General features: G+C 32.0%; 6 protein-coding genes across 11 annotated transcripts; 2 read left to right on the top strand and 4 right to left on the bottom strand.

Annotated features, from left to right (window-relative positions):
• Positions 1 to 29,243: 29,243 nt before the first annotated feature.
• On the bottom strand, positions 29,244 to 67,624 carry LOC143079087 (mitochondrial import receptor subunit TOM70-like). Of its 3 annotated transcripts, none has more exons than XM_076254255.1 (13): positions 67,365 to 67,624; positions 63,056 to 63,235; positions 55,958 to 56,084; positions 54,373 to 54,482; positions 52,125 to 52,267; positions 51,111 to 51,315; positions 49,459 to 49,550; positions 48,822 to 48,864; positions 46,453 to 46,558; positions 40,090 to 40,223; positions 38,455 to 38,552; positions 33,164 to 33,286; positions 29,244 to 32,272 (listed from the first exon to the last, which is right to left on the bottom strand). In XM_076254255.1, exons 1-13 carry the CDS (start codon positions 67,602 to 67,604, stop codon positions 32,101 to 32,103), a joined length of 1,773 nt encoding a protein of 590 aa, XP_076110370.1. In that variant the 5' UTR covers positions 67,605 to 67,624; the 3' UTR covers positions 29,244 to 32,100. The 3 variants fall into 3 exon arrangements, with proteins under 3 accessions (XP_076110370.1, XP_076110368.1, XP_076110369.1); XM_076254253.1 differs by lacking the exon at positions 48,822 to 48,864 and adding an exon at positions 48,360 to 48,402 and having other exon boundaries at positions 67,365 to 67,623; XM_076254254.1 differs by lacking the exon at positions 48,822 to 48,864 and having other exon boundaries at positions 49,416 to 49,550; positions 67,365 to 67,623.
• A 178-nt stretch (positions 67,625 to 67,802) lies between these two features.
• LOC143079086 (phospholipid scramblase 2-like) lies at positions 67,803 to 85,920 on the top strand. 3 transcript variants are annotated; one of them, XM_076254250.1, is made up of 7 exons: positions 67,803 to 67,892; positions 72,542 to 72,710; positions 74,037 to 74,120; positions 74,792 to 74,993; positions 75,861 to 75,975; positions 76,497 to 76,593; positions 81,668 to 85,920. In XM_076254250.1, exons 2-7 carry the CDS (start codon positions 72,572 to 72,574, stop codon positions 81,766 to 81,768), a joined length of 738 nt encoding a protein of 245 aa, XP_076110365.1. In that variant the 5' UTR covers positions 67,803 to 67,892; positions 72,542 to 72,571; the 3' UTR covers positions 81,769 to 85,920. The 3 variants fall into 3 exon arrangements, with proteins under 3 accessions (XP_076110365.1, XP_076110366.1, XP_076110367.1); XM_076254251.1 differs by having other exon boundaries at positions 67,831 to 67,923; XM_076254252.1 differs by having other exon boundaries at positions 67,858 to 67,964.
• A 4,258-nt stretch (positions 85,921 to 90,178) lies between these two features.
• On the bottom strand, positions 90,179 to 106,925 carry LOC143079084 (centrosomal AT-AC splicing factor-like). The gene is made up of 9 exons (XM_076254249.1): positions 106,788 to 106,925; positions 101,300 to 101,463; positions 100,332 to 100,436; positions 97,880 to 97,946; positions 97,481 to 97,546; positions 95,982 to 96,104; positions 94,442 to 94,562; positions 94,130 to 94,262; positions 90,179 to 91,413 (listed from the first exon to the last, which is right to left on the bottom strand). Exons 1-9 carry the CDS (start codon positions 106,914 to 106,916, stop codon positions 90,843 to 90,845), a joined length of 1,479 nt encoding a protein of 492 aa, XP_076110364.1. The 5' UTR covers positions 106,917 to 106,925; the 3' UTR covers positions 90,179 to 90,842.
• Positions 106,926 to 107,140: 215 nt separating this feature from the next.
• On the top strand, positions 107,141 to 121,710 carry LOC143079083 (uncharacterized). Its single transcript, XM_076254248.1, has 11 exons — positions 107,141 to 107,180; positions 109,972 to 110,093; positions 111,567 to 111,670; positions 112,558 to 112,685; positions 115,116 to 115,233; positions 115,963 to 116,101; positions 117,071 to 117,313; positions 117,960 to 118,057; positions 118,898 to 118,996; positions 120,193 to 120,267; positions 121,331 to 121,710. The coding sequence occupies exons 2-11, from the start codon at positions 109,997 to 109,999 to the stop codon at positions 121,574 to 121,576; spliced, it is 1,347 nt and encodes a 448-aa protein (XP_076110363.1). The 5' UTR covers positions 107,141 to 107,180; positions 109,972 to 109,996; the 3' UTR covers positions 121,577 to 121,710.
• A 5,320-nt stretch (positions 121,711 to 127,030) lies between these two features.
• On the bottom strand, positions 127,031 to 129,042 carry LOC143079082 (BTB/POZ domain-containing protein KCTD21-like). The gene is made up of 2 exons (XM_076254247.1): positions 128,744 to 129,042; positions 127,031 to 127,604 (listed from the first exon to the last, which is right to left on the bottom strand). The coding sequence occupies exons 1-2, from the start codon at positions 128,968 to 128,970 to the stop codon at positions 127,298 to 127,300; spliced, it is 534 nt and encodes a 177-aa protein (XP_076110362.1). The 5' UTR covers positions 128,971 to 129,042; the 3' UTR covers positions 127,031 to 127,297.
• Positions 129,043 to 135,398: 6,356 nt separating this feature from the next.
• Positions 135,399 to 137,704, bottom strand: LOC143079081 (uncharacterized). 2 transcript variants are annotated; one of them, XM_076254244.1, is made up of 4 exons: positions 137,618 to 137,704; positions 136,612 to 136,988; positions 136,244 to 136,323; positions 135,399 to 135,599 (listed from the first exon to the last, which is right to left on the bottom strand). In XM_076254244.1, exons 2-3 carry the CDS (start codon positions 136,985 to 136,987, stop codon positions 136,256 to 136,258), a joined length of 444 nt encoding a protein of 147 aa, XP_076110359.1. In that variant the 5' UTR covers position 136,988; positions 137,618 to 137,704; the 3' UTR covers positions 135,399 to 135,599; positions 136,244 to 136,255. The 2 variants fall into 2 exon arrangements, with proteins under 2 accessions (XP_076110359.1, XP_076110360.1); XM_076254245.1 differs by lacking the exon at positions 137,618 to 137,704 and adding an exon at positions 137,560 to 137,584.
• Positions 137,705 to 144,179: the final 6,475 nt, after the last annotated feature.

Below are 144,179 nucleotides of genomic sequence, written 5' to 3'. Positions count from 1 at the left end.
GAAGATGTTTTATTAATAAAATTATGTTCCCTCTATTCAAATTGCTACCCAAGCATCTTAAAAAATACTTCATTATATTGAAATGAAAATTCAATGACTTTCTATCAATGAATCTTGATCATATTGTGAGATTTAAAAAAAAATGTTTCCTTATTAATAATTCATTTTAAAGCAGAAATATCATTTTGTTTATTTGACTCGGAGGTTTCACAATTGTATGACATTACTTTTGATCTTTCAATTTAAATATGACTATATACTAAACTATATATATTTTCTTGTTAAATTATATACTTTTCTGATGCACAAATCAGTCTTAATTTATGTATAATTGCACTTCAAGTATTCCATTATTCCTATTCATATCTATAATAATGAGTTGGCCTTGTATGTATGTTTCTTTTTTTATCTACTAGTAAATCACATTCGAAATGAATGACAGACAGACATATATACAAAACTAAATGAATAATTGAAATCAAGATATATGCGTTATAACCCAAAGGTTTGCGTTATATCGCAAAAGTTTGCTTTATAACGCAAAGGTTTACGTTAAATCGCAAAGGTTTGCGTTATAACGCAAACACAGGAAGAAAAATTTAAAACAAATGTGTGGCGCTAATACGCTTCCGTACATTAGTACAATGAAAAAATCGGGTATTTTCCCGATTTTTTTTTTATTACTGATTTTTATACTGTAATAGGGAACTTTGTCCCCTTGTAACAAATTTTCTCTATTTGAATCAATACTGCACATTTTCGAACAATTTAAACAAGACAAATACAAAGTTGTAATGCTTCTGTTGTTATTTCATATGTGAGTGTGACGTGCTGTTTGTGACGCGTTTACAAACTGATGACTAATGCGGATGTGCTTATCTTGACGTAACGTCGCAACTTCGTTTCACATGACCTGCCACTTTGGAGACGATCACTTGTTGTGTCAGTTGTGCCAGTACCTCTAAGACAAGTCGTAAGCCTTGCGATTCTCACTCTAGAGACATAAAAATTATCTGCAACCTACATTCGAGTCATTCTTGCAGCCAACATTCAAACAGTTCGTTCTCTCTCACTTTGACGTAGACGGAACGTTGACTGTAAATTGAGTGTAATTTTGTCAACTATGTTATGCGATCTTTTGTTTAAATCAATGTTCAACAAAATTAATCACCAAAAACACCACGCAATTCCATTCCTGTACGAGGAAGTTTTATTTCCGTCAGATGAGTAAATAAAATAAATATTTTTTTCTATATGCTAGTTTTAATCTTGAATATATTTAAAATTTGATGTGTGATTTTTATAACCAATTGCAATGTAACTTTTCTATTTTTTGTCTAGTATATATTCTTTTCTCCTTTTATAGTAACTGAAACAGACATTGAGAAAAACAATGGTAAGTGACATTGTATTATTATCAGGGATTTTGTAATAACAGTAAAAATTCATCGAAATTAAAATCCAAGCATTCACGTATGGAGGATTGATTATTTTTTACTTAAAAATTTCTGATAACATTTCCGAAACAGAGTTTTGTTGATATTAAAAAAAGAATATGTGGTATAATTGCAAATGAGACATCTCTTCGCAAGTGAACAAATGACAAGGAAATTCACAACTATAGGTCACCGTACAGCCTTCAACAATGAGCAAATTTCGTAACGCGAAGTCAGATATAAAAGGCCCCCGAAATGACAAATGTAAAACAATTCAAACGAGAAAACTAACGGCATAATATATGTACAATATAGTAAACGAAAAGCAAACATGTATCACAGCAACAAATAGCAACCAATGAAATTTAACTCACAGAATCACACAGTGGACGTGGCTATGTAGTTCATCGAAACAACAACTACAGCAAAACTGAAATGCAGATCTGAGCGTACTCTCAGTTACTGAAAACTGGCCAATAACAACTAATGAAACAAATCCTGCATATATGACTAAATAATTAATCAGTACACATCCAACATCCATCGGATTAAGAGTAAAGATATCATAAACAGTCAACGAAAATACAAGTATCTTCAAATTGTGGAGCCATGAAAATGCCTATGTACTTGTATGTAACTATAACACTCAATTAGCTTCTTATTTAATGAAAATCAATATAAATACCAATAAAAACAATATTCAAATATTTAATAACAGTGTTGAAACAGTTTTGAATTTCGGATCCTCAATGCTCTTCAAATTTGTCCTTGTTTGGCTTTATAACTGTTTTGGTATGAGTCTTATGTAGACGGAACGCGTGTCTGGCGTATTAAACTGTAATCAAGGTACCGTTGATGTCTATTTACACTAATGCTGATGGATCTTTCGATCCCGAGGGTATCACTGTCACGGAATAGAAGTTAACCTATTTCTCTGACGTCAGTCTATTGTTCTAACACTGAATTATTTTTTTTAAGAATCCACTGACCACCATGTTAACTTAAGATAACTTATAACATAACTTTTAACTTTTAACTTACGATACGTTATCCTCTCAAAAAGAAGTGACATATGAAAGGTTCGAATTTTCGTCAGTAAAGTATGTAGTCTATGCATGATACCACTAGACCACGAGTGCTTATATAAATAATTATTTAAATATCACTCTTATAGCGTATATCTGTCACTACATTTCAACAAACTGTATTTATATCTTTTTGTTATCTGATAAAATATATATAAACACTATAGAATCAAGGAATTGTAAATTTTACTTATGAGTACAATTCCTTGATAAAATAAACATCCATGTACACATTACACTTATCACTTTTAACGTACAAGGCCTTTCCCTTTCATCACAGCAAATGCTTACTTTTGGTTTTAGTATTAATGCTATCATACCATCACTTAGTTTTTCTTTGTTTAATTATAAATGGTCAAAATATACATCAACATTTAACTGATTTTAATGTGAATAAAGTGTAATAAGCTACGACTGTAAAACTACTTCTTTGACTGTTAAACCAGAAACAAAATCGTCAACTTTATATGAAAAATGAAATATAAATACCTTTAAGATTAAAAAAAATATTTTTGTAGAGAAAACATTACAATAAAAAAAAACATTCCGGGTATTAGGCTTGAACTTGGCACTGTTAGTATCACAGTTATTTCTTTCGGTGCCAACAATTAGACGATCACGGCTAGGGACAGCTTATGTGTTACACTTCAAAGTTGACAGAATTATATATGGTACATTTGTAGCATGAGCGATTCTGCTTGGGTTTGAGAATGCGTACAACAAATAATACTAATTCCTTTACTGATTGACGATGAATGCCAAATGTTATAACGTTAAAATAATCTTAACATAATGAAAGGGAACTAATTTACACAAAATTCATATATAATTTTTAATTAAGACCAATCATTGCATTTATTTTGTCATCAACTTAAGTCATTTGAAGTGGTGTTATTGCACATGGCATTTATACTTAATTCAGATTTGAAATGTTTCTAGTGATTTTGTATAACATGTATAATGTGTTGTCAAATGGAAGACAGTCACATTATTTGCTCATTTGGTTACTTAATACTATATATGTAAATATTAAAGGTTTCTACATGTTGGTAATTATTTTTTATTAACTTTCCAAAAAAAAGATTACAAAATTCCGTATATTAATTACATGTCTTTTTGTCTTTTTGAATACTAAAATCTAATCAATATAAATAATTTGTCATGATTAAACATTGAATGAAATAATTATTTAGAAATATAAAATCTGGAATTAAAAGGGATATACGATTTCCCATTCTTAATCTAAAATTAACTACCTTACTTAACACTTTCAATACTGAAACAATAAGAGAATTTTAAGCCAACTGCTTTAATAAATGAAAGTCTATTAATTTCTTAAACATGATATTTTCTGAATTGCTCAATAAAATATCGTGAAATATTCGCAATGAAGTTACATGAATGTCTTAGTCTTTAACGGGATTTATCATGATAACTTTTTTTTTAGAATTAAATATGAACAATATGTATAAAAAAAAAATTAAATTAATAATTTATAGTCATATTTGTTATCAAAATTAACAAATTAAGGTTGAATCTATACAATTACACTAGGGTGAAATCATTGGACTACCGGGAACTGTTTAATTTGCGGCGAAGCCTGACTGTATTTACAATATCAGTAACATTTTCTTGCAATGGTGATAAACTTGAATACAACTTCTAATAAAAAATAATGTTTAATCTGCGATATGCATGTAAGACACAAAATGTCAGTTTGATGTTTAGATTCTACAAAAAAGTAAGCAGAGTTCATTGCAGTTAATGCAGATGAATAAACAAATACACTGAGAATGAAATTAATAAAGAACATATAATAATCAAACGGATATTTTTTTCCCACAGTCCCTGTTGATTTCTAATATAAAACAAAACGTTTGGAATTTCTTGTTCCGCACATAATAATACCGATGATAAAAAAGTTTTCATAAAATTTCTTTAATTAGATCTGTATCTAACCCAAACCTTACTGTAAGTCAAACTGTATTGATATAAATCATTGAAGAATGTAGCAATTTAAATTTTATATATATGAAGCTGGTCTTCCTAGCGCCTCTAACATTCCAAGAACACAATGATGCTATGCCAAGAACAAAAAACGAATGCGGCGCCATTGTTAGCATTTCTTCTTATACATGCATCCAATTATACGGCATCTGAATTTGCACTCATTCTAAATGTTTCACTCTGAAATAGGAAATACTCGGTTTAGTGACAAATCACAGATAAGACCGTGAAGATACATCGTACCAAGATTAGACACAAATATATTGTGTAGTTTAATTTATTGGTGATGATAAAAACCTATCTTAAAAAGTAGATTTCAGTCTATATTTCGTTATCCAGAAAAAGAGTATTCATACCTTCCTATTTTCTGTAGCATCCTTAATCTCTGTAATATATTTGATTAAGCTGTCATTGAAAAATGGGTTGTTAGAAATAAAACAAGGTTTAAGATGAAACATCATAACATACGGAAATGCATGTACCAAGCCAAAGGTATGACAATTCGCTCGTTTGATATGATTTTGCCATTTGATAAAGAACTTTCAGATTTGAATTTTCCTTCGAGTTCGTTTTGTTTTGTAATTTCACTTTTATATAAGTACTAGTAACATATTGTTACAATATACTTAAAGGTGAAATTAAATAACATTGCAAGATGCTTTTTCGTTTTGTTTTGGCTTAGATTAGGTCATACTCTTCGATGTCATTATCTTCTCTTATTTTGTATACCATGTAAAATTAAAGAAAACATTCGGACTCGAACATTAAATTACTAGCATCTTGATTTTTATTTACAAAGAGTCATTTAACAATATTGAGTGCTAATTGTAACAAAATATTAGGGATGATCGAGTACTCGTTTGCCTGTTATACATCTTGAGATATTTATTTTCACATTTCCTCTCACTTTTCCGTTGAAATTTCCCCTTCGTAGTACTAAATAAAATCGATTAACAACATAAATATGTTGATCCTGTGGCTACTATTTGTTATAGTAGTACCAGCAACGTCCTATTATTCCGAGGGAATGTTTTCATGTGAAGTACTTGTAACAAAATAATAGAAAGTCACACAGACTTTCGTTTGAAATATTTGAGCAGATCATATTTCTAATCAAGAACAAATTCAAAGTGAACTGTGGTGAACCCTACCCAACTGATTATATAGAGACATTTTTAACGGTGCTTGTACACGGATCAACATGGATTAATGATTAACTCATCAAAAGCCGTAAAAACTTACCTTTGTTTATTAATCAAGACTTCTATGTAAACGTGATTGGTATGTGATGTACGTTTACATTAATTTTATTTAATTACTCTGTATTTTAAACTTAACCAGTGACGGATCCAGGGGGAAGGGTCCGGTGGGGGGGGGAATCCCCTTTTTTTGGACGATCAATGCACTTGAATGGGTACACTTGAATGGGTACATATAGTTGGAACCCCCTTTTTGTCCTTGGTTAGGAACCCCTCTTTTTAAAATGGCTGGATCCGCCGCTGTTAACTTTAATTGTTTAATTTACAATTTAAAGATAGACAAAGGTACGAGAGCGACATTCAAACCCAAAAGTCGGAATTATATTGACGATGGCATGACTAAAAGTTAAAAAAAAAACACCAAAAAAACCAGAGAAACGATATTGTAAAAAAAAAAAAGAAAGAAAAAGTAAGACTGAGCAACACGAAAAAGCACAAGCTATTTGAAACTATTATTGTTGTTGACAAATTAATGGTTAAGTCGTATTATAAAAAAAGCAACTCCTCAGGAACAGATGATACATATATTGTCTACTTTGTTGTACTTTATATGCTAATATTTATGATGTTATTGGAATTTGGTTCAAGAACATGTACACAAACAATAATTACTATTATGATAGGTTATTTGTAGAAACGGCGATCGGTAATTCACTGTTTTATTCAGACCAAAAAACCAGAGGATCAAGCTATTTGTGTACAATGACAGAAACAAACTCATCAAAGATATTTCGTATCAGTCACTTATTATTGGGAGAAACCGGAGTACCCACTTGTCAACTTAATTGGATTTGAGTGCAAATGCCGCGTACGGAATTTAAACTCAAAGACCACAGTGATGACAAGCTAGTGATACAGCATTTGTACAATATAGAACACCGTGTCCACTGAAGCTCCCGGTACGCCAGACATCTAGTAAATAAAGTAATAAAGATAGTATATGCAATGCTGCAACATTCTTTATTTATGCAAATACAGTTGTGTTATACATGTTATAATCTTTGTGTGATGTTGTTGATGATGCAGATCATCGGGATTTTTCTTTTGTTGTTGCAGATATAAAATGGTGTTGGGCAGTTGCAATTTGCTGGAATTTTCTAGGATGTCTTATCTCTTACACTGTTCTGATTTTGTTTCGAAAAGGATTGTTACCTTTACTTCGGAAGTGTGCAGGTAGTATACATAAAGTGATAGTTTTTAATTCAAACTAAATTTCTTTATTTATGTGGTCATCAACATGATCAATGAATGCCTGTCTCAATAGCAAACCAATTATGATAATCTTTTATCATATCCCAGCAGCTACATTGCAGATATCGGATTCATTATTATTCGTTGGATACCAATTTTGGAAGATTTTGTGGGTACAGTTGAACCACGAATTTAAATGTTTAACGAATTGCAAACGTTTTATTTGGGTTAAATGAAGACAAAACCACGAAATCGATATCCACAAAACATACAGGTTTTTCTCAATCCACAAAAATTGGTTCCCACGAAAATAAACGAATCCACAGTATCAGCTAAATTCTTCCTATGAAAAATTTGTTTGATTTACTACATGTTATTGGTTGATTTTTCGGGACAAGATACTGAATTTGTTAGGAAAACAAGTTTTAAGATTTTTTACAATATACTTACGTGAAGGTGTATGTTGAACCGAACTACAGTCTGTATTAAAATTAAGATCATTAAAGGTGGATCTATAGGATAAAAGAGACTTTTTACATGCGTGATGGTGTATGCATTTACGCCTTTATTACTGTCGCAGGGAAAAGGGTTTGACATGCTACAAGAAAATATATTACATGCTTTAAATGCTCCAAGTTATAGGACTCTAATATTTTCAATCGGGATAGGCATCACATAATGCATAATTGATAGTTGTTTTTGAAGCTTATAATACTGATAGAATTGCAAGTGTTCGTAACAGGAGAACAACCAATAAAGGAGAAGAATAAACAAACTAAGGAATTTAAAATCTGTCAAATATTTTTTCTAAAAAAAACCCACGTAAACAATTAATGCATGGTTGTGATCAGGATTCTCTTGTTAGTGTTGTTTTCACGGTATCAGGACAATGGTCATCAAATTGTTTTGTCCTATGGCTAACTGACTAATTTGAATGATCAGGTGATGCATTATATACTATAGAAATTTTATTGTCGTTGATGGAAACTAAATTACATAAATACATCAACATGTAATGTGTTGCCGATGGTTGCATGTCATCTTCTATATAATGACTGTGTTTTCTTTTCAAGATGACAATGCACTGCCGTGTAACTATTTTTGTTCAGAGATTTAGAAGACAAATGGGTTATAAAAGCATGAACCAGTCAGTTCATAGCCCTAGCATTGTATTTATTTGAAATTGTTTGATGGAACTGCTGAAACGAACACATAACATGACAAGTACCTGAAACAGTGCAAATGTGCCCACTTGAACCATAAGATTTCAAGATACCGACAGGAACGATTGGGTTTTTTTTTCGTTTTTTTTTCAGTTTTTGGTACATCGGTCCTGTATGTTTAAGTCTCGGATTATTGCAATTTTTTAAAAGTTTGGAGATGCATTTTATGAAAAAAATGAAACAATGTAATGATATAACAAAAAAAATTAACAAATTTTCACAAATTTCAATTCCTCTTTCTTGCGACTCTGATAGGACAGCAAATCACGGATATCGAACAGACCAAAATTGAGATTAAAATCAACAACGGTCCATGTGGTACAATATGCTTAGAATAAACAGTTTCGGGTGTCTGTGTCTGGTAGAGGAAGCCGGAGTGCCTGGAGAAAATCACCGACCTTCGATAGGAAATTGACAATCATAGTCAATAAAGAGTGGATTCGAGTGCATCCGCATTAGCGGGGTTAGAACTCAAAACCCCAGTATTGAATGGCTAGTGATTTCAGTAGTAACTACTTAGACCATTCGGCCACCGAGGCCCCTTTTGACATTGAGGAAAAATAGATGTGAGAGAACAATGCTGAACTTCTGATACACAATTTTATCGTAACTGTTAATTTATAAATAGGAGTTTCAAGATTATTCGTTGGAAAAACAGATTGGCTTGAAAAACATGAAAAAAATGATGCCATTATGAAGCTTATTTCCAGAAATAAAAAGTACGTTTTCATTTCAAATATTTTCAGGAGAGTCTTGTTTTACAAATATGGGAATAACCTTGTCAACGAGCATTACCAATAGGATAAAAAGAATTACAAATGTGTGTTCCATTTTTTCCATTTTTTCAAATAATCCAGAATATAGAGTTAAAGGTAATACATAACCTGTTAGAGAAGTATAATCTGTTCTGATTGGGATATTTATTATGTAAAATTAAATATATGAATAGCAATTATCAATTAAACAACAAATATCTTACTACTTCGGCTTTTATAAGCCATGTTTCCTATGATTTGATATTTTAAGAACATAGTGTATGTCCCTGTCCCAAGTCATAAGACGGCGTGCATAAATCTGAGTCCACAAATGTAACGTCTTCAAATAACTGAAATCATTTACGACGTCGGCAATTCCCCCAGTAATTGTAAGAGTTACAAATACACTTACAGTTTATTACATAGAGATTAGTACATGGCCTTTTCCATATCAGCCTGGTTCATCATCCCGAGACCCCCATATCAGTCCGAGACTGAGTTGAGGTGTTGATATGGGTCGAGGGATGATACCCAGGCTGATATGGAAAAGGCCATGTATTAATCGCTTTATCATATACTTCCGACAATAGTTTTTTGTAAGGCAAATAAACAAATGCAATAATTAAAACAGTCAAAAAATTTATAAAGAAGCTACATTATGAATCAAATATACTATAATTGTCCAACAACAGCATCACTAACTCCATATATATTTATGGTAACATTTCCTATAGAGGCATTTTGAAACATTAAAATTTTTTAAAGAGTTTATGATCATTATTACTCCATGTTTGTTGTACTATAAAATGATTCATGATTGTCAATGGCATTGGTTAACAAGTACTAAACTATCCCCACAAAAGTTCCCGTAAATTTTGACGTCGTCATAAAATATATCTGACGTCACAATGGAAAAGTAAACAACCGATACCGGAAGTAACTTGCACGAGATGCACTATTATGGGTTTTGTGTACGAGATGCACCTAATATGGGTTATCAGCCCGGGTGGGAAATTATGGCTTGTGTACTTCCGCTTATTACACATATGCAAAAGCTATCATATCAATGCTAAGTATATGATAAATAACTTTAAACATAAACGTTTATTATACTCTTCTTTTTTTTTACAACGAAGTGTAGCAAATGCACATTCTGGAAATATAAATAAAAATATGCTGAGAGCAGTGTAATGGAAGTGATAAGCGACTATGTCGAGGACACTTTTCAGAAAATAGCATTAAAACATTATTTGTTTTTATTGTAACATGATAGTTGGACATTAAAAAGGTCAAGGTGTTCAGCCTTGGCTATTGAATCATTCATAGTTTGCAGATTTTTTAAACCTTTTGATATGCCCATTTGGAATATCAATTTTTTTTGTAATAAAAAAAAAGCATTTATATTTTTTCTTGCAGATTCTTCCATTTAAGAATATTAATCCTTCCAAATTCTACTTCTTACACATAGCGAAGTACGTTCCAAACTCATTCAACATGGCCTTTTTTTTCGGGGGGTAAATTTGGTATAACGTCATTGTCAAAATCCGAAAAATTCTATTAATTTAAAAACGAATATGCGGGTAAATATGTTGAATTTAAATAAATTTTAGGCCAAAAGATCTACTTTATGCTTATCTACTGTTGCAAGTTACACATATTTTACCGTTTCTCCAAGTTCGTTTAATACTTTAAATATTGAATTTTGATAACCTTACTAATAATGTGGATTTTATTGGCTAGCATTTGTTATTTTATCTTTCTAAAGCCCTTTCTGTTTAAAGATATTTTTAACAAGGTTGCATAAAACATATTTTTAAATTGCATTTTACAGTTGCCGTCAACTGTGTGCACGCCGTCTATGTATGTGCCTGTCCCAAATCAGGAGCCTGTAATTCAGTGGTTGTCGTTTGTTTGTGTGTTACATATTTGTTTTTCGTTCATTTTTTGTACATAACTAAAGCCGTTAGTTTTCTCGTTTGAATTGTTTTTCATTGTCATTTCAGGGCCTTTTATATGTGACTATGCGGTATGGGCTTGTCTCATTGTTGAAGGTTGTACGGTGACCTATAGTTGTAAATTTCTGTGTCTTTTGTAGTCTGTTGTTGTGAGTTGTCTCATTGGCAATTAAACCACATTTTCTTTTTTTATATTGTATTAAAAAAAGTAATTATTTGTTGAGTACTACATACTAATAATTGAAAAAGCAATAACAATATTTATATCTTTTTCGATTTTTCAAATTTGTTCTCTTCTGAAGGATGACTGAGGCAACCTCTTAAAAGTAAAATCACAAAAATACTGTACTTCGAGGAAAATGCAAAACAGAAAGTCCCTCATCAAATGGCAAAATCAAAAGATAAAACACATCAAACAAATGGACAACAACATCTTTATTTGGTGATGATTGGTTGGCACTTCAAGTGAATGTTGTAGTTCGCAGGTTTCCATTGACATTTTCACCATTTCCCTACTCAAATCGGTTAGCTAATAAAAACCAAATTGTAAAATCCTAACAGTCAATTCGATCGATGTACTGTACTGTCTTTGTTTTTCTTTTACGGATCTAGTGTTTACATTTCCGTCTGTATTATTTGATGGGTTTTGTTCATATTTTGCTTGATGATTACCCATAAAAGGAAAACATAACAATTGATGTCTAATTTGTTTCCTATTAGCTTTTGACAGATTTGTGAACCTTAAATGTCCATACTGCAAGATTTTTTATACGCGACTCTACTGTTCTCGTTTAAGGTGGTACCTAACACTACAGGGAGGTAACTCTTTAAAGTCAGCTAAACGTTTTAAATAATTTGTGTTGTAAAAGGAATATTAAGCTTCTTTATGATCAAAATTGGTGTTTGTCAAACTGCTATATAACCAGTGTAATTTTTCTGACAAAACGGTTGGTTCAAAATTTTTGAAATTTTTATATTTTTGTTAATTTACTTTGACAAAATTTTATGAAAACTAAACGAGCCAAATTGATTTTAGTGAAAGTGTTGGGTACCACCTTAATACGTTTTTCCAATAACATTTTGCATGATAAATTACCACTATAAGTATAATTTCATACGGTTGAACGTAGTGAATTAAAATGACATTATTTTGTCTTGTCTTTTCATGATGTCAATGTGTCGTACCTTTCGTGTGGTCAGTTTCCCGCCGTAACGACGTCGCCAAAGCGAGCGGTTCTCATTCAATCACTTTGTAAAGATATATAACATGGATAGGAGTGAATGGTTGTTTATTTTCTATTAGGTATTATATTGTGTGAAGTATAAGTGGTGTGAAATATATACATATGTGTTTTAGAATGCCCATGTGAAACATATTTAATAAACATAGCAGCGGCGTTGTCGTGTAGCTTTTCACTTTAATTATGAGTTGTGTATTCTTTATACTTTCACAGTATGTTATTTCCTTTTAAAGGCATACATTATCATGGGGTGACGTACATGAGACTAGTATGCGTGAACAAAACAAACAGACAAAATAAGTAAAAATGTCACAAATAGGGATACAGCAGTCAACATTGCGTTATCATTTTAATCACAATAAGAAGATATACAAATATGTAAACAAACATTTACCATGACACAATGACACAATGATGGGATGTATAATTACAGATGCATGTCTTCTGAATGGTTTTATGCCCATCTATTACAATACATTATGTGTATTGAATAACATTGCCATTACGCTTGACAAGATTTAGTAATTATAATGAATAGATGTCAATATGTATATAATCATTCAGTGCATCGTTACATGTGATTTTTCATTGCGTCCAGGGACTAATGCATATTATATAAAGCACCTGTCCTTTTGTGAATGTAAGAAGAAACTCTGTAATAATTCTCAGTCTACAATGTCGTTTTGAGAAAAAGCCTATCGTGTTAATAATGCATTCATTTGAAGCAGCATCCTTTGATCAAAGACTAAGTCTAACTCGGTAGGTCGTATTTATTGAAAGTGGACGTGATTGTGGTTACGACATATGGAATATATCAATGCAAAAAGAAAACTTACTAATATTTCGTTTTTAATTTTGTATGCACCTCGTTTTATTTTCAACGTTGACTCTCTCCTATCAAGGATACTTCATTTATAATATGGGTTATAAATCTTTCTTCGATGGTTATATTGTTATAATTTATTCTTTGAACTGGTTTGTATTTCAGTTTTTAGAAGATTAGTATTGATTCTGCTGTTATCATTAATGGTTGTTATACCATTAGTTGCTGGTCTTGCAAGAGAAGGTAGATGCACAGGTAAATTTCTTAAGTGAAATGAAAATTTACTTTTTATCCGAAGTAAAACCAACACTGTGAAGAAAGTGGACAAAACTGAAATAAATGTCAAATCTGAGTTTAGGAACAATGACTATGTTGCACTTTTTCAATTTCGTTACCTGCATAATGGCATGAAACATGGTGAGTGACGACGTACGGCATCGAAACATACAAGACGTAAGTTTTATTGTACCATATGGAAAGAGAGTATCAAACATTTTAAAGAAAATCAATAACAATCGAACATCAGCAAAGGCATTTTCTTACTTCGAACTTGGTGCAAATCTTGTAATGAAGTACTTATCTTATACAATAGAAAAACAAAAATATACAAAACACAACTCAACTCGAAAGCAGATTTGATACAAGGTGCTTCGGAGGGTTGATAAAAAGGCTCCACAAGTGACACCTTTCGTGTTATCCTATAAAATAAGTTGATAAGTTATATCTATGTATCAGTCATCACAAAATCATCTTGGAGGTTTTTTTTTAAAGTATGCTATTTTCTCTTTCAGCGCTACAAATTGATGTAAGAAATCCGATTAGACACATTTGAAAACCTATTGAACATAATTCTTTAAACATTAAAACTATTTCAGGACATTTATTTTTCGTACCATTTGGATCTGTATTTGGCATGATCATGTCAATATTTTACATTGAAGACAAAGGTAAGTAAGAGAACCGTCAAATAATAATCCTCTGAAGCGTAGTGTTATCTTATTACTATGTACGAAACGTTGAGCATTCAACAACACAAAAGGGATCGATGAAATGGAGATGAATAAAAATTATACCTTTAAATGTATAGCATTTATATTTGAATCTATAGATTCATAATCAGCAGGAATGCTCACACACAAATATTTGAAAGCCAGGCGTGTTATCAAAATACTAAGAAACGATAGATGATATATGACCAATATGAACCCAATTCTTTTACTACATCATAATTAGAGTTATTTTATATATTTATTTATATTACTGAGGGAAACTGTCGTAATCAGAATATTATTTAGACACCTGCTCAAAGGTGAATAATTATATACAACAAAAGTCAATATTCCATTACCTTGAATTTAGTCTTGTGTAGATATAAAGTCGATCATTTTCTAACAAAAATAAAATTGTGTTTTATACGTATACTCAAAACCCCTTCAAAGATTACAATTTTGGGCAAATATCTCAAAGTTTTTAACAATTTGTAACCCTTTTGATAAACTGGATCGTATGACGCAGATACAAAATATCAATCCTGTTATCTATGATAAGGTTATTCCCTATGGAAACGGCACACATGCTGTCACAAATCAGTACTCTGTTGGACGAGATAACGGAGTTAGCAAACCCAACAAAATTCTAAAATCAAACTTAACTAAATTCAGTTTATGAATAGTTGATTATCATCGCTGTAAAGTGTTTTGATTTTGTAATCTTATCAATAATCTATTGCAAGTGTATTTTGGTTGTGTACATGTACCACGTGTACAGAAAATCGAATATAGGTAGTATGGTTGAACCTGAAATCAAGTTTGTTTTACATTTGTTAATCAGCAATTCAGTGATGTGTATTCAATCATTACAAACATATTTTTATACACTTTTCAAGTTTTGTGTTTGGATCTGTAAGGTCAAATATTTCGGCCTCGATCATCATGAAAAGATTGTTACGATTTAAGGTATTGAAATTGTATATTTTCATTGCTGTTATGAGGGTTTATTTTGAATAATTAGCCGTATTCAAACTTTAAATCAATGAGTCTAAAATCATAAAATGCATGTGTTATTTTACAAATAAGATTACTATTTTCCAGTACCATGCAACGAAAAAGATAATCCTGCTACAGAATTGGATAGTTTTATCATGCAGGATACCGTTGAATGCATTGACACAACGTTACAGAAACAAAGCAAATAGAGCAAGTTATATCATATGTTCGTAAGACTTGTTTTACAGCTATAGGTGCCATGTATATATATATATTAAAACTGACGAGGAAAGGTAACACACGGCCACCGAAAGCTTTATTTTAGTGAAGCCCAGGTGATTGTGTGGTCTAGAGGGACGGCTACAGTGCAGGCAATTTGGTGTCACGATATCTCAGAAGCATGGGTTCGAATCCCGGTGAGGGAAGAACAAAAAAATTGCGCAAGCAAATTTACAGATCTAACATTGTTGGGTTGATATTTAGACGAGTTGTATATATATATATATATATATATATATATATATATATATATGGTCCCGGTGAGGGAAGAACAAAAACATTGCGAAAGCAAATTTACAGATCTAACATTGTTGGGTTGATGTTTAGACGAGTTGTATATATATCTAACAGTGTTGGGTTGATGTTTAGACGAGTTGTAAATATATATACAACTCGTCTAAACATCAACCCAACAATGTTAGATCTGTGAATTTGCTTTCGCATATATATATATATATATATATAATGACTGAATAAATAGTCAACGTTCAATCTTACAGGGCGATGGATCATGTAATATGATTCTGTACACTACACAATATAATATATAACAAGTCAAAAACGGTACAACATCACAATAACTATAGAATGAACAAATATTTGATATTTCGGATAACAGATATCCTTCTTCAATAATAGCACGATGTCAAATGAATCATGTAAATATATTCAAACGGAGAAACTTTTTCTAAATCTTGAAATTTATACAATTTAAGCTTAAATTGTATAAATTTCAAGATTTAGACCTTTTTTTCAAACGAAATGGATGGAAAATTTGGTTCAATAAAAGATCATGGGTCTAAATTTACAGACTTCACTAATTCGTTAAAATGTAAGGTTTATTATGCTTTTTCAAATATTGATAAAAGGTATGGATAATGGATGGGTTTTTTCAACTAGGTGGAACAAAACTGTCAGATTTTTGTATAAATGATCATAAAATATGTATTAAAAAATTGTGATGGTTACAAACTCAATGATAAAATCTAATTATTAGATTCGTAAAAAAATTTGCTTTCTTGAACTAGAAATATAATTGTTACTCTGGCTTCTTCTGCTACTTAGCAAAATTCATAAAGGAGATCTAGTTACCCCAATAAATGGCCCTATATATGAAAGTGTATTTTTACAATTGCTTTCCCTCAGTTTTAGTTTGTAACCCGGATTTGTTTTTTTCTCTATCGATCTATGTATGTTGAACAGCGGTATACTACTGTTGCCTTTATCTAGCTAATCTTATGTGTATACATTGCAAAATGTTTTATTTATTTCTGTCGAGCTTCTAAAAAATCGTCACCTTGTTCGACTTAACATTATATGTGGCGCAAATGCGAATATTAAAATAAATTTAATATATTTTTTTCCAAAGTCAGTCAAAATATTTTTTTGGCGAGAATTGACACCACTTTTATATTGTCAGAAAACTGTCATATATTTTTTTTAAATCATGTACAAAATCAGGTTTAAACGAAATTGACTTAAAGATATAACATCATAAGTACATTTTGAGAAAATTAGTCAAATCTTTTGTACTATATTATGTGTTGTCCTATTTTGTTTTACGTGTTCGTTTTTGTTCTTGCATATAATTTATTTTTACTGTGGTCATGTGGTATTGTTATTTTATTGCTGTATTTAACATTGACATTAAAGCGCGAGGTTTAGCTAGCTGCAAAACCAGGTTCAACCCACCATTTTTTTAAATGTCCTGTATAAAGTCGGGAAAATGGCAGTGGTTATCTTTCATTTCTGTGTGTGTTACATTGTCATTTTAATTTTTTGATGCAATTCAGTGTTTCTGTTGTTTCGTTGTTTTCCTCTTATACTAGTAGTTGTTGTGTTAACCTCAGTTTTTTTTTGTAACTCGGATTTTTTTTCTCTCAATCGATTTATGAGTTTTATTTCGTACTGTTGCCTTTATTAAACACACTCATGTTTAACCATTCTTTTTGTAAAATCAAAATTATGAGTTATCTTCCTGTATATGAAAAAAGACATTTGTTGATTTTTGAAAGAAATCCCAAAATGTTATGTTTAAAGACAAATAACATAGTCAAGTAGATCCATTTGGGATATCTCATTTGCATAAGTAAGCAAATATAACACAGTTTATATCTTTGAAAGTGATTCATATCTATTCAATTGGCATAATTTAGAATTAACTGAAAAAAAATTATACTTTAAACAGTCATATTTACATTCAGTGGGGATCCAGGGGGGGCCAGGGTTGGACCCCCCTTATTTTTGGACTGTCAATGAATTTGCATGGGGACATATAGTTGGAACATCCCTTTATCCTGGGTTGGGATCCCCCTTTCAAAATGGCTGGATCCGCCGCTGACATTACTATTTGTTTATAAAATTACATGGAATTGATAAATGATTAGTATTGATCATGCTCTTTTTTATTTGTTTTCAAATAAATCACTAAGTAACCCTAAGAATAAGTATATGTAAAAGTCTGTTTACCAACGTTTTTTGTTCTTTTCCCAGGCTACCAAAAAATCAATTACAAATGGTACCAGCTACACGGAACAGATAAAAGGTCGGTCTTTATTTGTTTATCTAGTATTTATTCAAGCTGAATGCAAAATAAGTACATGTAGAAATTTCTGATACAGATATATTGGATGTAGATTCTGATTACATGAGCTGTATGTTTTAAACATTTATAATCTGATGTACAGTAGTTGTCGTTTGTTTATGTAATATATACGTGTTTCTCGTTTCTCGTTTTGTTAATATAGATTAGACCGTTGGTTTTCCCGTTTGAATGGTTTTACACTAGTAATTTTGGGGCCCTTTATAGCTTGTTGTTCGGTGTGAGCTAAGGCTCCGTGTTGAAGGCCGTACTTTAACCTATAATGGTTTACTTTTTAAATTGTTATTTGTATGGAGAGTTGTCTCATTGGCACTCACACCACATCTTCCTATATCTATATAATAACATCACATGCATTATTTATTAAATTCCATAATTCGTATTAGATAATAACAAACGCAAGGCATATATAATATCATATATTAATTCCGTATAATATACAGCAGCCACGAATGAACGTGCTGTTCGTGTCATTGTTAAACAATTCATAGATAACAAAGAAAATTTGAATCGATTTCTAATTCTATATTAATACCTTAATATGGTATTTCAAAGAATTGAATGCTTCTTCATAATGTTTTGGGTTTGAAAAGTATTATATGCAGATTTCAGTATGATGTGTCAATAATGTGTTTTTGGTCAACAAACTTACACATGTTACACCCAATTAGATTATAAAAAGAAGCATTCAATAATTTGTTAAAACATGCAATGTGTATATAATACATTTTGTTGGTTGAAAAATGTCGAACAAGCAGGACGCTCGTTTTTTAAGATGCTGGTGCACAGCAATAATTAATACAATGTTATACAATACAAATGGAATGTCAATGAGATATTTAAGTACATTGTTATAAGAGTATATGGTATGAGTGTCAGTGAGACAACTCTCCATCTTAGTTACAATGTGTAAAAGGAGGTCACAGTACGGTCTTCGACCAGGAGCCTTGGCTCCAACCGAACAGCAACCTATAAAGCGCCCCAAAACAAATAGTGTAAATATATATTCAAATGGGAAAAACAACTGTCTTATCTATGTAAAAAAAAAGAGACATGAAAAACACTTCTGAACCAACTCCAACAACGACAACCACTGAACATCAGGTTCCATGCATACATATACTCTGAAATATACGAATACGCCAGCTTTATCTATTCGGTACAGCTATTAACTACAAACATAAGCTCTAGAGATATTTTAACTGAATACACTCAAATATTCTCAACAGTGTAAAATCACATGCAAGCAAAACTTGAAAAAGAGACACCACACATAGAATAAGCACTGCACAAATATTGCAAAGCATATTATACATGATAGCTTAAACTTTAAATCAGTAACGTAATAAAAGTAGGGATGCAACAAGTACTCCAGTACCCGGATACTCGCTGGGAAGGCCGAGTACTCGAGTTCAAGTTTAGTACTCGAGTACTCGTTTGCCTGTTATACATCTTGAGATATTTATCTTCACATTTCCACTCACTTTTCCGATTAAATATCCCCTTTGTAGTACTTAATAAAATCGATTAACAACATAAATCTGTTTATCCTGAGGCTACTATTTGTTATAGTAGTACCAGCAACATCCTTTCCATACGAGGGAATGTTTTTATGTGAACTACTTGTAACAAAACATAGAAAGTCACATAGTCTGTCGTCTGAAAGAGTGGACTAGGTCATATTTCTAATCAAGAACAAATTCAAAGTGACCTGTGGTGAACCCTACGCAACTGATTATATAGAGACATTTTTAACGGTGCTTGTACACGGATCAACATGGATTAATGATTAACTCATCAAAAGCCGTAAAAACTTACCTTTGTTTATTAATCAAGACTTCTATGTAAACGTGATTGGTATGTGATGTACATTTACATTAATTTTATTTTTAAAATTACTCTGTATTTGAAACTTAACTAGTAGCGGATTCAGGTGGAGAGGTCCGGGAGTTGGAATCCCCTTTTTGTCCTTGGTTAGGAACCCCTCTTTTTAAAATGGCAGGATCCGCCCCTGTTTTAATTGCAATTTACAATTTAAAGATAAACGAAAGTACGAGAGCGATAATCAAACCTAAAAGTCTAAAATAAACTGACAGCATCATGGCTAAAGTTAAAAAAAACACAAAAAACAAAAAAAAACAACCAGATAAACGATAGTGCAAACAAAAAAAGAAAACTTAGAAAAAGTAAGACTGAGCAACACGAAAAAGCACAAGCAATTTGAAGTCAATATTGTTGTTGACAAATTTAGGGACAAGTCGTATTATAAAAAATAGCAACTCCTCAAGAACAGATGATACGTATATTGTCTACTTTGTCGGACTTTATATGCAAATATCTATGATTTTATTGGCATTCGGTTCATGAACATGTACACAAACAATAATTGCTATTAAGATAGGTTATTTGTAGAAACGGAGATCGGTAATTCATTGTTTACTTGAAACAAAAAACAGAGGATCAAGCTTTTTTGTAGTACTTTTGTCTTTCGTTAGTATGTTCATGAAAGGTAATAACAAAAACACTGCATCACACCTAAAATCTAAACTTTTCAATAGAATTTCATGATTATCCGAGTACTCGTGAGTACTCTAGTATCATGACCGAGTATCCGAGGATTAAATTTCAGATCTTTTGACATCCCTAATAAAAAGCAAAATGAATGGAAAAAAACCTTATTAACATGCAGAACTGTGACAATAAATGCCATTACAGGGAAACAGTTCTGCGAAATAAAAAAAAAACACAAATGTGAGTGTCCACATTAAGTTCGTTGACACTACAAATATCTTCTTTTATGGAAAATGTTGTACATTTTTACTGTTTTACGGTCATGCTAACGAGTACACGAAATACTAAATATCTTAATTGAAGAAAACAAAAGTACTTATGATAACTGAAAAAATAGTTTAATTACCAATTTTTCTTTCTTTTCTGTAGATTTTGGTTCACGAACAAAGACAAATTGTTACATGGAGTGTAGAAGAGGCATGCACGACGTCTTTCAGATGATTTATTTTCATGAAAGTTGGAATTTGATAGTGTGAACTGACTTTGGTTCAAGTATTTGAATTTAATGTTTGACCGGAAGTACGTTAAAGAGACATAAAGATACATTAACTATTTAAGGGTTGTTTATATATGATTTGTAGAATAATAAAAGTGAAAAGTTATAACTCAGAATGATTGAGTGAACCAATAGATGCTATATCATTATTGTCGAGGTTTTTTTTAACAGCTGATATTTAAAGCACCATATTCCGTATCTTCCGGACTATCCTGTCCTTTTCATTTGATTATTTACTCCCTAAAACATTGATTAGAATTATAAAACTAAACAATAAACAATACATGTGATAGCCATAAGGTAAGATATCTTAAAATCGGACACTGTCTAAGAAACAAATCGGGAGCTGTATATTAACCATCAACAGGACTCCAAAGATTACAGATAATCATATAAGACCTAAGAAATCAATACGACCGATGGAAAACGTTTGTCTATTACTAATCATAGGTAACAAATCCTTCGTCAATGAAAGTAATACGTCACAAACATGGGCAAATAGGAACAAATGTTGAGCTACTCTACTACATTTTTCGCTATTTCGCTATGTTATTCAGATTTCTTGGACAATTAACTATGCATTACATTAACGTTCTAAGGGGAAAGACGTTTATCAATTTTCCAAAGGGTCAATTTTGGTCTATTGGACGACCGAATTATCATTTACCGTTTCAATAGTAAACAAAGGTAGCTAGAATGGCGTTACTAGTTAGTGTTTTTCCTAAAGATACCCTTAGGGAGCAAAGTCTACCGGAAAGTAGATCGCGAGTAGTCCATCTTTAATCATGGTTAATACTATTTCAGGTCATTAAAAATCGAAAACAGACTGTAAAAAGTACACGCTAAAATATGTTATCATGTTTTAAAACGTTCCAACAGAATTGACATCAGTTCGTACAGACCTGTTTCTGCATTGTTATTAGTTACAATTTATGAAAAAAATCAGCAAAGACCAATCGAAACTACATCTAATGCAAAAAATTGATAACTCTTTTAGATATTTGGGTGATATATTGTCTTTCAATTATGACGACTTCCGTATGTACACTAAAGACATTTATCCTGCTGAACTGACGTTACTGTACTGTAGCTAATACTGACAATTAACACTGTCTTTTACTGGAATTGATATCTTTATCTTTAACGGGAAGCTTGATACAAAAGTTTATAATAAAATAGATGATTTTTCTTTTCATATCGTTAATTATCAATTTTAGAGGAATTTTCACCATCTTATGGTTTTCATCCATCTCAACTTGTTCGATTCGCTCGTGTATGTGATAAAAGAGGGACGAAAGATACCAGAGGGACATTCAAACTCATAGATCGAAAATAATTTGACAACGCCTTGACTAAAAAAGAAATAGACAAACAGACAAATAATAGTTCACAAGATAAAACATAGAAAACTAAAGACTATTCAACAAGAACTCCACCAAAAACTTCCGGTGATCTCAGGTACTCCAGAAGGGTACGCAGATCGTGCTCCATATGTGACACCCCTCGAGTTGCTCATGTTAAAACAATTCCGGTATTAGTCCTTTTCGGTAGGTCACATTCGTAAAAAGGGGACGTAATTGTAGTTACGACATAAGTAACATAACCGATATCTTCTGTGAAACGGTCAACAAACTCTTGATGTCGTTCGTAAAATTGACGAAGGGATGATTTAAACTTCATCATTGGGAACTCTTGGTATAATAAATTCATTGTGAGCAGCAACCCTCTATCAAGGAAATCATGATAGGAAATACAAGCCCGGGACTATCATTTCAATTGGGAAATATATATTCCTTATGCAGGAGCTGCTGGAATGTTGCTACGTAGAAATGGAAATTTTACAATTGGGAAGCTGAAATCATCTCTTTGGTCGTAAAGTTTTGTTTTCAACCGACCCTCATTGTCAATTTGTATATGTATTTTAAGATATGAGGCAGACTTAACTGTATCTGTTGTCTCCTTTATCTCTAGTTCGATGGGATAGATGAGTTTAATATAGTCACCAAATTTTGAACTATTTAGTGAGAGAACATCATCTTTATAAGGTTAAAGAATATTGCTAACTTCTTTTGTTTCTACCTAAGTAGTTCCTGTATGAAGTCAGCCCCATCCGAATAAATGAAAAAGTCGGCAAGAAGAGGGACACAATTGGTTCCCATGGGAATGCCGATAGCTTGTTAATAATGTATTTGATGTTAACGAAAGAAATATCGGTATTACTGAGTAAATATTACACAATGGTTTTCTATACCAAACAACTAGTCAAAATATTTATTAAATTTTATCATCGGTACAAGGACATAATTCTTAAACATAAAATCAACATGCAGACATCATATACGTTCAGGTATTTCTCGTCCTATCTTTTATGGTATATTGTTTACAAAGCACAAAATTTTCGGCATTCATCTCAAAATCTAACCTAACCTTTAAACAGACTGATTCATAAGGGATATAGTTACGATGCTGTTGTCAGGTCATTAAAAATGGCATAATTAGGTATTAATATTGATTCACTCGTATGGTCTTAGCATTGGAAATAACATTTATTCTAAAGCCAGTTGTTGTCATGATACGGGTTATGTTCTTCTCTATATTTTATGAGGTTATGATACCAAACCCCTAATGGAAGGGAATGTGCTTGATTTTTGTATGATGAAGATAAAGTCTTTCGATCAGTTTAATTGAGGTCTGGATCTTGCATGTCAGTAACAGCTAGTTGTCCTTTGTTAATTTAGGTATCATTGTCATTTTCATTAGTTTCTTTTGTAACCTATTGTGACATCGGACCCAGACTTATGTGTGTTTGTTTGGGTGTATGTTTATTCTTCCTTGACTAGAGGTATAGAGGGAAAGATCTCACTAAACATGCTTAATCCTGCATTTTTTGCGCCTGCCCCAAGTCAGAAGCCTATGGCCTTTGTTAGTCTTGCATGATTATTTTTAATTTTAGTTCATTTATATGTTTAGGAGTTTAGTATGACGTCCATTGTCACGGAACTAGTACACATTTTTGTTTAGGATCCAGCTGGGTGCGAGATTTTCTGGCTTTGTTGAAGACGCATTGGTGGCCGCCGGCTGTGTTTTTTACTCTTTGGTCGGGTTGTTGTTTCTTTGACACATTCTCCGTTTCCATTCTCTATTTTATGATAAATATAATATATGCGAACTCTGACTATTAGTTCATATAAATTTTGGTGCATTATTAAACAAGATTCCGATTTATCTATGTTATTTCTATCTTTTATTATACATATATCAAGGAAAAAAATAATAATTTGAAAAAGTGATTTTTTTTTAGGATATACAAATATGACATTTCTAGAAAAAATTTCTAGAATCAAAGTTCTTAACCTGATTTTGGGGTTAATATGACTGTGAAAAATAATTGGTGATGAAAAAATCATATGGTGGTGACTTTTTTTGCTACGATCCTTTGAAAATACATAATTTTGATAATTTTCCCATTTTCCTCAATTTTTACCTATTTTTGGGCTATTATCATTCCACAATTAAACTTTTTTTCATACTTTCAATAAAGATGGACCAATCTGAATAAATTAAACTTAAAAAACTATAGGTAGGTGTTAATATAAGAAAGATTAATTATATTTTGATGCTTTTTTTTTGGTCAAATTTACAATGCTGTCAATTTTGTAAATTTGTAATTTTTCTCAGTTTTAAGAGCAAAATGCATATTATTTCAACTTTATTGTTATAAATGATTAAAAAAATACATATCTAAGACATTTGAAAAAACAAAATTGATATGGGATGTACATGATTCTTGTTAAATCATTTTTGTACCCCTCACCCATTTTCTTAAAATTTTGGTTAAAAAGACTAACTTGATTGGTCGTAAAATTCGAAAACTATATTACTCAAAAACTATTCATTGTAAATACACAATTTTTTTCACAGACTTATGTTTGATTATAATATTTTTAAAACTCATTGATAATTTCCACTTGTATTACATGTTTTGGAAACAATTCCAGAACGAGATTTCAACGAAATTGAAACGTCAAAAGAATACATCCTTAAGGATGTACTTAGGCGATCTAAAAATAAAAAAATAAATAAATCAAGGATTCAAAATTGATACTTTAAGCTGGAAGAGTATTAGTTAAGGTTCAAAATAAGCTAAACATATTGATTGGTCATTGTGCTTCTTCACGAGATATTTGATTTATAAAATATGGCGGGAAAAGGCTGACTCGGGCTTTTACCTTATATTTGCATTGGTATTATTTAGGTCTCAAATCAAAAGAAAGAAAATCAAGAATCTGCTGAAATTTTATCAAATGCCCTTTTATGAGCTATTAAGTCTCATGTTAAAAGATAAATAGGTGTTATGGGGCAAAATATGTTTTCCTTGTATCGTATGGAAAAACACAAAGGAGTCCGAACTTTTGACACTTATTATAAAACCTCACCTAAGTACATCCTTTAAGAATATTTTCTGCAAATATATAGAAGCCAAATGAACAATACATACAATTATAACTTATTTACTTCGTACAAGACCATTTTAACAAAATAACCTAATGTCATTTGTTTCTTTTGTTTTTGTACAGATTATTCAATAGAATATCATATAATTATCTTTCCCTTATTCTTGGCAATTTCTGGATCCACTGTTTAAAAGTGGATACAAGGATATACAAGTTTGAGCTTTCTAAAAAAAAGCTTTCTGTGGACTGCTTCGCTCTATCCTAATGTAAGGTAATATGTGTGCATGTGTTGTTGATTTAGTATTTGAAATGTGGTATTTTTAGATATTGATTTATGTAATTAAACTATCAGTCATCATAGATACATTTGTATCAGGATTGAAATTTTGTATATGCACAAGACGCGCGTTTCGTCTACAAAAGACTCATCAGTGACGCTCGAATAAAAAGTTTAAAAGACCAAGTACGAAGTTGAAGAGCATTGAGGACCAAGGTAATCTATTCCTGAGGTAGAAAAGCCTTAGTATTTAAAAAAAAATCAACGTTTTGTATGACCGTATCAATGATAATTCGTGTCAACACAAAAATACTGAACTCCGAGGAAAATTTAAAAAGGAAAATCAAAAATCAAAAGTCCAAACACATCAAACGAATGGATAACAACTGTCATATTCCTGACTTGGTACAGGCATTATCTAATGTAGAAAATGGTGGATTGAACCTGGTTTTATAGCTAGCTACTACTTGAGGACCAAGGTAATCTTCTAATAGATAGTAGTGCTGACTACAGGGATGGGGTAATTAAAAATGTAATGGTAATTAAGTGTAATGCATTACAATTTTCCATGTAATTGAATGTAATGTGTAATTGAGAATTTTTTTAATTACATGTAATGGTAATTTAATTAATTACATTGAAAAAAGCATGTAATGCTCAATTACTTTTGAATTACATTTCAATTACATGTTCTTTTATGGTGTTACAGTTAAGGATTTGTGTTTTATAATATAAATTGTAAAATTATATATATTTTTCAAATATTAATATCAATGCTTTTTTAATATATGAAGTCTGTAATTTTTTCTTAAGTTTTTATATATTTTATTTGACCTACAGATTTTTCTGAATAGTCTTATAATTTGAAAAATGTGATAATCATATATAAGGGTTGTTCAATTTTTAAGAAAGATCTTTAACTAAATAGATTGATAAGTAATAAACAACTTGTTAAACAAAAACAATAAAATGTGTTACTGTGAAACATCTGTCTGAGACAGTTCATTTAGAATATAAAATCACTGCATACAATCATTTTGTTAAATTAGTATACACAAAAGGATTATAGAAATAAAAATTAACAGCTGTAAAAACAAACAGCAATTAATCAGATTAAAATGTCCAGGGGCAATGCCACTATTACAGATATTTTATCTAATTAGCAAAATATTGCTAATATTGAGACATTATATACATATATTGTTTGTACTAAAATTATTTTCAATATTATGACAAGCACATTTTTATATGTTTAAAGTAAAATAAAAAAATATTTTAAATTCATTTGTAATTTCCTTATTCATATTATGTTTAATTCAAATGAGTTCATTTCTGAGATGTCAAAATACCCCTTGATGTATTGGCAAGCTAATAGGAACAAATTCCCTCTCCTATCAATATAATGATCTTCTAATCAAAACATTTCCATGTCCTGATCAAACAATATCTTGTACCATATTAGCTCCTGTCCAAAGACTATTTAATTTACAATTGCTGTTTTCAGACCAGAAAGATTCAGAATAATTGACAAAACATTAAAATAACTATATTAAATGATTATCAAATGCAATGCTTAAACTCTGCTTACATGAAAATTTTACACATGCATTATATAAACATGTAAATTATTGTTAAAAAATATCATGATGAAATGTAATGTGTAATTTAATTAATTACTTTAGTAAAGTAATTGTAATTTAATTAATTACATTTCAAAAACTGTGTAATGTGTAATTAGTGTAATTGACCATTTTTGCAATGTAATGTGTAATTTAATTAATTACATTCCAATGTAATTGACCCCAAGTCTGGCTGACTACTTGGCTGGTGATACCCTCGGGGAATAAAAACTCCACCAGCAGTGGCATCGTCCCAGTGGTTATAAATACACTCATGCTCATCACAGATACCATGATTGAAATTTTGTATGTGCGCAAGACACACCTTTCGTATACAAGACTGATCAGTGACGCTCGAATGATAAAAAATTTTAAAGGCCAAACAAAGTACGAAGTTGGCGAGCATTGAGGACCAAAGGTTAATAAAAGTTTTGCTACGGTAATCTATTCCTAAACTGGATTTACTTTAAGAGTGTGCGTTTTACACCCATGCTTTAAAATTTTTTTCACTTTTTTGTTGAAAATTAAAACATTTACAAACAGATACGACTCTGGAGGTGTGCCTAGATTGGCAGAAGTTATAAAATACAGATAACACACTTTTTAAAACTTTGCATAGGAACATTGTTTAACAAAACAAATAGTGCATACTGCAGATTAACAAAGTGACTTAACACGTTTTAATAATTGATATTTCTATATGTGATAAGTAATTACTTCTAGATAGCGTGTATGTTCAACACTATGTTGACTGAAACTAATAGCTCCACACCGTGATGCGAAGCAAAAACCAGAAACTGCTAAATCAATTGTTCAGAAAGCAAACATTTCAATAATGAACAAACAGAATTCTTGTGAACCAACTAAATTCAATCCAAGATATACTAAACAAAAATAAGGATATTCTAAATGAATTTAGGAAATGCATGATTATTATCTAGTGTATTTATTTATGCTTGACAAAAAAGCCAAATTGAAAATGAAGCAGTAACAAATGAATTGAATAGAACTTCAAGCATCACCGTCATACTTTAGAACATGAAAAACTACTAAAACACCCAATCACAAATGATCTAGATTGGGGAGAACACATAAACATCACATTTGGAGTAACCTGGAAAACAAAATCGATCACATGCAGCAACATGGTAAATAGTTAGGATGGAAAAGCTTTCAAAAAGAGGGAAATAGTTCGACTTATCATATGTAACAAAATGAATTCCTTCATCCAAAGAGCTGATACCTCTGATGGGGAAAGACTATATAAGAAAGGACAACTTAAATACAATGATTGCAGGACATACCAAATACAAATTCACAGAATATAAAAGACTAAGCAACACTAACTTCGTGAAATGCAGAGGGAAATCATGCGTTCCAAAAGAGTTGGAAGTTATTATTTGACTAGTGGCAACAATTTTGTTGTTTGTGTCATGTAAATAAAATATTTGGTGATAAAGTCAAATTTGGTGATGACAATATCTAGGGAGATACAAATGAGGTTGCAACAGAGTTAGAATAGATTGATTGATTGATTGTTGGTGTTTTAACACTTTTGGGCTATTTCGTGACACCAAGTTTTTATTGGTGGATGAAGCCGGAGTGCCTGAAGAAAACCACCAACCTTCAATAGGAAGACTAAGAATCCTAGTCAATTAAAATTGAGTCACATGCACTAACACAGGCGGGGTTCTAATTAACAACCTCGGGTAATTACAGCAGTAGAACTACTTAGACCACATGGCCACCAAAGGTCCCAATGATTACTAGACAAGAAGTCAGAACGATGCAGTACTGGTATTACTTTTTCTTGTATTATGTTCTGCTAATCAATAATCATTAAAAGAACTAATTAAAATACTTTTGTTTGATGTTATTTCAAATATAATGTCTTGTAAATATTCAGAACATATTCCTTTCATTTGTTTACGAACGAATTGTGATCATAATTCATTGAATAACAATATAAGAAACAACAAATGTAACAAAGCTACAACAAATCTTTAATAAGTGCAACATCAGCATGTTTAAACACATCTGTATAATTCTGGTTTCAACTTCACTTCTAATATACAAATATTTCATACACACAAATAAAAACAAAATCTTTCTCAAATCATATAACAAGTCAATGCAAAATAATCATAAATCAAAATCTAACTAAAATTACATCTTTAATTTGTACCCCATGCATGACATATTAGAAAAGGGGTTACCAGTAATTTTCATTAAATTGATCATATATTACATTATAACAACTTAAATACGGTTTTCAAAATGGTTACAATTTGGTAATTAAACATTACTTAAACTGTTTTATATATCAGTATATCCAATAGAAATGAATGATCTTTAGAATTCAAACAACATGAATTTCATCTACTATCGTTTAAATTTATTTAAACATAACATTAATCTTATTATATAAATAGTTTGTATATTTTATTTTTCTATTTTGTAAATAATTCTTAGAATTAATCATATTTTGATGATCCTTAAACCTCAGCAAGTGATAAACGACACATAAAGTTGGACAAAAGCAATATTATTATAGTTGTAGTACCCCTAGCTTTCTGTTCAAAAATAAAACACTCTTTCAGAATACGATTGTTGCACGTAAGATAGAGGTATATCTTTTTTTTAAGCATTCCTTCTGGACATGTTGCAAAAATACTTGACTTGAAATTTAAAGATTTTTACTATCCAAAAATTAAGTGGATTTCAAATTTTCAGGATTTTTTTTTTGTAAAATCAAGGGTAGATAATTATATAGACATTGATAAAACAATATGTGTTTAATTTTTATGTTTACAAGAAAATAAGGCATGTGACCCCTCATTGTTATTTGATATTTCGGAAATATTAATAAAATGCAGTTCTTTCATTGAAGTGTAACCAATTTTATTGTTTAATGTTCCTCCATTTATAAAAATATGTTTCCCCTTTATAACACATATCAAATAACTGATTTTGTTAATTTCAATGTATTTTAAAGAAAAACAAGGTCTGTGACCCCCCAGTTTTCAAAATGAAATTTCAACGTACATTGACCAAGACACCCCAGCTACCTTAACTGCAAACACACAGCTATTATCACATATTATTAAACATAGCATTGAATGTCATAAAGATTCACACAACAAGCTTTATATAAGACTGACATGAGTAAAACAAACATGGCTCATCTGATAACATACCTTTAAAAAAGTGTATGTTTCACAAAGTAAAACATTTGAGAATAGTTTTAATTGAATTTATGAATAACTGTCTCTCTGATTACCATATTTGCTTAAGGGACGACACCAAAAAATCAATGAAGGATAAAAAAAAAAAAATTCGGGGGTGGGGGCTCAAAATTGATGCATGTTTTGTTTAATTGACATCGACTTTATATATATCCTTATTGGTCAATCAATTTTTCCCAATTTAAGTTAAGAGAGGGGTGGGGGGGTCAATGAAAAAACTATATGAATTAAGTTTTTCATCCTACATTGAACTTTTGATGTCGTCCCTAAATGAATCTATCCAATTGAAAAATATAACAATGCAGATAACTAAAACTTATATATTTACAAATCAAAGACAATCATTAAAACATGAACAGATTGTGTGAAGAAATATCATATTTTGTTAACATAATATTTCGGAGAACTTCAACACAAACTTCATAAATAAAAAGATATGAGCAGAAAATTTGTGTCGCTGAACTTATTTTATTGCAATATGATAGAAGCAATAGATTTATAGTACAAAATGTACAATCATTGATAAACCTAAATGTTATGAACTTAATCCCCTCATAATTTTCATTTTAAATGTTTGAATACATAAATCAATGTTTTTTTAAGATTATATGTACCAAAGATTAAAATGATTTTCTTCTGCAGTTCAAAGAAAATTCATGCAAACAAGCAGCATTTCTGTATAATTACAATTTGAAGTAAAATCTGTCAGATTGTTGACAATCCTAAATGGCCACACTTTTTAAAATCTGATACTTCTTTTAAATGTTTAACAACAAAATGAGAGGACAATCCCCTTCTCACAGTCTTAGAAACAAGACTAAGCATCATTAATCTTATTTTTTTCAAATGTTTTACTAGAAAAAGCTATTGGTCCTCTTAACCTTGTGTTTTCTATCAAACTATAATAACAGAAGTACAATGAAATCTATCTATAAATTTTGGCCCATCAGAGCTGTATATTTCATAAAATCACAAACAACTAAGATTTAGGCCTATCAGCACTATATTTCACACAGATCAATTGATTTTAACCCATCTGAGCTTATGTCTTATAAAGATCACATAAAACTAAAACAGTACTCATAAATAATCACTACCATTTGTCAATTTAAGTTCATGTAAAGTTCCTTATAATTCAATTCTGACATGTTTCTGTTTATAAACAAATGTAACTAGCATGCATTGTAAAAGGTTGTTTTATTCACAGAGTATAACTTTTGAGATTTCAAAAGCCAAATCTATTCGCAATGTCTTATTTTCCTTTTTTTTTTTTTTTAAATTTGATCTTTTAAGATAACATTGTATGTGGGGAGATTTTTTTTAGTTTTCTCTTCATTAATCCCCAAACTAGCAAAAAATTACCCCCATGCAAAAATATCCTATTATACAGTACAAATGTATTGCCTTTCAATTCTGTCTTTTTATCATCTGCAAAACATACAACATTTCAAACTTGCTGTTATTTTCAAACTGTTATTCTAATAAATAACAAAACACAAAATTACTTTTAGTTCTTTAAGAAATTTCTTTCTGTTTATCAGTAGATCTATCTTAATGTTTGAGTCACAATTCCCATTAATTCTGGTTCCTTTCACATTTATGGCATTCCCATACCCATGGGGCCAGGTAATGTGATTCCTAAATTTTTTGCAACCTTCAACTGAGCATGTGCAGCATCCAGTAATGAATAAAGGTGTGCCATCTCAGATTCTGTTCTGGATAAATGTATTGCTTTCTGGAACAAGTCCATAGCTTTCTGCATGTTTGATCTAAAATAAATCAGAGTAAAGCATTTACAATTATATATCATATTGGTTCATTGTACAGATAAATTTGAAGCTAGACTAAGTTAAATAATCCTAGAATACTATTTCATTGTGGATTTTATTAAAAATCTTTATCTTCATTTTGCTGTGGATTGCACATGCTTAAGAATTTTGAGATAGTTTTTTTTCAATTCTTCAACTAAATTTTGTTAGTTCACATTTTATTCAGTTACAATAACCCTTCTTTTAAACTTCCAGTGTTCCAAAGTGATTCATATTCATATTCCATTACAATAGCCCTAACCTTTAAACAACCAGTGTCCTCAGTAATTCATTTACCTATTTAGAGACACTAGCCTCTTACCTTTGAACTTCCAATGTTCCCAGTACTTTATCTACCTATTCAGTGACAATAGCCTTTACCGTTGAATTTCCAGTGTCCCCAGTACTTCATATGCATATTCAGTGTCAATAGCCCTTACTTTTGAACGTCCAGTGTTCCCAGTACTACATATACCTATTCAGTGACAATAGACCTTACCTTTGAACTTCCAGTGTTCCCAGTACTTCATATGCATATTAGTGACAATAGCCCTTACCTTTGAACTTCCAATGTTCCCAGTACTGTATCTACCTATTCAGTGACAATAGCCTTTACCTTTGAATTTCCAGTGTCCCCAGTACTTCATATGCATATTCAGTGTCAATAGCCCTTACTTTTGAACTTCCAGTGTTCCCAGTACTACATATACCTATTCAGTGACAAAAGCCCTTACCTTTGAACTTCCAGTGTTCCCAGTACTTAATATGCATATTCAGTGACAATAGCCCTTACCTTTGAACTTCCAATGTTCCCAGTACTTCATATGCATATTTAGTGACAATAGCCCTTACCTTTGAACTTCCAGTGTCCCCAGTACTTCATATGCATATTCACATTTATTATCTACATCAATAGCTTGGTTTATTATTTTTATAGCTTCCTCAACATCTTGTTTCCATTGTAACTGTAACAACCTACAAAAGAACAGACAATATTTGTTAAAACATAGATTTTACTATTCAAGGTATTAAGTTTATCTTTTCTTTTACCAAGACAAAAAGCACTTTAAAAGTAGTTGATTAGTCCTATTTGAATCTGTAGTTTGAAAAAATTACTTGAAACATATATTATAATGTAAAATAAACTACAGAATATTCAAAACATGCAACAAATCAAAACTAGAGGTTCTCAAGGGCCTGTGTCGCTCACCTGACTCTACTTTGGTTTTTAAAAACTTATGAAAAAAAATTAAAACCATAACAGATATTTATAATAATGTTTGAGTCAAAATTGGGTTTAATATTGCTATGTTTGGTTTTCATTCCATTCAGTGGTTCTCTAACATGTCTAAAAGAAGACATTTGTATATATTTCCCATAGGGTCCTATGTTAAACTGAGTCCCCCACTGGCGGCCATCTTGGATGATGGATTGGCTACAAAGTAACAACACTTGGTCAGCACCTCATAAGGAACATTCATGCCATATTTGGTTCAATTCCATTCAGTGGTTCTCTAGAAAAATTCAAAATACAGTCGACTCTCGTTATGTCGAAGTCAGCCGGACCAGAGAAATATTTCGAGATACACGTAGTTCGACTCAAACGAACACCGGAAGTTCGACAATCTAAGGGACACAACTCTTGCTTAGCTTGGTAAAGCTAAAATAAATCCGGGTGAATATGGCAAGGAGATCGATATTCTAGTATCAGATCGATGTATTTGTATGTCACTGTCTTTTATTATTATAATGACATAATTTTTACTTATTCAATTGTTTCAATTTAAAACAAATCCAATAGCTTTTCCAAGAGAGTAATTTCCAATCGATAGTTTCGTTATTCAGTTCGGTTTTCGCTGACAAAATTATTTATTCTCGGATACAAAAGATTTAAGAAAATTTTGATTTCTATTCATTTTGTTTTATCTCACTTTTTCTTTTAAAAAGAAAACATAAAAAGATTTAAGACGCCGTTTGAGTAGTTTATAGGTGATCATCAACGGAAGCCATAATCCTCACTTTATACACACCCAAGCTCATTAGTGTAAATAACAAATTAATTTAAAATTAATTTTAAATACTGTTTCATGAACATTAACAATGTATCACTAATTATTTATCAAAATTCTATAAAAGATAATCTTAGGTAATCACTCATGGAAATAGCATGTCATAAATCAATACAGTGGTCAGTGACCGGAAATTTAATTACACGTGCATTGTCAGATTAACAATTCAATCCATTTAAATCCCGGAGGTCATGTTTTGACATATGTGTATTAGTTCGAGATAAAAAATGAATTTTGAATGCTTTTGTTAACCTTGGGACCGTAAATTTAGTTCGACTCAACCGAAATTTCGACTCATCCAATTTCGACTCATCAGGAGTCGAATTACATACCTTTGTATGGAATAAAGTTCGGGACCACGTGAAAACTTCGACTCATCCGAAATTTCGAGTCAACCGAGTTCGAGACAACAAGAGTTAACTGTATAAAAATTTAACGAGGACAACGCCTGATGCCAAGTGATGAGAAAAGTTCACTTGGCCCTTCTGGCCAGGTGAGCTAAACTAGAGGCTCTAAAGAGCCTGTGTCGCTCACCTTGGTCTATGTGAATATTAAACAAAGGAAGCTTATGGATTCATGACAAAATTGTGTTTTGGTGATGGTGATGTGTTTGTACATCTTACTTTACTAAACAGTCTTGCTGCTTACAATTATCTCTATCTGTAATGAACTTGGCCCAGTAGTTTCAGTGGAAAATGTTAATAAAAATTTACAAATTTTATGAAAATTGTTAAAAATTGACTATAAAGGACAATAACTCCTTAGGTGGTCAATTGACCATTTCGGTCATGTTGACTTATTTGTAAATCTTTTACTTTGCTGAACATTATTGCTTTTTACAGTTTATCTCTATCTATGATAATATTCAAGATAATAACCGACTAGAGGCTCTAAAGAGCCTGTGTCGCTCACCTTGGTGTCTGTGAATATTAAACATAGCAAAAGATGGATTCATGACAAAATTGTGTTATGGTGATGGTGATGTGTTTGTAGATCTTACTTTACTAAACATTCTTGCTGCTTACAATTATCTCTATCTATAATAAACTTGGCCCAGTAGTTTCAGTGGAAAATGTTAGTGAAAATTTACAAATTTTATGAAAATTGTTAACAAGAGGCTGTCACAACGACAGCAAACCGGATTTATTTACATTTATTTGTGTCCTGGCAATATCACAAGAACCATTACTGATGAATGGTGAAAGTGAAAATCGTCAATATCAAATTTGACCTCCATTTTGTCATCAGTATCAACATATTAAAATTTGAAAAGCTTAGATTGAATGGTTCATGAGTAAATGCAACAACGTGAATGGAAACGCCATTTTACGATCTTTCAAGAACCATAACTCCTGAACGGTGAAAGTCAAAATCGTCATTATTGAACTTGACTTCTATTTTGTCATCAGTAACAACATATTAAAATTTCAAAAGCTTTGGTTGAATGGTTCATGAGAAAATGCACGGACACGAAGGGAAACACCATTTTTCAATCTTTCAAGAACCATAACTCCTGAACAGTAAAAGTCAAAATCGTCATTATTGAACTTGACCTCCATTTTGTCATCAGTAACAGCATATTAAAATTTCGGAAGCTTTGGTAGAACAGTTCATGCATAAATGCACGGACACAACTGGAAACTCCATTTTTCAATCTTTCAAGAACCATAACTCCTGAACGGTAAAAGTCAAAATCGTCATTATTGAACTTGACCTCCATTCTGTCATCAGTAACAACATATTAAAATTTGGGAAGCTTTGGTAGAACAGTTCATGCGTAAATGCACGGACACAACTGGAAACTCCATTTTTCAATCTTTCAAGAACCATAACTCGTGAACGGTAAAAGTCAAAATCGCCATTATTGAACTTGACCTTTGTATAGTTGTCAGTAATAACATATTAAAATTTTAAAAGCTTTGGTTGAACGGTTCATGAGTTAATGCACGGACAACATTTGATTGCCGCCCGCCCGCCGTACATCCCCAAATCAATAACTGACATTTTTGTCACAAAAATCCGGTTAAAAATTGACTATAAAGGGCAATAACTCCTTCGGGGGTCAATTGACCATTTCGGTCATGTTGACTTATTTGTAAATATTACTTTGTTGAACATTATTGCTGTTTACAGTTTATCTTTATCTATAATAATATTCAAGATATTCCGGGTCACCGGACACATTTTTTAAACTAGATACCCCAAAGATGATTGTGGCCAAGTTTGGATTAATTTGGTCCAGTAGTTTCAGAGGAGAAGATTTTTGTAAAAGATTACTAAGATTTACGAAAAATGGTTAAAAATTGACTATAAAGGGCAATAACTCCTAAAGGGGTCAACTGACCATTTCGGTCATTTTGTCTTATTTGTAAATCTTACTTTGCTGAACATTATTGCTGTTTACAGTTTATATCTCTATCTATAATAACATTCAAGATAATAACCAAAAACAGTAAAATTTCCTTAAAATTACCAATTTAGGGGCAGCAACCCAACAACGGGTTGTCCGATTCATCTGAAAATTTCAGGGCAGATAGATCTTGACCTGATAAACATTTTACCCCATATCAGATTTCCTCTAAATGTTTTGGTTTTTGAGTTATAAGCCAAAAACTGCATTTTAACCCTATGTTCTATTTTTAGCCGTGGCGGCCATCTTGGTTGGTTGACCGGGTCAAGCCACACATCTTTTAAACTAGATACCCCAAAGATGATTGTGGCCAAGTTTGGATTAATTTGGCCCAGTAGTTTCAGAGGAGAAGATTTTTGTAAAAGATTACTTAGATTTATGAAAAATGGTTAAAAATTGACTATAAAGGGCAATAACTCCTAAAGGGGTCAACTGACCATTTCGATCACGTGACTTATTTGTAAATCTTACTTTGCTGAACATTATTGCTGTTTACAGTTTATCTTTATCTATAACATGTATAATAATATTTAAGATAATAACCAAAAACAGCAAAATTTCCTTAAAATTAACAATTCAGGGGCAGCAACCCAACAACGGGTTGTCCGATTCATCAGAAAATTTCAGGGCAGATAGATCTTGACCTGATAAACAATTTTACCCAATGTCAGATTTGCCCTAAATGCTTTGGTTTTTGAGTTATAAGCCAAAAACTGCATTTACCCCTATGTTCTATTTTTAGCCGTGGCGGCCATCTTGATTTGATGACTGGGTCACCGGACACATTTTTTAAATTAGATACCCCAAAGATGATTGTGGCCAAGTTTGGATTAATTTGGCCCAATAGTTTCAGAGGAGAAGATTTTTGTAAAAGATAACTAAGATATACGAAAAATGGTTAAAAATTGACTATAAAGGGCAATAACTCCTAAAGGGGTCAACTGACCATTATTTGTAAATCTTACTTTGCTGAACATTATTGCTGTTTACAGTTTATCTCTATCTATAATAATATTCAAGATAATATCCAAAAACAGTAAAATTTCCTTAAAATTACCAATTCAGGGGCAGCAACCCAACAACGGGTTGCCCAATTCATCTGAAAATTTCAGGACAGATAGATTTTGACCTGATAAACAATTTGACCCATTGTCAGATTTGCTCTAAATGCTGGTTTTTGAGTTATAAGCCAAAAACTGCATTTTACCCCTATGTTCTATTTTTAGCCATGGCGGCCATCTTGGTTGGATGGCCGGGTCACCGGACACATTTTTTAAACTAGATACCCCAATGATGATTGTGGCTAAGTTTGGTTTAATTTGGCCCAGTAGTTTCAGAGGAGAAGATTTTTGTAAAAGTTAACGACGCCGGACGACGCCAGACGCAAAGTGATGGGAAAAGCTCACTTGGCCCTTCGGGCCAGGTGAGCTAAAAAGAAACCCATATATTCAAAACCAACCTTCATGTACCTATAAATAATAATATATGCTGACTCATGAAGTGCTGTCAAATTTGTACTTTAAAAGACGCAAATCTAACATCTAATTATAATTTAAACCATTTTCAGTCTGTACCTTCTCTTAAAATTACTAGAATAGTATCAATTGGATTGAATCAAAACAATATGGATGCATTATAATTTTACTATAAGAACATTTACATACCCTCTGTGTACCATTGCTGTGGCATTATCGGGTTCTAATTTGATTGCTTTTTCAAACTCTCTGTCAGCCTCATCAAACTTTCCTGCATCTGTCAAGGCCTAAAGTAAATAAAAAAAGTTTTAAATTTTGTTCATTTGAACTGAAAATTAACACTTAATAGAAAATAGCTTAATTTCAGGATATATTATGACATATAATGATGTATAAAGTCTGATACATAATGTGTATTTTTCGGTCAGTTTGGTGTTTTAGACAGATCTAGTGTTGAATCAATTAAAATGTATTTTACTTACAGCAGCAACATTTTTTTTTCAATATAAAAATACATTGCTGTATTGTTTTGTAATATTTATTAAATACAGGATTTTTTTAATATACACTCGAAACTTGTTTGCGCTTTACATTTATTTCTTTAGTTTTTAAGGTAATGAAAAACTTTATGTGTTTGTGTAGTACTTTTTAGAATCTTTGCTTATTTCAACATTTGTGATAAGTGATCAAGCATCATTTATCAACATAAAAAAGTTCCAAGTATGAAAAAATTTTAAAACATAATTTTGCAAAAGGAAGATAACTCTGCATGATAACATTCACTATATTCTTGGGCGCATTGCATTTGCGCCAATTTTTAAAAAATCCAATCTTTCATTTGCGCCACAATGTTATATTTCATTTGCGCCAAATAAAAAAACATCATTTGCGCCATTTCACAGGTAATTCAAATAAAATATAACCGAACAGTTGAATATTCTTTGCTATTTTTCTTGAATAAGATTTGTTTTTACAGTATTTCTCCTGGATGGTTGTTCATACTAACTTCTAATACAAAACTGAGGTTCAAAATTATTAAATGTTTATATGCTTGAGGTGTATAGATGGACATTGTCAGTTCAGAGTCCAATAGAGGAAATAAGTCTGTATTTTTTTATGATCACACAAACCGTATATAACTTATCATATGAATCATATTAAAAATCGTTTAGGTGTTCCATAAAACTTGTCGCAAAGCCAGAATAACAACTGATATGGACAGAATTATAAATTTACTATAGTGTATAAAATGAACTCATCATGCATACAACTGTCTTGCAATTTTACTACTTTTTAAATATGTTCAAAGTAACAGAACTGTGTTTTAACGAAGTTTTAATATACCTTGTGTATGATTTTAAGATGCCTGAATTCTGAGGAATATGTTTTATTATGCCAAAAAAAATGTATTTATTTTTTAAAGTGTTTTCTGAAAGAAAAAAAATGAATACTATTTACCTTTATTTACCTGTATTATTGGCGCAAATGAAAGGTTTTATTTTTGGCGCAAATGAAATATGGTTTGTGGCGCAAATGAAAGATTTTTTTGGCGCAAAAGGAAAGCACCGATATTCTTATGTATACAAAGAATTTGAAGTCGTCATAATACCAATTTCAGAATTTGAAATCCAGTAAAATTGACATGCATCAAAATACTATCAAATTTAACAAAAATCATAATTGAGTACAAAAAACAATTTAAAACATTGTTGTCATGTTTTAAGCCGTTTATTTTTTTTTTTATTTTTTTTTATTGTTTTCATGAGTGAGATAAACAGAACTGTTCCTAATTATATATTTACAATTGCATCCATATCATATTACCTGTGCATACAATGCTCTAGCATCTCCATTATCAGGGAACATGGTAACATTATTTTTATAGGAATCTATCACAGTTTGAGGTAAAGGAATTTTGGCACCTGAGTTAGCTATCATTTCAGCTGACTTTCTGTGCTCTGCAATTAAAAATGTTCAGTTTTAATATTAAATTATATAAATTCAGTAACATTATTTTCCATCAACTTTTAATATTATCTATGGTTTCTAAACTAAACAATTTGAGTAAATATGTTTATCTTGTTCTTTTTATTTTATTTTGTTTTATATGCCTGTTCTGTGGTTTGCCATGCTTTATGTCTGTTTGAAATTATTTATTATATTGTTGGAGCCCCACCCTTGTACTTTGTATACTGTTTTTTATATAACTTTATATGTCTTCTGATATAACTACTTACAGAATAAGGGTGGGGTTAAATTATTCGAGGTCAACTCGACTGCATCGTAAAAAAATGTATTGACATGAATACTGTTGTTCTTGTATTACTTATGCTTCGATATGGTTATATAGGGATCACAATTGCTCTATTATATACTGTAATTTTTGAATAAGATCAACTTCCTATAACACCATTTTCAAGTACACGATTAACTACCAAAGTGTTTAAAGTAAAGACGTACCGAGATGCCTTTCTGTGAAAACTGAGCTTATTTGTTTTTTAATATTTCTTGTATTTTTTATTATCTTGCTTTCTTGTGATATTGAAACAAATCCTGGGCCATCATTTGCAAATGATGTTAGCCTAAATGATTCAGTTTCGAATTTTTCGCGATTTGATTACATTTACTTGCATTAATATTCAAAGTGTTAAATCAAAACTTGATATTTTGGAGGCAGAGCTTGGGGATAGAGATATAATTATGTTAACAGAATCTTGGTTAAAGCCGAATATATCCGACAATTCAGTTGTATTATCAAACTTTAAGGCTTCTTATCGTGACGACAGAGAAGGGGATAAGCTTGAAGGGGGAGTCATGATGTATGTAAAACAAAATATCCCAAGTAAGCGACGAAATGATCTAGAAATCAATACTCTCGAATGCTTATGGGTTGAAGTAGTAGATATATAAAGGATTGTAAAGTACTGTTTGGCCTATTTTACAGACCGCCAGATTCACCATATTATATTTGGAATCATATAAATCAGTCAATCGAAAACGCAGTAAATAGCGGTGTAAAAAGTATTGTGGTCATGGGTGACTTCAATGAAAACTTACTTCTGTCAAACCGTAATTATTTAAAAAATATATTATTAGATAATGGTATGGACCATATATTTTCATCTTTTTTGTTATCTCCTCTACACTTTTTTAATAATTTTTATTTCTTCCATTTACATTTATGTAAAAAATTCCCAGATATGCATTCCAAATTTATTCTATGCTTGATAAACATATGAATTCAACTTTTGGTGAAGCAGTCAAATGCAACATTTATTATTTAAAAATATGCATATACAGTCCAGCTATCGCGGATTCACCAAAGCACGCGATTCCACGATGGAAATTAATTAAAGATCGTGGATTTCCGTGATGGACGCATTTAAAAGATCGCGACCTTTTACCTAAATAATATCCAAATCTGGTTCGCGAAGTTCACGATGACGGTTGATTTACAGGATAAAACAATTCCTTTAGTGATGCTACATTTTGTAGCTGATACAATGTAAGCTGTCTTAATGTGAGTGCAATGAGATAAGACAACGAGGTGTTATTGGGTCTACGTGCAGAATAATAACAAAAAAATGTTTTAAAGGGTTGTTTTTATTCATTAAGCAAATGTATGATATGTGATTACTAAATACTTTTTATTCTGAATTAAGATAAAATATTTTAATTTCATCCTCCCGAAAAAAAGCTTTAATTTGTTTATCAAATTTGAAACACGCTACCTTTGTCGTACCTTAATTTGGATCTTATTGTGAGTTCAATAGGTAAGCAACAAGGTCTAACTGGGTGTACATTTAGAATAAAAAATACATTTGTTTTTTTAAAGGCTTACGCATTCATAAAAATATGTATGATATGATAACTCATTTCTTTTTTTTCTGATTAAAAAAATAATTTTAATTTAATCCTCCAATAAAAAGTGGTAAATTGTTTAATAAATTTAAAACCTGCTACCTTTTTTGTACCCCAATTTGGAAGTTACAAAGATTACAATGCCTGTCAATCATTACCCCAATAAAGGTTAATAAATGCATGACCTGCATCGGCCAACAGACACCTGCTGTTATAAACAAGTACGTGTCCGGTTTATATTTCAACAGGTAAACAGAAGTTAGTTAACAGAAATTGATAGGTGTTTTTATTAAATTGTTGAATGATGGTTTAAACCAAGCTTCACATGTTCTTAATTGAGTCTATTATGCAAACATTTATTTCAGGAGGATAATACGTCACTTGGATTGTTTGATTATTGTCTTTGATTTCGTTTGAATAAAGTACAAAATTTAATCCATTTATACACTTTCAATCTTTTTGCAATAAAAACAAATGCTGGTTTTATTTGTTACAAAATTTTCAGCATTTTAATTCTATAATTATAAAAATATGACCAAATTATTAAACACAATCTTTTTTACTCATCTTTGACTGGTTGGAAGTTGTTTGTAAAATGTCCAGTGACAAATATTTCGTATATTGTCGTGCAATTTCTTTAAGCGATGTTGCTGGTTAGCGCGTTTATCTAATTAATTCCCTGGTCAATATACCAGTCTTTAAATCCCTGGGACTGTTAGACAACAGGACAGTTATCAAATAGTGTTTTAATGGCATTAAGTATACATTCAACATTGAGCACTACAAGACATGGTTAAGACCCGGGGTTTATACATGTACTTATATGATGCAAAGGACAGACTGTAAACTCAGATGCCTATTTTCTGCATTAATTAGTGCATGTCATTTTTGAAGATAATGGTTGGAACATTATGTAAATAATAAGAAAAAAATGGCGGAAAACATGTTTGTCGTATGATTTGCCAAAACCTAAGCTTTATCAAACTTACTGGGGTATATTGAAAATGAAGTGCTGGGCAAACAAAAAGACATAATTTGTAGTACTTTAGCATAGAGAAAAAGACAGGAGATGGACTGGGAGAAGAGCTAAGTTTATTGTATTTAATTTAATGCAACAATGTCAAATATCTTTTTGAAAGATTTGTGTGGTCCTTAAAAGGACCGTTGTAATCCTTTGTGTAAACTGTATACACCTCAAAGGGCGTTGAAGTCTAGCTCTTGATAATGGGGGTCAGCTTCTGGTGGATTGTTCTCAATCTGGACAGCAGCAAGTGCAGGTCTTTGTTTCTTAGACTGACGACGCAGCATCTCATTGACAGCATTGATGACATTCGTCCAAAAGATGTCTTCCTGACGGACCTCAGGGTACATCCGAACTGTGAATTGACGAACTATTTCTCGCCTGGCTGGGTCCAGTTCACGCTTGCCTTGCTTCCCACCACCATTCCAGTTGTAGAGGTAGCGCAGGTTGTCCATGCCGTACAATTCTGGAAAAAACCTTTTTGTTAAGGCAGCCGCAAAATTACCAGAGCTCTTTGCCGAAACCTTGATTCTTGTCAGCTCCTCATTTGGAATGTTGTACAAGTCTGGTATGGCAGGTACCTGTTGGTCGTCTACAACTGTTCTATATCAAAACAAATTTTCTCTTTCATCTTCACAACAATAGTATTCCAAAATAAATTTATTACTTCATTAGTTTTCTGTCAAACTGGATTTCCTATTCAAGGTCCGTATTGACTATAATATGTATTTAAAAGATGTTGATTTTAATTGATTGATTGAATTATGGTTGCTCGTTTAACCTTCAGAGACAAATATCAAAATACATATTCTGCGAATGAAAAAAATACACTATTGATACAATATATATGCAGGGTAATCGGAATTAAAGGCTAGATGTTTAAATTGGCGTGAAAATGAGAGTACATGTATGTTGTTTGGTAAGAATTTACAACTGACCATCTATTGACACCTGCTATTTTCAAAAGGTTTCATAGACTTCCCTTCCGATAAAGTTATTTGCAAAAGGAAATTTTCTTTCAGTTTCGTCATTTAATAAATAAGAGAATGATTATCTTTGTAAAAAAGTAAGTTGTATAAGAAGCGTAAAGATCAAATTAATAAAAAAAATAAAAATTAAATAAATTCCGACAAAGATGTGTACAAGAATTTAAACGTTTTCAATTAAAAAAATGGTAAGTAAATTCTGCCAAAAATAAATCTGTATTTTATATGTGTTGCCAATTGTTACATTTACGGGTATTTATAATATTCTTACAACCGTGAGAATTTATTTTGGAAATTGTTTACGATGACATATTCAGGTATTGATCAACTGAATACCTGTACATTTACCTGGTTGAAATCCGTTGACCAGTTTGTTTATTCCCGGGGGCAGTATAATGTCATTTGCTGGTATATTGTGCAACAGGGTTTTATGGCTTGATATTTTTCAAGTTTACTGATGTCCTTTTCCATTTTTTGAACATACATGCACCATACAATAATCAGTTACAACAAAACAAAAAGATGTTTCTCCATGATAAAACAATTCACTTACAAATCACCAGATGTCAGCCTCTTCCGTACTATTACGTAGTAGTGTTTTTCAAAAATATGAACTGAATCATTTGTCAATTGACATAAAGACTAAATATTATGATATAAATGTACTGTTCCCAGTAAAAACCTAAACAAAAACCATTCAACATTTCAATAAGTCCAATTTGTAAGACAAGTATCATTTTAATGATAAAATGAATATAACATTTTAAAAAATACGATTTTTCTCTCTACGGTAACAATAAAAGAGGGGGGGGGATCTTTATCAGGACAACGGGATCGGGTGTCTTTAAGCTCGGGATTTCAAGATTGACCCTTTCGTGAATCGGAAAAATCTTTTTTCGAATTTCGGGATGTCAGGATTTAAATTTATTCAAATTCGGAACCACGGGATTTCGTCTTTTTAAGCCCGGGATTTCGGGACCAGGACCCCTCTTAACCCCCCTCATAACATAAAAAAAAAATAATTAGTCACAGGATTTTAAACTATTTTTTTTATTGATAATTAATAACTTGTAACATTAATGATTGTACGAATCTCAAACAATTTTCCATTTACAAATTTCTAAAGATAATGAGTTCAAAATCAGTGAACATAATGTAGCTCCTCCTTCTACATTCGATTATTACCTGAACACCCGTTCATTGGTTTAAACTTCTCGTATGACTTTTGTGTATTTTCCTGCAGGTATGCCTCACCACACAAATTAATGTAGCTCCTCCTTCCACAATTGATTATTACCTGATCACCTGTTCATTGGCTTTTTTTAGTATTTTCCTGGTATGCATTACCTTTCAGACAAAAGTACAAACGAAAGACCGCCCAATGTCAATCAAACTTTACCTGAGCTTGAATAGAACTAACAACAGGACAAGAGGAGTAATTACGGGTCAATGTGATTTTAAATAACAATACACAACCAATAAACTGACAAATTTTCGCTACCAGCTTTTACTGCCATAATTAATTCTCAAGCACATTCATTGTAACAAAAATCAAACATTATCGATAACATCAAATTCTGCGTTATTACAATATATTCTATTGATTTCCACGAAGGTCCACGATAAAAAATTGACTTGTCCGCGACCATAATGGACTTTCGCGGCATATTATCGGTAAAAATTGAATTTCCCCGTCGCGATAGTCCGCGTCTTTAGATGGACTTTGTGGGAATCATCTTGGCGGGAGTGTATACTATTTGTAGGCATGCATATATTTTTTTTAACATAACAGTTATAAGTTTTTTTCTTACTTTAAAATTTGATTTGCATAGACATTATTGTTATTTTAGTATTTTTTTTTGTTTCAGACATGTTCAATAAATGTAACAATGAGACTGTTACTTTCTGATCAAATTGTGTTTTGATCTTTTTATTTACCTGACTTTTTCTGACAACATATAACATTGGACTACTAACACTAAGGTTTCTGGTTTGATCTCCATTCAGGAAAGAAATTTTCAGGGACTGAATTTTCAGCTCTCCCTTGAAACCATTTGTGAGTAAGGTCTTGAGAAACGATGATAATCTGTCGAAAGGGGATGATAAATGACTGACCCATGTTAAGAGACAGTAATATCTCTTACACCTAAAAGGCACCCTGGTATATTTTGAAAAAAGAGCAGGCTAATACCGCAACAAGGCAGCACTTGCACCCGCAAAGAGGAAAGGTATTAATATAAGTTGTAATAACTTGTCTTGTTTCCCCAATCCACTATAAATAAACATGTTTAAATTAAACAGACAATAAACATAGCTTACCAGCAAATGATTTTTGTACATGTGATGCTGCAAAAGCTGGACATTTAGATACAGCAAATTCTAGATCTCTGATGGCATCATCTACTCTATCTAACTGTATGTTGTGCTATAAATAGAAATTGAAATAATTATATTACATGCATTTTTCATAAAAATCTGTAGTTTTGATTGGCTGACAATCATTGTCATGCATTCCAATATCATATTTTTCAATAAAACACAATTTTCATGACTGCACATGATATTACTGATAACAGTGCATAGTGTAAAAGTTTTCTGTGTTCCTTTCTCTATTTTTCATGTTTATGGTCTGAAAATCAGATGTATTTTTTGTCAATTGAAAACTGGAATTAAAATTCTTTGGTATGAATGCGCTTTCGATGATTAAGTAATCCTTAAAACAAAGAAGATGTGCAAGACAATAGACTTAAATATGAGTATATACTTTATACTAATAATACTTTTTAGCTTACATCTAATTAAATATGTGCACGCTTTAAACTTTCATGTTATTCAAAATGGTTGAATGGATACTACTGGGGAATTTCAATTAATAGTGGGTTATTGTATATTCTGAAAAATAATCTTCCTAAAATTGAAATGAATTTCGTTAACTGTTGACAATTTGTGGTGTTAAAGTGCTTACACCACACCAACCTTAAATAATTGACCTGCCTTTAATTTTTATTTAGTACTAACATTATGACAATGCTCACAAAATTGAGGTTAGCAGGAATTAGAAGCAATAAACTTCATTCAGACCTTTCGTTGTCATAGTAACTTACATGACCTCTGTGATGATATATATCAGCATTATCAGGATCTAACCTTTTGTTGCCATAGTTACTCACATGACCTCTATGATGATATATATCAGCATTATCAGGATCTAAACTTTTGTTGCCATAGTTACTTACATGACCTCTATGGTGATATATAACAGCATTATCAGGATCTAACCTTTTGTTGTCATAGTTACTTACATGACCTCTATGATGATCTATATCAGCATTATCAGGATCTAACCTTTTGTTGTCATAGTTACTTACATGACCTCTATGATGATATATATCAGCATTATCAGGATCTAAACTTTTGTTGCCATAGTTACTTACATGACCTCTGTGATGATATATATCAGCATTATCAGGATCTAAACTTTTGTTGCCATAGTTACTCACATGACCTCTATGATGATATATATCAGCATTATCAGGATCTAAACTTTTGTTGCCATAGTTACTTACATGACCTCTATGGTGATATATAACAGCATTATCAGGATCTAACCTTTTGTTGTCATAGTTACTTACATGACCTCTATGATGATCTATATCAGCATTATCAGGATCTAACCTTTTGTTGTCATAGTTACTTACATGACCTCTATGATGATATATATCAGCATTATCAGGATCTAAACTTTTGTTGCCATAGTTACTTACATGACCTCTGTGATGATATATATCAGCATTATCAGGATCTAACCTTTTGTTGTCATAGTTACTTACATGACCTCTATGGTGATATATATCAGCATTATCAGGATCTAACCTTTTGTTGTCATAGTTACTTACATGACCTCTATGATGATCTATATCAGCATTATCAGGATCTAACCTTTTGTTGTCATAGTTACTTACAAGACCTCTATGATAATATATATCAGCATTATCAGGATCTAAACTTTTGTTGCCATAGTTACTTACATGACCTCTATGGTGATATATAACAGCATTATCAGGATCTAACCTTTTGTTGCCATAGTTACTCACATGACCTCTATGATGATATATATCAGCATTATCATGATCTAACCTTTTGTTGCCATAGTTACTTACATGACCTCTATGGTGATATATATCAGCATTATCAGGATCTAACCTTTTGTTGCCATAGTTACTCACATGACCTCTATGATGATATATATCAGCATTATCAGGATCTAACCTTTTGTTGCCATAGTTACTCACATGACCTCTATGATGATATATATCAGCATTATCATGATCTAACCTTTTGTTGCCATAGTTACTTACATGACCTCTATGGTGATATATATCAGCATTATCAGGATCTAACCTTTTGTTGTCATAGTTACTTACAAGACCTCTATGATAATATATATCAGCATTATCAGGATCTAAACTTTTGTTGCCATAGTTACTTACATGACCTCTATGGTGATATATAACAGCATTATCAGGATCTAACCTTTTGTTGCCATAGTTACTCACATGACCTCTATGATGATATATATCAGCATTATCATGATCTAACCTTTTGTTGCCATAGTTACTTACATGACCTCTATGGTGATATATATCAGCATTATCAGGATCTAACCTTTTGTTGTCATAGTTACTTACATGACCTCTATGATGATATATATCAGCATTATCAGGATCTAACCTTTTGTTGTCATAGTTACTTACAAGACCTCTATGATGATATATATCAGCATTATCAGGATCTAAACTTTTGTTGCCATAGTTACTTACATGACCTCTATGATGATATATAACAGCATTATCAGGATCTAAACTTTTGTTGCCATAGTTACTTACAAGACCTCTATGATGATATATAACAGCATTATCAGGATCTAACCTTTTGTTGCCATAGTTACTTACATGACCTCTATGGTGATATATAACAGCATTATCAGGATCTAACCTTTTGTTGCCATAGTTACTTACATGACCTCTATGATGATATATATCAGCATTATCAGGATCTAACCTTTTGTTGTCATAGTTACTTACATGACCTCTATGATGATATATATCAGCATTATCAGGATCTAAACTTTTGTTGTCATAGTTACTTACATGACCTCTATGGTGATATATATCAGCATTATCAGGATCTAACCTTTTGTTGCCATAGTTACTTACATGACCTCTATGATGATATATATCAGCATTATCAGGATCTAACCTTTTGTTGTCATAGTTACTTACATGACCTCTATGGTGATATATATCAGCATTATCAGGATCTAACCTCACGGCTTTAGCAAAACAGTCCAATCCATCAGTTTGTTTGCCTTGTTGAATTAATATACTGCCTTTCTTTATTAAAGCATTAACTCTTATCTGAAACAAATTATACAAATATTTAACCCTAGTACTGCCAGCTATAAATAGATTATCAGTTCACTGCAGTGCCATGATTCTAATTAACCTCTGCATCTCACTGTGCCGAGTTGTTTTCGAGAAATTTATCAGTTTTACACCATGTTATTGTTTTGTTAATTTTCTTTAATTTCTGAACATTTTAGAAAATAACATTGAATGTATTTGTCTTGCAGAATTGAATGCAGAATTTCATAGTGTAAAATAAGTGACAGTGGATTATGAAATAATTTAGTTAAATCAAATAAAAGTAGAAAAATTATGTTTTTATTTATTTGATCATTAAACATATTTGTTTATCTTATTTAATTAGCACTTAAAAGTCAAATAGCTGTTTCAATATTATATTTTCATTATTTCGTGAAACATGACTTCATGTCAACCCTGGTAATTTGAATATAAACCACGAGTGTGGTTTCAATGTAATTGTCCTTTCCAACGAAAAAAAAGTTTATAGTGTATCGGTTTGTTTCTTCAACTAATTTATTTATGAAATTTTAATCAATAATTAAACAAAAGAAATCTATCATCACTGGATTTTGTCCAAAGGCAGAGTTTTAACTTCTTTACAGCATCAAAAGTGAGACCACGTTCTAGTGTTAAACGTCGCTATTTTTTCATCATTTTCTAGATCATCCTCATCAAAACATAAAAATCCTTTATTACAATCATCATTTAGAATTATTTCTTCAACCATATCATGATTTTCAGGGTCTACTTGCTATAAAAACGCATCTCCGTCCGCTACTTCTTCTAACTACGGGGTCAATTTTGTAATCAAAATAATTTTAGAATGGAATGCTGGAGGCAACCAATGAAAACATTTTTCTACGGGGAAATCCTTCTTCTGATGTAATATTGACTTAAAATAAGAATAGCTGCGTGATTTTATTGGCTAGAACTCGTGACCTTTACCTTGTATAGAAAGTCAATATAGCGACGACCGGCAATGAATGAAACTACCGGAAGTTAACAATATATAACGACAACCGGCAGTAGAGTAAAGTTATACAGGTCATCACTATATCGACGTCCTGCATTACTAGGGTTAATAGACAAAAATAATATGAAGATGATGTATGATTACCAATGACAAAACTCTACCCCAGAGATTAAATGATGTAGAAGTTAGCATTGACTCTGACTGTCCATGTAAATTTCCAAACAGTAGTGTTAGATATCAAAAAGTTTGTACAAGTTATGACCCGACTTTTTCTTCCTCAAAGAATGTCAGGACCTACATTTTCATTTTCTGAGGCTGACTGGTGTAGTCCTGTAAACAAATTCAAATCAAACTGACAATAAATAATATGAATACAAATAATCCTATCAACTTCATAATCAAGTATAAATGTAAAATCTTGAGTATCAATGCATTTCAGATTCAATATGAAGTTATCTTTTGTTTTTTCTGTCATTGACCTATACCCAACATTATAAAGTTACTTTGACATATAATATCAAGGATGATCTTATCAGCAAAACTTAAGATACTCTGCAGACTATAAGATGAATTTCTACCTTTTTATTGACATCGTCCTCGGTCAACAGTTTGAAATCAGCCAATGATTCCTCTGTTTCTCCACCCAGGAAGTAAAATGTGGCCCTCAGAAGTCTAGCTTCCACACATTTACAAGACTGATCATTATCTATCTCCTTGGTACAATTTGGAATGATTTCTTCAAATTTCTCTGCATTCATCTGTCTTAGAGCTTCATAATAGGGGCTGTAAGGTAAAAGTTAAACATTCTATCAATTGCTCTTTTCACAAAGTTTCTGGTTAAGTTGTTAATTGATTATGTAACAATAAATTGATTGTCATATTTGTTTTTCTTAAATTAATGTTATTAATCAGGCTGCTAGTTTTCAAATTCAATTATTTCAAAAATTTCATGGCAGGGCTTTTTTTAGCAGACTGTAGGGCATGGGTTTTTCTAATTGTTGAAGGCTGTGCAGTTGCCTATATTTGCTTACATCTGTTTCATTTGAAGTTTGGTGGATAGTTGTCTCAATGGCAATGGTACCACATCTTCTTACCTGTATAACCAAATTATCTGACTTTCCAGTCATGATAAAATCCAAATAATTCTGGACTAAAAGGAAATAGTGAAAATATTGTTAAACTAGATGCAATATACAGGCAAATGTCGTATGCGTTACATATAGCAAGATACCGATCCTTAGACATTAAAAGAAAATGAGAATATTTCATTGTTGTGAACTGATAATAATATGTTCCGAATAGCGATACTCCCGTATGTATACTGGAAAGATTTCCTGGTAAGGTAAGATGATAACTGAAAAAGATGTGGAGTCTATGAGATGGAGGTCTTAAAATATGAATCACACTCCTACATTTAACTAATTACTATACAGATATAAGTTCTTTTGTATAAGATAAGGTATCATTTTACCTTAAACACTGTAAAGAGAGAAAGCTGCTTTGGATGGTAAGGGCACCAAGGGCAGGCTGTCATTTCCCCAGTAATCAATTGAAAAAGTTAAAACACATAATCTTTAGTATGTTTTCTATACCTGTCTGTGTCTGGAATGTCTGTCTCGCCATTCTGTTCAGATGATTGGTCCAAGGTGCAAGCTTCATTGATAACTGGATCCTGGGTAAATGCCTTTAAATATGTTCTAATAAAATGTTTGGATGGCATTGTTGGTTTTCTATTCTGTCAAAAGAAATAAGAAATATTAAGAATTTATTCATGCATAATGATTTTATTATTTACATGTTTAAGAAATATGACCAGGTTCAACGTGTTTAACAAGCTTTCTGTGTTCCTTCATTTTTACATTTGTATGTTGTCTTCTCTAATTATCATGATTATAACATTAAACTTTTTTTTATTTTTTTTATTTTAAGGTAATTAATGTGGCTTGATTGCATTCAGCTATCCTATCATGCTTTGGCTGAATTAACAAAGATTTAGTTTGCTGTTTTAAAATTTTGCTATAAATTTTCATAACTTTATAAATGGGACCATGACTCAAGTTGTAATCAAAAAGTTCAAATTTTTTTCCTGTTGCATGTGGATAAAAAATTCAAAATTCAACCAACTCTTTAATTATTTCAGTCAACTTTAAAACCAGTCTGATTACCCCCCACTATCCACTTTGTACAAACCCAAGGTGGCTGAGGGGGCTGGTTTTAATCAGACTGCTCTAAAAACTTAATCAGCATAAATTAAATTGGTGTTGCCTTAAATATATCATGATGTAAAGAGCTTCTATATACTGTGGATTCATTTATTTTCATGGGATACCAATTTTCATAGATTTTGTGTTTTGAGATGAACTAGGAAAATGTTCAATAAAATACAAATTCTCTTTTGGCTTGTATAAGGACTTTGACAGGGGTTTCATTATTTTTTTAGACTGGAGTACCTTTGAGATTATAGGTGGAACCCAACCCAAACGGCGAGGGGTCTGGGGGCCTTAAGGTAGGTCCAGGGCTTGCCCTGGTATGGGGGCCAGGGGGGCAAAGGCCCCCGGAAGCTCCTGGATTTTAGGGATTTCAGCCTTAATTTTTTACTTTAAAAATAGGGTAAAGTCTGTAATATTTGCTTCAATTTTTTGGTAAGTTAACATTGAATTGTTTTTTTTTCTTGAGTATTTATCTGAAAATACATTGCTTATAATTATTTTGTAATCAGTTATAAAATATGTATGACCTATAATGCAGGGGTTTCATGTGAAATGTTGTTTAAATGTTCGGTTTGTTTTTCTACTTTTATTAAATGTTTTGCATTTGTTCAATATTGTAAAAGAAATTTCATAAGTTACAAACATTGTAGTATATATTATTAAATTAACATGCTCTCATGCAAAACAGCAAACAAACGATTTTGATATACGCTAAGTGTTGTGATGATTGTTCTGGTCAGATAAAAAACATGTATTAACTTTTACTTAACTTATATAAAGGGGTGATTGTGTTAGTAAAAATGTTGGGTTTTTTTTTTCACTTCTTCAGATCTGTCTTTTTTTTTTTAATTTTAAAAGTCTTAAATCTCGTCAGATATTATATTTTGTAAACGTAACAGTTATGTTACTTCAGGTTGTTTCACGAAGTCTTACACTAAAAATTTCCTGAAGACAGCAGTCATTTAAATCACAACATAGAACACATATTGAGAAAACGGAGATCAGTGACAACGTCCAACGGGAAACGAACTGATTTGATACAATTAACGATTTTCTGAATTCCATAGAATGTTCACCTTTATTAAACCTTTTATTCATAAAATAATCTGTGATACAAGCTGCTTTCCTTTTATTAGACATAGTATTGCTGTTGTTGTTTAAATTCATCAACCATTTGCCGCTTGAAAATATACTGCTAAATCGTCCCATTTTAAAGCGCTCTTACGATACAGATACAGACACGTGGTTTATAATTATCACTTCTCCTACTTTGGAGGTGTGCCTAAATTGGCAGATAGATCTATAATTTAACGCGGACCTCGACGAAGACACCTATAAACATACACATGAACGACGTACACGGAGATTATCACTTGAGGAAATAAATAAATTAGATTTGAACGATCTTCAAAAGAATTTTACACATTATTTTTTTTTGTATTTTTATTTTTTCTGTCGGTACCAGACGCTTCCGTAGACAGGTAAAAGTACTGGGTACCGGGTCTTAATGAATGCACTGACTTTGGTAAAACCACGAAATCAAATATCAACGAAAATACAAAATTTCCTCAATCCACGAAAATTGATACCCACGAAATATGAATAGACAGTATACTTTATATAAACTTACAGCATATGTTTCTTTGGCTTTTGATTGTCCTAATTGTTTCAATACACGATCAGCTGTCATTAGTGATTTAGGATTCTGAAATCCCTCTAATATACACAGAGCGGTCACATCTATAATATACAATACAAATGTTACTATTTTTCTAATGCTTCTAATTATCACACAGCTGTTTTATCATGTTTATCTAAATTTAGTACGCTACAATGCTTGCAATAATTCAAATTTGAATACCTTCTGAAATCTTAAATATATGTTTCAATCAAGAAACAGAATGAAGTGGCAATTGATTTCCTCACATTTTTTTTAATAGTGACATGTTTAAGTGTGCCGTATTAAACTGATTAATATTTAGAGTTTCACTGAGTCCCTTTTATTTTGCCTTTCAAAAATTTATGCAATTAGTACAATGTACCATGATTACCTAGAGAATATAATCTAAAACTATTTTTGGGCAGTCTCAAAAGTATCTTCTGTTACCACAAGGTATATCCAGTGTACATGGTGTACAAGAATATAAACATCCAATTTTGCCAATAATTCAGGGGCCCTCAAGTGGCAATAACAATTAATACAGACAATAACAAGAGGCTGTCACAACGACAGCAAACCGGATTTATTAACATTTATTTGTGTCCTGGCAATATCACAAGAACCATAACTGATGAATGATGAAAGTGAAAATCGCCAATATCAAATTTGACCTCCATTTTGTAGTCAGTATCAACATATTAAAATTTGAAAAGCTTAGATTGAATGGTTCATTAGTAAATGCAACAACGTGAATGGAAACACCATTTTACGATCTTTCAAGAACCATAACTCCTGAACGGTAAAAGTCAAAATCGTCATTATTGAACTTGACCTCTATTTTGTCATCAGTAACAACATATAAAAATTTCAAAGCTTTGGTTGAATGGTTTATGAGAAAATGCACGGACACGACTGGAAACACCATTTTTCAATCTTTCAAGAACCATAACTCCTGAACGGTAAAAGTCAAAATCGTCATTATTGAACTTGACCTCCATTTTGTCATCAGTAACAATGTATTAAAATTTGGGAAGCTTTGGTAGAACAGTTTATGCGGAAATGCACGGACACAACTGGAAACTCCATTTTTCAATCTTTCAAGAACCATAACTCCTGAACCGTAAAAGTCAAAATCGTCATTATTGAACTTGACCTCCATTTTGTCATCAGTAACAACATATTAAAATTTGGGAAGCTTTGGTAGAACAGTTCATGCGTAAATGCACGGACACGACTGGAAACTCCATTTTTCAATCTTTCAAGAACCATAACTCCTGAACAAAATCACCATTATTGAACTTGACCTTCATTTAGTTGTCAGTAACAACATATTAAAATTTTAAAAGCTTTGGTTGAACGGTTCATGAGTTAATGCACGGACAACATTTGATTGCCACCCGGCCGCCCGCCGTACATCCCCAAATCAAAAACCGACATTTATGTCACAAAAATCCGGTTAATAAAATTAAAATATACGCGACTCGACAGCTACATGTATAACATGTAATTGTCAGCCTCATGGTAAACTGCTTTACAAAGTCTTTGATGCATTTACCTTCTAAAGCCTGTGTTAAATCTCCTAGCTGTTCAGCAGCATTAGCTCTCCTCATTAGACATTTTGTATATTTACTATTGTTTTTTAAAGCCTCTGAACAATCCTCAACAACCATCTTTAGATTCATCTACAACACAATAAGTGTATAATTATTAGTAAGCAAACTTGACAGCCAATTATTTGAAACACATCTTAAAAACTTAAGTAATTTTTCCATTATTGAAGTGTTATCATGTTTTCAGATTTCATAAGAAGCTGTAAATTAAGCATAAAGTGAATTTCATTTAAGAATTTTATGCTTCTTTTTGTAAATTAATTGGGGTGTAAAAGCGTTGACCCAAATTCATTTTGTATGAAGCATGGAAGCCCTTCATATACACGTTCAAAGCTTTTACAACCCTATGAAATTACAAAAAGAAGCATTCAATACCAATTTATCTCTAAACTGTTAGTAATGTATTTGAGTTTATAACCAGATGCTCCGCAGGGCGCAGCTATATACGACCGCAGAGGTTGAACCCTGAACAGTTGGGGCAAGTATGGACACAACATTTAAGCTGGATTCAGCTCTAAATTTGGATTGTGATTAAATAGTTGACACAGCATAGGTTTCTGACACAGAATGAATGTGGTCTAATGAACTTAAAATATTTTTTTTGCCTTTGAGCAATTCACTATGCTGTTGAATATTAATCCTCTCAAAAAAATGTTTGAAGAAATTTTCTTTTTATTTATGAAATCTGAAATGAGAAAAATTTAACCTACCCCCCCCCCCCCCCCCCCATTTTTTTTTAACATCCCCCTTTCCCTTTTTCCAAAACTGATCTCAATTCAAATTCCTAATGGAGTTTGCAACAATAACTACTCATTTAAATACATCATAAAATATTAAAATGTAAAATAAAGTGCTTGTTATCACTGAATGGTAAAGATTGTTTTAATTTATCAGTTGGTAGTAAAAGTGAATATACATTGTATATTGTATAAAACAATGATTTAAGTTGATTCAACTACTATTCTGGACAAAGAAAGATAACTCCAATCAATTGAAAATTTCTTGCTATTGCACAATATTGTGCAATTAGATATTTCTTGCTATTGCGCCATACTGTGCAATTGAAAATATTTGCTATTGCACAATACTGTGCAATTGAAGATTTCTTGCTATTGTGCAATACTGTGCAATTGAAAATTGCTTGCTATTGCACAATACTGTGCAATTGAAGATTTCTTGCTATTGCTGAATACTGTGCAATTGAAAATTTCTTGCTATTACACAATACTTAATATAATAATTTTGGATCCTGATTTGAACCAACTTGAAAACTGGGCCCATAATCAAAAATCTAAGTATATATTTAGATTCAGCATATCAAAAAAGCCCAAGAATTCAATTTTTGTTAAAATCAAACTTAGTTTAATTTTGGACCCTTTGGACTTTAATGTAGACCAATTTGAAAACGGGACCAAGAATTAAGAATCTACATACACAGTTAGATTTGGCATATCAAAGAACCCCAATTATTCAATTTTTGATGAAATCAAACAAAGTTTAATTTTGGACCCCTTTTTGGACCAACTTGAAAACTGGGCCAATAATCAACCAGGTGCTCCGCAGGGTGCAGCTTTATACGACCGCAGAGGTCGAACCCTGAACAGTTGGGGCAAGTATGGACAAAACATTCAAGCCTGATACAGCTCTGAATTTGGATTGTGATCAAATTTTTGACATTACATGGTTTTTTTTTACACAAAACAAATGTCAAGATTTTACAAATCAATTAAAGATTTCTTCTTCAAACTTTTTAAATCTAAAATTAAATAGTTGACACAGCATAGGTTTCTGACACAGAATGAATGTGGTCTAATGAACTTAAAAGTTTTTTTTTTGCCTTTGAGCAATTCACTATGCTGTTGAATATTAATCCTCTCAAAAAAATGTTTGAAGAAATTTTCTTTTTATTTATGAAATCTGAAATGAGAAAAATTTAACCCCCCCCCTTTTTTTCACATCCCCGTTTCCCTTTTTCCAAAACTGATATCAATTCAAATTTCTAATGGAGTTTGCAACAATAACTACTCTTTTAAATACATCATAAAATATTAAAATGTAAAATAAAGTGCTTGTTATCACTGAATGGTAAAGATTGGTTGGTAGTAAAAGTGAATATACATTGTTTATTGTATAAAACAATAAAAAAAACTTCATCAGCAACTTTTTATATTGGCAAATTTCCAATGAAGTTATTTACATAAAGTTATTGGCAAATAAAAATAGAAAATGACATCATAGTCATGTCTGGCAAATGTCCAACATACATTATCTAAAAACATTTTAGATAAGATAAGGAAAAAAAGCTTCATCAGCAACATTTTATATTGGCAATATTCCAATGAAGTTATTTACATAAAGTTATTGGCAAATAAAAATAGAAAATGACATCATAGTCATGTCTGGCAAATTTCCAACATATATTATCAACTACTATTCTATAGAAAGAAAGATAACTCCAATTGAAAATTAATTGCTATTGCACAATATTGTGCAATTAGATATTTCTTGCTATTGTGCAATACTGTGCAATTGAAAATTTCTTGCTATTGCACAATACTTGATATGGAATCCTGATTTGGACCAACTTGAAAACTGGGCCCATAATCAAAAATCAAAGTACATATTTAGATAAAGCATATCAAATAAGCCCAAGAATTTAATTTTTGTTAAAATCAAACTTAGTTTAATTTTGGACCCTTTGGACCTTAATGTAGACCAATTTGAAAACTGGACCAAAAATTAAGAATCTACATACACAGTTAGATTTGGCATATCAAAGAACCCATTTATTCAATTTTTGATGAAATCAAACAAAGTTTAATTTTGGACCCCCATTTGGACCAACTTGAAAACTAGGCCAATAATTAAAAATCTAAGTACATTTTTAAATTCAGCATATCAAAGAACCCCAAGGATTCAATTTTTGTTAAAATCAAACTAAGTTTAATTTTGGACCCTTTGGACCTTAATGTAGACCAATTTGAAAACGGGACCAAAAATTAAGAATCTACATACATAGTTAGATTCGGCATATCAAAGAACCCCAATTATTCAATTTTTGATGAAATCACACAAAGTTCAATTTTGGACCCTTTGGGCCCCTTATTCCTAAACTGTTAGGACAAAAACTCCAAAAATCAAACCCAACCTTCCTTTTATGGTCATAAACCTTGTGTTTAAATTTCATAGATTTCTATTTACTTATACTAAAGTTATGGTGCAAAAACCAAAAATAATGCTTAGTTGGGCCCCTTTTTGGCCCCTAATTCATAAACTGTTGTGACCTCAACTCCAAAAATCAATCCCAACCTTCCTTTTGTGTTCATAAACCTTGTGTTAAAATTTCATTGATTTCTATTTACTTATACTAAAGTTATTGTGCGAAAACCAAGAATAATGCTTATTTGGGCCCTTTTTTGGCCCTTAATTCCTAAACTGTTGGAACCAAAACTCCCAAAATCAATCCCAACCTTCCATTTGTGGTCATAAACCTTGTGTCAAAATTTCATAGATTTCTATTCACTTAAACTAAAGTTATAGTGCGAAAACCAAGAAAATGCTTATTTGGGCCCTTTTTGGCCCCTAATTCCTAAAATGTTGGGACCAAAACTCCCAAAATCAATCCCAACCTTCCTTTTGTGGTCATAAACCTTGTGTTAAAATTTCATTGATTTCTATTCACTTTTACTTAAGTTAGAGTGCGAAAACTAAAAGTATTCGGACGACGACGACGACGACGCCAACGTGATAGCAATATACGACCAAAAAATTAAAATTTTTGCGGTCGTATAAAAATCTAAGTACATTTTTAGATTCAGCATATCAAAGAAGCCCAAGGATTCAATTTTTGTTAAAATCAAACTAAGTTTAATTTTGGACCCTTTGGACCTTAATGTAGACCAATTTGAAAACGGGACCAAAAATTAAGAATCTACATACACAGTTAGATTCGGAATATCAAAGAACCCCAATTATTCAATTTTTGATGAAATCAAACAAAGTTCAATTTTGGACCCTTTGGGCCCTAACTGTTGGGACCAAACCTCCAAAAATGAAACCCAACCTTCCTTTTATGGTCATAAACCTTGTGTTTAAATTTCATAGATTTCTATTTACTTATACTTAAGTTATGGTGCGAAAACCAAGAATAATGCTTATTTGGGCCCCTTTTTGGCCCCTAATTCCTAAACTGTTGGGACCTCAACTCCCAAAATCAATCCCAACCTTCCTTTTGTGTTCATAAAACTTGTGTTTAAATTTCATTGATTTCTATTTACTTATACTAAAGTTATTGTATGAAAACCAAGAATAATGCTTATTTGGGCCCTTTTTTGGCCCCTAATTCCTAAACTGTTGGAACCAAAACACCCAAAATCAATCCCAACCTTCATTTTGTGGTCATAAACCTTGTGTCAAAATTTCATAGATTTCAATTTACTTAAACTAAAGTTATAGTGCGAAAACCAAGAAAATGCTTATTTGGGCCCTTTTTGGCCCCTAATTCCTAAAATGTTGGGACCAAAACTCCCAAAATCAATCCCAACCTTCCTTTTGTGGTAATAAACCTTGTGTTAAAATTTCATAGATTTCTATTCACTTTTACAAAAGTTAGAGTGCGAAAACTAAAAGTATTCGGACGACGACGACGACGCAGGACGACGACGCCAACGTGATAGCAATATACGACGAAAAATTAAAATTTTTGCGGTCGTATAAAAAGCGAGCATTGATGAACGAATAAACATACAAATGATACTTCTAATATGACGTTCTTTTTTAGCTTTTGGTACAAAGCCATGTTCTAATTCGAATAGAACATGGGTTGCACGTGATTGACGTCACAATTGAAATTGCAACATCAGATGAATTTTGAACAACACCAGAGATCAAAATGGACATTTTTGTTGGTGTTGTTCGCTAGGAAATTAAATAAAAACATTCTAAAAGTAAGTTTAAATGTTTCTGTTCTTTTTTTATTGACAAACTGTTGATTTTTCTATATCGTTTTTGTTCATCAAATCAAAATGGCGACACTTCGAGCGTCTACTAATAGGTCCGTTTCGAAGTACAAAAGTTCAAAATATTCCTATTAGAATCGAAATAATTCTATCATGCCATGCTCTATCCTCATTTTAACATGGGTAGGCATTATATTTGTAAACATTTAATACCTCGCTAACGCTCGGTATTAAGATATTAACAAATATAATGCCTACCCATGTTAAAATGAGCATAGAGCATGGCATGAAAGAATTATTTCTTAAGCAGTGTTCTCCCCAGGCCGTTTTAGCGTCGCGGTACCGCGACGCTATATTTCTTCCTGTGACGCTATAATAATTACCGCGACGCTATAATTATTACCGCGACGCTATAATTATTTTCAGGATGTTATTTTTCTCGTTCCTAAATTTTGAACTTTCATCTAATTACCACTTATGATCATAAAAAAATATATCACTTTTAATTGTAATCCCTTCAAGTCGGACAATAGAGGCAATTTAGAGTTGTTAAATAGGTGTTAATTGCCCTTTGGGTGATAAATGTTTGGATACGAATACCCCAAGCTGTCACTTTGACATGATTAATACCACGTGGTTTGCAATCGGCAAATTTCGACAAGGAGAAAACGTAATCAGAAAATCATAAAAAAAAATCGAAATATATGTTTGCTAAATGAAATTTCAAAGAAACAAACAATTTTCTCTTTTAAAATGAGGTTGAGTCTTATCTTTTTTCGACTTTTAATATATTAGTATTACTTTCTTTCTTTTCCTATAATTTACTTTTTGTAAATCGAGAGTGAAAATTTTGATTTTGGGCTAAATAAGTTTTGTACTTTCGTTAGAAAGTGATCAAAATTGGCTTGTGTATATGTTTCATCCATTTAATGCATTAAAAACGCCACATTCATTCCCAATCTCTTGTCAGACATTGTTTATTTTCGTATTTTTCATTGCTTTCGGCGGCCATTTAATATTTTAGTGTAAACTACTGATCGGAACCGGACCAGATGTGACAAAAATCCGCATTTTACAATAATAACTACATATGCACAAATGGCACAGTAGACAGAAAACAATGACTCATAAAGAGAAAACTAAGCATTAATAATAAGAATAGACTACTTGTAGATAACTTTGTTAAAAATATATCATTTTGTAAAAAGAAACAACTGGCCGGGACCATGAACCAATATGTTTCAAAGACATGATAAAGAATTTTTTCTATTCTAATTTTTTATTAAGAACCCATATTTTTTCCTACATATTTAGTGCAATTGTATCTATACAGGTTTCACTATAATAAACCATTCATTCATTTAGCTGGGTATAGGTAGGGTAACTGGAACCACACATATATTTTTATTTAGGCTAAGAGGAAAAAAATAATTCTGAAACTATAAATGAATATAGAAAACATAAACTGAAAATACTGTTATCATGGTTATAGTTTAATTGTATTCTCAGTTATGAATTCAACAATATAAAAACAAAGAATAGGGTGGAATAGAATATTTTATTTACCAAATAAGGGCCTATAGCATACAAACATTATAATACAAATTGTAAATAAACAATAATGTACATGTATATTACATAAAGGAAATAAAGCGTTGCCACGACATGATAAATTACATTGAAAAAAAATACAATTAATTTTTTTACGCCAAATGTGATGCTATCCAAAATTTCTGGGGAGAACACTGTTAAGTAACAACCACTTGTACATTTGTCATATATATAAGCAGGGATGAAATTATATAATCCAATGACTCCATGAATAGATTTTATAATATAAATGTGGTGCCATATTTTTGTGGAAACACCACCATTTTAAATTCAATGGTACTAATTGGAATTACTTGAAAGAACAATAACATATTATCAAGCATTCAAGTGTTTTCATATTAGACTACATTCAAAAAGGCAAAGCTCTATCAAAATGGTCATGGCTCAATAATTCTATAATTTCTGGCATGACATCCCAACCAACTTACAAGCCAAATGAGCATGTTAGGTATGTCGTTTACAATCAATACTTACAAGCTTTTCATATGCTGCAGCTCTATTGTGGTAAAATGTTGCCAAATCTTGTTTTTCCTCTGGTGGACAAACTTTGATAGCGTCCGTGTAACAATTGATAGCCTGGTCATAACGTCCTCCTTTGAAAAATTTGTTTCCTTTATTCTTATCTGCTTGGGCTTTCTCAAGAGGTGACAACTCCTGAAAATCATTAAAACAATTATGACAAGGATAAGTATTTATATTTCAATAAGACAGTACACAAATGTACCGTTACCAAACAACACAAATATAAAATAATAAAATTGTCCTGTCCTGACTGCCGCAATTTCACCGGATCAGCCATTTGTCCGTAGTCCCATTGTATTGACAACAAAGAGTCAATGTGGCAAGTATCATGTTCGAATCATATGACACTAGAGTCCAGTTTACCTGTATTATTCATGTTAATTGTTATCAGAAATTAAAACTTTTAAAACAACTGAAATGAAGTTTATTATGGTGGTCTGACCCATTTGATAAGCTGCGGGTCAAGGGAATGCAAACAGCTTCAATTAACGAGCTTCAGCAATGATCATGACTCCAAAAACATTTACAACAGAAAGGAATATTTGTTGACTATGTAAGAAAATTGCAGCATTAATTATCATTTTGAATGTTTAGCAAAATGTTTAGTGACACATTCAAGAAATCTTTGCTTGAATACATGTATAAAACATTTTAAAGAAACAGAAAAATCACTTAAATGGGTAATAACTGAAATTTTCAATTCAATAAAACAGTTATTTGTTTAAGTACCAATTAGGGCATGTATTATCTTTTACTCAAAAAATACAATTGCAAGGCAGTGGTGCAGGATACAGTGTACTATTATTAAGAAACTTAATAAAAAAAAAATGCTTTCACTATGTCATGTACAGTCAAAGCTCTGACATAAACAAGTCAGAATAAAATGACTTCCATAGGTCAGCTATAATTTGATGTAAGTATTGTCTCCCTTCTTGCACTCAACAGAATATGATTTGTACAGGTCAGTTTATGTCAGACTTTAATTTATCATAAAATGACTTCCACAGGTCAGCTTTTGCACAAAATATTGTGACTTAATATCTTCATGTTCTAATAAGATTTATGTCCCTTTTTAATTCATTTTGACTTAGAGAGGTCATTTTTGTTCTAGCTTGAAGCAGTCATTACAAACACTTTGTTATCAATCTCCATATAAATATAGTGATTAATAGTTTCGAATTAAAGAGTTTACAAAGTACAGGTGTTTGGGTTCTGACATGTTTTTTTGTTTTTTTATTGAAATTGTTGAGTGCAAAACTCTAATAATTTAACTAATCCATATTGGCATAAGCATGATAAGTGGTACAGAATTTTTAATTGAAAATCACTATATTTACTACAACATTTAATATTCATGATCATCCCATTTTGAATTTCATACAGCTGATGCATATAAAATTGAGAACACAGAAATGGGGAATGTGTCAAAGAGACAACCGACCAAAGAGCAGAAAACAGACAGAGGGCTCCAATGGGTCTTAAACACAGCAAGAAAATCCTGGGCATCAGCTGGCCCCTTAACAAAATTATGTACTACTTCTAGTTCATTAACAAGGGTTGTCATACTAAACGCCAAAACTCATTAATAAATGAAGTAAAATTAATAAACAAAAGCCAAAGAATGCAAACACATGTGCTCTTGAAGGTAAATAAAAAATAACAGATTCTTAACATGTGCATTGAAACAAGGACGTATAACTAACATACGTCCTTGATTGAAAATAAAAAAAAAAAAAAAATGTCAAGACTCTTTCAATTCAATTATATTTTGCACTCAGTTTCTATTGTTTATCAATATCACGATCTGGTAAAATTCGGCATAATCATTAAACTTGAAAGTAATAAGCTTGCGATCAACAACCACTGAATGAAATATAATTTGCTGATAAGAATTAATAGATGTGTCATAAATATAAAAACAAGAATGTGTCCCCAGTACACGGATGCCCTATCCTCACTATCATTTTCTATGTTCAGTGGACCGTGAAAATTGGAGAAAATCTCTACTTTGGCATTAAAATTAGAAAGATCATATCATAGGGAACATGTGTACTAAGTTTGAAGTCAACTTCATCAAAAACTACTTCGACCAAAAACTTTAACCTGAAAACTTTAACCTGAAGCGGGACAGCCAGATGAACGGACGGACGAACAGACCAGAAAACATAATGCCCATTTCATAAAAACGTCCATGCAAGACTAAGGCTGTGTTCACACCAAACGCGATGTACAGTAAACATTTTTACAATTAGTTTACCGTAATGTACACTGGTTTCACATTTAATTTGTTCACTGATTTCACATTAAATCTATACACCTTGTTTAATTACCTGTACATAAGATTTGTTTACACTTGTCAACTATATGTCATTTAAATGTTCGTAACGTAGAACCAAATACAAATTTCGGGTTTTTTAGCAGTATGGGAACAATCATTTGACTTCAAAAAAAAAGGGGGGGGGGGGTGGTTCCTTGAAAAATATTCTTATCCCCAATTTAATATAAAATGTTCTGGTCATACAGATGATACATAAAAGGGTTAAATATTGATTAAAAAAACCTGAATAAAAACTTTCACGCGAAAAAAAATCTGACTCAGAAATCCCCCCCGCCATTTGAAGTTAAGTGGTTGCTCCTTATGAAATCCATTATGATGAGTGCAGTAGTTTAAAGTTACCAAAGATGTCTCGATTACGCATTAGAAAATGTAGGCTGCAGCAGCGTGCTTACAGACGAAGAAAATAGATTGAGATGTTTTAAGGATCAATATACAGGTATTTCTATCTTTTCTTTTTGTTTCAAATGGTATTTCTTCTCCAAGGAGTATTTTGCAAAACTAAGGAAGGGGATATTTTTTTTATATTTCTAAGTCCATTTTAAACAATCTGGGAAACTAGACAAACAATACAATTTACCTTACACATTTTTTAGTAATGCATTTATGAATGAATCGTTGTTTGAGTAAAGACCAGTGGCAACTATTTCTGTGTACGTTCAGTCAATTTCAAATGAATCATGTGTTTTGCAATGATAATGCTTTGAGTCTTGATAAGGGGTTAATAAAGCTATGTAAAGTTTTTTTTATAACAAATAAATGTATCAAGTTTAAACAAATATTTCTGAAAAGAACTTTATTAATAATTGTCATAAATATCCAATTTTATTAAATATACATGGTAAAATTAATGTCCTCAATGCCTAGTTTTGTGTACACTTAACCAACACAAGGTCTACATTGACTATCGCCTGCATGTAGACAAAACATGATTTAAACTACATGTAAACATTGAGATTTATCATGTTTATCAATGGGAACGTAATTGTGTTTAGTTTACGTGTGAGTTACACTAACACAACACCGAGTTTAGGCCAATGGGAACATGGCCTTAGTTTAGTGTATGCATTCATTGGCTCAATAATTCAAATAACATTAAAATTTCAAGAAACTTGTTTCATATGACAATGTATGACTTTTAAAAAAGGTGTGAATGTTTAGGGTGCAAATGTGAGTTCAGGAGAATGGGAACCAACACGTTTATTGCTAATGTATGTGGATTTTCTGTCACCATATATATATATATGTCTGTTAAAACTAATTTCATATTATCATTAGTGATCCCCAAACTGCTAGTGGGTCTCATTGGGGTCTAAGACGCAGAATTGGCCGATTTTCTTTAAACAGCGTGACACGTGCAAGTCAAATAATTAAGAGTGAAAACAGGAAACAAAGTCAGACAGGACCTGGGAAATTGGATGCGCTATTACATGTATGGCAAGGATAAGCTGGATATGGATTTCTTACAAAAAACACATGTGGGATCAGACCCGCCCGCCCCCCCCCCCCTTTACTAGGGTAGTAATGCAGGTAGCTTCATGACTAATAACGGTAAAAGTTCTTGCCAAAATACATTAACAGTAAATTTTGGTGTATGACAATAAAATGTACACTTTCTGTTAGACAATAAAAACATCGACTGATTTAAACTAATTATGTAGATTTTCCAAAAATGACAGTAACGATAATTATTTGAGACCTCTGACAAATCACGATAAGGATATTTAGACAAATCACAGTAAAATTTTAACCAATTTGACGCTAACGGTAGCCGAAATGATTGTTTTAGGCTCTTACATAACAAATGTATACATGTACATGTGTTGTGTGAGGTTGAAAATGAAAGTAGGGTGATGACAATAGTTTCATATAGCATGTTACATTAAATTGTCATTATTAGAATAACCTTTCAGTTAAATCAAGTACCTTTTCAAGATCATTTTGTGATTCCAATTTATCTTTAACCGACTTATCTTCGCCGGTGCTTGATTTCTTTTTGGCTCCATTTGACGATTGTTCTTTGTCAGATTTTTTGTTCTTTCTTCTCTTGTACAATAAATAGCCACCCACAACTACTGCTGGGACGCCAACAGCCAATCCAATCTGCCATTTAGACCAGCCTTCTGATGAAGGAGACGATCCCACACTTTCACTGGAGGCAGCCATTTTGGTAAACCACGTGACACCACGAATAAATTGTATATTTTCCTTGCACATTTATGCAATAGTGTGGTAGTATTCTTCACTGATAATAAATATAATATTTTCGAATATTATTTTTAATATATATGGATGTTTTTTTCTCAATAAATGATGTACGGTTTATCGAATAGGATGATGAAATTGAAAGGTCGGGACTGACAAGTAAAGTTTTTAGCACATTTCACTCATAAGTTAATTTCCCGTGAAAATGTAAACAAGAGAAAACCACATTGGTTACGATACAGGAGCAATGTAATTTATCTAAATATGTTCATCTAAAATGGTATTTCTCTTTTCATGAAATGTGCAGTTCGTCGACAGAAGGTGTCACATAAAAATATTTTTAAAATTACAGCCTCAGAGTTTCACTGAACAGCTGAAGTTAAAACTTCAATACAACTATTGAACTAATAATACAAGAAATCATTTAACTACACACTATATTAAGTTTTTAAAGTGTGGGTTCGTTCAGGTACTTTCTTAGTCCAAATAATTATGACGTCTTGAAAGGCTATTATAATTTTTTTCTTTGACGCCTTACGTCGAAGTAAGGCGTCAAAGAAAAAAATTATAATAGCCCTTCAAGACGTCATAATTATTTGGACTAGGACTTTCTATACTAACGGTTAGTAAGTCCCTGGTTCGTGGTCTAGTGGTTAAGACCGATGGCTATGTATATATATACAATACTGAAGGTCCTGAGTTGGATCTGACTTGGGCTCTGGAAATTTGGTACATCACAAGGTTGATTTTCACCCTCCCACCCGCTTCTCTTTTATTCAGACTGGAGTTTAAACTAGAATGGGTACTTTGGGGGCGTCATTTGGTCAAAGTTGTTCCCTACTTTGACCTGGAGATGAATCTTCTGATATCTCTCGGGTTTGTCTGTTTCCTTCTAATGGCCCAGTCATTCTCTCTGAGTACTTCAGCTTCCTCCACAATAATAACAGACTTCCCAGTGTCCTAGCACTCCCTTTGTGTTTGGGTGGGGGGGGGGGGGTCGGTTACATGTCCTTGTAAAAAAAATTGTCGTAATTATACGTTAGTGACACATCTCCTTTAAACCCGATAAGGAGTGTACATGGATGCCGCTGTACCCTCGCAGCTTTCCAGGGGTTCTTCCAATATCGAAAGCATTTACTAGTACATACATACATACTTATACAGTTGAATCTTATAACTAGCTGACTATTTCACCCATTCGATAAGTTGTTCACTGAAAAATGCTGAAGGACAGGATGTGTTAACTTTTAAATTCTTATAAATAGATTAGACATAATTGTTGTTTAGAAATCTTTGTCTTTGACACTTGAACTATCATATGACATGTGGAGCAGCAATTTTTGTCGAGCCTCAGGCACATCAAGGAAACGTAAACAAACGATGCTAAAATGTGGTATAGCCATTTTTGTCGAGCCCGTGACTTTTGTCGCAGAAAGCTCGACACAGGGAAAGTGATGTGGCGGCCGCAGTGTTAGCTAACTTCTTACAAGCTTTATATTTTAGAAGGTGGAAGACTTGGATGCTTCATACTTTGTATATGGATGCCTCATGTTTCAAAGTTTCCTTCAGTCACATGTCCAATGTCCTTGACCTCATTTTCATGGTTCAGTGACTACTTGAAAAAAAAGTTAATATTTTTTGTAATGTTAAATTCTCTCTTATTATAAGTAATAGGATAACTATATTTGGTATGTGCCTACCTTGAAAGGTCCTCATGCCCATCAGACAGTTTTCACTTGACCTCAACCTCATTTCATGGATCAGTGAACAAGGTAAAGTTTTGTGGTCAAGTCCATATCTCAGATACTATAAGCAAAAGGTCTAGTATATTCAGTGTATGGAAGGACTGTAACTTACAGTCTGTAAGGTGTACATGTCCAACAGGCAGGTGTCATCTGACCTTGACCTCATTTTCATGGTTCAGTGGTTATAGTTAAGTTTTTGTGTTTTGGTCTGTTTTTCTCATAAGTGTATGCTATAGGTCCACTATATTTGGTGTATGGAATGATTGTAAGGTGTACATGTCTAGCTGGCAGGTGTCATCTGACCTTGACCTCATTTTCATGGTTCAGTGGACAAAGTTAAGTTTTTGAGTTTTGGTCTTTTTTTCTAATATTATACATGTATGCAATAGGTCAACTATATTTGATGTATTGAAATGTATTATGATGTATATATGTGAGTTGCACAGGTTTTATTTGACCTTGAACTCATTTTCACAGTTCATTGCTCAGTGTTGTGTTTTTGTGTTTTGGTGTGTTTTTCTTAAACTATAAGCAATAGGTCAACTATATTTGTTGTATGGAAGAATTGTTAGCTGTACATGCCTGCCTGTAAATTGGTTCATCTGACCTTGACCTCATTTTCATGGTTCGTTGGTCAATGTTTAGTTTTCTTGGTTAATGTTAAGTTTATGTGACAGTTGTAATAAAGCTTTATATTTAGGACTATCAACATAATATCAATGATTAGTAAAGAGGGTGAGACATTTCAGCGTGTGCACTCTTGTGTGTATAGAGAGCTTTTGAGATGGGGCAACCATATTTCTATGCTGTCCATAGGATGTGTTTGCCATTATTACAATGTACATGTAGTACCTGTAACAGGAGGGTCGGGTAGCTATGTGTCACTGTCCCCTCGTGTAGGTTAAACGGTGGACACAGGTTCGTTCCTCTGGGACTGAGCTCTCGCAAATGAGACCAAAGACAGATCTTTAGATACTTTATTAAATATATAATAATAATTTAATCATATATATATATATATATATATATATATATATATGTAACACTCCCAAACGTGTCCTTCCCCCCAAACGTGTCCGATTCCCCCAAACGTGTCTTTTCTCCCTAAACGTGTCCGAAATGTACAATATTCCCCAAACGTGTCCGAAATGTACAATATTCCCCAAACGTGTCCGAATTCATAACCCCCAAACGTGTCCGATAAATGTTATTCGCCAAAACGTGTCCAATATTTAACGCCAGAACGTTTCATGTCTTTTAGCGTTAATACATGTATCTCCTAAATAAAATCGCTGATAACGTTGACGACAAATTTATAATGGGGACACAGGTGACAAAGTTTTCATTTAATAGCTTTAGTTAATTAAATGTAGGTTTTTAATGAATATCATAATTCAAAATTTAATCTGTAATTGTTAATTAATTTTTGACTGAAATTGCTTATTGTTCAGTTGCAAGTATTTCAAACTCATTAAGAGCGAACCTGCACATAGTTATAGAGTTGAATTAATCGGTGACTTTGTAAATTATTTTGTACTTATAAACTCCAATGATGCATTTTAAATTTATCCGAATATTGCCTGGCGGGAGTTAAGCAGCATTTTTTTTTAAACTTTTGTTAATAGTTCTCCATCTGAATTTGTGTGTATTTCAAAAACTCATCAAATCATAAACTGGTTATCCGTTTTTTTAATAAATTTTAGGTTTCCAGCATCACTAAAGAGACACGATCAAGAGACATAACGTCCAGTGCCAAATATTTCATGCATTGGTTTTATAGATTCTTTTTATCAATATGAATGTTATGTGATCAACGCCGGTTATTAGTGGTTACCGTAATTACAAATTTAATTTGTACTGTATAAATTCACTTTCTAGACTGTTGATAGCATATTGTCCAGTTGCAAGTACTCTATGGATATTTAGAGCGAAATAGTTTTACATTTGCTGAATAAATTAACTTTAAACTGATGATTGTGTATTGTCCAGTTGCAAGTATTTCATATATATTTAGAGAGAACATAGGTTACAAGTTTTTATTTTTTTACATTTGTACTGATGCATTTATTTTAGAATGTTGATCGTCCAGTTTGCCGGTGTTTCACAATATTTAGAGAGAACATACAAATTTTAATGTAAAGAGAAAGGGACACTTTCATCCGTTAACTGTACAGTTTAACTAAACATGTTTGCTTACAATTTACATACGACATAGCCAAAATGACGCCCCCACTTTTAAGCAGTTATTTCGGCCGGTTTAAAAAAGTACCTTATCTATATTTTTAATGAAATGGTAAAATTAGTATACATTAATGGAATAGCAATAACCAAATAACGCTTGATATGGACACGTTTTTGGGATTGGACACGTTTGGGGGTTTGTTGAAAATTGACACGTTTGGGCGTTTATACAAATCACACGCTTTGGCGAAGTTTTTAACTAGACATGTTTTGCAGTTCAGTGACGTCAATATGGACACGTTTGGGGGAATCGGACACGTTTGGGGGAAAGGACACGTTTCTGAGTTACATATATATGCATGATGAAGCAAAAACAATATTTTAGATAATTGTAAAATTAATAATCAACAGCTCCACTGGTCTATTTTTTATGAAATTGTTTCAACTTTAAATTTGGTGGACTGTGGAACTAATAACATATAAATTAACATTAGTCACTCAGATACCAAGTAGACTAAATATATTTGTTTCCAATAGTTTTTTTTCTCCAAAATAACCAAGGATTTGTATACATGGTATACATGTAGAATACTATACCATTCTTAAAAATTACTATATCTAAACAAGCTTTAAGCCCACTTATATTTTTCTGACAGTTATGATAATGTTTAATGTAAAATGTTTTAATATTGAAGTGTTTAAATAAAAATTCACTTTCAAACTGTTCTAAATGATTGAATAGCATGAATAGAAATGATAAAGATATATTAGAATAATAAAGTTCTGTGACCTTTTCCTAAACCTAACCAGGATGGAAAATTCTGTTCAGATGAGACAGATGTTTGGTAATTTTCACAACTTCACTGTATGTCTTTTATTATTACAAGAGCTCTTTTACACAGGTTTCCAGTTTCATGCAGACATTGGTTAAGACAGATTGTATTGAATTGCTCTATTTTTTATTTCTGACAGTTTAATTAAGTCAATGATACCAAAAGCAATATGACTGCTGTAACCACACAGCCAGGTGATGAAAAACAACTTCCTCAACTTCCTCCAATAACAGAACTTCCTCCTGGTCTGAAGGAACTACAGAATATTACTGAGATCAAAATACATCAGCATCTTGATTCAACAGAAGGTAAGTATAACTGCTACAGATATGAACTAAGAACATAAACTGAAAAAAAACAACAAACCACATCATAAAGTAACCTTTATATCTTAGCAGTACCATACATGTATCATCTGTGTTTCTAGATAAATATAGATAAGCATACTAATTATATATTGAAATGTATTATTGCAAGTTGAACTGGCCCAGTTCATTCTTTTAAAAAGATTAATAGAAAAAATATTGTGTGCAACCAAGGAAAAGAAAAGTAGCAAATATGAAAAAAAAGAGGATGTGGTATGATTGCCAATGAAACAACTCTCAACAAGAGACCAAATGACACAAACATTAACATCTATAGGTCCCTGTATTGCCTTCAACAAAGCCCATACTCCAGTCAGCTATAATAGGCTCTGAAATGACAAATGTCAAAGAATTAAAACGAGAAAACTAACAGCCTAATTTATGTACAAAAAAATAATTAGAATAGAATATTTTTTAATCACCATATTATGGCCCAGGAGGGCATACTAGTTAAGTATAGTACTGTGGATTTTTTTTTTCGTTGGTACCAGTTTTTGTGGATTGAGGAAAACTTACATGTTTTTCGTGATATGCAGAAAAATGGAAAATTTGGTATTCGTTGAACAATTAATTTCGTGGTTCACCTGTTCCCACGAAATCCAAGAAATTGGTATCCAACGAATAATAATGAATCCACAGTATATATAGAATATTATTATAAACAATTAACATATATGCATTTGGAATCTAGGCAATAGATATATGTTACAAGTGTGATGAAAAAAAATCAAAAAGAAACACACAAACATAGTAACAACATACTATAATTCAATTGATATTATGCTGAGCAATATGAATGCAAAAGTTAGTTTTAGTATGAAGATTACTATGAATATTTCTAATATACATATAGGTGTAAAACATGGTATTGGTCTCTTTAATAGGGCTCTTCACGGTTAGTTCGGCCATATTGGATAGGGGGCAGATTTTTTAGAAAGAGGTGGAAATAGTATGAAAGTATGGGAAATCCTATGTGTGTTTCCAAGCAACTGCTCTGTTTTAATGATGCTTTCCGGTATTTTTCACACCATTTTTACCTCCATTAGGAAAATCTGCCCCTATCCAATATGGCCGAACTAACCGTGAAGAGCCCTATTATTTGGCTGAATTAGAGTTAATCCATTATAATATTTGGGAAAATGTCTAAATATTCACAGATAAAGTTGACTTGAGTATGCATCAATTAGTGTTTAATTAGGTTTTTAATTTTGTTCCTGGGATATTAAATGCTTGTTTTTTTATGTATGAATAAAGTAACATCTATTTCAGTATTCTGTTGTTGGCAGAGACCAGCCAGATACAGTCTTTATGATGGAACCAAAGAAGAAGAACATTTTTTATATGCACAAGAAGGTAATTATGCTATCAGTCTATGATGGGATTTTTTTTCTCCTTTGAATTGTTTTACATATATGTCATTCTAGGGCCTTTTATAGCTGACTACCGGTATGCTGTTGAGGTTTTGTTCATATTTGAAGTCTGTACATGACCTACAATATGTTGTTTCCTGTGTCATTTGGTCTCCTGGTGACAGCATTAACTATTTGTGTGAAGTTTTATATTTTAGAAGGTAGAAGAACTAGATGATTCATTCCTTGTATGCAGATCCCTTATATAATGAAGTTTTTGTCTGTCATGTGTCCATTGTCCTAGACCCCATTTTCATGGTTCAGTAGCTGCTTGAAAAAAAATGTTTTTATCATGTGAATTACTGACTTATTATGTGTAATCATGGTAATAGAATAAGTATATTTGGTTTATATGTATCAGCAGTAGGCTAAAATGTTTCATGTATAGTATAATTTTAAGGTGTACATGTCTGTCTGGCAGGGTTCATCTCAACTTGAACTCAGTTGCATAGATTGTTTGAACCTTCTTTTTACAGACTTAATATAAATTCAATCATAATAAGTTTAGCAGGCCAGACATTTTGGTATTTGCATTCTTGTAAAAATCAATTTTAGACAGTCTTACTTTCTATATTAAAAAAAAATACACCTCGTTAATGGGTATTGAATTGTTAGTTTCAGAATGCTATGTAAGACAGTGTCTTGGTGCAAACAGAGGCTTTGTTATGAAACTAAGTAATGCAGATCAACAGGAAGTACTTCGACTTCAGCGCCCTCTACGTTGTCCATGTGGTGTATGTTGGTGGTGGTGTTGTTGTATACAGGAATTAAATATAGAAAGTCCTCCAGGGACACATATTGCTACAATAAGTGAAGAGTAAGTTCAAGAATTAAACATAGGGGCACATTGTCTCTGTTCTGTGCATCCTTCTATCATGTATCATAGGTTAAAGTTTGGTTTAAGAAATTTTGATTACATCAATTTGAAATTAAAGGTGATGTGATCTTTCAAGATGAATGCCAAATTAGGGTTTTGACCAACATTTAGCGGTTTACTAAACATTGAATGTAATAGTGTGAAATCCGTGAATTTTCTGGTGAAAGTTTTGGTTTAAAATATTTTTTAATGAACTCATGTTCATACCAATTTAAAGCTTTGTACTCATGTTCATTATGATAGGAAGTTTCTATATACATTTAGTTATTTTAACATATATGGCAAATATTATGACATTTTCACACTATACTTTACTAACATATTTTTTACGCCTGGTTGAATAAGTAGTGTGACCACTCATGGATTTTCAATATTTTCGTAAAGGGGAGGTAATTCAAACCAATGACACGACTTCTAAGGAAAGAACTTAAATTGACTAACAACTATATCATGATTTGGTCTACTTAGTTAAATTAAATTCCTGCAGTTCATGAATAAAGGGTCGAGTAGAATGTTGATATTCACCTTTCAAAAAATAAGTTTTTAATTAAAAAATTACAAGGGAGATAATCGTCTGTATAGTAAGCAGTATATGTATACAGTTTTGGAGAATCCTTTTCAGTATATGTACATTAAGCTTCTTGTGTAGATAGTTTTGTAAGTAATTTATTAATTGGGAAATCTAAAACAATCGTTAAGAGCAAATTAACATATAAGTACATGTACAATTCTTATGTTACAGTCAAAGTTTTTGTTGCTGTCCAATGTGCTATATAAATACAGTATATATACAATATTTATTTTCAGTCGAAGTTTTTGTTGCTGTCCAGGTTATTATATAACTAGTGAGGATGACAGAATCTTATTCAGAATTAGTTTCAGTTGTTTTCTATGCAAACTATGTGCTAGTGTATCCATACAGGTGAGGTACTGCCAATGTTCTAATATACATGTATATCCATAGAGGTATTTAATATCATAATCTCATCCTGGGAGAATATATAAACATTCTGAAGATACATATTGTTTTGGTTCGATTGATCTAACAGCAACAAAGTGTTAGTACCTACTTTTTTTTAATATTACACGATCAGCTTTGGACATGTTGGAGACAAGAAAATTGTATATATTTTACATTTGACAAGTAAAAGACTTCATTGGGGTCGATGTTTTATTTCAGTTCACAAGATAGTTAGAGGGTACACAATGGTATTTTTGTTAGTTGATGGATTTATAATAGATATTTATGCTTATGTTAAATTTTGCAATGATTTTTGTTATTATTAAAATTGGGAAACAGAAGGTTTACAAAAATTAAAAAAATACATTTAAAATTCTCATATATTTGTCCATAGTTAAGATATTTTAGCAATGATAAATAAATGCCCTCTAAAAATTCAGAGTACCTGTATGCATGAATTAAGATTATAATTGTTTCTTAAGATAACAGAGAGAGGGGAACCAGTAGCAGAAATAACAAAGAACTGTTCAGGAAACTGTAAGGATTTCTGTGGGACGGAAAACGAATACACAATAAAATGTAGGTATTAGTAATTTTATAGTATGGGAAATGTAGTATTCCGAATGATAATGTGTGAAAATTTATTTAATAATTACCTATATAAAATTTCTTACATGACGTCCTTCAAACGCTTTGAGTACACACCCGTGGTAAAATATGAATATATTGTCAAGGCTGTTCCAATCGTACTCCCACGTCAAATGCTTTTTTATGAATGAGGTACCTGATGTCAAGGAACAATGACGTAAGAATATAAGCATTTTACCGGAAAATACATGCTTGTGAATCAGAAAATCATCACATCAAGGAAACGTAAACAAACGATGCTGAAATGTGGTATAGCCATTTTTGTCAAGCCTGCGACTTTTGTCGCAGAAAGCTCGACACAGGCATAGTGATCCGCCGGTGGCGGCTACGGCTGTGTTAGCTTACTTCTTAAAAGCTTTATATATTAGAAGATAGAAGACCTGGATGCGTCATTCTTTGTATATGGATGCCTCATGATAAGAAGTTTCCGTCAGTCACATGTCCAATGTCCTTGACCTTATTTTCATGGTTCAGTGACTACTTGAAAAAAAAAGTTAAGATTTTTTGTTACGTTAAATTCTCTCTTATTATAATTAATAGGATAACTATATTTGGTATGTGCCTGTCAGACAGTTTTCACTTGACCTTGACCTCATTTCATGGATCAGTGAACAAGGTTAAGTTTTGGTGGTCAAGTCCATATCTCAGATACTATAAGCAATAGGTCTACTATATTCGACTTATGGAAGGATTGTAAGGTGTACATGTCCAACTGGCAGGTGTCATTTGACCTTGACCTCATTTTCATGGTTCAATGCTCAGTGTTAAGTTTTTGTGTTTTGTTCTGTTTTTCTTTAACTATAAGCAATAGGTCAACTAAATTTGTTGTATGGTAGAATTGTTAGCTGTAAATGCCTGCCTGGCATGGTTCATCTGACCTTGACCTCATTTTCATGGTTCATTGGTCAATGCTTAGTTTTCTTGGTTAAGTTAAGTTTATGTGACAGTTGTAATAAACCTTTATATTTAGGACTATCAACATAATATCAATGATTAGTAAAGAAGGTGAGACATTTGAGTGTGTGCACTCTTGTTTTATATACATATAAGACATATAAGTAAATTATCATTTAAATTCATCCAAAACTGTCTACATACGTTATTGTAAATAGTTTAAGCAAATCACTTATTTAGTTTGCTCCGTTCTTTTACGCCAGTTTAATAGTGCGTTTATTTATGCCGATAATGGGAACTGCAAATATGTGTTTCTACCTAGATCGCTTCGATCCAAAAGAATTGCCGTATTTGTCGTATGACGTCACATACATGATACCGTTTTTTTGTACTTCAGGGGTTCTAATTTTGTATACTTTGTCCTGATGAAGCCGATCTAATCGGCGAAACATGTCGACAATAAAAGATGCAGTTTACTTAAGTGTTGTTGTCAATGTAGCGGTATTTGATTTTTTTATTTGACAACCCTGCATACCATCTGGTATCCACTTAAGGGAACTCTACCAGCACAAAACATAAGAGGCGTTGGTTCAGCAGCTCTTTATTTATCTTTTGATATTCCATCTGAACCCCTGCATCCCCGGATCCGCCTATACCACACAGCGCCGACCCCACGGCCATCTCTATACCGAGCAAGAACGAAGAATTCCAAGAAGCCAACAAACAACTGATACCATCAATTACTGCCAAGAAACCACCAAACTAAAGGAAACTTATATGAAGAACAAACAGAGGATTACATTCCTACAACAGGACGGCCAATATATCAAGATTTATATGTACCATCATTCTGTGCCATCAGAAAATTAAATGTAAAATTATTTTAGTGTGAAACCTTAAAAAGGATCTTTCAAAAGTCAATGGAGATGACACAAAACAGCCAAGATAGATTTCCAGTACTATTTTAAACCTGCAGCAAATTAAAGTTAAAAGAAGTAAGATACAAAGAACATAAATCCTTCCCACCACCATTTCCAGTTCAACCAACATTGCCAAGAAATTCTGCGACAGTAAACCACTTTACGGCATTCCCGACGCGATTGGAGGTTATTGTAAATAGTTTAAGCATGTCACTTATTTAGTTTGCTCCGTTCTTTTACGCCAGTTTAATAGTGCGTTTATTTATAATGGGAACGGCAAATATGTGCTTCTACCTAGATCGCTTCGATCCAAAAGATTATTGCCGTATTTGTCCTATTAGAATCGAAATAATTGATGGGGGCTTGAATATATCGTGATTTTACCACGGGTTGTCCCTTTATGCCGATATTTTACTCCTCTCTATCGCTCAGGGTAAAATATTTGTCATAAAGGGCCAACCCGTGGTAAAATCATGATATATTCAAGCCCCCATGAATTATTTCTTAAGTATATTGATAACAAAAGTCAACTAAAAAGTACCGTGTCTGTTTATTTGATGTTTTTATGGCCCCGCAACGAAGTTGTTGGTGCCATATAGTTTTACCCTTGTCCGTAATTCCTAAATTCTGTAATTCTGTCATTCCGCAACAAATAAGTTTTTTTTCTAAACGCCTTCAGATATTGGGCTGATTTTTGGTATATGAGTTAATCATGATGAGTTACAGATCAAGTTTAAGTTTCGTTCTGCTCCGCTTATTTTTGCTGAAATTACGGGCTTTGAACTTTGATAAATTGTTGAAAATCACAGTTATACAGACTTTTTATCTAAACTCTTTCAGATATTGGGCTAATTTTTGGTATGTGAGTTAACCACAATGAGTTACAGATATAGTTTAAGTTTCGTTCCGCTCTGCTTATTTTTGCCGTAATTTACGGGCTTTGGATTTTGATAAATTGTTGAAAATCACAGTTATACACACTTTTTTTCTATATGCCTCCAGATTTTAAGCTGATTTTCGATATGTGTGACTAGCATCATGTTTGTGTCCACATGTGTTATTGAAATTGCAGATTTTTCAACTTTTTGAAACGGGGCCATTTGTGTGGCTTTGACAGATCAAGCTTTCAATTAGAATGAGATGTTGGGGTATACTTAAATGAAACAGCACCCCAACAACAAAAAGGTATTAATCTTCGTTTCATCTCTTGAGATTGATTTCATTTCAGTATACATTCACCTTTATATATGATGTCCTTTAAAGATCTAGATTAATTTGATACCACACAGGTCTGCTCCTTAACTCCTTTTTTTTCCCACAATGAAATATTCACTTGATAAGTTTACTGTAGATTTCTATTGGTGTTATTTTTGTCGAGCCTGCAACTTTTGTTGCAGAAAGCTCGACATAGGGATAGTGATCCGGCGGCGGCTACGGCGGCGGTGGCGGTGTTAGCTCACTTCTTAAAAGCTATATATTTTAGAAGGTGGAAGACCTGGATGCTTCATATTTTGTATATAGATGCCTCATGTTACGAAGTTTCCGTCAGTCACATGTCCAATGTCCTTGACCTCATTTTCATGGTTCAGTGACCACTTGAAAAAAAAGTTCAGAATTTTTGTAACGTTGAATTCTCTCTTATTATAAGTAATAGGATAGCTGTATTCGGTATGTGCGTACCTTGCAAGGTCCTCATGCCCGTCAGACAGTTTTCACTTGACCTCGACCTCATTTCATGGATCAGTGAACAAGGTTAAGTTTTGGTGGTCAAGTCCATATCTCAGATACTATAAGCAATAGGGCTAGTATATTTGGTGTATGGAAGGACTGGAAGGTGTACATGTCCAACTGGCAGGTGTCATCTGACCTTGACCTCATTTTCATGGTTCAGTGGTTATAGTTAAGTTTTTGTGTTTTGGTCTGTTTTTCTCATACTTTATGCAATAGGTCTACTATATTTGTTGTATGGAATGATTGTAAGGTGTACATGTCTAGCGGGCAGATGTCATCTGACCTTGACCTCATTTTCATGGTTCAGTGGTCAAAGTTAAGTTTTTAAGTTTTGATCTTTTTATCTAATATTATATGCCAAAGGTCAACTATATTTGGTGTATGGAAATATATTATGATCTATGTGTCAGTCCCGCAGGTTTTATTTGACCATGACCTCAACTGCACGGTTCATTGGACAGTGTTAAGTTTTTGTGTTTTGGTCTATTTTTCTTAAACTATAAGTAATAGGTCAACTATATTTGTTGTATGGAAGCATTGTTAGCTGTACATGTCTGCCTGGCATGGTTCATCTGACCTTGACCTCATTTTCATGGTTCATTGGTCTTTGTTTAACTATCTTGTTTAAAGTTAAGTTTATGTGACAGTTGTAATAACGCTTTATACTTAGGACTATCAACATAATATCAATGATTAGTAAAGAAGGCGAGACATTTCAGTGTGTGCACTCTTGTCTAAATGCAGTGTACTTTTGGGATAAAGATTGCATTTCTGCATAATATACATCTTATTCATTAACTACCTCAGTGGTCCCATGCTTGCATCAAGTGTGGGAGGTCTTGGGTTTGAACCCTTGCCAGGTCAAACCAAAGACCTGTTGAAAATTAATATTTGTTGTTTCTCCAATAAGCACACAGCATTAGGAAGTCAGAGCAAAGACTTGTCAATCTGGATTCAGAATAATATGTCTTCCTGCATATTATTATCTTTTGAAATATTACATTAAAAGCTACATAAATTGTGCACAATTCTAGTACCAGTAGTACCTGTTCTAAAATATCAATAGTAATATTTGAAATTGGAGTTATCTTCCTTTGTTCATATTTAAACCAACTTCTGCATAAATAGCCGACAGAAAAAATAAATTAAAATGTTGTTAACAAGACTTGACGATCTATAATCTTCTTCTAAATTGCAATTACACCCCAGCACTTAAATAATATCCTTGCTTTAAAAAAACAGGTGTGTGCTGTTTTATCTCTCTATCCATCTGTCTGTCTATCTGTCCAATGAATATTTTTCTTCACATCTTTTTCAGGAACTTCATCATAAGGATTTCTGAAATTTGGTTTCAGGGTTTATATTATAAGTCAGCTATACAGCGTGATGCGTTTTCAGATTGATCACTTGACAACTTCCTGTTTACAAAACACTTACATATAATAATTTTATATTTTCAGTTCTAAAAGATCTGCACGTCCAGGATAAAATTATAATTTTAGGCAGTAGTTTCCTGATAGACTATAATTTCTTTGAGAGACAACAAAGAACTTGTTGCTGATTATTAAACTTTATTCATCATTTATGTAGAGCAGAGCTAAGATCTGAAGTAGAGATTTAATTGGCTGTTTCAGCAGCTTGTTCATTATATATGCAATATTATATAAATTTATTTGTAAGTCTGAAATATTTTGTAAACTTATTCATGTGTGTTGAATTCTATACATATGATGTTGTCACTGTAGTTACCAGGATTCAATGTGATGACTTTTCCATATATAGCTTTATGCGGGTCTTGGGGAAAATAAAATTAGAACTCTTTCACCTGTATCATTTTTCAGTAACTGATGAAAGCAGGGTTATGATGCTAAAGTTGAATAAGATTTTTTCTAAAAACAACTTCCTGTATAATTAATAGCAGTAGTTATAAATGGGTTCAAGGGCAAGGTCAGGACTCCAGGTCAGAACAAAATATTTATTAGTTGACCACAGCAACATGATTGCTATTTATAGAATTTGGTGTTTATGATTGATCTTTGGTACCTGTTAAGGTGGCTCGGGCCTATTTGAAGTTTCTATCAGAAGTGCCGTATTTTTGGTTATTTTATTCTTTAAACAAAATGAAACAAATTGGTCGATAAAAAATAGGGGGTCACGGACTATTTAAGCTCAAAATTTTACTTTTAAACAGGTATGTTAAAGGGACCATTTTTCAATGAAATGATAGGGAAAATGGAGGTGTTGACATATTTTTATCGGAATATCAAAAAAATTCTATGACAATTGGTCCAAAACTGCAATATGAAAAGCTGGAATATAGCTTCAAAGAATGAGCCAATAAAAAAACATAGGTCACCGATAAGCAAAAAAAAATATTTTGCCTTAAAACCCAAATTTCGGCGAGAAAATGGTGAAAATGGGTGAAATGTCACTTTGACCCTTTAAAAAATACGGATAATAACGAAAATATTCTTTTAGTCACATAACAACAATGATTTAACATTTCTAATCAATCAAATTATTTAGAAAAATTATGTCGAATTTACGACAAATACTTTTGCAATTCATGCATGAAATTATGCGCAGTCGAATAGTCCCGAGCCACCTTAAGTGATTTTAATTGCTCTGTTGCTGTCACATTGACTATATTACACATCTGTTATTCATATATAAAGTATTAATTTTTTTTTAAATTGATAAACTGTGTATTTTTATTTATTTTTATAAGATGTATTGTTCAATATGGCTCATCTTGTAAATATCAAGGCATAATGATACAGATGATATCACCAAATCATTGTACGTCACATCCATTTGCATACACAAAAAAAAATTGAAAACATATTCCCTTGAATTTAACGGTTGTAGGTAATTACTCCTACGTTTCATTGAAGTAAAACATTTATGGGTCCTAAACATATAATCTTTAGTATTTCAAAACACCATTATTTTTTTTATTTGGGTTTTCTGTAGAATATTTTTGGAAACTTGAGATTACATGATTACTAAAGCTTATACACAGGTAAAAAGAAATGAAAATTTGATTTGTTAACTTCTAATGATGATTATTTTCTTATATGCAATGAAATGTTATGTGATTTTTTTTCTATAGTACTGGACAGGATAAAACTTTACTCATGCAAAGTATTTCTTTATTCTTTAATTCTGCACAATTTTTTTAAAAGTGCAAATTTAACAGACAAATAGGGGTATTACACCTACAAAAATGTAATTCCCTGAAAACTAGAGGTTTATAGAAAACTTTAATGCTTTATGTAGTTTATATTCAAGATGTAATGATGAAATAATTAACTTTTTGCTATACATGTATTTTCAACGACGGCAAAAATAAAAAAAATTTTGGTCGTATATTGGTATCACGTCGTCTGTGTCGTTGTCGTCTGTGTCGTTGTCGTCTGAAGACGGATTGTTTCCAGCCCCCCCCCCCCCCAGTTCAGGTCACCAAAAAAAATTCTAACATAATTTTATTGCTATTGAATCTTCTTATCTAGAGCGGAAATTAATCCCAGCTGGATTTGACTTCTTAAACTGGCCGTTATGTAATTAATACCAGCGTCCACATGTGTGATTTATGACAACTTATCGGTGGGTGTGTAAATATTGACACTTGTGTGTAATGTTTGTTTGCAAAAGCTTTTATGTAAAATACATTTACATGTTGATTTCGAATAGTACCATTTTTTATTGGTTTATAATTAGGATTACCAGGTGAAACTTCTGATGTGTTTTTTTTTTAAATAGGTACAAATATATGTTTGAAGTCGAAAAGGATGGCATACATTTATATTTGGGTATCGCTTCATTCCAAAATACAGTACTCACAAATAAAATTTCTTCTTCTTCAATTTCAAAACTTGTTTTGAGAATTTATTCAGCAAACAAATTAAACTATTTTTTTAATACCATACAAGATTATTTTTTTTAAACGGCATGTCATATTTCTTTCCCCTCTTATTTTCAATGGAAATTATCAATTTGTTTTACCCCTCCCCCTTTTCACCAGGTCCAGGAAAAATGAATTGTCATTTTCTAATAAATAATCATTTATAAATGCTATTTTATTTCCATAAGATCTACTTTAAAACAGAATTCTGGGACTTATACAGCTCAAGCATACAGTTATATTTGTTTATTTTTCTTGTTTCAATTACCATATGTACGTACATGTACAAGGAAATGAATAGGTCACAATATATACCGGGGTAATGATATGAAGGTGTTTTACAGAGATAAGAATTCTGTGCAAAAAAGTAAGCCTGGAAGGGAGGACAAAAAGTATAGATAAAAGAAGGTAGAGGTGATGAAATATAATGAAAATATTGATTGATTGTTGGTTGTTTAATGTCCAGTGGCAAATATTTGATGCATGATTAGGACGAATATAAAAATTTTGGTTTCATGGTGCCCCCCAGGAATCGAGATTCTGGATCCGCCCCTGTTAGGAATTAGGGGCCCAAAGGGACCAAAGACAGCATTTATCTAGTTTCAGGACAAACAGTTGTGTATTAGTATTTCAATTATTCTGAAATTGTACCACAATGTTTAATACCATAAGTAGAAGGTTGGGATTTATTTTAAGGGGTTATTGGAAAACAGTCTAGGAATTAGGGGCAAAAAAGGGGCCAAAACAAGCATTTTTCTAGTTTGAAGACATTAACGTGTGTGTAACTGTATGGATCTCTCTGACATTTTACCACAAGTTCCCACATAACACAGAGAAGGCTGGGATTCAGTTTTGGGTTAATTTTCCCAAATATGTAGGAACAAGGGGCCAAAAAAGGGCCAAAAAGAAGCATATTTCTAGTTTACAGACAAAAACTTGTGTTTAAATGTATGGATCTCTATAAATTTTTACAAGAAGATTCAGTACCACTAAAGGAAGGTTGGGATTGGTTTTGATGGTTATGGTCCCAATAGTTTAGGAATTAGGGGCCATAAAGGGGGCCCAAAATAATAATTTTTGTTGTTTTCAAACAATAACTTATGTTTAAGTGTATGAATCTCTCTGAAATTAAACCACAAATTTCCATACCATGAAGGGATGGTTAGTATTGACTTATTGAGGGTTATGGCTCAAAATGTTTGGGAATTAGGGGCAAACAAGGGGAAAAACTAGGTATTTCTGGTCAATGAACAATTGAGACAATTGAAAAGCAGTGTAAGGGAGATAATTCTGAAACATTTAACACACAATGTTGGGTATGTTAGGATTTACCTCCCTAACACTACTTGTATATTATGAATAAAGAAATGTCAGGTTTTGGACACATTGCAAAAAAAAGGGGGGTGGTAGTTGTTTTCATTTTTTTTTCTTCAAATTTCTCAAATTCCACAATATTTCGCAATAGATTTGTAAGATCTTGACATTTGTTTTTTGTCAGAAACTCATATTATGTCAAAAATTTTATTGCAATCCAAATTCAGAGCTGTATCAAGCTTGAATGTTGTGTCCATACTTGCCCCAACTGTTCAGGATTCGACTTCTGCGGTCGTATAAAGCTGCGCCCTGCAGGGCACCTGGTTTCACTTGGTTGAGTAATATGGTATAAGCCCACAATAAAACAGCAGATTTTATACTAAGCCTTATGTTCTGTGATATTTATTTTTTATATGGCATTAAAGTTTTATTTCTTTTTATAATATATGTTAATTTTGTTATTGTATTTTACAGTAAAAGATCTGTATAATTATAGTGTGAGTTGTTCTTTTATTAGTTAGCAATGTGACATGAAGATTGTGGTTGCGTTATAATAATGTTCATTATTATTTCATTAATATAAAAACAATGAGAAAAAACAATACAGTATATTTGGCTTTATAAGGCCCTGACATGATAAAAATGAAACTAATTGACAAACTAATAGCCTAATTTATAACAAACCAGTTTATGAAAAACAAACCGGCTCCTGACAGGCACATAAATAATGAAGTGGTGTTAAAAGAAATTTTGAAATTTTTGAAATTTTGGGACAAGTGTGTAACAACAGAACATAAGAACAAACTGTAAAATCAGTTGAAAAAGGCTTAACTCAGCAGATCAATACAAAGAAAAGAAATTAAACAACAAGAATGTGTCCATAGTAGATGGATGCCCCACTCACACTACAATTTTCTATGTCCAGTTGACTGAAATTGGGGTGAAAACTTTAATTTGGCATTAAATCATATCATATATCATAGGGCACAAGTGTACTAAGTCTCAAGCTGATTGGAAATTCATCAAAAACTTAAACGTGAAGCTGGCACTATCATTTTCTAAGTTCAGTGGGACTGTGAAATCGGGGCCAAAACTAATTTGGCATTAAAGTTAGAAATATCGTATCATATGGAACATTTGTATTAAGTTTCAAGTTGATAGGGATTCAACTTCATCAAAAACTAGCTTGACCAAAAAGGCATAAAAACAGGATGTGGCAGGGATTGATAAGTTTACTTGGAAAGGTTTTTAATAATTTGTCACTGACTTTATAATTTTCCATTAATACATAGATTATGCTAATTGAAATCCAAAGCATCACTACAGAAATGGGCATAATGTACGAGTTGGATAATATAAACACTGTACGATGGTACCAGAGGAATATCACTGTCCAAAAAAGGATAATTAACAATCGGGAAAGAAAAATCATCACATTTGTATTGAATGTTGGTGTAGAATTTCGGTTGTTAAACTGAATTGTCTAAATCTAGGAAAGTATACTAATTGCTATTAATATTTGATTTATTTAAGGTAAGTTCTTGTGGTTATATTTTGGCAATGTATTTAGAGAATTCTTGATTACTCAACAAAATAAAAATCATCAAGATAAAGGTAAATGTTGTTGAATTTATCAATAAAACGGAATTTAGAAGGTCTTTACTGAGTTTTGCCATAAGCTGTTATTCATAATAGTTCAGGGACAATTCTGATATTATAGGGGCACAATTGGTACTCATAGGAATACATACAATCTGTCAAACTTTATTAAAGGAAACTTACATAAATGTTGTCAAGGAGAAAATATATAACTTTATATCATCTCATCACACCTCCAGTAAGTGTATCTAGTATATATAATATACCTCTCTCTTTTGAAATTACTTATTTTTATTATGAGTGGCAGCAAATAAATTTGCAACCAGATTTATAGATATACCATTTAATTTAATAGGCAAGATTTTGTTTGATTAGATAGTGTGGAATTGTAGTGTGTCAAACAAATAAAAAAGGACCATCAAAAGCACATAACTTATCTTAAACATCCAGAGAAAATTTATTAATTCTTCTAAATTCATGTTTTATTACAAACCTTAATGATTAGTCGTTTGATTGTAGTTAAGGAACTCATTAAAAGCACTGAAAGACTTGTGGGGGAACCCTCACTAGAGGCCAAGATAAAATGATATTTTATGGATGCTTTTGTGTAGCTAGAGGTAGCCAATGCATAGTGAGAACCTGTTCAGAAGAAGCATTAAGCTGAGGTGTGGTAGTGACATGATTATTTACTATATTGTGTGTACGGAAGAGCCTTAAATGTAGTTGCATGTAAAATTTCATTCTTAAGGACTTTCTTGTAGTTCATACTATCACATTTTAGCTGCTCTGTCAGCTGGTACAAACATAAAACACTTTGCAAGTACTTGAATTTTGTTTTTAATCAAAGAAATGTCTGCCTAGCTTACATGTACCAATGGTAAATGACTTGAAGATGCATTAGTGTTAGTCAAACAACAACTAACCTATCAGATGTTTGTGTGATGCTTCAGCACCAAATATATCTTATCAACAGTTTTAAAATGAGTAACACAACAGGTGCTACCAGTTAAGGGCATACGATACAGTTACAGGGGAGGTAATGACTTTGTTAACGTAAATTGTTATTTTCGCGACGTCAAACGGTGACTTATCGGGAAAAGATGCAGTTTTCAGCTAATTTTTAGCATTCAAACTGATCTAACTAAGTTATTTTCAGATCAGTATTCGGCTCTAAACAGGTAGAAATGCTCGGCACAACCTTGCTTCTACCTGTTTTTAAGCCTTGTACATATAATTTTTATATTTCGAGACAATGTATGGTTTATATTCTATATTTATAACGTCTTTACACTAAATTCATTGCATGTTGTATGTGTACTGATTTATAATTTATTCTTATATGCATTATTTTTTTCAGATCAGTTCTTAAGGTCTTTTTGTGGTTGGGATGTACAAGTACCCAGTCATGTATACTCTGTGATTTTGTTAGATCATTCTACACCACTGTCCCAGGTTAGGGGAAGGTTGGGATCCGGCTAACATGTTTTACCCAACCACATTCTGTATGTGTGTGTCTGTTTCAAGTTTGGGGCGTGTAATTAAGTGGTTGTCATTTGTTGACGTATTACATATTTGTTTTTCCTTAATTTTTTTGTACATTAGTTATGCTGTTAGTTTTCTCATTTGAATTGTTTTACATTTGTCATTTTGGGCCTTTTATAACTGATTATGTGGTATGTGCTTTGCACATTGTTGAAGGCTGTACAGTAACCAATATTTTTTAATTTCGGCGTCATTTGGTAGCTTGTGAAGAGTTATCTCATTTGCAATCATACCACATCATCTTTTTTATATTAAATAATTTCAAGGTTAAAATTTATCACATAACTATGATAAGGTCTGTTTCTTACAGATAATGATAATAAAGTGCAAATGTCTGTCTGCTAGGTTTCATATGACCTTGATCTCCTTGTCATAGTTCATTAATCAATGTTAAGTTTTCCAGGCCATGTCTAATTCTTATATACTTTAAGTTAAGATCAACTTCCGAAAAATGATTGTTAGGTGCAAATGTCTGTTTGGCTGTGTATCTCTGACTTTTAACTCATTTGGATAATTGTTTATGTTAATTTTATGTGTACTTGTGGTAAAACCCTCATATTACAGAAGTGCAATCAAAGTATAGCAGGTAAGACATTTCATTGTGTTGGAACCGTTCTTGTTTATATACGACTCGTCGTTGTCCGAAGACACATTGGTTTCCAGATAATAACTTTAGTTTAAGTGATTAGATCTTCATGAAATTTTTCAGAAGGTTCAATACCACAAAAAGAAGGTTGGGATTGATTTTGGTGATGATGGTCCCAACCAATTAGGAATTAGGGGCCCAAAAGGGGCCCAAAACAAGCATTTTTCTAGTTTCAGGATAATAACTTGTGTAGAAGTATTTCAATTGCTCTGAAATCATACTGCAATGTTTAAAACCACAAGTAGAAGGTTTGGATTCATTTTAGGGGTTATGGGGCTTAGGAATTAAGGGCCAAAAAGGGGTCAAAACAAGCATTTTTCTAGTTTCAAGACAAAAACTTATGTGTAATTGTATGGATCTCTCTGAAATTGTACCACAATGTACCATATAAAAAAGGGGAGGCTGGGATTAAGTTTTGGATTAATTGCCCAAAATATGTTGGAATTAGGGGCCAAAAAAGGGCCAAAAAGAAGCATGTTTCTAGTTCCCAAACAATCATGACAATAACTTGTGTTTAAGTGTATGGATCTCTCTGAAATTGTACTACAAGGTTCAATCCTGCAATGGAAAGCATGGGATTGAGTTTAAGGGTTATTGCTTAAAGGGGGTTTCAAAAAGTTGGGGGGGATTTTTTGTTTACCATTTTTTGAAGGGCTTCCTTTTTTTTCAAAATTTTTCAAATTTCGAATTTTGAAAAGTTTCAAGAAAAAATCTTCAATTGCACAGTATTGGGCAATAGATTTTTTAGATCTTTGACAACATTAATTTTGTGACAAAAACCTATATTATGTCAAAAATTTGATAACAATCCAAATTCAGACAGAATCAAGCTTGAATATTGTGACCAAATTTGCCCCAACTGTTCGGGGTTCAACCACTGGGGTCCTATAAAGCTGCGCCCGGCAGAGCACCTGGTTTTACATTGGAATTAAAGTACACTTGTTTTTAAAAAAAAATAGTAAGCAATAAAGTGAAAACAGATGTTTTATTTCCTGTAATTTCAATTCTGTAAACAAATACAGCATTATTCAATATACTATGTTTATAAAATGTAGACATGTTTTTCAACAATTACTCATTTCACTGAGTATATGGCATTGATGCAGTACTTAAAGGCGGTCTACAATTACTCATTTCACTGAGTATATGGCATTGATGCAGTACTTGAAGGCGGTCTACAATTACTCATTTCACTGAGTATATGGCATTGATGCAGTAATTGAAGGCGGTCTACAATTACTCATTTCACTGAGTATATGGCATTGATGCAGTAATTGAAGGCTGTCTACAATTACTCATTTCACTGAGTATATGGCATTGAGCCAGTACTTGAAGGCAGTCTACAATTACTCATTTCACTGAGTATATGGCATTGATGCAGTAATTGAAGGCGGTCTACAATTACTCATTTCACTGAGTATATGGCATTGATGCCGTAATTGAAGGCGGTCTACAATTACTCATTTCACTGAGTATATGGCATTGATGCAGTACTTGAAGGCGGTCTACAATTACTCATTTCACTGAGTATATGGCATTGATGCAGTAATTGAAGGCCGTCTACAATTACTCATTTCACTGAGTATATGGCATTGATGCAGTAATTAAAGGCGGTCTACAATTACTCATTTCACTGAGTATATGGCATTGAGCCAGTACTTGAAGGCGGTCTACAATTACTCATTGTGTTATAGTTCATTGGGATATCAGTTCTATCCTGTTCTATAAAGTTGTTAAATTGATGTTCATTATTTCCTCCATACCAAGGTACACCTTGACCAAGCTGACCAACAGTATTATGTCCTGAATTTTGAAAGTTATGTATGTTTGGCATATTGCAATTATTATTAGGTAAATTGTTCATAGTTCCGTCAGATATCATATTTTTCCTTATATATGGTTGGATATGTGTCCCTGTAGCCTGATAAGAATGGTGGTGATTTTGTAGATCAAAATTTGACTGTCTCTCAATTCCATTGTTTGTATTTGGATAAGAGTGGTGATGAGGTTGTAATTCAAAATTTGACTGTCTCTCCATTTCATTGCTTGTGACTGTTTCACAAACTCGTTTCTTCTTTACATATGGTCTAATGTTTACTGGCAGTTCAGTTTTATTAATAGTCTTCTCCTCGCTAACATCATACTTGTTGTGAACATCAGCTGTTGTATTTGACATTCCTAATTCTTTCCTGAAGAATATCCTGGAAGCAAATAAGGTAAAGTAAAGTTTCATCAATACTCATCCAACCCAACAAATCTTTCCATACACAATAGGAGTAAAACTGAAGGTCAATCATATACAACCAGCTCTAAATTCTTACACAATAGGAGTAAAACTGAAGGTTAATCATAAACAACCAGCTCTAAATTCTTACACAATAGGAGTAAAACTGAAGGTCAATCATATACAACCAGCTCTAAATTCTTACACAATAGGAGTAAAACTGAAGGTTAATCATAAACAACCAGCTCTAAATTCTTACACAATAGGAGTAAAAGTGAAGGTCAATCATATACAACCAACTCTAAATTCTTACACAATAGGAGTAAAACTGAAGGTTAATCATATACAACCAACTCTAAATTCTTACACAATAGGAGTAAAACTGAAGGTTAATCATAAACAACCAGCTCTAAATTCTTACACAATAGGAGTAAAACTGAAGGTCAATCATATACAACCAGCTCTAAATTCTTACACAATAGGAGTAAAACTGAAGGTTAATCATAAACAACCAGCTCTAAATTCTTACACAATAGGAGTAAAACTGAAGGTCAATCATATACAACCAACTCTAAATTCTTACACAATAGGAGTAAAACTGAAGGTTAATCATATACAACCAACTCTAAATTCTTACACAATAGGAGTAAAACTGAAGGTTAATCATATACAACCAGCTCTAAATTCTTACACAATAGGAGTAAAACTGAAGGTTAATCATATACAACCAGCTCTAAATTCTTACACAATAGGAGTAAAACTGAAGGTCAATCATATACAACCAGCTCTAAATTCTTACACAATAGGAGTAAAACTGAAGGTCAATCATATACAACCAACTCTAAATTCTTACACAATAGGAGTAAAACTGAAGGTTAATCATAAACAACCAGCTCTAAATTCTTACACAATAGGAGTAAAACTGAAGGTTAATCATAAACAACCAGCTCTAAATTCTTACACAATAGGAGTAAAACTGAAGGTCAATCATATACAACCAGCTCTAAATTCTTACACAATAGGAGTAAAACTGAAGGTCAATCATAAACAACCAGCTCTAAATTCTTACACAATAGGAGTAAAACTGAAGGTCAATCATATACAACCAGCTCTAAATTCTTACACAATAGGAGTAAAACTGAAGGTCAATCATAAACAACCAGCTCTAAATTCTTACACAATAGGAGTAAAACTGAAGGTCAATCATATACAACCAGCTCTAAATTCTTACACAATAGGAGTAAAACTGAAGGTTAATCATAAACAACCAGCTCTAAATTCTTACACAATAGGAGTAAAACTGAAGGTCAATCATATACAACCAGCTCTAAATTCTTACACAATAGGAGTAAAACTGAAGGTTAATCATAAACAACCAGCTCTAAATTCTTACACAATAGGAGTAAAACTGAAGGTCAATCATATACAACCAGCTCTAAATTCTTACACAATAGGAGTAAAACTGAAGGTTAATCATAAACAACCAGCTCTAAATTCTTACACAATAGGAGTAAAACTGAAGGTCAATCATATACAACCAGCTCTAAATTCTTACACAATAGGAGTAAAACTGAAGGTTAATCATAAACAACCAGCTCTAAATTCTTACACAATAGGAGTAAAACTGAAGGTTAATCATAAACAACCAGCTCTAAATTCTTAAGATTGACATTAGATTAGGTCACTAGGGTAAATTTGTCAAAATGAACTTCAGGCAAAAGGCATTAAACATTTTAAATTTTCAAATTGCAATATTTTACAACTAAAATTAAGTCCAAAAAGATGAAGCATTTACATTTTTTTCTGTTTACTATATGGTGTGATTTTTTATATGGTTTTAATCAGTTATAGTGTCTTTCACAAAACTATTTTTAGACAGACTAAAATTCACAAAGATTTTCGATTTTTTTTTACATGGAACCATATATATCCAAAGTCTGTTGCAATGGCTTTCTTAGTTTTTGAGATTTCATAAGCATACAGATAAAGGCAGAAATTACTGATTCAGTAAGTCCATGTTTTGGGAAACCTACAAAATCACTTGCATGAAAAATAAAATAGTTGCAAATTTTGTGCTTTATCATGTTTATAGAAAACCCTTTGAAGTTGGTTGAATTCTGTCCAGCTGTTTAGAAAGAGATGTGGATTAACAAATAGTGGCATAGATAACAGTGATAGATGAACAGAAATTATTCCTGTGTAACAGCAGCTTATCAGGACACAAACTTATGATGGATAGATGTTTAACATGTTTTAAGCTATATTGAATGGAAGCTATAAAACAAAGATTTCCAAATGGTGAAGTTGAAATCATCCCTTCATAAATTTTACGGACGCCATCATGAGTTGGTTGACTGTTATGGAATATTTCCGTCTCACAGATGATATTCGATATGTTCCTTATGTTGTAACTACAACCTTGTTCCTTTTCATGAGTGTGACCTTTCAAATTATATCATTTACCAGGTTTGTAATAACATGAGCAACACAATGGGTGCCACATGCTTACCCTTCTGAAGCACCTTAGATTACTACTAGTTTTTGGTGGGGTTCGTGTTGCTTAGTCTTTAGTTTCCTATGTTGTGTCTTGTGTACTGTTGTATTGTCAGTTTGCTTTTGATCTATGAGTTTGAATGTCACTCTGGTATCTTTTTTCCCTCTTTTGAAACCCGTAAATAAGAAAAATAACTTACTCTGATTGCTGTCTCCTCCCTGTATTCCATACTCTCCCAAACGATGGTAACCACTGTGATGATAAAGAACCAGATCTGTCAAACTTAGCACCTACTCTACCAGCTGGTAATTTTCTAGATTTCTCTTTTTCTACTGCAATTAAGAACGATTGAGAACAATTAATTAGTAAGCTACCTTAACTGTATCATGAGTAAAGATGACACGGTTAAAATTAATAGTGAACCTTTAAATAAGTCACAGATTTAAAACTTTACTTTAATAAAAAATAATTTTGCAGTTTCCATATGACCATCATTATTTATAATACTTACAATGCTTATTATAATCCTCTATGGTAGGACCAATTTCACTTCTGTTATGTGTATCTCCCTCTCCTTGAAGCCATGGTGGTAGAGCATCGGTATGAACATTGTCTTCAGCTGCCCCTAAATTCTGTCATTGTTAAAAGAAATATCAACATTTCACACTGACACTGTAAACCTGAGTATCTACTTTATGCTTACACTTTGTATGCTCCTATTTTATCAGCTTTTGCTGTTTAAAATTTTTAAAAAGACAAATCTGAGATTTTTTTATTTAATTTGGCAGTGCAATTGCTTTATTTTTTTCAAGATCAGACATCTATTTAAGAAATAAATAAGACTTAAAAATATTTTATTTATTTATGTTTATCAATCTTGCCTAGGGAGATAAATTAAGTGTGTACAATCCAGGGGGGATAATCAAAGGATAATGCTACAAATCAACCAGTTATATTGTAATGTTCATATTTCTATAAAATAAATTTGGAATCTATAATTTCATCACAATGTGAGTGGTTTATATATATCAATTGTTTTGTTTATAAATCTTTAATGTCAATTTACAAATAAAATGATTAGATGGTGAAAGACACCTGTGAGATTATCTCTAAATCAATTTATCTTTGTTAATATAATGTTTTAAAAAGAAACAAATCTAGTGGCATCAGTCACCGACATATATTTTCCATCACAGCAACAAGTGTTACAATATTTCTTCACTCGAGACAGTCAAATTTAAATATTTAAAGTGTAATGCTTGCAATCATTTTAAATAATTAATATTCAACTGTTAAGAGCAGATTTGCAGAAAATTGTGTTCTATATATGTGACGTCATTAGACATAGTCACCTTTTTTCAAGACGGCACAATGGTAAATTCAGTAGAAATCAAAAAAATTTGATGTCATAATTAAATTGCAACAAATCGTTTGACGAGAACAGATATTTCACTAGTAACAATTATAAGAGAACAATTTTTTCGGTTGGGAAATGTAAAAAAGTGAAACAATTTCAGAAAATGAAACCTACCATAAATATCCTTTTTTTAGAATGATGTTTATTGACTTTCTTCAAAAATATGTTCTGTCATTTATGATTCAGTAAAGGTAATTTTCTATTTTATTCTACACAAAACTATGTTTTTATTTGTTACCTTTATCTTTCATAAAACCTCAAAATTTTAATAACTAAAATGGGGAATGTGTCAAAGCGACAACAACCCAACCATAGAGCAGACAACAGCCGAAGGCCACCAATGGGTCTTCAATGTAGCGAGAAACTCCCGTACCCGTAGGTATTTTTGTGATTTTACTGTCCATCTATTAAAAGTAAAATCACAAAAATACTAAACTCTAAGGAAAATTCAAAACGGAAAGTACCTAATCAAATGGCAAAATCAAAATCTCAAACACATGAAACGAATGGAAAACAACTGTCATATTCCTGACTTGGTACAGACATTTTTGTATGGATGGATTTAACCTGGTTTTATAGCTAGCTAAACCGCTCACTTGTATGACAGTCTTATATGGATTTTAACAATACTCACTTGAGTTCCAATAAATGTCAATCCTTCACCATGTGCTGATAAAGTTGCTTTTCTCTGGACATTCGGAACACTTCTGGGTTCATTACTTCTAGAGCTTGTTTTATTGTTTCTGTCTAACTGTGGCTATTTTAAATTCAGGAAAATGTAACGTCACCAGCAAAGATATGTTCATTTAATTCACAAAATAAGTCTTTTGTGAATTAATATACATATTTATGTGATTAATAGCCTTATTTCAAGTTTAATGCTTCATAAACATTTTAACCAAATCAATAGTTACCTTTTAAAAGTTAAGTTTGTGCAGTGGAAGGACTAATGCCAAGAAGATAGTAAATGATAAAATAAATCACTTCATAATGCTTTGAGAGTAATTGCTAAAATATTTGATTAGAAAAGGTAAGGTACATTTCCTAAATATGTGTATTCCGTTTTTGGCAGGAATGGATTTAAACAAAACTTTAAACAGCATGAAAGATGTTATACTGAGATTAAACTTCAAACAAGGCTTACAAACTCTTACATGAATTGATGTTTAAAGAAAATTACTAGATAAACTAAAAACAATTTTATACATACTACAAAGATAATATTGCTAGACTTAACAAATTACCCAGTACATGTACTAATTCTAGCTATATATACTTTGTGGAAAGTACATTTTTTTTTGTAAATAAATCAAGAATATTTCATTGGAAAGTACAATTTTTTTGTAAATAAATCAAGAATATTTCATAAGTATTTGTATTTCTTAATAACAAACATGACAAATGTAATAAAAAAAAATCTTTAACATTAGATGGTCCATGAAATTGAAATACAATGAAACTGCTTAAATTATATACACAAGGCTCTTAAAGCAAGCACTGCAGTTATAGACATTTTAATATGCAAACTTGTCATTGAAACAAGACCAATTTTAAAATCATCATTTTATGTTCTGTTGACAATTAAATCAAGCATCTAAATCTGCTGGTATTTTTTTTCTCTAAATAACTACAAGAAAACAAATATGGACTCTCCTCTGTGTGAATGTTTTATCATATTTTTCTCACATAATGATTACATAACTGCTAACCCATTTTGAATCATGTAAAAATAACCACTTGAGGACAATAATTCTAACAAGTGAATCTGTGATCTACTACTCACTAATGATACCCCTGCCCTGCTAAAAGTACAACGTTAACAGGAAGTTGTTGAGTGATGAATCTGAATATGCATCACACTGTATAACTGACTCAAATAAATCCAGAAATCAAATATCAGAAATATTGTATTTCCTGAGAAAGATGGGACGAGAAATTATACACGAGACGGCCAGACGAACTGACGGATGGACAAACAGATGTAAAACAGTATACCCCTACTTTTTGAAACCGGGGTAAAATATGCTCTCAAACATGGTACTCTTTACAGAAATCATCAGCTATAACATATATTTATCATAAACCAAACCAATTATTTTTACAAAATGGATACAGGCTAGAGAGACGACAGACCTCAGACATGAATTCATGGTACATCATTTTTCTTCTGGTTTCTTCCTCTTCTATGTGTTTAGAATCCTAAATAGAAAATTAGTATTTGAAATCATTGACATAAAGATGAGATGAAATCAATGCACAATTTAAATGAATTTTGACTTAATATTTTTAAGAAAGCTGCATTGAAAAGGCAACTATTTTTTATTAAAAATTTCCACAAAATATTTACTGTTAAAAACATAAATCAAAGTAGGTGAAGGGAGTTGAGTTATGAGGCTGTCTTCCTATCAAGATTTTAAAACTTGTCGCATAAATCAAATCCAATTCTGGTCAAAATACACACAGTTGCTCAGGGTACAATACTATTTTGATGTGACCTTTATCCTACATGTACATGCTAACTTAATACTGTACCATTTTAAGAGTTTTTCTTTTTCTTTCTTCATACTTTCTTAACTTCAAAACTGTAGCTTCTTTAAATCTGGAAGAAAAATAATGCACAACTTATCTTTAAAACAAAATCTTTTACAAAGTCATATTGTTCCAAAGCTTTGGTTCCTAAGATTGTCTGGCTGCTGGTGTTATATTGTTTTGGTTTGCCTTTTGAAATTAACAATAAAGAAATATGTAGTTAATACATGATATATATCAGTCGCCTAACAATAATCAAAACAACAAATCCTTTACTTAAAGAGAATTACTTCCATCAATCTTAACATTGCGTAAATATTCCACATTATGGTACATGTATAAGATTCAGAAAAAAGTAACCTTTTTACAACAAGCAAGTTTATGTTAACTCTAGAATGACAAAAAGGAACATTGTCAATACAGAAAAGGGTAGCTCACAGTTAAATAAATGGGGAATGTGTCCATGAGACACAGATGATGCCCCAATTGTACATAACTTTATAAAGGTACATAACTTTATAAAGGGACATAACTCAGGAACTGTAAAAGTGACACTACCCAAATTTGTACTTGATCTATGTTTTGTGGTAATAAGCATTTTTTATAAGTTTCAAAACATTTGGTAAATGCAAATTAAGTTAGGGAACAGAAACAAATAATTCAACAATTTTCCATTTGTGAAGGGGCATAACTTTTAAACGATAAATGTGACACCAACAAAATTCAAACTAGATCTATGTTTTTCTGGTAATTAGGCGGCCGTAATTAGGCCAGACTTTTTTTATTATCTGTTTAACGAGATCCGCCGACTCCACCTTTCCCGATTTTAGAATAAAAATAAAAGTAGTGCTTCTTACTTTTATTATTATTTTTCCCGCCGACTGTTACGAAATCCTCAGAAAAAAATAAAATGTGTTGTTCACGATACTCGCTTTCAGTCAATTTCGTTATCGGTAATATTTAATTTTTACCAAGTCAATGAAACAGCAATTTTCATTTAAAAGTAAAGAAATTCAAGGCATAAACGATATATTTTCTTCTAAAAGATTTTTAAGCTGGTGGCATGCTTTTCATACTTGTTACACGAAAGCATACATCAAATCATTCTAACTTTCGGCAAAATCAGTTATTACTTCATCAGAACTTGATGAAATTAGCCTAAAGTAAACTTGTCGTCCATGTATTGCATTAGAAACGTCATATTCCTTTCCAAATAGCGTATCAAACATCGTTTATTTTTGTTAATTTTTCTTCGTCCGACATTTAAATTTGTAGAACTACGGATCGGAATCGGGATTTCATCGGAAACGGACCCGCTATGACCGAAATCCGGATTCTTGCGATAATGACTACAGACGCATGAATGGCACTGCTGACAGACAAAAATTGATCCCAAAAGGGAAAATTACGCATTCCACACGCATTAACATACTTTTGGTTAGATCTTCTTGATTAATGTATATATTTCCACGTATAAGCATTGTTTCAATTTATAGGTTAAAGTTGCTTAACTCTGGGACTATTACACCAGAGACATATATACACATGTGTATATATATGTCTCTGCATACACTAAGAGGTTCCTGACTGGGTGACTGGTATATACATATATAGTGTATATGCAGCGAGGTTGATATATTTGAGTGGTGCCATGGATCTATATTAGTGGAAATACAGAATCAAAACATAGTTTTTATGTTTATATTAATAGAAGGGTTAACCAGAGACATATATAAACTATATGTATTCTCTGGTTTAATATACTGGTCTGTTCTCATTTCATTGTTCTTGTATTTTGATAAATTCTAAAAAAAAAAAAAAAAAAAGTCACTTATAATGGTTTTATTTTTATTTTTAGTGTCGACTGGACCAATTTTGCACTTTTATTTTTTTTTTTATTTCGCCCCCTCGACCCTAATTTTTTACAAATTTTCTCGTTAAACAGATAAAATAAAAAGTCTGGCCTTAGCATTGTGTACAAGTTTCATAACATTTGGTAGAGGCAACTAAAGTTAGAAAACGTAAATGAAAAATTTAGCATTTTTTCCATTTATAAAGAGGCATAACTCCAGAATGGTAAAAGTGATGCCACCAAAACCCAAACTTGATCTGTGTATTGTGGTGATAACTTATAAGTGTATAAGTTTCAAAATATTTTGTTGTGGCAAACTTAAGTTAGATAACTTAAACCAATGTTGGGATATACAGACTTACACAGGGACAAGTGTAAAAATTAATGCCCTCTGCTACGGCGGGGGCATAAAAACATTTATCATCAATCCTAACTTTGTATACAAATTTCATGACATTGAAATAGATAAAATATATGCTGTGTGCATGTGAGAAACAATATAATATGTTCATCATGACAATAATCTAATTTATTTGTTTTTTTTTAAATTTTAACTAAACTTCATTATTAGTTGTTTTCAAATAAATGGTATCTTCTGCTTACTTTATCAAAGCATCTTGTGACATTAAAAACTGTGCAGCTTGTTGCTTCTCTTCATCTAATCTATGTTGCCTTAGAAACATGTAAACAGATGTTCTGTGGGTATCTCTGTAACAAAACAAATAATCAATTTCAATTATAAATTTACATATAATGTATATATTCTTGACAAATTTGAGAACATATATTTATTTAAGTATATCCATAACAATAATGAATTCTTATCGATATTGAATAGAATTAGTAGATTTTTTTCTAACATGAATGCATGTTGAAAGCAGTACATTGATCTATAGTTTGGTTAGTTTCTGTGTTATTTGGTGACTTGTGGAGAGTCATCTTATTGAAAATCATACCCCTTTTTCTAATTTTTATATTGTCGTGAAAATCATAACTCCAATGAATCACATTTAAAAGTATGAAAATAACAGGAATAGGGTGTCTGGAAGATTTGAAAAGTGCACACACGTTGCAACGATCACAGTTCGGCTGCTTAACAAATCTAAAGTCAATATGTTCTATAGAAATGTGTAATGAAAATGATTTTTAGGTTCATTCAACATTTTCTTGATTGTGAAAATCCAAGGTATTGGCAAATATAAAGAAGTACCTTATGACAAATCCAAAACATGCTCACACATTACAACCCATCAGTCAAAAAGTATTGACAATAAAAAGAAGGTACATTTACCTGACAAAACCAAGCTCACACATTACAACTCATCAGTCAAGATGCTGACTAAGTATCATGAATATGAAGTCATTCTGTCCAGTTATTTCTGAGATAAGTGTAAAGAAAGTTTTGTTGGACAGACAGAGGTTATAAGCCTTAGTCTATTGCAATATAGCCCCAACTCCTAGTGTAAATAATTTATGAAGAAATAATAGTGAAGAAGTTTATATTATTTTATTACTGGTATACAAGTAAATAACTATATAAAGTGCACCATGTAGAACAATCTTGAACTTACAGTGTGATGTGTTCCAACAATCCTCCAAATTTCACTATACACGTATCTAATTGAAGATGCTTGTAAAATTCATCCACACAAAAATAACACCAAAACTTTGCTCCAATCTCAAAACCAGTGTCTTGTAGATCTGGACAGTCTAATGTAGATTTAGCAGATTTCACCTGAAATAGGTTAATAAAATGTTAATAAAATTGAGAATGGAAATGGAAATAGGGAATGTGTCAAGAGACAACACGACAAAAGAACAGAAAACAACTAAAGGCCACCGGTGGGTCTTCAACACAGTCAAGAAAATTCTGCACCTGAAGGCGGCTTCAGCTGGCCCCTTAATAACTGAATAAACAGTCAGGGGACTTACTTAAATGAGTGATTTTCTAAATCACTGATTCAAGTAACATTATTTCCATAAAGGTTGAAAGTAAGAGTTGTCTTTCTTTAATAATCACCTATTTAAGTAGTATAAATTTAAATTAATCACTAGAAGAAGTGATTTAATTTTATTGTAGCTTTAAATATAGAATACTAATGATCCAGGGACTAATTATGTTTCTAAAATTATCAGAACCAACATCTGTGTTGTCTAGGATGACTAGGTCATTTCAGGTGATGACCTTGTACTGAATCTATGATAATGACATAAAAATCACTTGTTTATGTATCATACCTCAATTTCCTTCCCAAAAATCAATTCTTTAAGTATCATTATTTTTATAACCCCCACTAATTTTAACAACCCCGAACAGTGAAATTGTTATGCGAACAGTAGAATTTTATTACATAATTTGAAAGATGAAACCTTGAACTTCACAGGAAAAATACTCCCACTGCTGGGAAAAATCTGTGGAGAAAGTATCAGTTCATTATGTAAAGGCTAGCATTTTTTCAACTAAAATAGAATTTGCAGCTAAATGATAGCATTAAGGCATAAACCTTGCTACTTAAAAGAAGCAAAAAGGTATTTTTTTTTCAATTTTACTAATGAAAAGATATTATTTAAACCTATGTGTTTAAAATTTTGGTAAAACTACAAAATCACAATTTGTGACAAAACTTCAAATTTGCTACTTAATCATGTTAAATAAGTGATTAATAAATCACTTATTTAAGTAAGTCCCCTGACTGATAAACTTACATACATGGATAACTGTGGATTTTGTACAATGTATTATTATATGAAATATTCAATTATGTATCTTTTATGCAAGTTCCTTGTAGAATAATACGGTAGACACAATTATTCAAAGGGTAGACAACTCTACTTAATAGCATTGCTCTGCATACTGTTGAGTTAGTGTAGATCAGCGCTTTTAGCTAGGCGGTTACTTTCTGATGGGATCTACAGGCCACCAGCATATATTCATGGACCAAGCAATATTCCACACATGCTATAAATTACCAAATCACCAAAAATAAACTTAAAGTACAAAGAATTCCTATACCACCCAACCTGCATCTGTAAATGATAGCAGAAGCAACATACATGACATACTAGGATTAATCCACTATTTAATATACAGTCTACACATAAGAAAATGCCTGTACCAAGTCAGGAATATGACATTTGTTATCTATTTGTTTGATGCGTTTGAGCTTTTGATTTTGCCATTTGATCAGGGACTCATGTTTGAATTTTCCTTGCACTCCTGTATTTTTATGATTTCACTTTTTGCTTATTTGACAACTTGGCATACCATGGTATGCACTTCATTGACTCTACCGAAAGGATTCACACAGGCTTAAGTTCACCATACAGATTTATTTCTACAATATAGAGTTTTCTCAATGTGTTGAAGACCAATTGGTGCTCTGGGATGTTTTGTGCTCTTTTGTCAGGTTGTTGTCTCTTTGACACATTTCCAGTTTCGATTCTCATTTTTTTTCCCCTGGTTATATCAATCAGTATTAACTTCTAAGGTTCTTAAAATTTAGTTGCCAGGGTGTAATAGGTCATTGTGTGGGTTATTATTTAACATGATTAATTCAGGTTTTAATGACATAACACGTTTTAGTTGGCTAGACTATAAATTATGACTATATATACATGATATATGATTAATTAAATAAAGCAGAAGTTTGCAACTAAGACCCTGTTTACACTTTCTAAAGATCAATCCTAAGAAGACCAATCTTAAGTGTAATGGAAATGGAAAAGATGATTTTATACAGATCAATCTTATTCAAATCAATCTTTCTTTAAAGTGAATGTTATAAATTTAGATATATTAAAATGAAACTGTGCATGTTCAATGGCAAAAACACATGTTTAAAACCAAGATTTTGGATGAGAACAGTATATATGGATTCTGCCAGTGTTTTTATAATTCTATATTGAAACTTTAACATTGTTTAATCTCTATTTCTTTACTGCAAATCCTCATCTTCAAATACAATCATGCAATTGACCTTTAATTTTAAAGTGATAGTCCTCTCATATTTCTTTCTTTATTGACATGTGACAGGCAAACCAAAAAGATAATCAATGGCTGCTTACGAAATTCCAATGACTAGTTCTGCCAACTTTTCGTGAAGCAAAAGCGTGAGATTTGGCCAAAATTTAGGATCAAATAGAAAAAACAATAGATCAAAGGAAAATGCCGCCAAAAGCATAAACATGCATGAGTCTCTGGCTTAATGCGTGAGACTTGGCAGCCCTGAATGACCCAACTATTTAGCTCATGATTTTGCAGTGTGAATGTCCATGTGAAATACACGGTACCGAAATACACACCTTATTCCGTTTTGTTTTTATGATTTTCAAGATTATTTGTTTACAAAATTTAGTTATCTGTATCTGTATCTGTATTTCCCACTTATGAAATTAGGATGGGTACGTCACAGATTCCTTTCGGCTATTATGTGACGGGTTGGTCTGCGCACAATTAGTCGCGCTTGCTGAGGAGTGCTGATTTAAACTCCTCGGTAGTAGTGGCGCACACTACTGAGTCTTCCAGATGGTTCCAGTTTATTGCAGTGCGCACAAAAATAGAGTTCTTGAATTGTTCTGTCTTACTGGTTGGAACTATTACCGCACGTTTGTTGTTACGGACTTGGTGGTCTATAATGTTTTTTGTTACAAAGTTATTGTACGTTGTTGCTTTGATTTGTCTCTTTGGTCTGTGAAATTTGATTAAATCGTCGGGAGGAAGCGCTGGTATCTTCCCCTCAACCACTTTGAAAAAGAAGATCAGTCGTTGTTGTTGGCGTCTTGATTGTAATGACGGGAGCTGAAGTTCTTTTAGCATTTTTGTCATACATCCTTCCTCTCTTGATTTGTAGTCTTTGGTAATGAATCTAGCACCTCTCTTTTGTATGGATTCTAGTTTGTCAATGTCTTTTTGGGTATATGGGTCCCACATAATTGATCCATACTCCATAATTGATCGTATGAGAGCTATATTATATATGCTGTTTTACGGCATTCCATAGGACAGTGTTGTAGGTTCCTTCTAAGGAAGCCTAGGGTAGAACTGGCTTTGTTACATGTATTTGTTATTTGTTCTTTCCATTTAAGATCTTCTTGTATTTGGAGTCCTAGGTATGGGTTGGATGACACTTGTTCAAGCGTGTGGTTGTTAAGGTTGTAAAATCGCTGACTTTTACTTTTCAGACTAAGCATATATATAACATTTTTTGGCGTTGAAGCGCATACCCCAGTCGTCGGCCCATTTTTCTAGTGATTTCAGATCCTCTTGTAGTTTGTTATGGTCATTTTGGTTTTTGATTTCCCGGTACAGCAGACAGTGGTCTGCAAATAGTCGGACTGATGAGTTTACTGCCTCTGGGAGATCATTTATGTGACACAGGAAGAGGATGGGTCCTAGTACCGTTCCTTGAGGGACTCCGGATTCAACTGAAGCATTTCTTGAGTTTTCTCCATCAAGTTGGACTCGCATTTTTCTTTCGGTTAGGAATGAAGTTAGCCATTTGTGGATATTTCCTCTAATTCCATATTGGTTTATTTTGTGCAAGAGTCTATCATGAGGTACTGTGTCAAACGCTTTTGAAAAATCCAGAATCGCAATATCTACTTGGTTTCCTTTATCGTAGGATTGTAGCATATCATGGATTGTAATGGCAAGTTGGGTCTCACAGGAGTATCCAGATCTAAAGTCGTGGTTTAGTGATGTTAATACATTATGCTTTTCCAGATGTTTAAGTATATGACGGCATATGATGTGCTCGAGTAGTTTACATGGTACTGATGTCAATGAGACTGGCCTGTAGTTTTCGGCCGCATGTCGGTCTCCTTTCTTGAATATGCTAGAGATGTTTGCATATCTCCAATCCTCTGGTAGTGTACCACTGTCTAGTGAGAGCTGGAATATGAGTGTTATTATTGGTCAGATGTTCGGCGCATTGTTTTAGTACTCTGTTTGGTATGTTGTCAGGCCCTGATGCTTTGGATGGGTTGACTTTCTGTAGCAGCTTTTTTACTCCTTCTGATCCGATGGTAATTTGATGTATGGAGTCTTTTACCCTGATGTTTGTTTTGGGTAGTGTTTGAGTTGTTCCTTTTGTGAAGACGGACGCAGATTGCTCCAGTAGAATTTGCGCCTTCTCCTTACTGTCGTTTATGAGCTGTCCATGTTTCTTTAGTGGTGCAACCACTATGTTGTCCTGTTTCCTTGACTTAACATACTTCCAGAAGGGTTTTGTGTTGTTCTTGTTCATTCCTTCAATTATAGCGTCGTTAATATAATTGTTTTCTGCTTTCCTAATTTCCCTTTTGCATGTTTTTTGGAAATGGCGGTAGTTTGTCCATGATTTTGTTCTTTTGGCCTGGTTATACAAGTTTTGTTTTTTCTTCAGCATCTTTTTGATCTTTTGTGTTATCCATGGTAGTCTGTTGTTGGACTTGACTATTTTTGATGGTATGTTTTTATCAAGGCTGGCAAATAGGTGTTTCTTGAACATCAGCCATGCTTCGTTGACATTTTGGTTGTTTTGGATGCTGTTACTTATCTGTGATAATAGTGAATCTAGATCTTTATTCACTTCATCCCAGTTGGCTCTTGCCCAGGTGTAGACTTTCCGAGGATTAGATTTGTAGTAGAAAGGTTTGATGTCTGTATCAGTTATGATGATTGCATGGTCAGAAATACCTGGTATGTTTGTTGATGTTTTCATAAGTGACGGGTTTGTTGTGAATACGAGGTCAGGTCAGACTGTTTTAATTTTCTTAATTTTGCAGGGAAAAGGCCTTAGCAGTGACAAGATTATATATGTCAATCTCATACGAATTAGAGTGTGAGATTGACATATACGTAAACTGGCCTTCTTACATCAGTACATGTTATAAGATCCATTCAATATTGTGTGCAAGTGTAAAAAAAAAAAGAAGTATATTCCTTGCGTTACATTAAGATATAAAGGTTTTGTTAGAACTAAATCATATTATATACCAGCAAACAATCTAAAACGGGACTTAGAGTTATAAAATTCTTATTCATCAAATAAAAATGTCTTCAACTGTTCAAATGACAACCTTTTCCGAAAACTTTTGAAGAATTCTCATAATTATAGATTGGTGCTTTTTTGAGTAGACATGTTTCTTCTTCTGTTTGTGGCTTATTTTGCAAAAAGAACAATATTGAAACTGATGTCTTAAATCCATTTTGGAGATCTGAAGAGAACAAGCTAAAAACAAGACGGGTCCGATTTTGTCTTTGATAAACTTTAATCAGCTTCCAATATATATTAATCGTTATATTTTTATTCAGATAATATAGTGAGTTTTTTTTCTAATAAATGACTATATATTTTACTCGATGGCCTGCTTTTTGATGAAAATAGTATTTTTCTCATTTCGGAAAAGTTTTACTTAATTTATAAAAGTATACTTCCGGTTGGAATTAATGAAAAAGAAAAAAAAATATTGGTAAACAACATATTTTGATTTATAATTATTTACATTGAAGGAAAACTGTCATATATATTGTCGTTTATTTAGTTGAATTCCTTAAAATTTCTTGTCAAACAATGCATTTCCAAATTAAACAGTAAAATATTTTTAAAAATATGTCTGTTCAGTTCTTGACAAGAACATGAAGAAGTTGGACCAAAATAATAATGAAAATTATATACATTGATTAGCATTATCCAAGTATATCTCTTGTATTTTCATTGGCTAATGCTACTCTTTAAAAACCACTAGCCCTAGGTGTGTTTCTTTACAATCCATCCACATTCAATCAAGTCATGTCTCAGTCATTACAGCTGAACGGACGTGCTTGGCCAGCTCTCCCTTACCCCGCTATCATCGATGAGGGTTTACAGTTAGATGATCAACGACATACTACTTTAGATGACAGAAACCAATCCAAGCCGTACAGTTGACGTAGTAGTTGGCGTACCCGCGTTAACATGCACTCCAAAACCCATTGTATCATAGGGGAGTGTTATGTCGATTAACGTCCGAGGGCTGTATCCTAGGTGTTGGGTGATTGACCTTCATTTCACTGCCTCACTGCTTTGGTCCTGATAATGCTTCCTGTCATCTTTAGCCTACGTCCACAACTCATCTACCAGTACTCCATCATCGAGGTTAGCTGACCAAACTGGCTCTGAAAGCAGCCGTTGTGAAGAAATAACACCAAAATAGTCAACAAACCAAATCATAACAACTCACTAAACCAAGATGGCGACCACCACTCATTCCTGACCGATGGCAAAAATTATTGAAAAGCTCACCAAACGCCTTCGGGCACCGAGTTGACCGTGTGAGGGATGTATGGCCAGTCAAGGTCGTTAAACACTTCCATTTGTTGTGTTTCTTAACTGACCTCTTTACTGACTGTGCATGGGCTGAAAAGCCAGTCAAGGTGGTTAAACACTTCCATCGTCGTGTATCTTCACAATCCAGTCATGTCTCAGTCATTACAACTGAAAGGAAGTGCTGGCTCAGCTCCACTTTAATTGCTATCTATGATGTTGGTTTGCTGATAGATGGAACAATGACGAACTACTCTAGATCACAGAAATTAATCCAACGCTGTACAGTATGTCATGTATGTTTATAAATTTGTTGTTTTGCGTTAATACCTGTGTTATGATATGGGCCTTAATACTCATAATGAGGGACATTTAATGCAGACTTAGGACAGAGGGTCTGTATTGTAGGTTTTGGATAATGTACCACCATTTTACTGACTTACAACTTTGGTCCTGATAAAGTTTCCTGTCATTGTTATTATTATGTCCGAGACTCATTGACCAGTACTTCATCATCGTGGTTAGCAGTCCGCCAACCTGGCCCTGAAAGCTTCTGTTGTGAAGGCAGTAAATTAAACAACACCAAAAAGGTTAACATACCAAAAAGATCTTTTCAAAACCAGAATGCATATGGCAGCCATCTTTTCCAACTTTCCATCGTCACGCATGAAACGCTCACCAAACGCCTTCAGGCACTGAGCTGACCATGTGAGGGCCCCTAAAAACTGATATAAATCTGTAATTAAAGATAATTCACTAACAATTTTCTCCTGTTATGCCAATTAATGAATTACGGTACTGATATACAGGATGCTTACCAAATAGAAAGATTATGTTAGAGCTAGAAAAATTGTATAAATTTGAAATAAAATAAAATCTGTGAAACTTTATGAATATGATTAGCACAGAAACGTCATGGATTTAAGTGAGGTAATTATAATCATGCTAATCATGCTAATGTAGACATGGTAGACTTAAAACTGAAGGTTATTACGTTACTTCTGAGATTACCAAATAAATTGCATTGGAATTGTATTTTTGATAATATATTTTTTTTTGTGCTTGAACAGTTGATTAATTATCAAATGATTATGTTTGTTTATTATTTATAATTACTGTGAATTGGTATTTATAATTATGTACATGATGTATAAACATGATAAAGCTAATTTGGTATTATTGGTTTAAACTGTAAAGAAACATTGATTCAAAGCAATAACTGTAGGAAACACTTGCCCTGGAATATAGTTTTAAATGGAAGCTTTATATGCAGGCAATGCTTTGATTTCTCAAAAGAATATTGTAATCATCTCTGTTGTGTTAAACATGTTAAAGTTAAGTTCTCAACAAACCCTCATTGTCAATTTCTAGTCTGGTAATCTATATATCAAGTTTAATGGGATAGATGTGACTGGCAGTCACCAAACTAGGAATTATTTAGTGAAGAGACATCAAGTATCCAAATTAGATACCAAATTTCACTGAGCTCATACATGTCATAGGTGATTGTTAATATGTAAAAAGCAATAAGAAGTTTTAGAGAAAAAAGAAATGTGAAGCTTCATCCATATAAATAATTGTGATGTAATTACTTGTACCTGAATTAAAAAAACATTCAAAAGAGACCTATAATAAAATAAATGAGTACTATTAAACAAAAAATGTATTGAAAGTTGGCCCAATCAGGCAGACTAATGAATCATGGTAACATTGTAATTGCTGCAATCAAAAACTGAATGTCATGAACATTAATTAATATAATGAATATGACTAAAACATGAATCACAAAACCATTAACAGAGGTACCGTAATCTGTAAGGGAACAAACGTTTGAAAAAACACATATTAAAGATTTTAAAAAGAACATAGATTTAAAGTGATGAGCTCTGGTTGCAATTCTGTGATGAGCTCTGGTTGCAATTCTAAGGTTTTAGCTCTATTGAAATTTAATTTTATAGAATTGTGACACAAAAAGACTTCAGAATGCCAGGTGCTGTATTAGAACGTCCTAAACTAACCAAGACTATGTATACAGCACTGAAAAAACATATTATGAAAGAAAGAGAGAAAAAGAAACAAGGTTAGTTATTGATTTCTGCTTTTAATGTTTTCATGGAAAAGAGGTTGGCCATTGTTTTTACCCTTTTCTCTCCACTACATATTTTACATGCAGTAAATAAATAACACATTGTTTCGCTAACAGACCATACATTCATCAGTCAGGGAACTTACTGAAATAAGTGATTTTTAAATCACTTATTTGAGTAGCAAATTCGAGGTTTGTCACAAATTGGGATTTTGTAGTTTTTTCAAAATTTTCAACACATAGGTTTAAATAATATCTTTTAATTAGTAAAATTAAAAAATATGAACTTTTTGCTTATTTTAAGTAGCAAGGTTTATGCCTTTGATGCTATCATTTAGCTAAAAATTCTATTTTAGTTGAAAAAATGCTATAATAATGACTTTACATAATGAACTGATACTTTCTTAAAAGATTTTTTACAGCAGTGGGAGTATTTTTCCTGTGAAGTTCAAGGTTTCATCTTTCAGATTATGTAATAAAATTCTACTGTTCGCGATAAAAATTTCACTGTTCAGGGGTGTTGAAATTAGTGGGAGTTATTAAAAGAATGATACTTAAAGAAGTGATTTTTGGGAAGGAAATCGAGGTCTGATACTTAAACAAGTGATTTTTATGTCATTATCCTAGATTCAGTACAAGGTCATCACCTGAAATGACCTTGTCATCCTAGACAACACAGATGTTGGTTCTGATAAGTTTAGAAACATAATTAGTCCCTGGATCATTAGTATTCTATATTTAAAGCTACAATAAAATTAAATCACTTCTTCTAGTGATTTTAAAATTTGTACTACTTAAATAGGTGATTATTAAAGAAAAACAACTCTAACTTCCAACCTTTATGGAAATAATGTTACTAGAATCAGTGATTTAGAAAATCACTTGTTTAAGTAAGTCCCCTGACTGTTCATATTTATTCCAATGCATGTGAAGACTGAAAACATTGATAGGTGTCATGGCAACCAAAAAGGTTGATACTTTTATAATTGTGAATTACATGTATATACGATTCTGTCAATGATCATGAGACAACACAACAACAACAACAACAACAAAACATGACATCTACATGTAGAAGATAACACACAGTTCTCAACAATAGACAATATTGTTCACTCAAAATTGATAGACACATATAGAGTATAGAACCTTTGCTTAACATCACTTACAAATGACTTACAAACTGAATAAAACATTTCTGGACTTTCAATTAAATTTGTGGTCAGTGAAAGGGTGTGTTACCTGTGACACATCAATAAACTTCTTCAAAATAGCATTTGTTATTATCTTAATCCAGAATTTAAATTTAAATTTTGAAAAGACCCATTGCATCCATACCCTTAGATGCACCAAAATTTCAAATGTGAATTTTATATCACCAGTCAAAAAGTTAATCCAATTGTTAGTTGTACACTTATATTATTTCTACTGAATTTGGTTGATTTGTTTTTGTTTTTGAAAACTTAGAATTAGAACAGGATGAACAATTAGAAAGAATGAGAAAGGAACAGGAATTAAGGAAGAAAAAGGAAAAAGAAGATAGTTTAACCTTAGAACAGACAAAGGAACAAGTATGAATAATTAATTGTATGGTATATCTGTATATCAAAGTTGTTTCAACTATTAAACAATGTGCCTTCTTAAACCACATGTTAAAAAACTTCGATATTCCACCCACAATCCTAGTTTGTTTGCATATTTTAGAGGAATAACAACAAATCAAGAACTTGACTACATGGTTTATTCATTGTGCACCACATTTTTGATATATTACTTCATAGACAGAAAAAATATTACAGTCATTCCAATTTCCATATAATTTAATTCTAAATTCAATTTTAAGCTGTAGTAAATCATGGAAAATGTTGATGACAGCACAGTCACATGACAAAATTATGTCTATGAGCTGATAGACAAAACACTGTCTGCTAATCAGAAGAGGCATTAATATTACATCCAAAATTAAATTGATTAAAGATTAAAAAAAAGAAACAGTGCAAAAATTGTTTTTTTTTTTCATGACAAGCCAAGAATATTAAACTTAGAATATTTGGTCACATGAAATTAAAGAAAGGTTGAAATAGATTTGGAGACCAAAACCACAAAGGTGAAAGCCACAGATATAAAAATACATGAGTCTTTTTGCAGAAAAGGAACTATTGGATCTCAAGAATCCTAATTCAGATTAGAAACCAAATGAATTGTCACATTTCTTTTAATTTTTTTGTCAATCTTTTAAAGTGCAGAGTTATAGTAACTCAAAAAGTCTACAATTTCTGCAAAATTAAGATTTTAAGATGATTACTTCAACCTTACATGGTACAGGAACAAACCATGAGTAAATTGTGATTTAGGAGAGACAAGAAATTTACAATGGTAAGTATGTATAGATATTTCGTTAATCTAAAAATATACATTATGATAAGGACTTTCTGTCAACATTTAATGTACATTATAGCTACAAAACATGGAAAAGAAGTTAGAAACTCTGAAAGCAGAAAAACATGAGTTATTTTCACAGCTAAAGAAAGTTTTACATCAGGAGGATGAAACCAGAAAAAGAGCACAGATTAAAGAGCAACAAAAGTAATTACAGCAATCTTAGTATTAAAAATCTATAAATAGCATTTTGTAAAATAGGTTATACTGGAAATCTTTAGATAAAGTTAGTCTGTGCATGGAAGTATTATTTAAAAGGAATAACATCGACTAATTAGCATGTATTAACAGTCTGCAGAGCCCTGTACTAAAGTCATATGATTTTATCCAATTATAGTCTCAGCGGTAAGACCCCTTTGGTTACTATCTGTGATACCGCGGTTGTAAAATGGCATCTGGAATTTCTTATCAGTCACGTGATTTTATCGAGTCCGGTAATTATAAAATACCTGTGTGAAATCCGAGGTTTATCAATAAGAAGGTGGCGCTGTATCATATAAAACCTCTACCTTTAGAAAGAAGTCGTATGATGTAAAAAACTTGAAAAACGGCCGAGAATTGTTCAAACTACAGCAGTTTAGCATGGAAAATTGTATTTAATTTAGCATATTTTTGCTTTTTACCGGTTTTTTTTAAACTGTTTTAAAAGTATTTTCCGGTTAAAAGCTGATCCCGAGTTAAACAGTTAAATACTGATGAATCGATCAGGTTTCACATGATGTCTAACAAAACAATGTAGGCAAATCTAGACATATTTTTGTTTACTGTTGAAATGTGCAAAGTTTATCGAGATTAAAAAAAAAGGATAGTTACTTTCAAGTATTCTAAATTTATGTATATATGTCATAAATGTCATTGATTACATTATTGAAACTGGACAACTAAAATGGGGATAATATTTTCGTAAATATATATATTTTTTTTAAATTGTTTATTGTGGAATGCTTGTATTAATATAACAAGCTACAGCAAAAATTATAACAAACCGACGAAATGGGCTCTGTCTTACGGCAAATTCACTTTTACACAAATTAGTTTATGTATCAAGAACTTAAATTGGAAAATAGAACCGTTTAGAATTGTGAATATTTTAATTGACTAATATACACGAAAGACTTAGATTTTTCGTATTTAATAAAGGGGGTCCAAACGTATTTTTTGTACAATCATCTTCTTAACTTACAGAAATGGTTTATTAACTGTCTGTAAATATTAAAATTGAAAATGACCCAGCCTTGTCCTCCAATTTCGTATGTGATAGCTGTCAGTTTAAACTATTGAGACCAAACTAACCAAAATTGAAATATAGGGAAAAAATGGACTAACATAAAAATTGAACGAATGACTCTATTCAGCAGCGAACATCAACGGAATGTAACGAATGGACTATTCGGGTTACTTCGCACGTATATACGACAAAAACTTGTCTGTTCGTAATTCTCCGTGAACACGAAAATGACCGATAAGTGTCAGTGATTTGATCATCACATGCGGAGAATCAACTTCCATGCCAGATATTGAACCAATTAACGAGTTATCGAAAGATGGGCGGTAACGCAGATGAAACCTTTGAAGTGAGGACGATGTTATTCCTTTCAATATTACTTCCATGGTCTGTGTTACAAATTTATTTTTTTTTGCAAGTGGAGCAGACAAAAGGAATGGGAAAAGATTCAATATTTCAGACATGGCTTAAAAATATTCCAGCCTACTATCTGCAATTAAACATCTGTTTCTTCCATAAGCATGACAAAGAGAACTAAAGATTTAGTAAGCAACTGTAGATGGGAAAAAAATAGTTCAACGAGTGATTGGATATCTGTAACACAGGTGTCTGAGACCTTTTGTCTTTCAACTGCACTCAATACAAGCTCCTTTGACCTTTTGTCTATGTAATTTGACAATGGGTATAGCCATCGATATTAACTCACCCATGATCATTTAAAACCAGTTCAGGAAAACAAACTATCACTATTTTCTCAAATTTTGTCCCGTTGAGAAAAATGAAAATGTATTATGATGTCATATCCTTTTCTCATTGATGTTACACTATAAAAACAGATTATAAATTGTCTTTCAAACTTGATGATGTTTCTCAGCTGTCGCCCTGCTATGACATTGTAGCTGAGTAACTCAATTTGGTTTGAAAAACCATTCATTCTGTGGATTCATTTATTTTTATGGATACCAATTTTCATGGATTGTTCAAAACTTGCCTTTTCCTGGAAACATGATTTTCGTGGATTTGCCAAAGTCTGCATACAGCCTGATGGAAATTTGTATTTCTTTAAACATTTAAATTTGAGAGACTTACTACAGACTTACCAGGCGTTGGTTCACTTTCGTTTGTAATAATTTAAATTTGAGGTTCACCTGTACCAAGGAAAGTCACCAAAATTGGTATCCAACGAATAATAAGATATCCACGGTAATCTGTTAGTATAGAAAAATTCAATCTGTAAAAGTTTCTATCTAATCCATATAATTAGATTTAATTTTGTAAGAACTGAACTTACTGGTATGTGTGTCAAAGCACAAGAACTAATTAAGTGAGTAATTTGTATTTTTTACTTTTAGTGAAATGTTGAATATCCAACAAGCTTATCAAACTCACATTCCTGTGTCAAGTCATTCAATGTTACAAATGCAGTCTGGGAGACCAACTCTTTATAGACCACAACAGCCAATGATTCCTGTGAGTATTAACAGAGGTCTCACATAATAAGACATAGTCCAAGTTCTAATCTCACTACACAGCTGTATCTGCATTGTTGTTTTGGCATACTATTTCAATTCAATTTCTAAGTTAACTTCGGAGTCATTTAGAGGCATTAAGCTCTGAATTTGTGAACATGATACACAAAGTGCAAAATTTTAGAAAAAATGAAAATAGTCCTTATATTGTATTATAGTGTTTTGGTATAACTGCATACTGGAAAATTTTACGCCAAACTTTTGGAATTCTAGCTCATGCTGCTTTATATTCTTGATTTCTGTTGGTGTTTATTTTTGTGTGGTTTTAGTCCTATAAAATAAATTGAGTTCAAGTGAAATATTAGTGGTATTTTTATTTATGTGTATCACCTCTTACCATGAAAATAGCTAAAATAAAACTGCTGTGAAAACTGCACTGTTTACAGTATTTGGTTTCACCAAATGCAATAAATTTAGAAATTATTTTTATGGGTTGCAAGCAGCTGGATGCAAGTTTCCAGTTACATAGTTACCACTGAACATGCTGAAAGTGGACATTCAGATTTCTGTCAAATAAGTGTCACACAAGCATTTGTTCTATTCCTTATATTACTTTTGACAAGAGAAATGACTAGTTACGATTTTTAAGCATGGTTAATCATGATTCTCAGTCATAGGAATTATTATTTCTATATAAATTCACAATTGGTTTATGATTTTATCTTTTAAGCAAATGCAGATGAAGCGACCACACAGTCCATCACCCCCGCCAACTTCAGTGTATCAACAGTACACAGAGTCTAAAATGATGCAACCAACAGCCCCCAAGCAACACAGCCCGTATCCACACCATGCACAGACTGAATATAGTAAGTTACCAAATGAAAAAACACATCAGATCCTTTTCAACTTGTACTCTGATAACATGTAGTGTATAGATAAACAAAATGTGGTATGAGGGCCAATGAGACAACTCTCCATTCAAGTCACAATTTGTAAAAGTAAACCATTATAAGTCAAAGAACGGTCTTCAGCATGGAGCCTTGGCAAAAGAGAAACAAGAAACACCTTTAACTACAAAAGAGAAACAAGAAACACTTATGAACCACATAAACAAATGACAACCACGGAACATCATGTTCCTGACTTGGAACAGGTGCGAACAAATGCAGCAGGTTTATACATATTTTATGTAAGAATTAGTTTTGATTAGCCTCAACAGTAAATTAGTTCAAAGATAATAGTATTTCAAAAATTGGGATTAGAAAAAAAGAGCAGTGCGCTTAAATACATCCATCTCTCTTATACTCTGATTAGTATACAGTATGCTAAGTCAATGATGACACCTACAAAACAAAACACAAATATATGCAAATTATACAAATTATAGTAGAAAATGGTCATTCTAATATCCTCTTACTTTTTCTGATAATTTTTAGTACCGTAATAGTAGGTCTTGTATAGTGCTGTTCTAAAATTAAATAATCTACAGATTTTAAACAATGGTATCTGACATGGCATCTGACAAATTTTAGGTGTTACTTTTTGGGTCTTTTTTCTATGCAATTTTACATCTACTTGATCTAAGGCCAAAGTTTTTTATTTGTTGTTTAACATATTTTTTATGTGAAATGTTTGGGTCAGACAATAAGGGAAAAAATAAATTGTAAAGTATTTTATAAGACATAATGATTTTGATCTTAAATTTTATTTCATTGTAACAAGAAGTTTCTGTTTTTTGTCATTTTTTGGTAAAATATTTGTACAATGCATTGTCATCGTCATGATAGAACATATTGTTTCAATATTGTAATCATAATGTTGATTTATATTTCCAGAGACAAGTTCCTATCCTGGACACACCCCTTCAAGTCAGGTGACATACACCAGTAAACCTTCTGTCCATGCTTACCAACAACAACAACAGGCAGCAGTTTACACTGGAAATAAATCCCCCGGTAAAAGTTACCCAGCATCACAGTCAGCGTTCACATCATATCCTAACCACTACACCCATCAGCAACAGAAACAAATTCCTGAGTCTTACCCTGGATATCCCAGGATGCAACAGCCACCAACTGGTAAGTTATACCTATTATTACCATAGTCACTATTAACAAACATGTACCTCCTATGCCAACCAGAAACATAAACAGATTCCAAACAGAGTCTTACCCTAGATATCCCAGGATGCAACAGCCAACTGGTAAGTAAAAGTCATGATTGACAAAACAAACACAAAAAGATCCCAAACAGAGGCTTGCCCTTTAGGACTGCTTGATATCCCAGGATCCAGGGCAAACGGGTAAATAACAATCAGTGTGATAGCATATTTTTTATATCAATATATACTAAAGGTATTTGCAAATTTATCAGTTTGCACTTATATTGTATCTTGACCATAATACAGGTCACTAAAACCAGCACCTATAAGGAGATTTGGTATGATTGCCAATTAGACAACTTTCCACCAGATTCTAAATTCTACATTGATTATAAAAAAAAGAGATCTGTTATTTTTTTCATGGTAAAAGATAAATGTAGAAGGTCTTATAATGTTGTTGTTATAGGATCTTCTACATTTTATGTTTTTATCGTAATGACCCTGCATACCTGAGGTATCCACTTTATGGAATCTACTAACAGAAGATTAACCAGGTGTTGGTTAACATGTGTTTGATTTTTTAAAAGAAAAATGTCTAATGAACTCAATTTTTCTTTATGTAGGATACATGGGCCAAACACATGGGTCATTACAGCAGCAGTTAGAGCATGCCAATCAGAAAGCTGGTTTTAATGAAGAAAATAAATATAAACTTCAACAGGTACTTACAAAATGTTGTAGATATATTACTTATACATGTATTACATATGTATGACTGGATTTATATTGTTAATTTTTTGTCTAGGAATAGGAAAGTAGTTCACATATAACAATACAAACTTAAATTCCTGAGAGCTTTTTAATGAATATAAATAACATACACAAAAACTCTTATTGTCATATTTATATAGAAACAAAAGATTGACCAGAGTATGTCTGGATGATTTAGTTGGTGTACATTGTATTTCAGTGCAATTTAGAAAAAACAAAACATAAAAGATACATGTGATTCAGGTTGAATACACCGTGATATCCTGACTTTAAATATAATCTGCACAAAAAGATTTTGTTACCGTATTAGGTCGTGCATAGTTCACAGTTATGTAAAGTGAGCACCCCCTTTAAATCCCCTCAAAATCGTGAAAAAAAATGGTTGAAAAAAATATTTAAAAGTATGATAAGGCCACTTTTTTGCCCCTCTTATATAAAAGTCAAAAGGTGTCAAACAGTTATGCAGTTTGAGTAGTCATTCTTGAAAGAAACTGTATTTTTATGCCCATTTATGGGCATTATGTTTTCTGGTCTGTTTGTTTGTTTGTCAGTCTGTCTGTCCCGCTTCAGGTTAAAGTCAATAGTCAAGGTAGTTTTTGATGAATTTGAAGTTCAATCAACTTGAAACTTAGTACACATTTTCCCTATGATATGATCTTTCTAATTTTACTGCCAAATTAGAGTTTTGACCCCTATTTCACAGTCCACTGAACATAGAAAATGATAGTGTGATTGGAGCATCCATGTACTAAGGACACATTCTTGTTTGCAAATAGAATTTACTTTTCAGCAACAACAGATTAGAGGAGTTGCACCAATATCAGCCCAGACCCCCCAGGCACTATTACACCAACAAATACAGTTACAACAGCAGCAACCGCAACAAAAGGTCTGTTATTATTACTTAGCTGTTTACTCACTATAATAGGTCTTTAGTGCAATTGTCAAGAAATGTTATCAAATTAATTGTAATATTCTTATTATACCCCCGCTTTAAAAAAGGGGGGTATACTGTTTTACCTCTGTCTGTCCGTCCGTCAGTCCGTCCATCAGTCCGTCAGTCCGTCAGTCCACCATCAGTCCGTCCGTCAGTCAGTCCGTCCCATGAAACTTTCGTCACATTTTTCTCAGGAACTACAATACAAGGATTTCTGAAATTTGGTTTCAGGATTTATATAAGTCAGCTATACCGTGTGATGCGTTTTCAGATTCATCACTCGACAACTTCCTGTTTACCGAACACTTGTATGATTTTACACATGATAGCCAAGTTGAAAATTTTCGTCACATTTTTCTCAGGAACTACAATACAAGGATTTCTGAAATTTGGTTTCAGGATTTATATAAGTCAGCTATACCGTGTGATGCGTTTTCAGATTCATCACTCGACAACTTCCTGTTTACCGAACACTTGTATGATTTTACACATGATAGCCAAGTTGAAAATTTTCGTCACATTTTTCTCAGGAACTACAATACAATGATTTCTGAAATTTGGTTTCAGGATTTATATAAGTCAGCTATACCGTGTGATGCGTTTTCAGATTCATCACTCTACAACTTCCTGTTTACCGAACACTTGCATATTTTTACACTATTAATATTATCCACTTGCGGCGGGGGTATCATCAGTGAGCAGTAGCTCGCAGTTTCACTTGTTTGGTCCCATTTTATCTCTTAAAAATCTAAAGTACAAAGAAAGGTATTTTTTAAAACTTAATTCATAATTAACTAAAAGTCAGCTGGTTCAACCAAGTGAAAACATAGTAGGTAATGGATAAATAAACAATTTTATGAAAATAGCTTCTTTGTCCAATAGCCAAAAATGATTTTTGTGAACACTGTGTCATTGTTTAAAAAATCAAATTCTTTAGAAATACCATAGAGAGATATAAATAATTCAATCCAGTGAAGTACTAATGAATAAACCAACTGTAATTAAGCTAATGTATAAGTTACTGGAGTATAAATTTCAAATCAGTAAGCTTAGATAAATATAGAGTTGTGGTTCAGGCTAAATTCCATATACAAGTAAGTTTTTGTTTCAAAACTTAAATTTACATTTTCTACATGATATATTTACAGGGCAGCATAGTAACAGGATACTCAGCCAGAGGTCAAGCTCCACCTCAGTCTACTGCTTATCAACAGTCTCAACAGGTAACCTTATATTAGAGTTTAAATTTTTCAACTTCTAAGTTCAAGCACTAACTCGGTAGAACTACTGATTGTGTATATGTCTATCGCAATTTCTCATATTTTCACAGTTTTAAACCTGGATAAAATTGAGAATGGAAATAGGGAATGTGTCAAAGAGACAACAACCCGACCAAAGAGTAAAAAACAGCCGAAGCCACTAATGAGTCTTCAAGAGAGCAATAAAATCCTGCACCCAAAAGCATGCTTCAGCTGGCCCCTGAACAAACATGTGTAGTAGTCCAGTGCTAATGGAGACCATACTAAACTCCAAAATATATAAATGAACTAAAATTAAAAATCATGCAAGACTAACAAAGGCCAGAGGCTCCTGACTTCGGACAGGCACAAAAAGGCTACTATCAAACATGTTTTGTTAGATCTCTACCCTTCCCCTATACTTCAAGCCATGGTAGAAAAAACAAACAGTTAAACTCAGTTTAAGAGAAAACCAAGTCTGATGTGAGAATAGGTTACAAAAGAAACTAAGCAAAATGACAATAATACATGAATCAACAAAGAACAACTAGCAGTTTCTCACATGCCAGCTCCAGACCTCAATTAAACTGATTAAAATATAATGTCTTCATCATATGAAAATCAAGCACATTCCCTCCAGTCAGGGGTTTAGTATCCTACTATCATTAAATATATGGAAAGAACATAACCCTTATCATGCCAAAAAATGATTTTAATTAGGATAAATGTGTTTATTACGATGCTAAGATTAATTTTCTGATATTCGCTTGATATCAGCTAGGTTATATCCTCAGACCAACATAATTTGATATGCACTTATATTATAATAACAATAATTTCCATTGAAAAAGTATGCATAGTACATATTCATATGACATTAAAAAAATGTGATCTGACCATATTGATGATGTGTTATTAAAAAAACTGTTACCTATTGAATTTTTATCTTGTACCAATATTGATAGAAATACATGATATATGCAAATGCCTATGTTAAAACAGTAACAGCATATTCAATATATATTTTGATTTCCTGCATTTTTTGAAGAACTATTCCCCACAACAAGCATCCCAAGTTAGAATGTCTACTCAGATGACAGGTCAACCAATGACAGGTCAGCCAATGACTGCTCAACCAATGACAGGACAGCCAATGACTGCTCAGCCAATGACTGGTCAACCAATGACAGCTCAGCCTATGACTGGTCAACCAATGACAGCACAGCCAATGACTGGACAACCTATGACAGCCCAGCCAATGGGAGGACAGCATGGTGGGAGACAATATTTTTAAGAAGATACTATATTACTGATTAGAACTGGTTTTCTGTGTTGTTAGAGTGTGCTGTAAATAACTGATTATCTCCCCTGATTTGGTTATACAAAGTATCCAAAGTATCAATCGACATTGTTAATTTATTGTGTTATTAAGGTGGTACCCAACACTTTCACTAAAATTAATTTGGCTCGTTTAATTTTCATAACATTTTGTCAAAGTATTTACTTTGACCCTTTAACAAAAATTTAAAATATAAAAAATTTTGAACCAACTGTTTTGTCAGAAAAATTACACTGGTTATATAGCAATTTGACAAACACCAATTTTGATCATTGAGAAGCTTAATATTCCCTTTACAACACAACGTAATTAAAACGTTTAGCTGACTTTACAGAGTTATCTCCCTGTAGTGTTAGGTACCACCTTAATGTAGCTGAGAGGTTAAATGTTTATTGGTATATGAAGTGTTTTACTTATGTTAGAGTGTGGAGAACATTTGTTTTTAAAGAAAATTTTCTTGTTCCCAGGTTGATTATGTTGAAAAAAAATCCAAGAAATAAGAGTATATTTGATAACACATGGTTGAACAATCTCATAATTTTCTGTGTTAGATTCATTTTGTAAAATTGATATTTCAAAGACTAAGAGTTTGATGGTAAAGTCAATTTATTTTAACACACAAATGAAAATAAATACTTTTACTAAAATCAAATTTGCACTCAATTGATAAACAGAGAACCAGGAATCTTTTATAATTATCTACAGGTTATGATCAGCATGTTATCTTGTCATGAGTGGGGATATTGTTCAATATTTACAGAATTATTGATTTCCAACTGTATTCTGTGAAAAAAGGGATTTCTGATATATATTATTGTTCTATTTAATGGGAAAGAAAAATTCTTATATTTTGTTGTTTTCACTGTATTTTGCATATTTTTAATTATTATTATCTATATCATGTATCATGTGCTTAAAAAAATATTATAGAAAAGTTGTTGTGTATATTGTTAAATGTATACAATGTTTAAATAAAACATGAGTTATAAGAACCATTTGTGTTGTTTTTAATGTTACATAAATAGACATATAAAGAGATAACCAGCAACAAACAAGAACCATTGAATTAAAGGTTAATTTTCACCTCATATTGCTTCTAAAACCTAAATTAAATAACATCATTCCTCATAAACTTTACTGTTTGACACACATGCCGAGAAATAAGGGAGAGCTCAGCCTTTGCCCTAAAGACAAGAAGTGTGCATTTTGTGTATATCTACATGTTTTGAGTGCTGACAATGCTTTTGTTATGCTCTGCTGACAAATTTTCTAAAATATAATATAATTGTCTTGTCCCTTCTTGCTAAAGCAAAAATGTTTCCTGATAATAACTTGAGTGTCTCTTGCTAGATTGGAATGAAACTTGTACAGATGCAAGATATAGAGGAGGAAAAGTAGCCTATTGATTTTAGAAGTCAAAGGTCAAAGTCGCTGTCATTAAAAATTAAAAAATAAGATGGAAAATATATTCTAGATTCTAATTTGAGTTTACTTTTATTAACTTGAATGGAATGAAATTTTACAAATTGAAGAAAAAGTGCAGAATTGGAAAAAATCAATTGATTTTATGGCTTAGGGGTCAAAGGTCCAGGTGATTGTTACATAACTTTCACACTTTTTAAGCTTGGTTTTGGTATGGTGTCCCACTACCAATTACAACACATTAACGCAGGTGATAATTTGCAACACAGTACATGGTTATTTGTCTCCTCAAGCTTACCAGTCTCATAAACCATAAAAAAAATTCTCAATAAATTTGCAATTCAGGGAGCATCAGTTTGCAGTGCCAGCTTAACACTTCTTTTATTATTCATTTAGCAACAAGGGCATCAGTGGCCTCAAGTAGTTCTAATAGCCTGTCAACACTGAGGTTGTGAATTCAAACCCTGCTAGTGTGGGAGCACTGGACTACAATCTTAATTGATTAGTAGGATTGTCAGTTTTCCTATCAAAGGTCAGTGGTTTTCTCTGGGCACTTCAGCTTCCTTTAACAAAATAGCCCAATAAATGTAAACGAATCATAAAAAACGCAAAATATACCAGAGGGACATTCAAACTCATAAGTCGAAAATAAAATGTCCACAACATAAGTGTATATTTACATTTTCTGAGAGCCTTCTGAAGTTGATAAAATATGAGAAAAACAGTGTCATACAATTTTGTAGCATTCATAGGGCCATTGGAAAGAAAAATTACCTTTGTGTTAACTGCGATCTGTTCCATTTCTAAATACTAGTACACTAAACTTGAGAACACTAGTAGCTCTACTTCTGATGATGGATACTTAAAAGCATTGTTTCACGGATCAGTGATTAGTAGAGTAACAGTGTCAAGTCTTTATCGCATCTTGGAACAGTATATCTCAATATTTCCTGGTCTCATGTACTATAAGCATTAGGACAATAACATTTAGTGTATGGAATGGTTGTACAATGTAAATGTCTAGCTGGCAGGTTTCATCTGACCTTGACCTTAGTTTAATGGTTCATTGGACAGTGTTAAGTTGTTTTGATTTGGTGTGTTTCTCAGATATTATTAACAATATGTCATTTATATTTAGTATTTGGAACGATTAAATGTGTACATGTCTGTCTGGTATGTTCATATGACCTTGACATCATTTTCCTAGTTTGTTGGCGATTGATTTTTCTGAATTTTGTCAGTTTATCAGACACTATACACAATACCTCAATTGGAAGTCCTTAACTACAGTTGGTGTATGGAATGATTGTAAGTTGTCCATGTATGTCTGGCTAGGTTCATAAGACCTTGACCACATTTTCATAGAACATTGGTAATGATATGTTGATATGATACTAGTGCTTGTAGTAAACCTTCATACTAAAGACTTCCAACACGAATTAAACGATAAGTCAAACAGGCGAGACATTGAGTCTTGTGCTCTTTTGTTGTTTATTTCTCGACATTTTAGTACAATTTGACAATAGGCCATGCTTAGGGATCACTCATTTAACTACATATTGGGTAATGGTTTTTTTGTCAGAATTTGTTTTCGCGCGCAAATCACAAACATTTTATTTAGTTTTTCAACGTTATAAATCAAATTATTTTGTTCAAAATTTAGCACTAGAAGGTATTTGGAAAATCTGCATTCAGAATATTTTTTTCTGTCCTTTGCTTGAACAGAATGTTTTTATCATCAATTTAGTAATCAGAATATTTTTATAGGAAAAACCATAACAACACCTCCCCCTTTTTGTAGTTGGATGGTCGTTTCCTTACTTTCTAATTTTTTGTACATTTTGTAATTTATTCTAATTGCTCATTTATTACGTTTCCGTAAATGTTTTTTTTTTCACTGTGAGCGAATACTTCATCTGTTGATATGTAATGTGACTGCTTTTATATATATCTAACGGTATGTTAAAGCTAACTTGAAAGACGTGCTAATTATAAAATACGAACTGTTAAGTCTCTCCAGAGACATATAATACAATAATCATATAATAATATAATATTAAAATTGAGAATGGAAATGGGGAATGTGTCAAAGAGACAACAACCCGACCAAATAAAAAACAACAGCAGAGGGTCACCAACAGGTCTTCAATGTAGCGAGAAATTCCCGCACCCGGAGGCGTCCTTCAGCTGGCCCCTAAACAAATATATACTAGTCCAGTGATAATGAACACCATACTAATTTCCAAATTGTACACAAGAAACTAAAATTAAAATAATACAAGACTAACAAAGGCCAGAGGCTCCTGACTTGGGACAGGCGTAAAAATCTGGCGGGGTTAAACATGTTTGTGAGATCTCAACCCTCCCCCTATACCTCTAACCAATGTAGTAAAGTATACGCATAACAATACGCACATTAAAATTCAGTTCAAGAGAAATCCGAGTCTGATGTCAGAAGATGTAACCAAAGAAAATAAACAAAATGACAATAATACATAAATAACAACAGACTACTAGCAGTTAACTGACATGCCAGCTCCAGACTTCAATTAAACTGACTGAAAGATTATGATTTCATCATATGAACATCAGGCACAATCCTTCCCGTTAGGGGTTTAGTATCATACCATCATAACATATATGAGAAGAACATAACCCGTGTCATGCCAACAACTATTTTTTTAAAAATAATGTGTTTAGTTCCGATGCAAAGACCTTATCAGTGACTCAATATTAACGCCAAAATATGCAATCTTTAATGACTTGACAACAGTATCGTAATTATATCCCTTCTTAATAAGTCTATTCAAAGGTTTTGTAAGTTTCTGAGGTGAATACTGACACCTTTGTGCTTTATAAAGAATATTACCATAAAAAATTGGATGTGAAATACCTGAACGTATTAGAAGTCTGCATGTTGAGCTATATTTACGAATGATGTCTTTATACCGATGATAAAATTTAGTAAATGTTTTGACTAGTTTGTCACTGATATCGAAAACCCTGGTGTAATAATTTTTCAGTAATACATAAATTTCTCTCGTTAAAATCTAAAACATTGTTACATACACGAGCGAATCGTACAAGTTGAGATATATAAACACCGTAAGATGGTGACAAGGGAACGTCACCATCTAAAAACGGATAATTAACGATAGGAAATGAAAAATCATCCCTTTTATCATAAATTTTAGTATTCAGCTTTCCATTAGTGATATATATATCAAGATCGAGAAAAGGGCAGTGGTCATTGTTAGTATTAGCTTTATTTAAAGTAAGTTCAACAGGATAAATTTCATTAATATACATACTGAAGTCGTCATTATTGAGAGCCAAAATATCATCCAAATATCTAAAAGTATTATTAAATTTGTTTATCAGATGTTGTTTCGATGGGTTTGCTTATTTTTGTCATAAATTGTAACTCATTACATGTCTCTGGTCTCTTATAACTCTGCGCTTCTTATTTTTGGTGCATATTGATTACTCGGTGAAATTTGGTTACTATGAAGTTAGATGGCTGTTGGTTTTTTTTACAAAATCACTTTGCAGAAAGAAACGGTACATGTTTGTCTTTTCATTAATTTTTGCCATTGAATGCTTTTTAATTCTAGTTTACATTTTTTTCCGAAGTAATACTGTTACCTATTTTCATCAAAGAGACATTGCCTGTTTCTGAAAATTGTCTCCACTGATACTAATTTACGGCAATATATTTGTGTTGGATTGTTTTCCTTTTCTTTTTGTATTGGTAACATTTTTAAGCCTTTAATTTTAGATTTCAGTTTTCAAAATATTTTGTGTGATTCTTAGACTGGTATCTCGTATGCTAATTTTATAAAAGTGTGGACACATATCAGTGTGGATGTTTTGATGTTTGGCCGTGTTTTCTAACTAAAAGAGTTCTCTGGTTTCCCCCGTAGGGTTCTATGATGAACTGGTGTACACAGTGAAAACCAACCTGTTATAAAGGAAAAAGAGAGAAACACCCGTCAATCCATTTTATTTTAAACACAAATGACTTTAAAATCACTGCCTTTCTTTAGAGTGACTCCGAAACAAGTACGAAACTTTTAAGTCATTGATTTCACCGGTAATACTTCCAAAAATATAAACAAGCTAGACTCGAAAGCTGTAATCTAGTTTCGCGCCAGCACAAACACAGTCGAATGCGGCATGCATGAATGATTTCTGATCACCAGACAACTGAAGTGAATCTGGATGACTATAATAAAGCAGTCAGTTACATTACCACTAATCATAAAAATAATCCGAAGAATCATCTTCGAAAATGACCGACCCATTCTCATCACAAAGGGCGAGAGAGTTCATGTCAGATCCGAGACTTCTACTAAGTGCATTGGACGGCGCCCTCTGATTCGGTCCCCCTTTGTTGTTCCGAGGCTTGTTACGGTTTCTCCGTCTAGATTTGAGAACCTTTTCCACGTTGAACACCAGCTGACACAAATCGTAGTATTCTGCTTCTTCCTTCAACATGGCCAACTCCTTGTACCCTTGTGGTAACGTTAGTTTCTTGGATCTCAAGTAGTTAAGGACGTACCTGAAGGACAATAATACAAGACATGAGGGAACGACTTTAAGTGATTGACCCGTTTGTAATGCGGAAACAGCTTTCGTTTTCAATGATACAATCGCTATTATTTCTATAGCCAAGCAATATAGAAGAACCTGCAACTCACATAAGACAAGCACAAATATTTTTTTACTAGTTGGAAAGCCAAAATCAGTGACTTCTCACTTTATCATGTGTTTTCTTTATTCAGATTCAAGAGATTCTAAATTAATGCTCAACATTCCGTATTGAAGTTAACCATATTTTGTATTTTTTAATTAGTGCGAAAAGCATTAGTAGCAATAATTATACAAATTTCTTATCAGCCACACCCTTTTATAAACATAGATATGTTTTCTTTTCTTTTTGTATAGCGACGACGAATTTCTAATAACTTTTTGTATTTTGTTATTGTCTATTGATGTTTACCACAAACTATTATTATTTTCACATTGTGCACTGGACCTTAACATATACAAGACGAAGGTCACTGACTGGAAGACTGAATACAGTTTAATGATGGCAGATGCCACCATGTGATGTTAAGAATGTTAGGAGCAAACATATTATAATATTGTATTGATTATTAATCTTATTATACAACAGATTGCACAATCACAATGTATTTGAATTTATTTTGATTTTTTTTAAATAGAAATCGATGTGTTTATGTTTAAATCCTTCAATCATGAACGCTATAAAAAAAAAAAAGGAGGGGGACAACCATACAAATTTAACCTTTAACAAAAAAAGACAAGCAAGCATAACCCACTTCTAGTAATAAATCTTATTTGTAAAATATATTGATTATTAAAAAGAAAATTGAAATTTCGTTTTATCTTTTTTATCAAATGCCTGTCATGAAAAAGAGCCTTTATTATTTATAGAAAGTTACAAAATAGTTTATGCCTGGAGCAAATAACTAGAAAATGATGTAACATAGATTGAACACTTTTGTCACGTAATTTTGTGTAGATGTATTTCCTTATCATTGTTTAATTTTAAATTGGTGACATTCAAATAAATGATTATACCTTATCAGTAACTTTTCATTTCATAATTTTGATAATTTAAAAATAAAATTAATAAATTTTGAAATTGAAATGCGCGAGAAAAAGAAAACTTACCTGAAGATGTGCCCGTCTCTGTCGATAAATATGGTCCCCCGTTCATCTCTGAGTGGTCTGATAGCCCCTGTCACCAGTTGACACAGATAACACTGGGGTACCGAAGTAAGGGTAGATTTGGAGGTCGTGTATAACACGCCACCAACGTTCAGTTTTACAACCCTATCCGCCATTACCATTTCTCTCCAGATGTTACAGTTGTTTATTTCAATATGAGTGACAAACATGTTAATCGTAAGAATTACATTTATTATTTGTAATTCACAAAACCTGAAATCTATAATTGAGTAATTTTACCTACGTCAAAGTATAAAGAAACATTTGATAATGGACTGAGTTCGACACATGCTACTGAATTGAATGACGTTTTATTTATTTATTATTTTTTCTAAATATTTTTAAAAAGTTTGCCTTTGATAACGGTGCCAGGTTATCTATACACAGGAAACTATTCATGTCTTTGATTTATTTTACTTTGCTTATACCAAAAATATACCAAATGATTGTACGTGCCGACGGCGTTTTGATTAAAATTGCGCCGATTTTCTTTTAACTTCCGCCGTTTTTTCTTTCACTTGCGCCTAGTTTGTTTTTCATTTGCGCCGATTGCGTAACTTAAAAGTAAATTTATGTTTTAATCATTATTTTGAACATCTTCCGTTAGCCAGTTGTACATATTATATGTTATGAACTATTACATGGACATAAATGTTGTCCTACGCCCACCACGGAATGTGGAAATATGATAAATTTATATTAGTATTTTTTTTAACATTTGTAGTATCGCTAATTATATTTGGAAAATCTATTTGGTGTGTTCGTCTATTTATTTTGATTTTAAATCAAAGTCAAACTAATATTATACAATCATCGCAATTTAAGGCTACAATCTATGAAAAGTCGTCTAATTTAAGTAGCAAAAGACGGTGGTAGATCACAGGCACTTGTATAAAAAAAAAATTCCTTAACGCACAGAGTGTACTTAGGTTTAAACTGACTTTTATGCACAGAGTGTTCTAAGGTTTAAACTGACTTTTATGCACAGAGTGTTACACAACTATTAAGGTATATATAGTAAATGTTTTCTTTCTAAGACAAGTGCCTGTGTGGTAGATCATGATTAACAGGACATTTCGACGCGTCAGATTTGCTGTATCTATTATGGTTTGGAACAACTTTGATGGTGTTGTAACAACTCAGTAATAATCATATACATAAACACACATATTTATACATAATTATTTATTTTAGGTAAAATATAACGTGTAAAACAATGAAAATGCCAGCAAATATATAATCTTTGTTTTCTTTTTTTCTCCATCTCCTGAGGACAAAGATATCTTTAAAGATTTGAGTTCTATTTCTGTTTATATTCTCCTCATTTGTTTTTTCATTACAAATTTTATTCAGTACACTATAAGTTATTACCTTATGATATGGTAAACAAATCAACCAAAAAAATCGATTCGGTTTGGTCCCGGATGAGTTTTCAAATGTTTATATCATTGAAAAAACTCCAAATGATCTCCCTTTGGTGCAAAAATGCCATTTTTTTGGCATTAAAATTAAAATATCTTTTTTAACTCATCGGTGACCTATATTTTTTATTATTGTTTTCAAATAAGCTGTACATAAACTAAATAATTGTAAAATTTAAGCGATTTTTGTAATTTAGTTCCTTTTTTTATATCGATATTACTTCCAGTGGCGTAGCTTGCATGTATGCTCAGATGCTCAAGCATCCACATCATTTTAATAAAAAAAAAAAAAGATTTAAAAAACAATGTGTTCGTAGGAGTTAAACTCGTATGTATCCAAATGTAACAAGAATGGAGATATGAGGATAACGTCCAATCATTTATAAAGCAGTATACGAGGTCTTTTATGTATGATCAATTAGTTTATGTAAACAAGATGTATCAATCGCAGAAAAGTGTTCTGACTTTTTTCGTGAAAAGTCTATGTCGTCAGCTACGGCAAGCCCAGACAGGATGGTGACAGGCAGACCCGCGGAGATGTCTCATCTGAAATTGGGCCAAGCGGAGAGATGGCTTCTACATCTGACGTAGCAACGTTACTAACAACTAAACCACCATATATATCCTGATATCGTTTCCTCTGACATGAAAGACGACGTGATAAAAACGTGAATTTGTAATAGAGTGTGATCATTCATGGGCTTATATGTACCCGTTTCCATCTATAGATACAAATAATAATTTTTCAATAAAAGAAGAGCCAATGCCCCCCATATTGCAATTTTTTTTTATCTATCCAAGAAGCAAGGACAATAACTAAAAATAATATCTAAAGAGAAATAAAAGCTTCAGAGCAAATGCAATGGGATTTCCATTATAATTTTTATTTCAAAGGGGCATAACCGGTTAAAAATATTTGATCAGGACTTACTTTTGATAGTGTCAAAGACATTGCTGATGATTTAAGTTTCATAAAAATCTGGCAAGAATTATACACATGAGAGTGCCCGAACAAGACCAAACAGACGGTGGGACGGACGCCCGATATTTCCATGTCCCCTGCAACGCGTTAAGCGAAAGAACAATCACTTCGGTTCCTATATTCCGAATTTCCGGCATATACAGATGTGCCGCTGTAATGGGTCCGTTTTTGAGATGTCAAATATAAGATTTGGTGGAAACTTTTACATCAAATATTTATCATGTTTATGAATTGAATGATGGTAGTTTTGAGAAAACAATGAAATTATGTTGGAAATATATGAATGGGTGGGTATTTTGAAATTACGTAAAAAATCTAACACGTGTCGGATTTTGGGGGAGTACACGTGCAAATAGGAAATGTCCGAAAAAAATATATAATTTTCTGCATAAAAAGATCTCCAAAATTTTTTTCGCCTCGCTACGCTCGGCGACAGTTTGGCATCCACATCATTTTAACCCTGGCTACGCCACTGACTTCTATTTCTCCTATTTGTTCAACAGAAAAAAGGACATAAACAAAAAAGTATCCTTCTTTCGGTGGCAGATTGTGAGCTTAAATGAACGGTGACCCCATTTTTTTTTATTAAATTTTTCTAATAAGTATATGATAAAGTTCATTTGTTCGGTGTGAGCCAAAGCTCCGTGTTGAAGGCCGTACTTTAACCTATAATGGTTTACTTTTTAAATTGTTATTTGTATGGAGAGTTGTCTCATTGGCACTCACACCACATCTTCCTATATCTATTTTAAATATAGCGAAATCCTATATTAGAACAAAAATGATTTATATCCACGAGCCCCCTTAAGCATTTTAGTTAAATTATATACGGTTTCCGTCTTAAATGGAAGCGACAGCATTTGTGTTCATTCTTAATATTTAAATGTAAGTTGTATTTGATGATAATGCATAACATATATAAAGGTTGAGTGTGAACACGGATGCGGCCACTTTTATTTTTGACAAAACCCATCTAAAAAGTTATATATTATGGCATATTTTATAGGTTTTTTTTCGTATTTAAGCTTGAATTTAAGCGTCTTTAATGACTTAAAATCATTTCAAATCTTTCACATAAAAACTAATTGAATCGAGTGAAGTAGACACTTAATTACGTGTGTAAAAGTGTCAAAAATCTTCAACAGTTTAACCGGAAGTTTAAGGTCAAAATCGGCCCTTACCGGACCTACTCCTTTGACAAAGACGCTGTGCAACAACATATAATATACCTACTTTCTAAGCACTGTAACATAAATCGTCACTGTTTCTGTTGTTCAAAAGGACGAACAGTAATAAGAGTAACACTGTAGATATAAAAAACATTTACAATATTAAGTTCAATTCTTTTTGAAACAAGACAAGCTATTGCATTTATGATTTAGATGCTATTTCCAAACTGAAGAATTTTACGACATTGCATTTTTATTTCTGATCATATCTAAAGTTTATGTTAGTTATTGTTTCACTGTACCTTAAAAGTCACTATAAAAAAAAATGCTGTACTAACTGCAGATGTTTGCATATTTTCTCCAAATAATTTTATGAACTATCAAATTGGACTCACTTAATCCCTTTCCTCCAAAAAGACCGTCCCCATCGAAAAGACCACCATCCATATATCATCCTGAAACGCCACCGGCTATCGGACCAACGGCACCTCCGTACATTGGATATGGCTGTGCAATGTAGTGTGCACATCAGCACTAACACAGTTTAGGGCAAACAAACCAAAGACGACGAGAACAGCAAGTGTGGCTTTCATTCTAAAATGCAAAAAGACTTTCAAAAACATCTATAGTTTTGATGAAATACAAATTATAAAAATTCCAATGCTGTTGAAAAGTATTTATTAATGCAGGATTCGATTTTCACTAAACAACGATTTTTTCCAAGATTCAAATCTAAATGAATATAACATATAAAAAATATTATATTTTTTGTCAAGTAGTATTAAAAATATTGAATGGTATATTCATCGTATCATTAGTTGATATAGTGAGCATGATGATATCTATAGGTATTGAATGAATTGAATTAGATAAAAAAAAAATGACATATTTTTCATCTGATTCTAATGATGACTCTACCTGATTACTGGAGCAAGAAAACACTCTATCTCGAACCAAAAAAAACCAACATGGGTATATATAAACCAGGACATATAATCACATGTAACATGCAGACGCTTTCTTAACATGTTAATTTAAACAAGACACTAACTTATATTAACACATGGTATGGATAAAATCTCTTTGTTCTTACTGTGCTATAATCTGGATAATGCACAGCAAAGGTGTGCATTAACTACCTCAGATATACTGCACAGTTCAAATCTATTTTTACCTTTAGGGGCGGTTCCTAGATTTTAAAAGGGGCGTTATTTTATCAAATTAAAAAAATATATCACCGAGCGTAGCGAGACTAAAAACAATATTGACGATTTTAAGGCAAAACACGATAATTTGTCCAATCCTTGGGTCCCCACCCCCGAATCCACCATCTGCCTTGAAATTACGACAAAACTGAACTTTGTACAAACATCGCAGTTTCAGAATAGGAAAAAAGAAAGGTCTCTCATTCCTTTTTTTCATCTTAGCTTGAACAAAAAATGTTTCAGTATTATATTTTGCGTACAACATAAAACTTAAATCAGTGTTTTAAAGTCAGAAAGAAAGTTAAAACAATTTTTGGTAACTTCCGCCAAAAAAGAAATGTATCTAAGAATATCCGAATAAAAGAAATCTGATTTGGACTAGTTTTAGATTCAATGGAATTTATAACGACTTCTTGAATATCTATTCCCCATATTTTTGGATCGAATTTGAAGGGGGTCATGTTTAAGTTTGTTTTAAAACAGGGAGATTAGCTAGAGATCAATCAGACTTCATTTAGATGGACTTGTCAGTAGATACAAAGAATTTGGGGGAGAGGGAATAAAAGATTGGAAAGAGAAAAGTATTTTCTGTTTATTAAACATTTAAAATTTAAAATATAACATCTAATTCTTCCTCGGTTTATCTTTCTCTATTAAAAAAAATGGTAATAGATTTAATTGAAACATTAAAAAATTGCTTGGTCAATAACTATAACATATTGCAATACAATGTACGAATTGAACAAAGGAGAAATTACATGTCGGTACTCTAGAGTGAGGACACGTTCTCGTATTAATATCTACACATAATTCGAGTGACAGCCCATAATATATTTAAGAAATAATGAGGGCTAAACATTTATTTCCCCTCCAGTTTGAAAATAGTTATTTTTTCCGTAGTCCAGTAAAAATAATGACTGGCTCAAGTTGCAAGCGCTCAATTTTCTCAGCATATCTCCTACAGGAACAGTCCCATAGCTGCCATGCATATTCTAAAACTTGATGTATGCATGAAAGATCTAGGTCAATTAAGATTGTTTCTGTGAAGAATAATGTTTCCTTAATAGGTAGAAATTGGTGGATTAAACCTGGTTTTAAAGCTATCTAAACCTCCAACTTATATGACAGTTGTTTGCAGTTCTGTTATATTGACAAAATCGACTTAGCAACTTAAACAGACATAATAATAAAACACCATGAATTCTACTAGCCAATATTTGATCAGCTGTTTTAAGTTTCTAGATACATATGTAATCTCATCTCTCCATCAATATATGTTTATATATGTAGCATTATCCTGATGATGCTTTCAATGAACTAAGTTTTTGTTTTTGTAAAATTGTTGTTGGTTAGCTGTGAACGTTGTCTTTTAATAAAGAGATAAATTCTTGTAGTTTAAAGTGTTGCGGTAATGTAAAGTCACTGTGATTGTTGTATCCGTGTCTTTGTTCATTCGCTCGTCCACACTTTGTATCCGACCCGATGAATCGATTTCCAAAAAAATTAACAGAAACTTTATTTAATATTTGCTTGTATATAAGGTAACCTTTAATAACTTGCAAAAACAATGTACTCTTGGATTGTTCATAGATACCTAAAGTTTCCAATTTTGAGTGGATGACCTTTTTAATGCAACTATAGGTGTTCACTTGGAAAGCTCACATTTACATTTTAGAACGAATAAAGACTATTTTGTAACTGATCCGATGCTTCTTAGCCATAGGAAGCTCATAAATGCTAGTCGAACTAGATAAGTGTTTTGAAAGCTTCTCAGTGGAATATCTAAAGACAATTTGGCAAAGCAATGATAAGCGTATAAAATTTAATTTCTACTTCTATTTTCAATATCACACATTATTACAATTACAATGCACTAAAATTTACTTTTTATCAAATTGTAACAGTATACATATTTTTCCATTTCAAATACTAGAGTTCACATGTTCTTCAGATGCTTCTCAAATAATCACTGCTTTCGTAATTCTTATAACATCATTCATTCATGACATCTAACACTATACACTGAAATCAAATAAAAAAATAGAATTATAAAACATCCCTATATATTGTCATTGAGTTTCAGTTTTAATTAATAACGAAATTATGAAAAAAATTGAGAAGTTGGGTAAATATCAATGTGACAGCAACCCAGTAATACAGATTCAATGAAATAGATAAATGAGTGAAGGGCACATGTCCACATTTGTTTTGCAATTTTATACCTATCTCGTGTGTGTGGTTCATATTTGAGAGGTTATCTATTTCGTTTGATCTAATATTTATCAAGTGATACATATTCAATTTGTTATCTTTTTCATAAAACTAAAAAAATGAACACATACAATTCCAAACTTATTTAAATACATATATTGAGATAAGTGTTCTAGTTGCCAGAGAAATCGAATTAGATTTGATATACACATGTAATTATTTTAAACTGATCTTCAAGTTAAATGTTTTATTGTCGCTTAAAAACGCCAACCAAGTTGTTACAATGATTACAATTGAAGACGCCAACCAAATTATTACAATGATTACAATTAATGACGCCAACAAAATTATTACAATTATTACAATAGAAGATGCCAAACAACAATATATTACAACGGTTACCCTTCTTTGGTTACAATAACACGAATAAATGACTATATGTGTATAATACTTACATCAAGTTAGGTTTAACGACCGAATAGACCATTGCCGCCATTGTTGTTGCTCAAAAGGAGAAACAAGAAAAAAAACATCACTGAAAATAGAAAATGTTACAATTAACATCCACCATTCAAATCTAATCAAATCTTACATTTCTAATTATACCCTCAACTATAATTGAGAATTTACATGTAGTTTTTAATTTCTTGAAATAATAGTACAACTTGAAGACAGGTAACCTCAGTAGGCAATACAATTTTAGAAAATTAGAAAATTCATTGTATGTTTTACCATGTGAATTTATCGTAAAAGAAATAACGTGATAATCAAGCATATCGCTTATACACCAACTGTATTTATTTTCGATTAAATTAGAACTTACGAAGAGCTCCGTTTTGTCCTCCACCTAGTCCGAACAGACCATCGTCCATCCCTCCACCAATACCACCGGCCAAACCTCCACCATATCCACCGGCATATGGACCAGCCATAGCGCCTCCATAAACTGGGAGCGGTTGGTAGTGTGTGATTTCGTCAACGTAGCCTCCCTTCTTTCCATATCCGGAGTATCCATGGTAACCACCTGATTTGCCATATCCTTGGTAACCACCTGATTTGCCATATCCTTGGTAACCTCCCATTCCGTATCCTTGATTACCATACCCGGACCATCCACCTCCATTGCCGTAACCATCAGCACTAACACAGTTCAGGGCAAACAGACCCAAGACGGCGACAATGGCAAGTGTGGCTTTCATTCTGAAAATCAAAAATACCGATTAACTATATCATCGAATGGTATCAGAATGGCATGCAACTTTTAAGGATATACAATGATTGCAACATGAAAAATTTCTAAAACAGTCCCCTCCGTCTTTCTCTTTTTTTTCTCTTGTGTTTTTTTTCTACTTTTTTTTAGCGGTATTGTTCGTAATTCTTGGAGATTACCCCTTGTTATCTATTTGATCTCATTTTTTAAATATCATCTCACGTTATCTTTCTATCCTTTAAAATACATGTACAACCACAACTTCATTTTAATTATTGTAATGATTAAAAAAAAGTGAATGATATTAATAAAAATGATATTATGACACATATCATGTTGTTTAGCCTCGGGCTTTATATATAAAAACGTGTTTAAACATTTTAATTCTAGAAAAAGATTATAAAAATATTCTGAAAAAAAAAAATTAAGAACGACCATACATTCAGTTTTTATTTTAACTATCAATTGGAATTAATGTAAATATTTATATGATTATTCATTAACATTTTTCCGAATATTTTCAAAACAATAATAATAGATATATATAATAAAAAACCAAACTTTTTGATAATTGAAAGTTATTTTAGTCTTGATAGTTCTAATGCTGTAGTGGACTTACATGTTTGCTGGTCGGTAACTTTGTGAAAATACAGAGAAACATTCTGGTATATATACAAAAAATATTGATACGTAATTGGTGTTAATTATTACAACTTCCGCTATTAATATGTGAAGTTACGGATAAACTTCCACATTGATGTCTGTCTGAAAATGATTACATACAGTGTCGACATGTATATTCAATCTTCAAAACAAGGGAAAAATTTAAAAGGGCTGATTTAATGATCATAGATACCATTCTAAGTAGTTCCGCTGTTTTATAACGATGGATCTATTATGTTTCACATTTTGTCGAAAAGCTTTAAACATTTTTTATATAATAGATTTTGGAAAGTAGTTCCACATATTCATTATTTACTTAATTTGAAAAAGGATTAAAAAATGAAATCGATTGATTAAATAAAATTATGTTTTATTCAATATTTAGCATTACAATTGCTCTCTATATAACACTACATCAAATATCAACAACTTGGAAATAAACAACATACGAGTTTTGAAAATAGACAACTTCACAACTTTTTCAAAATGACTGGAATATTGTCAGTGAAAATTTTTCAATATTTAGAACAAATGTTTGGGTAGTGTAACTTCATTTCTTATATATCTTTATATATATAATTTTTTTTTCAATATTTATGTAATTTTCTCTTTTCTTAAATTTTAATGTAATTTTTTCTCTCTTTTTATTTATATATAGATATTGAATGTCATTTTTTTGTTCCTATATTTTAAATGTATTTTTTTCTCTCTCTTTTTAAATATATATTGTGTGTCATTTTTCTCTTTTATTTTATTTTCAGCATATAATATGATACCAGTATACGTTATTCTCTATTGTTTATAATCCTTATTTTTTATTCTTATTTATTCTTTAATCTTTGTTTAATTATTCTTTATTCTGTAAACACTCATCCAGACCATGACATACTTTTTTTATGTTTCATTTATATTCGAAACACAATTGAAATTTCCAAACCAATTATTTGATATTCAAACTGATTCTATTTTTCAGAATTGTGATAAAATTTCATTTGTTAGCCGTATTATTACAGCCTTTTGTCATCATAGGCTGTTTCTTAGTATAGATAAAACTGAAAAATCATAAACGGCATTTTCTTAAATTAAAATACAGAAATATAGGCATTGATTTCATTAGTTTATCTAGTATGTACAATGACTCTACTATCCATGACTACATAACTCAATATTTTGATAATACAGAGCCAACTATTATTTATTTTTGCTAATGAAAAACCAGTAGAAGTGTCATTTTTTAATTATACGTCAGTTACATCAGACGTCAATATATAAAATATGCTTCTTCCAATCGATCCTGTGAAACATCTAGTTTTAGATATGGCCCCAATGGTCCTTTCATTACATAAGACCTCAACATCATCATAAAAAACTTTCACAAATTTAAAATAACACAAACAACCATTTACATTTCGTGTCAATTCCGCATCTAGTATGTGTTACACTACTAATCTGTCAGCGCTTCTAACTACCTCCCCTAATACTATCAAATTAACTTTTGCAATGAAGCTTACGAAAATAATTGTATAAACTATTTTTGGAGTGTTACAAATTCTTAATAGGTTTAAGATATAAAAAAAACCAAACGTGCCAACACGTCATTGTTACATTTAACAATACCTATCTTTATCTGGATGACATTTGTTTCGTTAAATAATCCCGAGTTCTCTAGAAATACAACCGAAATTGACCAAAGGAACTTACTTTAAGAAAATCTAACATAAACAGTAGTACTTGCCGTTTTCTTGATTTAGACATTTCAGTTTCTAAGGAGAAACTTCATACTAAAATGCACGGCAAAAGAGAAGAATTTCTATCCTTATTGTTAACTTTCTTTTTTAGACGGAAATGTGTCTTTGACTCCATCATACGGTGTTTATATATCCTAACTCGTTCGTTATGCCCGTGTGTGAAGGGATGTCATAGATTTTAACGAATGTAATCAATGCATCACCGGTAAATTATTAAGTCAGGTATTTCGTTACCATAAATCAATTCAAACTTTTACTAAATTATTACTGTAAAAAAATAAATCCTGACTGCCTTTCTGCCTGTCGATACTTTTAGTTTGGCATTGCAAAACTCATGTCTTCTTTGACTGCCCATTACGTTAAAGACTTTTAAAAACCCTGGGATGTGTTTTAGTTGATTTTAGTCTCTGATGCCTGCATTTAGAAAAAAAAATAATATCCACTGATCTTTATTGCATTTTCTTTGCTGTTACTACAAATTACTCGACCTACAGCAGTTGGCCGATTATCCATGTGAATTAGTCACTGGATAACCAGGGAGTTTATTCAGTGAATTCATATTTATAGATAGTTTGTTAGTTTTACAATTCATGGTTATTACGTACATTTTGCCAAATATATTGTCTCATGATTACGGAAAATTTACATTTTTTTCCGGTTCTGTTTCTAAAGATTAAAACTTTATGATCATTGACCCTTACCTTATTATTGAAAACCGTTTATAAAAGCTGGTTGGTCAATTGTCCGGATAAATTTATACGTTTTATTGATTCTTACGAACAACTTAAACTTAAGGATGTACTTAGGTGAGGTTAGGTAAAAATTAAGAAATTAAGAAATTAAAATTGATACCTTAAGCTGGTAGAGCATCAATTAAGGATAAAGATAAGCTAAAAAAAATGATCGGTCATGGACCTCCTTTTCGAGATATTTGAGATTTAAAATATGGCGGGAAAAGGCTGACTCTGACTTTTACCTTATATTTGCATTGGTATCATTTGGGTCTCAAAACAAAAGAAAGAAAATTAAGAATCTTCTAAAATTTGGTAAATGACCTTTCATGAGCTATTAAGTCTTATATGAAAAAATAAATTGGTGTTATGGGGCAAAATATTTTACATTGTATTGTATGAAAAAACACCAAGGAGTCCGAACATTTGACACAAATTCCAATACCTCACCTAAGTACATCCTTAAGTAAAAAATTGTATGTGGTAAGTCTCGACATTCTAGTTGAAAATTCATTTGATTAATTATGCATACATGTGTTTGGAGACAAAATTATGTACATTTTCAGACATCATGCTGTTTTGGTTTATTGCCACGTGTTCAGATACATTGTCAACTTTTGCTAAAAAAATCCTATACATGAAAGTATTTTATAGCTAGATATTCATGATCATATGTATCTTTTTACATCATTTAAAAATGTGCTGTTTTTAGCATTAATATATTTGTTAATTCCGCATGTGTTTAAAAATTCATTTCTGAAAACTGCATAAGCGTCTGTGCCTTTTTGTTTATAATTTGATATATGAGTACTTTTATAAATTGAATATATTAAGATAGTTAGGAAAAGATTTATATCGTTATACATAGGATCATGTATTTTATAGCCCAGTACTAAAGTTTTAAAATTAAAAATATGTGACCCAATTTTGATTTTTCTTACAAGTACATATATTTTCTTTTAAAATTCATGAAAGAATTGACATTTGAGAAAAAATGTTCGTAATCTTGAGTCAAGTTACACAATAATAATCCAGAGTTCTCTAGATATGGGTGTCACATGTGAAGCAGGATCTGCTTACCCTTCCAAAGCACCTGATATCACCCCTAGTTTTGTTTTGTTTTTGGGGGGGGGGGGGGTCGTGTTGTTTATTCTTTAGTTTTCTATGTTGTGTCATGTGTGCTGTTTTTTGTTTGTCTTTTTCATTTTTAGCCATGACGTTGTTAGTTTGTTTTAGATTTATGAGTTTGACTGTTCCTTTGGTATCTATCGTTCCTCTTTTACACAAGTCACATATACTTGTTTCTTGTATGTTCCATTGTAGTAATAATTGTTAACATGGGAGGATATAATGAAGTAATTTCCATCTTAAAATTTTATATTTGTTTTTAATTAAATAAGTAAAAGTAAATTGTAGCACATTATTTATTGAAGTGATTGATTCTAGATTGAAGATGTTCTTCCATTTGGAGAATCCTATTGGTCTCTCATAATTTTTGTTATTTAAATGGTTATATATATCTTTGTTAATTCTGTTTTTTGTCAAGGAAGAGTTTAATTTTGTTTTTACCAAAGTTTTCAAAGATTTGTCAGATTTTAATATACTAACCCATTGTTTTGGAATAGAGTTTTTCAATTTTAAAAGTTCAGAGATCCAATAAGGTTTTGAGGTTAATTTCTCCAATATAACGTTTTGTGATATATGCCCTTTTTGATCAATTATATCATTAATGAAACTAATACCATCTTTTATCCAATTTAGGTAAACTAAACATTTTCCTTTAAATTTTATATTTCTATACCCCACAACATTTGCTGCCTAATATTTCTAAAGTTTGTGATTGGTGTGTTACTTGTTGGTGTATTATTTGCTTTGTACCAGCTCTTTAATATGTTCAAGTAAAATGAGGGTAGTGCATTACTTAAATTAAGTAATGATTTTATGTTGTCTGGCATCATATGAAATATAAGGTTGTTTTTACCAAATTTATTGAAATAATATTGAATGACTTTCCAATTAGCAAATTCCTTTGCCGTTAATTTGTAATGCATCTAAGAAGTTATCAATGTCTGACATTTTCAGACTTCCATTTGTGTTATCTTTGCTAAGTGTTGAATGCTTTACCTTTTCTTGTTTATCATTCCATATAAAGTTGTATATAAGTTTGAAATCTTTTATGTAGATTTGGGGTATTGATACAACCGAAGCTAAAAAAGTAAGATTAGGTAAAATAAGCGACTTAACAACTGTTATTCTTTTTTCCCAATCAAGTATTATTTTTTTTGACTGTTTCATTGTTTTTTCAATATTTAATTTGTCACATTTACTTTTATTTAATCCAAAGTAGACTTTTAATTGGTTCTTTGCTCCAGATATATTTTCAATTTTTCTTTACACTGTTTAAGTCTACCTAACCATATACCTTCTGTTTTAGATTTATTCAGTTTTAAACCAGAAAGTGTTCCAAATATTTCTATTAGATTCAATGCTTGGTGTATTTCATTTTTAGAACTGAGAAAGAGTGTTGTGTCATCAGCCAATTGGGAAATTTTTAGACTATGCGTTTTTTCATCAAGTTTAATTTGAAACCCTTTAATGTTTGAATCTTGTCTTACTCTACAGGCCAATATTTCAACTGCTATTACAAAAATAAGAGAACTTAACGGACGTCCTTGTTTTATTCCACGGTGAAGACTATATGTTTCTGAGATCAAGCCGTTATTAGACAGGCGTCCTTTAGTATCATTATATAAAGGTTTTACCTATTTTAAGAAGGAACGTGGTATTCCAAATTTTAGAAGAGATTCATACATGAGGGGTCATTCTAAAGAATGCTTTTCTACTTCTAATTCATTGAGCTTTTAATTTGACCGGTTGATACCATTTGTAATGCATTTTTGTTATTCAATGTTTACTTAAAAGTTTTAAATCTCGTCTCACTATTTGTAAATATACCACCTTTGACAATTGATACCACCTTTGACAATTGATTGGTATGGCGAAATTTTCTTACTTATGTTCTCGTTCTATGAATAACAACAACATTTGTGTAAAGAATATTTACGAACTCCATGTATACCTTACAACAGTTTATTTTTGTTTACCTGTGTACGTTATTTTATTTGTCGGTATTTTGACTTAGGTTATGGTTGTCTTTCAGATATTGTTTCACCCGGTTTTTTTGAAATTAATTTTGTATTTACATTGTGTCATAGATCAAATTTATTCGTTCAGTGTATGTTTACTTCTTTTTGTTGATATGTCTTTTGATCAAGTAAAGCCATTCCAATTGATACGTTATAGTGTGTCTTTCAATGTTGCGATGTTACACTATTGTTTCAGGGAAGGGTGATGGTTGGCGCCTATTTAACCGTTTAACCCGATGCATTTGCACATCTCCCAATTAAGGAACCTGATGTTCAGTGTTTGTCGTTTGACGATGTAGTTCATAAGTATTTCTCGTTTCTCATTTTTTATATAAATTATACCGTTGGTTTTCCTGTTTGAATGGTTTTACACTAGTTATTTTGTGGGGCCCCTAATAGCTTGCACTTCTTTATGAGTCAAGGCTCCATGTTGAAACCGTACTTTGACCTAGTATGTTTTACTTTTACTAATTGTGATTTGGATGAAGATTTGTCTCATTGGCACTCGTATCCACGTCTTCTTATATATAGTGTTATGATTATACAATAAACAATATAAATACATGGATGTTTGGCTACTTTTTTATTCTTTATTTGCCTGAAGGATTATTTACTCGACTGAAATACATTGTATTGGCACTATTTTTTCAATCTAAATTACTATTGAAAACAGACTGAAATACAGTGTAAGAGTACCTTTTCATCAAAATTACTATTTAAAAAATGAAATGAACACGTCATAAATTTAATGTCTCCGTAGCGTTTTTATGAATTTACCTTCATCAGGTTAGGTTAATTTCAAATTGCATAAGAATCAAGTTGACAGTTGAAGAGCTATAGGACCAAAGAAAAAGACATAGAAAATAACCAAATTCATCTAAGGTCGACTTTCC

This window comes from Mytilus galloprovincialis, chromosome 6 (genome assembly GCF_965363235.1).
Source record: "Mytilus galloprovincialis chromosome 6, xbMytGall1.hap1.1, whole genome shotgun sequence".
Taxonomy (NCBI): domain Eukaryota; kingdom Metazoa; phylum Mollusca; class Bivalvia; order Mytilida; family Mytilidae; genus Mytilus; species Mytilus galloprovincialis.
Note: the sequence above shows the minus strand (reverse complement) of the source record. Positions and strands in the feature narration are given on the sequence as shown.

Bases quoted from the DNA above. Each gene is read 5' to 3' on its own strand.
- LOC143079087 (XM_076254255.1), bottom strand. From the start codon at position 67,604: ATGGCTGCCTCCAGTGAAAGTGTGGGATCGTCTCCTTCATCAGAAGGC. The intron at 63,236-67,364 runs GTACTTGATTTA...AATGATTTTCAG, and splicing joins CACAAAATGATCTTGAAAAG to GAGTTGTCACCTCTTGAGAA. The intron at 54,483-55,957 runs GTAAATGCATCA...TGTATATTATAG, and splicing joins TTTAACACAGGCTTTAGAAG to ATGTGACCGCTCTGTGTATA.
- LOC143079082 (XM_076254247.1), bottom strand. From the start codon at position 128,970: ATGTTTGTCACTCATATTGAAATAAACAACTGTAACATCTGGAGAGAA. The intron at 127,605-128,743 runs GTAAGTTTTCTT...ATTGTCCTTCAG, and splicing joins AGAGACGGGCACATCTTCAG to GTACGTCCTTAACTACTTGA.
- LOC143079084 (XM_076254249.1), bottom strand. From the start codon at position 106,916: ATGGATTTAAGACATCAGTTTCAATATTGTTCTTTTTGCAAAATAAGC. The intron at 97,947-100,331 runs GTAAGCAGAAGA...TTTTTCTTCCAG, and splicing joins TCACAAGATGCTTTGATAAA to ATTTAAAGAAGCTACAGTTT. The intron at 94,563-95,981 runs GTGAGTATTGTT...TAACAATGACAG, and splicing joins TGACATTTATTGGAACTCAA to AATTTAGGGGCAGCTGAAGA.
- LOC143079083 (XM_076254248.1), top strand. From the start codon at position 109,997: ATGCCAGGTGCTGTATTAGAACGTCCTAAACTAACCAAGACTATGTAT. The intron at 118,058-118,897 runs GTACTTACAAAA...TTTACTTTTCAG, and splicing joins ATAAATATAAACTTCAACAG to CAACAACAGATTAGAGGAGT. The intron at 120,268-121,330 runs GTAACCTTATAT...CATTTTTTGAAG, and splicing joins CTTATCAACAGTCTCAACAG to AACTATTCCCCACAACAAGC.
- LOC143079086 (XM_076254250.1), top strand. From the start codon at position 72,572: ATGACTGCTGTAACCACACAGCCAGGTGATGAAAAACAACTTCCTCAA. The intron at 74,994-75,860 runs GTAAGTTCAAGA...ATTTATTTTCAG, and splicing joins ATTGCTACAATAAGTGAAGA to TCGAAGTTTTTGTTGCTGTC. The intron at 76,594-81,667 runs GTAGGTATTAGT...TTATATTTTCAG, and splicing joins AAACGAATACACAATAAAAT to TTCTAAAAGATCTGCACGTC.
- LOC143079081 (XM_076254244.1), bottom strand. From the start codon at position 136,987: ATGAAAGCCACACTTGCCATTGTCGCCGTCTTGGGTCTGTTTGCCCTG. The intron at 136,324-136,611 runs GTAAGTTCTAAT...TTCTATTTTCAG, and splicing joins AGGACAAAACGGAGCTCTTC to TGATGTTTTTTTTCTTGTTT.